This window comes from Papio anubis, chromosome 18 (assembly GCF_008728515.1).
Source record: "Papio anubis isolate 15944 chromosome 18, Panubis1.0, whole genome shotgun sequence".
NCBI classification, from domain to species: Eukaryota; Metazoa; Chordata; class Mammalia; order Primates; family Cercopithecidae; genus Papio; species Papio anubis.
In genome coordinates this window covers 8,913,822-9,058,000 of record NC_044993.1, presented here as the reverse complement: position 1 = coordinate 9,058,000, position 144,179 = coordinate 8,913,822, and the positions used below count along the sequence as shown (strand labels likewise).

The following is a 144,179-nucleotide window of genomic DNA, read 5'->3' as shown; positions in this document are numbered from 1 at the left end:
TCCATGCTGATATAGTTTGGATATTGTCCCCTCCAAATATTATGTTAAAATATGATCCCCGGTGTTAGAGGTGGAGCTTAGTAGGAGGTATTTTGGTCACGGGGTGAATCCCTCGTGAATGAGTGAGTTCTTCTATTAGCTCATGTGAGAGTTGGTTGTTTAAAAGGGCCTGACATCTCTCTTTGTCTTTCCTGTGCCATGTGACAGGCCTGCTCCCCTTCACCTTCCACCATGACTGTAAGTTTCCTAAGGACCTCACCAGAAGCAAATGCTGGCATTATGCTTCTTACATACTCCGTAGAACCATGAGCCAAAATAAACCTCTTTTCTTCATATATTACCCAGCCTCAGGTATTCTTTCAGAGCAATCCAAAACAGACTAATACAGGTATTGTCAGATGCTAGGGATTCTACTACTTCTCTCACACACAATTGTGTTTATCCATGCCAATGACAATGCCATTAGTAGAGCAATGCCACTAGACTAGACTATATGCTCTATGAGCTTTTACATCACCATCGCATGTCCACACTAGAATACAGTCTGTCACCATAGAAATAATACCTCTGGGACCACAGGCATGTATCACCAGGCCTCGCTAATTTGTTTTGTTTTTGTAGAGACAGGGTCTCACTATATTGCTCAAAACAGACTTGAACTCCAGGGCTCAAGAGATCCTCCTGCCCTAGCCTCCCAAAGTCCTTGGATTACAGGTGTGAGCCACCACGCCCAGCCTGGGTTGGATTGTTTTACAATTATTTTGTACATTCTTCCATGTTACTCTGTGTGGGGGTTTTTTGTAAGCTGATTCAAAATCCTTTGGTGTATATCCATGGCAGGATAGAAACAAAGTAAAACAAATAGCAGCTTCCTATTCTGCTGGCAGAGAGAATCCTGCAGTGGGTTTTATAGTCAGTCCTGAGTAACCTGCCTGCTGGCCCCACCCACAGGCTCCCAGCTCTCAGCTCTGGAGAGAAGGTTCACAGAGCAATACAAAGTGTCATGAGCTGGGCGCGGTGGCTCACACCTGTAACCCCCAGCACTTCGGGAGGTTGTGGCCGGCAGATCACCAGAGGCCAGGAGTTCGAGACCAGCCTGGCCAACATGGTGAAACCCCATCTCTACTGAAAATACAAAAACAAATTAGCCAGGCATAGTGGTGCATGCCTGTAATCCCAGCTACTCAAGAGGCTGAGACAGGAGAATTGCTTAAACCCGGGAGGCAGAGGTTGCAGTGAGCCAAGATCACACCACTGCACTCCAGCCTGGGTGACAGAGTAAGACTCTATTTTGAAAAATAAATAAATAAATAAATAAATAGCTGGGCATGGTGGTGCATGCCTGTAGTCCCAGCTACTAGGGAGGCTAGGGCAGGAGAATTACTTAAAGCCAGGAGATGGAGGTTGCAGTGAGCTGAGATTGCGCTCACTCAGCCTGGATGACAGAGTGCAACACTGTTGCAAAGAAAAAAATGTCATGGACCCAGGAGTTCTCAAAGTCCTAGCCCTGGCCCTGGCCCTATTACTCTGTGACAAGTTGTTCCTGAATCTGACTTCAGGGACTCCACCTCCCCAAATGGACAGCAATGAGGTCCCCATATGTCCTCAAACAGCCCTTCCAGGTGCATGCACATCTGCTCAGGTTGACTTCAGAGAGCAGATGGCCAGTTACCCTCCAACAGCTTGAGTAATTCGTGGGCAAGAAAGACCATGAGTACCTGACCAGCAACAGAAATATGCTTTCTGTCTGTCCCACAGTGGAACCAGCACCCAGGTGGCCAGGATCGGGCTCCACAAAGCCCTCAGCCTCCTCAGCTTTGCATGTCTCCACCGGTGACTCGGCACAGCATTTCCCAACCTCATGTGACAAAAATACAGATTTCCAGTCTCCTCTCCTGGATTCGGATCTAGCAGGACCAGAGACAGTCCTAGAATCCTGAGTGTTAACAAGCACTCCAGGTGATTCTTAAGACCACGCACAGAGCCAAGATCACACCACCGCACTCCACCGTAGGTGACAGAAGGAGACCCTGTCTCAAAAATAAAAGACCAAACACTGAGAAACAAGAACTTGGCAGAACCATGGATTAGGAACCTGGGGGTCTAATTACCTGGTAGCCACACAGAGCTGTTCGATTTCCATCTCGACCTAGATAAACCCACCAGTTATATACTCCCTCTTCTGTCTGCCTTCCATTGTCCTTACCAATTAGGGCAGGGGTTCTCATCCCTGGCACTACTGACATTTTAGACTGGGCAATTCTTTGCGGGGGTGGGGGTGGCAGGTGCCCTGTACTCTGGAGGATGTTTAGCAGCATCCCCGGCCTCAACCCACTAGAGGTCAGGAATAGCCCCTCCACCCAAGTTGTGTGGGCGTGGTGGCAGGCGCCTGTAATCCCAGCTACTCAGTAGGCTGAGGCAGAAGAATTGCTTGCACCCGGGCAGCGGAGGTCGCAGTGACCCGAGATCGAGCCACTGCACTCCAGCCTGGGTGATAGAGTGAGATTCCGTCTCAAAAAAAAAAACAAAACATGTCTTCAGACATTGCCAAATATCCCTGGGCAGGGGGATGGGGGTTGAGCAAAATCACGCCCCTGTTGAGAACAACTGAGCTATGGTGACTCTCCACCCTAGGTTTTCCAAGACTCTGGTGTTAGCGTTTAAAAGTCTATGTCCTGGGAGATGCCCCAGTCTCAGGCATCTGAGACAATTGCTTACCCTAAAACACTTTCCTTTTGGAGGGTTGAGGGTGATCCATGTGCCACTGACATGCCCCAAGTTCCTGTGGGTACCAAAGTCGAGATCAAGACTACAGAGGACCTTGAATTGAGGTGTGGGTAGGAAGTTGTTTTTTGGGTTTTTTTGTTTTGTTTTGTTTTTTGTGACAGTCTCATTCTGCCACCCAGGTTGGAGCGCAGTGATGCAATCTCGGCTCACTGCAACCTTCGTCTCCCGGGTTCAAGCGATTCTCATACCTCAACCTCCCCAGTAGCTGGGATTACAGGCACCCACCACCACACCCAGCTAATTTTTTGTATTTCAGTAGAGACAGGGTTTCACCATATTACCCAGGCTGGTCTTGAACTCCTGAGCTCAGGCAATCCACTCACCTTGACCTCCCAAAATGTTGGAATTACAGGCGTGAGCCAGCCACTGTGCCCTGGCAGGTAAGAAGTTCTTTGGGACAACCCACCGAAGGGACCCAGGGAGGGCTGAGCACTCACCCCACTAGACTGGGAACTCCATGAAGGCCAAAGACCAAGTGTTTCCTGCCTCGACGATACCCCAGGGCCCAGCACAGAGCACAAAAATAGTGAACAAGAAGTAATTGCTGCATGGGTGGGCGACAGATGGAAGGATAGATGGAAGGAAGGATGGGTCGCCAGATAAATAGGTGGACGGATGAACAGATGTATGTATGGACTCTCAGGGACTACAGTCAGTTGTCCAGGCTTGCTAAGCTTCAGCATATCAACACTCACTATGCAGGTAAGAATACCTTTGTATTAGGGCCACTGGGAGGATTAAATGAGATGCTGAACTGCTGTGTGCGACTTCCGGATTAAAACTAACGCAGAGCCTAGCACAAAACAAATGCTGGCTCCCTTCTTCCTTTTCTGGGATCTAGAAGAACTGATTAAATTTAATTAAATGATTCTGAAAGATGAGGAAAGGTAGGCGAGGCCCTCACACTGGCCACAACACAGACAAGCAGGGAGGAGGAAGATTGCAAGTGCTCTTATTTTTTATTTCTATCTTGTGGTCATAATTTCAAATTGTTCCTAATTCAGATAATGGAGCCAATAAATGAGATTCCACAGTGTCCTGCCAAGGGCAGTCTGCCTTGTATGCCCGGCCCCTGGGAGCCTTTAATAACCAAGCCTCTGCACACTGGATTGGTTCTGCCTGTGAGCCATTTGGGCTGTCTTGCCATGTGGTTCACAACGTGTTAATCCTCCCAGCCCTCTACAGTCCAGAGGAAGACAGGAGAGCAGAAGGTGCCCCAACCTTTACTCAGCATTATAACCCTTGGGACTTTTCCCTTGACCCAGCCAGGGGTCCTCTGAACCAGGTCCTTATTAAGACCAGCAGGTGATTGTGGACTGGAGACCTCTTTGAAACTTATTTTCTTTCTTTCTCTCTCTCTTTCCTTTTTTTGGGTTTCTTCCCCATGATTTTCTTTGCTTCCAGTTTTTTTGATGTATAAGTGACAAAAACTGTATATATTAAAGGTATACAATATGACGTTTTGATATCCATAAGCATTATGAAACGATTACCATGGTCAAGCTAATTAATACATCCATTACTTCATATAATTACATTTTTGTGTGTGTGATAAGAACATTTAAGATCTACTCTCTTAGCAAATTTCAGTTATACAGCACAGTATTAACTGTATTCAGCATATTGTACATTAGATCTCCAGAGCTGATTTGTCCCGCGTAACTGAATTTGTAGCCTTTGACCAACATCCCCCACCAGGAAGCCTCTTCTTTTGAGAAGAGAGAGACAGAAGACATGTTTGTATGGACTGGTCAAACATGAGTTGAAAAATAACTTTAATGACCTTCAAATTTCAGGGCTTAAGGAGAGGAGACAAGGGAATGGCCAGATGGAAACAGTGTATCTCATGAGGGACTGTACAAGGGGACTTGGAGGGCTGAGATTCTTTTCCCATGCAGACACCTCACCCAATTCCTGGGATAAGGTCCCCCCTGACCCCACCTGCCTCCTGAGCCTCCTCTCTGCCACTCCCTCAACCGTCACCCACAGCCTTCTTAGGTTCCTGGAACACCCCAAGCTCCCTCCCACCTCAGGTCTTTCTGTGCCTGGAGCATTCCTTTGGTGCCCACCAGACAGCACATGAAACATGGCACCTTTCCGGAAGCCTTTCCTTACCGCATCGGATCCCAGACAAGGAGCACCAAGTACTTTTCCATTGTAGACTTTATTGTATTATAATTTAAAATGTTTATGGAATAATGTGTTTGATGTCTGCTATGGGCTAAATTGTATACCCCCAAAATTCATATGCCGAATCTCTAACCCCCAATGTGATAGTCTTTGGAGATGAGGCCTTTGGGAGATATTTAGGTATAGATGAGGTCATGGGTGGAGGGTATCTTCATGATAAAATTAGTGCCCTTATAAGAAGAGACAACACAGAATTTGCTTATTCTCAATCTCTCTCCACTATGTAAAGATACAGCAAGAAGGTGGCCATCTACAAACCAGGAAGAGAGACCTCACCAGGAACCAAACTACCCAGCACCTTGATGGAGGTCCCAGCCTTCAGAACTTTGAGAAATAAGCTACCCAGTCTATGGTATGTTGTTTAAGCCTGAGAAGACTAAGACAATGTCTATCATCCCCAGACACGCCATGTCTGTGGTATTATTGCTCCTTTATCACTCCCAAGTCTCGCCGTAGACTGATGGCACACCTGAATTGGTTAAGTACAGGAGGGTTTAGTTACACAAAGGAGTGGGTGTAGGGGCAATAACCAATACTTACCACTCTAGGAGGGGTCTGTTAAGAAGGTCACAAGAGAGAAACTGGTAAAGAATCAGCACCCTGAGAAAAATCCTGATTGCCAATCATGTAGTCAAAGGAAAAGAGCCACAGAAGAAGCTGCCTGAGCCCACTTTCCTTCCTCCTTACCATCTTCTGCTGGGAGACCTACCTTCCCACTACTGGTCACCATTGGCCAAGCCCAACCATAAGCCAGAGGGTACTGGAGCCTGATGCTTTCCATACAAGTCAGCCTCTGGAGCCACAGCAAGATGGAGACTGGTAGAGAACAAAGGGGGATCTGAATAGGCAAATGAGGACTATGGGAACATTCCCCTCATGCAGACTGAGTGCAAGTGTGCAATTGTTATTTGTTAAATGGATGACCCTAAACTTTCTCTGCACACCTGTAGTTTGGCTACAGAGGCAGATCTTGAGGACTTCGTGTACCTTCCTCTTTTGCTCTAAACGGGAACATACAGAAATGATTCCTATACTTGTGTTTTGCTACCATGTAAACTTTGACAGTCAGCATCATTTTGTTCAACAACCACACATCCTGCAACCCACTCCAAAGCCATCTAGTTAGTATTCCCGATTTAGACAAAGAAAGGCAACTTGTCTGGAGTCCCTGTCTCTAAGACAGGTATTCCATGTCTGCTCCATAGGAATATGTTTTTAAAAAGCTGAACTGTCCATGGAGAGGTTGGATTTCTCCACCCCCCCACCCCCCTCCACCCCCTGCTGCACCTATTCTTTCAACCCTTTATTTAAACACATTTCTCTATTCTAGGCATATCAGTTGAGGCCCAATCTGGGATTTAGAGTACGGTGGTCACAGAAATGCATCACCCAGATCTCCTGCTGAAGGAACAAAGTTGACTCGTGTTCACCCTGAGGCTATGCTTCTGCCAAGCTTACTCCACCCAATGACTGAGCACTGCACAGAAAAGCGTCAACCCCTTCTTGAGGATGTGGGACTCCTCCAAGGGTAACTTTGGCTCCTCGTCAACCTGGAAAAAAAATGTTCTTAGACCTGTGCTGTGGTCTGAGGCTCTTTCTGTCCAATCCTTCTTCTTTCCCACTCTCCTTTCACAGGTATTGAAGGCTCACCCTGGCTCTTTCTGCTTCTCTGAGACCTGAACTGTCACCCAGAACCTAGCTGTTTGACAAACTGGATAGGCTACTGCTGCCTACAGTCAGGTGTTTGCATGAGTTTGCATGCCTATCAATGCAATCAGGCTTTAATCTTTGTGTTTTTATTTGATTTGATTTGTTGGTAAAAGAAGATGGTAGGATTTAGAGTTTGGAGATGGAAAAGAGCAGGTGGATGGAAGGGTTGCCTAGCATTAGAAGCCAGTTTTCACCTTGCATGGAAGAATGGGTAATGGCCAGAAGTTGAAGGAGCTATGTTCAAAAAAGACATTTGAGAAATTGGGCATAAGCAGTCCCACGTGACCAAAAGTGATGGTCAGGAAAAAGGACAGTCACACTCACAGTTGGCCACAAACCACAACACACCAGCAGAAATGGCTATGTCCAGTGGGAATCATTTTCATTGAGGATTGTATCAGTCAGTTATTGCTGTGTAACAAGTCACCTGAACATTCCAAAACTCAGTAGCTTAAAATAACAATCATTTATTATCATTCCTATGTCTACAAGTCAGCTAGAGTTTGGCCGATCTCGGCTGAACTCCACTGAGGCACGTCTGCTTCACATATCTCTCATCTTCCTCCTGGGACTCCCTGTCCAGCCAAGGCATGTTCCTCTTATGATGTGGTGAAAGATGAGGGAGGAAGACCAAGTTGGTAACTGCTTAACTTCTGACACTACTTTCTATTAGATACACTCTGATGTTTCCATGGCCCTTTTTCAGTGGTCCAAGGAAGCCATGGAGATGGGCTTGATGGCAAAGAGTATAAAGTGGACTCTGAGCCAATTCCACTTAACACTGCCACAAACTTTCTCATTCTGCCAGTGTGGTGTGATGCGAACTACACGGAATTTTGGAATCACAGAGACCCAAATTCCAATTCTCTCTTATCTTCATTAACTAGAGAACATGGGTGACCTATTTTAACCTCATGGAGTGGAGTTTCAATTTCCAGATCTATAAAATGGGGATTATGATACACACCTCTTGGGGTGGTTTTAACTTGGGTTGATTTGATCAGATAATATATGTAAAAATCTTTGCAAAGAATAAAGACTATAAAATGCTAGTTTGGTATAATTATCAGGAAAATCACCCTCTTATGAGAGTACATTTATCTAGCACATTGCTTTCTGGAAATGGCTAGTTCTATATTTACTCACTCCAAAAAAGGGAAATTGATTCTTGGGTCTTTGTTGCAATGTTACACCCCTATAAATGTAAGGGCCAAAACCTCCCTGTGTGACTTGATGGCGAAGCCATTTCAAATGGAAGAACACAAAGCATCCTATTTTGGGGACAGTTTTTGCCACTCAGAAAACCTGTCATTAATGACCTATCTGTCACCTGTGTCTACAGTCCTCTTTGATAAATTGCACAGGTGTTGAAGCCACAGGCGAGCAAATGTTCAATGCACACTGAGATAAAAAGAGACCAAGCAAGAGGCCGGGTTGGTCCCGAGCAAAGGCCTTAACTCAAAATGGTTAAGCAAAAAAGGGATTCATTGACATAAAACAGAAAAGACCAGGGCGATGGCAGACAGAGGTGTGGCTGGATTATGGAACTTGAACAATGTCACTGGCTTTTCTCTGCCTTTTTCTTCTGCTTATGTTGGCTACAGCTCAGACAGATTTTCCCTCATATTTTCCCAGGTTCAAGTCCTGCATAAAAAGAGAGAAATTCTCTCCTGGGTGGCTCCTGGGCAAGTCCTGGGTTTCACTCTGATTTGACCAACTTGGGTCATATGCTCATCCTTCAACCAATCATTTGGCCAGGATAGGGCAATGCTGATTGGTGCAGGTCTAGGTCTCATGCCCATCACTGGAGGAAGAGAGACAGGGCCTCAGTCAAACACGTGGCCTGGAAATGGGGGTAAGAATTGAAGACCAAACAAAAATCAGAGACTCCTGCCATTCCACTATAGACAGGCGCAGGGGGTCTTTGGCACTGTATGAAAATCCCCATAATAATCATTTGCACTTCAAAGTGACTTCCTCATCCACTAGTCCCTTTGTGCTTCACACTAACCATGGGCAGAAGGAATGTGGCTTTCCAGACAGGGCTCCTGACTTCTGAATGTTGACACTTGTTCTTACTCTGTCTGCTTTCCCACTCTGTTCTCCGCCCTTCCATGTGACAACAGAAGCCAACCCTACAGACCACATCACAGGGCTCCCTTATTAAATTGGTGTCCTGTGCCTGCTGTAACAAATGACCACAAACTTAGTGGCTTAAAACAGCTCACTGATTCATTCCTACAGTTCTGGAGGCCAAAAGTCCAAAATGAGTCTTATGATTTAGCATCGACTTATGAATCTAAAATTAACGTATTAGCATATCTGGCCCCTTTTAGAACTTCCTGGGGAGAATCTCTTGGGGAGAATCCATTCCTTGCCTCTTCCAGCTTCTAGAGGCCACTGACAGTCCTTGGCCCTTGGCTACTTCTGTTGTCACATCTGCATCTCTGATCCTTCCTCTCCTAATTTCTTCTTTCTCTTACAAGAGCCCTTGTGATTACACTGGGACCACCCAGATAATCTAGTTTAATCCCCCCATCTCAAGACCTGAATTCAATTACATCTGCAAAGTCCCTTTTACCATGTAAGGTAACATAGTCACAGGTTATGGGTATTTGGTCCTTATTCTCTCTTCCAAATGATCCTCTAGTTGTTGGTTGGGTTCAACCAACAGGAGGCACCTGCAGGTGACCACAGGGTAGGAGAGAGGTGGCCTGCTATGCTCCCTCCCTGCCAAGACAGATTTGGGTGTGGTTACTTCCTCTATGAACAAACCTCTTCTCTGTCTGCCCCATAACCCCAGCTTACATAGGGTTCCTTCCATGGGGTTCCTTCCAGCACTCTATTCCTTCTTCTTGCCCTTTTTTTTTTTTTTTGGATGGAGTTCCGCTCTTGTTGCCCAGGCTGGGGTGCAATGGCATAATCTCAGCTCACCACAACCTCCGCCTCTCAGATGCAGGCGATTCTCCTGACTCAGCCTCCCGAGTAGCTGGGACTACAGTCACGTGCCACCACACCACGCCATACTAAAACTTTTCGTATTTTTAGTAGAGACGGAGTTTCCCCATGTTGGTTGGTCTGGTCTCAAACTCCTGACCTCAGGTGATCCACTCACCTCAGCCTCCCAAAGGGCTGGGATTACAGGCGTGAGCCACCGTGCCCAGCCCCTCTTGCCCTTTCAAACCCAGGGATGGTAACAGCTTCCAGCTGTTGCTAGTTTCTAAAAGGCTCAACATTCCTTCTTTTTTTTTTTTTTTTTTTTTTTCTTTTCTCTTTTTTAAGACAAGTTCTCACTCTGTTGCCTAGGCTGGGAATACAGTGGCACACTCGTAGCTCACTGGAGCCTTGAACTCACGGGTTCAAGCAATTCTCCCACCTTAGCCTCCCAAGTAGCTGGGACTACAAGTGTTCACCACCACACCTGGCTAATTTTTTGGGTTTTTTTAGAGATGGGGCCTCACTATGTTGCCCAGGCTGGTCACAGACTACTGGGCTCAAGCAATCCTCCTGCCTTGGCCTTCCAAAGTGCTGGGATTACAGGGGTGAGCCACTGCACCCAGCCATATCCCTTCTTGATTCTCTTGACCCTCACCACACCTCCAAGAATAGTCCCTTTATTAAAATGTCTTACCTGTTTGAATTGGATTGTTTCCTGCAAGAAAACTTTAAAACACTGTTTCTGGCAAGGCTCGTTGGCTCACGCCTATAATCCCAGCACTTTGGGAGGCCGAGGCGGGTGGATGGCTTGAGGTCAGGAGCTCAAGACCAGCCTGGCCAAGATGGTGAAACCCCGTCTCTACTAAAAATACAAAAATCAGCCGGACGTGGTGGCGAGCACCTGTAATCCCAGCTACTCAGGAGGAGGGTGAGGCAGATAATTGCTTGAACTCGGGAGGCAGAGGTTGCAGTGAGCCCAGATCGCACCATTGCACTCCAGCCTGGGCGACAGAGAGAGACTCTGTCTCAAAAAAAAAAAGAAGAAGAAAAAGAGTAAAGAAAAAAAGAAAGAAACAGAAAAAAAGGAGGCAATTAGAGAGAAACATGAAAACAGAAGTAGGGTTAGAGAGATGCTTTGTTGCTGACTTTGAAGGTAAAAAGAGGCCATGAGCCAAGGAATGTGGGCAGCCTCCAAAAGCTGGAAAAAGCAAGCAAGCCTATTCTCCCCTAGAGCCTCCAGCCCTGCCATGATGACCCACTTCCCACGCAAAGAGTGGGAGATGTCAGTTTGAGGTAGCCCGTGGATTTTCCTTTCATCGTATTCCTAGGCAAGGTACTGCTTTCAGACTCCCAAGCCAAGCGCCACAGTGCCTGTTCCATGCCATGCAATGTTTTTGCTTCCCAAGCCTACCGCTTGCCAGATGCCTCCAGGCTTGTGTCTTCATGACTCTCACTGCCCCACTCTTCCATTTTTTTTTTTTTTTTTGAAACAAAGTCTCTCTCTGTCGCCCAGGCTGAAGTGCAATGGCGCGATCTTGGCTCACTGCAAGCTCCGCCTCCCTGTCCACGCCACTCCCCTGCCTCAGCCTCCCAAGTAGCTGGGACTACAGGCTCCTGCTACCACGCCCAGCTAATTTTTTTTTTTTTTTTTGTATTTTTAGTAGAGACGGGGTTTCACTGTGTTAGCCAGGATGGTCTCAATCTCCTGACCTCGTGGTCCATCTCGGCCTCCCAAAGAGCTGGGATTACAGGCGTGAATCAACACACCTGGCCCCTCTTCCATTTTTCAGAACACCTGTGATTACATTGGGTACACCTGGATAATCCAGGTTACTCTGCCTATCTTAAGGTTAGTAACTAGCAACCTTAATTCCATCTGCAACCTTAATTCCTCCTTGCCATGTAGGATAACATATTTGCAGGTTTGGGGGATTAGGACAGGCATCTATCTTCAGGAGGCCATCATTCCAGGGTTAAAAACTTGCAATTTTGTTTGCACCGCACCCAAACAACCCCAAATTGGGAAGAGCAACCCCAAATTTCCTTTGGAAGGACATCTCTTTCTAATTCTCAATCCAGGGGCTTGGAAAAGGGTAAGCTCCCTACCCCGCCCACCCCACTGCCCACCTCTCTGTGAGTGAGCACATGGTGCAAGTCTAACCATTTGTGTTTCTGCCCCAAGCCCCAGTGATTGAGTGAAGCAGGTCAGTCAAATGAGAATCAGCCCAAGACCTTCTCAAGAACTAATGGACAAGAATTTCTTTCTTTCTGCCAGGCTTACTGTTGGATATTAGATGAGTGTTCTAAATCCTTCACTCTCTCCTGCACACGACCTTGCAGTGCATGCGGGTAGCAGGGGTTTGTTTTCCCACCCCAAGCGACTTATTGTGGCCATTGGGATGTAGTCAGAAATGACAGTGCGTGATTCCTAGTCAAACTATTGAGAGGCAGCCCACGTTTCCATGGGCATTCTTGAGTTCCCACCATGTGCCATGAGCAGAAGAGTCCATGGACAGATGCAGATGCCATGGGAATATAGAGACATATGGAGCAGACCTGATTCCAAACTGTAGCCCTAGAGCCAAGCCCAGCCAATCCCTACCAGGAGCAGAGCTATCTCAGCCAAGCAGCAGAACTGTGAACTAGAAAAATAAACGTTCAGCCAGGTGCGCTGGCTCACACCTGTAATCCCAGCACTTTGGAAGGTTAAGGTGGGAGGATCACTTGAGCCCAGGAGTTTGAGACCAGCCTGGGCAACGTAGTGAGACCTCATCTCTAAAAAAGAAAGAAAAAAGAAAAGAAAAATCAATGCTTCTTGTTGTAAGCCACTGAGTTTTGAGGTGTTTTTTTATGTAGCATTATTATGGTAATAGCTGATTAAGATTCTCGTCAAGCTGCTAAGACATAAACCTAGAGTTGCTGGTGGTCATCGGACTAAAATAAGAGAAGAGCCTACCTGAAAAGGAAGCCAAAAGAAAGAAATAAAGAGTGTTTACATTTAGATTTAAATGACATAATTTCAGTAATCAAAGGAGCCCCACTCCTAGATTCTATTGAGTTCATTAATTCAAAATTTTTTCAATAAATTCTTTTTTTTATGTAGAAGACTGTGTATGCAATGAATAACAGTTCTACTTTTTTTTTGTTTTTAGTTGTTTTATTTTTTAAGTTCCAGGATACTTGTGCAGGATGTACAGGTTTGTTACATAGGTAGAAGTGTGCCATGGTGGTTTGCTGCACCTATCATCCCACCACCTAGGCATTAAGCCCAGCATGCATTAGTTCTTTTCCCTAACACTCTCCCACCCCACCCTCCCCTGATGCCCCAGAGTATGTTGTTCCCCTCCCTGTGTCCATGGGTTCTCATTCAGCTCCCGCTTATAAGTGAGAACATGCAGTGTTTGGTTTTCTATTTCTGAATTAGTTTCCTGAGGATGATGGCTTCCAGCTTCATCCATGTCCCTGCAAAGGACATGATCTCGATGTTGTCCTTTTTATGGCTGCATCAACAAATTCTTATCGAACACCTACTATGTATCATGTACAGGGAATGAAATAGTGAATAAAACAAACAAAAATCTCTGCCTTCATGAAGCTTACATTCTATTGCCGTATACAGACAACAAACAAAGAAAGTAAAATGTATAGTATGTCAGAAAGTGATCAATGCTACAGAGGAAAAAATAATGCTGAAAAGAAGAAGATGTAATGTGATGGGAGGTGTTAAAACTTTAAATTGGGTGGCCAGGGAAGGTTTCACTGAGAAGGTAACGTTTTAGAAAAGACTTGAGTGAGTCATGTGGGTGTCTGCAGGAGCCTTCCAGGCAATGGGAATGGAAAATGCAAAGACCCTGAGACTAAGCCTGGCATGTTTAAAGGGCAGTGATCCGTATACTGTGGCTGAAGCAGGAAGGAGAAGGAAGGCAGAGGACCAGGACACAAGGTTAGAGAGTAGGCTGGGCAGACTAGCATCTCCCCAAAATTCATGTCTGCTAGATCCTCAGAATGTGACCTTATTTGGAAATAGAATCATTGCAGATGTAATTAGTCAAGATGGGGTCATACCACTGTGAACCCTGAATATCTGAGACAGGTCTCAGTTAATTCAGCAAGTTTATTTTGCCAAGGTTGGGGATGCACACCTGTGACACAGCCTCAGGAAGTTTTGACAACATGTGCCCAAGAGAGTCAGAGCACAGTCTGGTTTTATACAATTTAGGGAGACAAGAGACATCAATCAACATATGTAACATGAACATTGGTTCCGTCTGGAAAGGTGGGACAACTCAAAGTGGGGAGGGGGCTTCCAGGTCATAGGTACATAAGAGACAAATGGCTGCATTTCTTTGAACTTCTGATTAGCCTCTCCAAAGGAGGCCATCAGATATGCATTTATCTCAGCGAGCAGAGGGGTGACTTTGAATGGAATGGGAGACAGGTTTGCCCAGAGCAGTTCGCAGCTTGACTTTTCCCTTTAGCTTAGTGATTTGGGGGCCCCAAGAGTTTTTTCCTTTCACACTGGAGGAGGGTGGGCGCTAAGTCCAATGACTGCTGCCCCTGTAAGAAGTCTGTGTAGAGAGACACACATGCAGGAGAAGGCCATGTGAGAATGCAGGCAGAGATCGGAGTGATGATGCCACAACCCAAGGAATGCCAAGGATGATCAGCCACCATCAGAGGCATGGGATTGTTTTTCAGACTTCCGACGGGGAGCATGACACCTTGCTTTCAGACACCTGGCCTCCACAACTGGAAGATAATAGAATTCTGTTGTGTTAAGCCATGAGTTGGTGGTCATTTGTGACTTTGGTCCTAGGAAACTAACACAGAGAGGTGACGGGTGGGGGCAACATGTACTGGAGGATTTGGGGCATAGGAGTCAAATCATCTGATTTGTATTTTAACATGATTTCCCTGAATACTGTATAGAAATTACCTGTAGGGCGCACAGGCATTGAGGACGCCACTACAAAAATCTAGGTGACAGATGATGGTGACCTCTACCATTGAATGAGACTCCAGATGGATCCTGAAAGTAGAACCAACAAGACTTTCTGCCAGTTGGATGTACCATATAAGAGAAAAAGAGGAAACAAGCATGAAGCCAGGGATTTTGGCCTGAGTTACATGAACACGGAGCTACCATTAATTGAGATGGGAAAATTGTGATGGAACGGGTTCTGGTGTGCACAGGGGCAATTGGAAGCTCTCTTTGGGACATGCTACATTTGACAGGGCTATTAGACATCTAAGTGGAGACTCTAGGCAGTTGGATATTCTAGAGTAGAATTTAAAAAAGAGGTCCCAGCTGGGGATATAAATTTGGAAGCTGTCAGCACGTGGATGGGATTAAAGCATGAAGTTAGATGAGATCATCTAGGAAGACAGTATGGATAGAAAAGAGAAGAGGGGCCAGGCACGGTGGCTCATGCCTGTAATCCCAGCACTTTGGGAGGCTGAGGCAGGTGGATCACTTGAGGTCAGGAGTTCAAGACCAGCCTGGGCAGCAAGGTGAAACCCCATATGTACTAAAAAAATTAGCCGGGCGTGGTGGCATGCACCTGTAATCCCAGCTACTCCAGGAGAATCACTGGAACCCAGGAGGCAGAGGTTGCAGTGAGCCAAGATTACACCATTGCACTCCAGCCTGGGAGACAGAACGAGACTCTGTCTCAAAAAAAAAAAAAAAAAAAGAACTGGGCCACAACCTGGGCTCTGGGGGACTCAAACCTTTAGAGAGCTCCAGAATGACAGAGATCAAGAAGACTCAGAAATGGGAGGACCAGGAAAGGAGGGTGTCCTGGAAGCCAAGAGAAGAAAGCTTGTCAAGAAGAAAGTGATGGCTGGGGGCGGTGGCTCACGCCTGTAAGCCCCAACACTTTGGGAGGCCAAGGTGGGCAGATCACGAGGTCAAGAGTTCGAAAACATCCTGGCCAAAATGGCGAAACCGCATCTCTACTAAAAATACAAAAATTAGCTGGGCATGGTGGCACGTGCCTGTAGTCCCAGCTCTTTGGGAGGCTGAGGCAGCAGAATCACTTGAACCCGGGAAGCAGAGGTTGCATTGAGCCAAGATGGCGCCATTGCACTCCAGCCCGGGTGACAGAGCCAGACTCCATCTCAAAAAAAAAAAAAAAAAAAAAGAAGAAGAAGAAGAAGAAGAAGGTTCCCCCATAGGTTTTGGGGGAACAGGTGGTATTTGTTTATATGAGGAAGTTCTTTAGTGGTTATTTCTGATAAACTGTGACAAATGCTACTGACAGCACATGCCAGATAGAGACTGAGAAAGGACCATTGGATTTAGCCACAAGGAGGTCACTGCAAACCTAGAGAAGTGAAGTTTCAGTGGAGTAGAGGTATAAAAACCTGGTGAGAGTGGGTTCAAGAATAAGTGGGATGAGAGAAAGTCGAGGCAGCAAAAGGATGGAGAGGTCTTCCAGGAATTCCTAGAACCCGTAAAGTTTTAATTTTTCCTTAAGTTACTGTGAATTGACTTTCTATTGCTCATAACAAGAACAAGTCTGGACTAATAGAGGAGGAAGGCAGGAGGCAAAGGAAGGTATTGAGTGCCTACTATGTTCCATATATACACTATCTCATTTAATTTTAACTTAACTGTAATAAACTTGTACCGCAGGTATTATTATTTCTCCCCATATTACAAAAAAGAAAACTAAGGCACAGGAAAATTAACTACTTTTGCATTCAAACTTGCATTCACACCCAGATCGGACTCCAGATCCTACAGCCCAGCTATTAGGGGAAAACCAGTATTGAAGAGACCAGAAGGTCACTGAGGCCCTGTTTTTGCATTGATATATACAAGTGGTTCTCAATCTTCAGAACCACACGGAGGGCTTGTTAAAACACAGGTTGCTGGGACCCCAGATTCAGCACTGAGTGGGAGAGGGGAGAGAATCTGCATCTCTAACAGGTTTCCAGGTGAGGCTGCGGAGTCCGAGGGCCACACTTTAAGAACCACAGATCACCTATAACATTGCTCTCCCTTGCTCAGGCCCAGGGTCCCTGAAAACCCCACTCAGAACTCAAATCTTTCAGTTCAGCTTATTTCCAAGCTGCTAGAGGGAATCCAGCAGCATCAGATCAGAATCTCTTGGTCTCTTCTTTTGAATCCCTCCTGAGAACTGATTCTGGGCAGTCAGACAGCAGACACTTAGTTTATTTATTTTTTATTTCCATAGGTTTTGGGGGAACAGGTGGCATTTGGTTATATGAGGAAGTTATTTATTGGTTATTTCTGAGTTATTCTGTTGTTGTTTTTTGTTTTTGAGATGGAGTTTTTGCTCTTCCTGCCCAGGCTGGAGTGCAGTGGAGCGATCTTGGCTCACTGCAACTTCTGTCTCCCAGGTTCAAGCAATTCTCCAGCCTCAGCCTCCCAAGTAGCTGGGATTACAGGCATGCACCACCATGTCTGGCTAATTTTTTTGTATTTTTAGTAGAGGTGGGATTTCACCATGTTTGCCAGGTTGGTCTCAAACTCCTGACCTCAGGTGATCCATGTGCCTCGGCCTCCCAAAGTGCTGGGATTACAGGCGTGAGCCACCACGCCTGGCCAATTTCTGAGATTTTGATGCACCCATCACCCAAGCAATACACACTGAACTCAATTTGTAGTCTTTTATCCCTCATCACCTTTCTACCCTTCCCCCCGAGTCTCCAAAGTCCATTGTATCATTCTTATGCCTTTGTATCCTCATAGTTTAGCTTCCACTTACGAGTGATAACATACAATGTTTGATTTTCCATTCCTGAGTTACTCTGCTTAGAATAATGATTGCCAATCCCATCCAGGTGGTTGTGGATGCCACTAATTGACTCCTTTTCATGGCTGAGTAGTATTCTATCCTGTATATATATATACCACAGTTTCTTTACCCACTCATCGATTGATGGGCATTTGGGCTGGTTCCACATTTTTGCAATTGTGAATTGGAGACAACAGGTGCTTAGTTTAAAATGTCTTGTGTGACTCCCATATTTATCATCATGTAGCATAGAATTATTTATCATCATGATTACAAATTTGAGATGTGCTCAGCAGAAACAGTTTCTTTGGGAAATCTGATCAGCGTGGAGTTTAGGGACATTGTTCTTCCCGGTTCCCATGGACTGGGCTGCTACAGACAAGACTTCCCAAAATGCATCCCCACGTCTTCTGGTTTGCAGCCTCTGTAGCCTGGCATGGAGAACAACCAATCAGTGCTTCACCCAAAACTTACAAAGGAACCCTCCGGCTGAACAGCCCACATTCCTTTGCACTTTCTGCCTATACCAAATGTCTCGTCCCTGGAATGGTATTAATGTTCCTCTTTGATCCCGCCTGTCCTCACTCAGCCCTGGAGGAGGGCTGGGTCTCTTTGAGGTGTTTGCATCAATAGGAGAGAATGCAGAACTAGAGTGCATTGGGGTGGGTGCAATGGCTCACGCCTGTAATCCCAGCACTTTGGGAGGCCGAAGTGAGTGGATCACCTGAAGTCAGGAGTTAGAGACCAGCCTGGCCAACACGGTGAAACCCCGTAGCTACTGAAAATACAAAATTTAGCCAGGTGTGGTGGCACACACCTGTAATCCCAGCTACTAGGGAGGCTGAGGCAGGAGAATTACTTGAACCCAGGAGGTGGAGGTTGCAGTGAGCTGAGATTGTGCCACTGCACTCCAGCCTGGGCGACAGAGCGAGACTCCATCAAAACAAAACAAAACAAAAAGAGTGCATTGTGCATTGATTTGAGTGTCAGCTTCATTTTAACTCTATTTCAAACTCAGCCAGGAAGCAGCTCTATGCCCTTAAGCAAGTTAATTGACCTCTCTGAGCCTCAATACTTTGTTGGTATTGATTATCAAAACTGTTATATGCCCAGAATGAAAGACGGTAATTGGCCGGGCATGGTGGCTCAAGCCTGTAATCCCAGCACTTTGGGAGGCCGAGACGGGCGGATCACGAGGTCAGGAGATCGAGACCATCCTGGCAAACACGATGAAACCCCATCTCTACTAAAAAAATACCAAAAACTAGCCGGGCGTGGTGGTGGCGCCTGTAGTCCCAGCTACTTGGGAGGCTGAGGCAGGAGAATGGCGTGAACCTGGGAGGCGGAGCTTGCAGTGAGCTGAGATCCTGCCACTGCACTCCAGCCCGGGCGACAGAGCAAGACTCTGTCTCAAAAAAAAAAAAAAAAAAAAGACGGTAATTGACAGAGTTGTTTATTCGTTCATGTAACAAATATTCATTGAGTTCCTACTATGATCCAGGCACTGTCCCAGGAGCTGGGGATGCAGCAGTGAAGAAAGCAGACACAAATTCCTACCCTCCTAAAGCATGACGTCTGGTGGGAACAGTCAGACAATTAGCAAAAAATTATTTTGTTTTTGTTTTTTTGAGACTGAGTCTTCTGTCGCCCAGGCCTCAGCCTCCTGAGTAGCTGCAATTACAAGCACTGCCACGTCCGGCTAATTTTTGTATTTTTAGTAGACACAGGGTTTCTCCAGGGTGGCCACACTGGTCTAGAACTCCTGACCTCAAGTGATCCACCCGTCTTGGCCTCCCAAAGTGCTGAGATAACAGGCCCAGCCAATTAACACATTATTTTAAAAGGAGCTAAGTTCTTTGGAGGGATCTGGAGCCTACCATGGCAGGGAGCTTGCAATTTTAAACAGGTTGGTCAGAGAAGGCCTTGTGGAGAAGACATTCTTTTTTTTTTTGAGACGGAGTCTCGCTCTGTCACCCAGGCTGGAGTGCAGTGGCCGGATCTCAGCTCACTGCGAGCTCCGCCTCCCGGGTTCACGCCATTCTCCTGCCTCAGCCTCCCGAGTAGCTGGGACTACAGGCGCCCGCCACCTCGCCCGGCTAGTTTTTTGTATTTTTTAGTAGAGATGGGGTTTCACCGCGTTAGCCAGGATGGTCTTGATCTTGTGACCTCGTGATCCGCCCGTCTCGGCCTCCCAAAGTACTGGGATTACAGGCTTGAGCCACCGCGCCCAGCCCGGAGAAGATATTCTTTAAGCAAAGACTTGAAGGAGAGAAGGAGGTGAGCCATGAAAATCCCTAGGGCAAGAGCACTGGGGGACAGAAAGTGCAAAGGCCGTAATGGTGGGGCCTGCTGCATGGGTTTGAAGATCAGCAGACAGCACAGGGCCAGAGCAGAGCGAGTGGAGGAAAGATAATTAGCTGTGGGGTCACAGCATAATTATACAGGCTTTATTCATGGAAGTTATAAGCCAAAGGTAAGTCACAGTTGCCCTTGGCAGCCAGGTGAATGTGACCGAAAAGTCACTTTCTTAATATTTGCCACATTTTCTACTCAGCTCTTTGCAAGCAGATTTGTGTGATGACATCTTTCCCTAGTTGCCAACTGTAATAAAAAGAAACCTTCACAAACACCTATAAAACCCAGATTCCCTGAGGGTGGAAATGAATCTCAATGAATGTCAAGGGAAAGGGCAGCTGGATCTCTAAACTCTGGTTCCCAGACGTGTCTTCCTTTTGAGATCTGTGACAGCCACCAGCATGCTGGCCGCGAGGGGGCGTTGCTTCCCACCTAACGCCCTTCCAGCCTTGATGGGCAGGGACTTCTCTTTAGTGCCCTAGCACAGTTGGGTGAGGGTGAAGCATGAGATCAAGGTTGCAAATACTACGGGAGAGCAGAAGGGAACGAAGCCCAGGGACCTTTAGGAGATGCGGTCAACTGGGGCTCCAGGCCAGCGCCAGAATCAGCTCTCAGCTGGCCTCTCTGAACTAGGCACCTTGTAGTACTTATTTGTTCATGTAACACATTTCTGCTGGGTGAATATCATGTGTCAGGCACTGTGCTTTGCAATAGGCATGTATCTGGAATAAAATCGGCATACGTCTTATACTTAAAAAAGAAATCAGGCCGGGCACAGCGGCTCACATCTGTAATCCCAGCACTTTGGGAGACTGAGACGGGCAGATCACCTAAGGTCAGGAGATTGAGACCAGCCTGGTCAACATGGTGAAACCTCGTCTCTACTAAAAATACAAAAATTAGCTGAATGTGGTTGTGTGCACCTGTAATCCCAGCTACTTGGGAGGCTGGGACAGGAGAATCGCTTGAACCCAAGAGGAGAAGGTTGCAGTGAGCTGAGATCCGCCACTACACCCCAGCCTGGGCAACAGAGCAAGACTCCATCTCAAAAAAGAAAAAGAATTCTGCCCCGCAGAATCCATCATTTAAAAATGCTTGTTTAACAGCACGAAAATGTGGGGAATGTGGTATGCAGCATTCGGTAACTAGAACATGCGGCTGCGTCGAGAATTCATTGGCTAAGGGCAGAAGCAGTTTCCTAAGCATTTCAATTCCTGGAAGTCAAGATCCAAAAGAAGAAGACCCAAAGATAATTAAAAAAAAAAAAACAAAAAAAAAAAAACAGGGTGCTCTTTTTCCTACCTGAGATAAAACTTTCAGTGCTCTTTTCCCATCTAAGGACCCAACTCACACCCAGATGCCTGGGCTGGGGGAGAACATCTTCCTTCAGGGAGGAGCGGGCTGGGTGGGAACTCATGTTTATGAACCCTCGAGGATGAAGAGAACCCAGCAGTCATGCGAATGGCCATGCACGGCACACAGGGGGAGGCATCTCCTTCCTTCCACTCGGGAGCACTTGCGGCATATCTGTCCAAGGACATGTCCACCTTAATTTCATATTGGTAACAAGTATTTGTCAAAACGCATTCATTTTTCCATGATATGCAGCATTTAGTTTCTTCAGAGTATTTTTGCTTCCTTTTAAATGTCATTTATTATTTTGCCGACTTTTAGCCTTTGGAAGACTTTTGTTTTAGCCATTTCATTCACATACATCTATCTTAATTGGCTAAAAATCCTTGAAATGCTGAGATGTAGCTAAGGAAAAATCCATCCCGAAGAGAGAGCTGCCACCGACCTTCAAGGAACAGCTCCCAGGGTTCAGTGTTTCATCTTCGTGATGCAAAATGCAAAATTCATTCTCTGTGGCCATAAAACGAATGAGACATTTTTTCATATATTATTATAAAATAAATACATGCTGATTGCATAAGTTGTAGAAAATACAGAAGCCAAGAGGAGGAGGGAGGAAGGGGGAAAAGAGGAGGTAGAGAAAGGACATGAGAAAATTAGAATTACTCACTACCTCATTAGCCAGAAAGTCATCATTTCTCATTAATACACCCTGGTAACCTATCAGGTCTTAACATGCCCGTTTCATCCAAGACAAACTCTGTCTCTTGTTTTTGTTCACTTATTCATTTTATAAACATTTATTGGCCACCTACTATGTGCCAGACTCTACACTAGGCATGGAAGCTACAACAGTGAAGCGGTAATCCCAGCATAGACTGACACCTGCCAGGAGGGCACATGAGAGGCCCCCTACCCTGACAGTCTTTTTTGTTTGTTTTTTGAGATGGAGTCTCGCTCTGTGGCCCAGACTGGAGTGCAATGGCACGATCTCAGCTCACTGCAAGCTCCGCTTCCCGGGTTCAAGCGATTCTCCTCAGTCTCTCAAGTAGCTAGGACTACAGGTGCGTGCCACCATGCCTGGCTAATTTTTGTATTTTTAGTAGAGACAGGGTTTCGCCATGTTGGCCGGGCTGGTCTCGAACTCCCGACCTCAGTTGATCCGCTCACCTCAGCCTCCCGAAGTGCTGGGATTACAGGCGTGAGCCACCGCGCCCAGCCCCCTGACAGCTTTGGTGACCAAGGAGTGCTGTCTACCCAGACTTAAAAAAACGGGTAGGAATTAGCCAGGCAGTGGGAACAGGTTGGGGGACGGGTTGGAGGGACAGTGCAGACAGTGGCCCATGTGTTTTGGCCCAGGCAGTGGGAACAAGGTTGGGGGATGGGTTGGAGGGGCAGTGCAGAGAGTGGCCCATGTGTTGGAGGAGGGGAATGAAGGAGGTTCATCCTGGCTGGAGCCTGGGTCACCAGGAAGGAAAATACAGAGCTGGGATAACTCACCCAAGTGAGATCATGAAGTGTCTTTATCCTAAGAGAATGTGGACTGTCAGTGGCTGTGGAATGATCGGATTTCAGGAGGGTTGATAATGAAGGCAGGGAGACCAGTGAGGAGAACCCTGCACTCCCTGTGCCTGGCTAGAGATGCCAGAGCGGGGTGGAGAGGAGGAGAGAAGGGATGCCTGGGAGAGACACTCAGGAGGCAGGACCAGCAGGACACAATCACAGACTGTATGTGGAGGTGAGCAAAGGGGCAGTGTCGAAGGCAATGCATGATTCTCAACGCAAACAAGTAGATATACTGGTGGTGTTAGCCATTAAGAGACGGGACCCAGAGAATATCGTAAGTTCAATATTTGACATATTGAGGTCCACGTTTCCATGGGACATTCAGCGGGAGGTGACCAGTGGGGAGGTGAATGCAGGTTGTGTTTCTGTCATTAGTGGCTGGTTTCCAGGTTTCCTGCAAAGCGTGTGTCCCTGTTCAACATCTCCATGCTGGTAATCAGCTGTTTCTCTGCTTGGATACTGGGTATTGGATTCTGAGTCTTACCTAATTCTGAAGCAAATGGTTACAAAGAGAAAAAGTTAAACAACTTGTTTTATCTACACAGTATCAATAATTTTTAAAAATCACCTAAAACTAAAACTAAGTCGTGGATTCACACAGGCTTGTGGGCCTGGGCCAGCTCTACCCACAGCATCTGCCAACACACAAGGCCTTCCCTCCACTCCTTATTCCAGGAACCCAAACTATTGAGAGGCCCACTTCAGCAGCTCTGCATTCCGATGGGGCTCAGGAAGTCACACTGCCCAGTTAGTGTCCTCAGGTTAGGCTGAGAATACCAAATCCACGAGGATAACCCCATACTCCATAGCTGGCTTAAGACTCAGCTGCCAATGCGAGACACCAGACATCTTAACAAGGAAGATACAAGGGCCAAAGATGTGAAAAGAGGCTGTCAAAGTGTATTAGTCCATTTTCATGCAGCTGATAAAGACATACTCAAGACTGAGTAATTTATAAAGAAAAAAAGGTTTAATGGACTCACAGTTCCCCGTGACTGGGAAGGCTGCAGAATCATGGCAGAAGGTGAAAGGCACGTCTTACATGGCAGCAGAAAACAGAGAATGAGAGCCAAGTGAAAGAGGTTTCCCCTTATAAAACCATCAGATCTCGTGAGACTTATTCACTACTATGAGAACGATATGGGAGAAACCACCCCCATGATTCAATTGTCTCCCACCAGTCCCTCCCACAACACACAGGAATTATGGGAGCTGCAATTCAAGATGAGATTTGGGTGGGGACATAGCCAAACCATATCACAGAGCTCACAAAATACATTCAGGAGACTTGACTTTTATTCAACTCATAGCCCAGTTAGTGACACCTTCTTGTGCCAAGAACGTGTCTTATGTCTGTTCTTCTGAATCTCCCTGTCCCTCCCATGAGCCTCACCTTGGTAGAGGACCCCCATCAGGCTGCACCCTCCTTTTCTAAACCTTGACAGTCTATGTGAACCACACACAGATACACCACACCTGCTGGGTTATCTCCACACCGAGTATTTGGAATTTCCAAACCCCCTTAGCTCGGGGTTGTTTGTGTTCACTTTTCCTCCAGATATTTGGCATCTTGAGCGCTGCAGCTGAAAGCTTTTCAGGTGGCTCCATTGCCCTCAGCTCAAGGTCTTTTCCTAACTCATATCTGCTGCTCTCTGAGGGGGACATGGTCTGCTTCCTGATTGTATTTATGTGATGCATGCCTTTGTAGTTCAGAAAAATTAACCAAAATATTTTCAGTTCCTTGGTTTGTCAATCCATCCATTCATCCGCTCATCCATCTATCCATCTATGCATCTAATAAACACTTACCAAGCACACACTCTGAGAGTACTATGTTAATAAGAACAGACATGGTCCCTGCCCTCCGGGAGGTTATAGTCTAGTGGTGACGACAAGCATTAATGAAAACACCACAAAAGACCAGGTGCAGTGGTTCACTCCTGTAATATCAGCACTTTGGGAGGCCGAGGAGGATGGATCACCTGAGGTCAGGAGTTCAAGACCAGCCTGGCCAATATGGCGAAACCCCCTCTCTACTAAAAATACAAAAAAACTAGCCGGGCATGGTGGCGGATGCCTGTAATCCCAGCTACTCGGGAGGCTGAGACAGGAGAATTGCTTGAACCCAGGAGGCAGAGGTTGCAGTGAGCCAAGATTGTGCCACTGCGCTCCAGCCTGGACAAGAGTGAAACTCCATCTCAAAAAAAAAACAACAACAACAAAAAAAAACAGAGATAGGTGCTTGCAAGAAATGGAATTTGTCCTGTGAGGCAGGAAATAAAAAGATCATGACATAGACCAGGGATTAGGCAAGGCTTTGCTGAAGAAGTATCTGACTGAAGAAGGCTAAGACCGCTCTTGGAGCCCAATTTTCCATTGTTACCAATGGAGAAGTTAACAATGGCCTAAGGCCAGGTGCGGTGGCTCACACCTTTAATCCCAGCACTTTGGGAGGCCTAGGCAGGTGGATCACCAGGTCAGGAGATCGAGACCATCCTGACTAACACCATAAAACCCCGTCTCTACTAAAAATATAAAAAATTAGGTGGGAGTGGTGGCAGGCGCCTGTAGTCCCAGCTACTCGGGAGGCTGAGGCAAGAAGAATGGCGTGAACCCGGGAGGTGGAGGTTGCAGTAAGCCGAGATCACACTACTGCACTCCAGCCTGGGCAACAGAGCGAGACTCCGTCACACACACACACAAAAACTAAAGTCCTAATTGCCTTCAGACACCTCTAGTCGTAGAGCTCCATCCTTCTCATTAGAAACCTAGTCTAACTGATTTGGAAAAGTTAGGTACTTGGATCACCATGTTGAAGTTGGTGCCTAGGTTTTTTAGGCAAGATTCCAAGTCATGTTCAATTATTTATTCACTCATTAAGTACCTACAAGTGTCAATTATGTTCCAGGCACTGTTCTAAGTACTAGGGGTACAGGCCGGGTGCAGTGGTTTACCCCTGTAATCCCAGCACTTTGGGAAGCCGAGGCAGTCGGATCACCTGAGGTCAGAAGTTAGAGACCAGCCTGGGCAACAAGAGTGAAACTCCATCTAAAACTAAATAAATAAATAGCCGGGCGTGGTGGCGGGAGGCTGAGGCAGGAGAATTGCTGGAACCCGGGAGGTGGAGGTTGCAGTGGGCCAGAACGGCGCCACGGCACTCCAGCCTGGATGGCAGAGCAAGACTCCATCTCCAAAAGAAATAATACAATAATTAGAATAAAATAAAATTCAACAACTCTTTCCACTTCACTATACTATAGTTTTTTTGTGTTGAATTCAAACAAAATTAAATTATTAAAATGAATACTTTTAATGAAAAAGCATCTTTTTTTATAAAATATTTTTATATTTTCGCATTTTTATAAAATATTTATATCCTTTAACTCTATGTAAACATAAAAATATATCTGAGTAGCGTGCATTCCGCGTTAACTAAAGCTATTTCTCAGTAGTGGGATTTTTCTCTTTTTTTTTCCACATGTAAACTTTTCTACGTCCTTTGATTTCTTTGAAACAGGCACCATGCCTCTTTAAAAAGACAACAGACTGGTTGTGTTATTAACTACTGCTACCAGAAGTGAATGTGCCAAGATGTTAAGTGGAGAGAAAAGGAGAGGAAGGAGGGGAGATGTCAGACCGAAGGAGTTGGGGGGAGCAGGAGGCGAGAAAGGGGAGAGGAGCGAGAGAGAGGAGAAGGGTGCTGAAACGACGGAGAGAGCAAAAGAGAGGGCAGGAGGCGAGTAGGAGAAGAGCCAGAGGAGAGGAGGACCCTGCAGACCCAGGTGGAGGGCGAGGGCGCCGACCACAGGCCGGGGAGGCTGCAGGAGACGAGAGGCCAGGGGCGCGGGGTAGCCGGCAGCGCCGCCTGGGACAGAGCTTGCAGCACGCTGACCTACTTTCTGGGGCCGATCTGTTTGCAGCCTGAGGTACCGCGGAGCCAAGTCCGGAGCCCCGGGGAGCCGCGAGCGAGCGCAGCCTGGGAGGGAGCCCGCCGGGCTCCCCGCCACCCCTTCCTCCGCGCGCCAAGACCTGTCAGTTTCACCCAACCCGTGTTCCCTGGAAAGGGGGATCCCTCTGCAGATTTCCAGCTCTTGGAAGAGGACCGGTACGACTGTCTATTAAATCCGATTCGCTCCACGGGCTCTCCGCCCAGGGCATAGGCTGCCTTCTCCGTGGAACTGGACCTCGGCAACGGCCTGCGCAGAGCCGGGCTCCGGGGCCCTGGCCGCTCTCGGGAAGGCCCCGCGAGCTCCCACCAGGCCAGAGGGAGAACCACGAGGAGACCGCGCGCGCGCGCACGCCGGGCGCCCTCCTGGTGGCGAGGTGGAAACAGCCTGCGACAGGAGGGCCCAGGTTGTCATTTAGGCTCCTCCACTTTACGCTCGCGTCCTTGGGCAAGTCACTTGATGCTTCCGAGCTATATATATATATATATATTTATATATATTTTATCATTTTTAAGATGAAGAAAATGCCATCCACATCTCAGGGTCAAGGTGAGGATTATAAATAAAATAACGTGTGTGAAAGTGCCTGGCATAGCAGCCGGCACGTGGTGCATGCTCAATAAAAATGTTAGTTCATCCACTCGGGAGGAAGCTGCTTTGCAGGCGCGTCATGACGGATCCCGGAGCCGGCCAACCGTGCTCTATGATCGTGACCGAGTTATGGCCATCAGTGAACGCTGGTCATAAGCGATTTGTGTCATCGTAGTGCCTGACGCCGGGAGACAAGCTTGGGGAAATGCCTTTTTTCTTAAACATTTCCTATGAAATAGTTTGGCCCCACGCCCACTAACTAAAGAATGACGCTGGCCTGGCGTGGTGGCTCATGCCTGTAGTCCCAACACTTTGGGAGGCCGAGGCAGGCGGATCACCTGAGGTCGAGAGTTCAAGAACAGCCTGACCAACATGGAGAAACCCAGTCTCTACTAAAAATACAAAATTAGCCGGGTGTGAAGGCGCATACCTGTAATCCCAGCTGCTCTTGAGGCTGACCCAGGAGAATCGCTTGAACCCGGGAGGCGGAGGTTGCGGTGAGCCAAGATTGTACCATTGCACTCCAGCCTGGGCAACAAGAGTGAAACTCCGTCTCAAAAATTAATTAATTAATTAAATTTAATAAAAATAAATAAAAATAATGATGCTGTGGATCACTGGTGTAAATAAAATTAATAAACACTTTAAAAGCGATTGCTATGATGCAAACAGAGAGTGCCAGAGCTTGGGGTGAAATCACTCATGCAGCCTCTGGGCAGTGCTAGGGGGAGGTGCGCTCACCATGGGGACAACTGAGGCTGAAATAAGCAGTAAAGTAACAAATGGATATTTGTCATTTTGGTGTCGCTTGACATGTACTTCCTCTTCATAGGGTGAATATCTTTATTTCTTCTGGAGAAATCCCTTGTCCCCACTGTGCCATCTTAGGTAGCTGAAAATCAGAGTTTCTTGTTCTCCCTGAGTCAAGAGTGGGCCCATGATCCCACAGGCCAAAGGGACCTTCCCTTCCTCAGGACTTGGAATCTTGAGGGGAACATGCAAGGACAGAATAAAACAGTAACAATAATAATAACAATCATGGGGCATTTTCTTGCTAGTGGTGACACCCTGTCTAGGGTATCATAGCTTACACACCACCACCTGTAGCCTACAAGCCTCATGGGCCCCTCCAGATCCACCCCTCTCCAGACCGCTAGACTCAGGAACCCAGATGAGGTCAGGACAGCTTCCATTTAATGTTCCAAGGGCACTAACAGGTGAACTCGTCATCTTCCCCTCAACTCCAAACCCGCACCTCTCCCAGCTAGTGCAGGCCACCACCGTTCATCCAGTTTCCCAGTGGAGAAAGCTAGGAATCATCCTAGACCCTTCTTTCATCATCCCCATCCATCTGGTCCCCAGGTCTGTCCATTTTACCCCCTAAAGAGCTCACAAGTCCATTCCGTCTTCACCTGCCTCAGGTCAACGCATGCCTTTTCTCCTGGAAGGTGGCAGTAGCTTCTCAGATGCTTCTTGCCTCTAGGGCTTTCTCCTCCAAACCCATCTTCCACGTTGTAGTCAGGGTGATCTTTCTAAATGCCTACCTGGTTATGGCAGGGGCTTAAAACTCTTTAGTACCCTGCCAATTGCCCCTGAATAAAGCCCAGACTCCACATCATGATAACAAGCTTTGCATTCCTTCCCACTCTGCCCCCATTCTTTGCATCTCCCAGCACTCCTACGCAAGCACCCTCCTCCAGCTACGTGAAATCTTTCACTGTTTCCTAGATACTCCTTGCCTTTTTGATCCTCTAAGCCTTTGCAGGTGCTATTTCCTCCGCTTAGAAGGACCCTTACCCTCATCTCTACTAGAAAACTCCTCCTCATGCTTCAATAACAGGCTCAAATATCCCCTGTTGAGAGAAGCATCATCTAACTCCCACAGGCAAAAGGTAGCAGTCCTTCTGAGTCCCCCACTACACCTGCTCCCCATCTCTGCTGCAGCACAGTCTTCACCGCACTGCCTTTACCGGACGACTTATGTCTCCATCTGTCCCCTCCACCCACTGCACCACCTCCAACAGAGTAAGCACTCATTCAGTGATCACTAAGAATGGCTGAGTACATTCTGGTTGGAGATGGGGAAGGGAGATGGTCTTAGGTTTGCTTTTCCCCAACCAGAGCATGGGAAACTGGTTTGAAATGAACTTCACATTTCTGAGAGTGAATAAGGTATAAGCCTGGAACTGCTAGCAGCTATCCTGCCCCTACGAGGAAAACACTGCCTGAGAATGGAGCCAAAACAAAGGAAGATGGTGTTTGGAGCTTGAATGAGAACAAGTTCCGATGGCATCTGAGCCCATAGAGGTGGCTGTGCCTGCAGTCAGTCATGACTCTTGAACTTTTTAGTTGCAAAAGCCACTCCCTGTTTTTGCCTAAGCCATTTTGGTTTTTTTTTTTGTTCTGTTTTGTGTGGGGTTTTTTTTCGGTGTTTTGTTTTTTGAGACACAGTCTCACTGTGTTGCCCAGGCTGGAGTGCAATGGCGCATCTCGGTTCACTGCAACATCCACCTCCTGGGTTCAAGCAATTCTCCTGCCTCAGCCTCCTGAGTAACTGTAATTACAGGCGCCCGCCACCACACCCAGCTACTTTTTATATTTTTAGTAGAGACAGGGTTTCACCATGTTGGCCAGGCTGGTCTTGAACTCCTGACCTTAGGTGATCTGCCCAACTCAGCCTCCCAAAGTGCTAGGATTACAGGTGTGAGCCACCACACCAGGCTCTGCCTATGCCATTTTGAATGCAGACTTTCCATCTATTGCAACAAGAGAATCTTCATGCTGCTAAAGGATGTTGAAATAAGAATATCCTTTTGAGAGAAAAACTTTAAAACTCATATGTCATGCATCAAAATAGAAGTATGGGATCAACTTGAAGAGGCAGAATAGCCCTTTGGAAGGCAAGACTGGATTGCAAAGACTTACTGAGAGCATATGTCATGCCAAGACTCTAAGTTACCTGACATAGAATGTGTCCAACAGAAGAAAGGCTGGTCAGACATGACTGCCTGCACAAAGGAGGGTCATGGAGGAAGAGTTGGCAGGGCCCACCAAAGCACCATCCAAGTTAAGTGTTAAGTGAACACAGGTATCAGAGTCTCCACCTGAGGCCTCATGGCTGGCTTCCTGGAGTTTTATGAACCTCCTAAAATTGCATGTGTAATTAACTCTGCATCTTTTTGTGTGTGTGTGTGATGGAGTCTTGCTCTGTCGCCCAGGCTGGAATACAGTAGCACGATCTCAGCTCACTGCAACCTCCACCTCCTGGGTTCAAGTGATTCTCCTGCCTCAGCCTCCCGAGCATCTGGGATTACAGTCACGCACGACCACACTCAGCTAATTTTTGTATTTTTAGTAGAGATGGGGTTTCGCCATCTTGGGCAGGCTGGTCTTGAACTCCTGACCTCAAGTGATCCACCCGCCTCTGCCTCCCAAAGTGCTGGGATTACAGGCATGAGCCAGCACGCCCTACCTCTGCATCTTTCTGAGGAGAGTGTCTATAACTTCATTCAGATTCTCAAAGTGGTTCATTACACCTAGCAGGTTAAGAATTGCTAATGTCACAAGTGAAAGTGTTTCAGGCATCCTAGCTGAGACAATCTCTTAAAGCCACCCAAATTCTTGTATATATCACAGTCTCATTGCCACCCGCTGACAATCTGGGTTGCCAGGTGGCTCACCACCAGGACGAGAATACAGGGAGCTACTGATGGGAGCACTTGGATCCACCTGAGAGCTGTGGTTCTCATTGCAAAGTCAGATGCTGGGAGACAGGCATGGGGAAATGTCTCCTTTCTGAAGCATTTCCTATGGAATAGTTTGGCCCCATGCCCACTAACTAAAGAACCATGCTGTGGATTACTAGTGTAAATGAAAATAATAAACACTGGAAAAGTGATGACCTGGGCAGGCCCGGGTTCAAGTGTAACTAATCTTGGGGAATCATAACTAGGGTTTGTTTAAGCCTACATTCCAGATGTTTTCATATGTTACCTCATCTCATCATCATAAACCTGACAGACAGAAATTATCATCTCCATTTCTACAGGAGAAAATCAAGGTTTATTAAGGTGAAGACATTTTCTCAGAGTCACACAGTTGCCTGTTTTCCAAACCCATGCATTTTTCATGCTGCCACCAACTACCACAAGCCACATCTAAGTTTCAGTGACCATGCACTGGTCTTTGTGGTAACCTTGAGTACTGTGCTATCATCTTGATATTCCCCCCATGTGTTTCTAGCAACAGATCCTGCCTCTGCCCTTCACAACAGGGTGTGTTGTAAGCCCAGTCACAACTGGCTGGGATACCCTCCTGAACAGAGGGAGTGACTTAGAGATGGCAAGATGACCCAAGTCAGGCCCATCAGAGTTCTCCCCTGCATTGCTGTGAACAGAGACAGCACAGAAAGCCCTTTGCCTCTGTGGCCTTGGAGGAAGCTCCTCTACAGGAGGCGGGAATAGTCCATGAGCAACCAGAAGAGGTGACAGCTGGGCAGCAGAGGCGCCAGCAGCACCGGGCCTCCAGCTCCTTTCTAGACGTTCTTCCTTCCATTCTGTGAATTTCCCACACAACATCCTGGACAGTGAGAGTCCGTCCATGGGTGGGAGTGGGAGAACGATAAACATCATCGCTGCCATTTGCTGCATTCATTCTTCAAATCTATTTCTATTCAAATAGAGAATAACTACCTTAGAGTTATCCTAACTACCTTAGGTATTCTTTGCCAAAATGAGATAGGTGTTCATTGCCAAAAGGTAGGTATTCTTTGCCAAAATGAGAATAAGGAACAAAATGGTAGAGAAAATTGTCCAAGGTCACACACAGGTGAGTGGCAGAGAACTCAGGAGGTAGGGCTCCAACTCAACTTCCTTCAACATGAGAAAATGCATGTCAATATTTGGATCCTGTCAGTGAAAGCAGGGTGAAGTTATGCCTCAGTTTGAGGAGGGAGTTGGAAGCGGTTTTGATGCCTCCATTGAGGCATGTTTGCCCCAGGAGACGTAGGGTCTCCACCTGGCTTATCTAGAGAACCAACGTGTTAGTCAGTATTCTATTGTAACCCAAACTCCAAAACTCTCCGTGGTTTACAACAGAGGTTTAATTCTTGCACTCAGGTCTGCAGCTCAGCTGCCTCTACTCAGCTCTGCTCCACGTCTTCTAACTCCAGGACACAGGCTGAAAGAGCAGCATCATCTGGGAACTGTGGATCAGAAAGCAGGAAGGCAAGAGGCCAAGCCAAACTATGCAATCTCATTGAAAGCTTCTGCTCAGACAGCAGAAATCATGTCCGCTCACATTCCATTGGAAGAAGCAAGTCACAAGGCCAAACCTGCCAACATATTCCCCTTACTGGATTGCTCCTGGAAGTCACGTGGCAAGGGGTGTTGGACGTGTAATACCCTCAGACAGAGACAGAAGATAGTTGCAAACAATAACATAATCAATCGTGCCAAGAAACAAGTGCTGGAACAATGGGACTTGTGACAAATCTACCTTTCACCACAGAGAGCCCTCCAGTGGGGCGAATGGAAGAGAATATAAAGTTCCCAGGCTCTTGAACTGAACAAAGACAGAGTCTCAGCTGCAGACAGGCCAAGTTCCACTGGCAAAAACAACGTTCTGAGAGCCAGAGCTTCCAACATCTGGAGCCCAAACAAGGACCTAACAAAATATCAGAATACAAGGACCCCGGGGGATGCCTGACGAGTGTATCATAAGAATAATCGTTGTCTCTGGGCATCGGGTTATGAGTAATATCCTTTTCTGTTTTCTATTGAGTTACTGTGCTACTTTTTAATTAGAAAAAGAAGCATTAAAAAAAAGTATTTGTGTCCTCCCTGGAGCTGAAAACAGCATGGGGCAGCAGAAGCGACGGCTTTTCTGTGCCAAACCTCAGGCTGCTGGGAAAGGTTTGTCCGTCCGATGACGCACCAAAGGTGTGTAATTTCAATCCCCTGGGGCAAATGGTCCTGCCATCTACTGTAATGACTGACAAATGGGAAGGCAATAATGAGCATAATCTTTTTTTCTCAGGTGTTTTCTTTTTGGCGGGGGTGGATGGGGGTGAATCAGTGAACAAATTAGACTTAACGTCTAAAATCCAAACGTCCCTGGGGTTTTCCACTTGCAGGTTCTGTCTGAGGTTGAAGACAAAGAAAGGCCACTATGAGTTCAGTATCCAGAAGGTCCTGGATTTCTTTCCGGCTCAAGAAGGGAAATTAGGGAACATGGGCTTAAACATGTCTTCACTGGCATTGAATCTGTGAGAAGTCAGCCCCATGGTTTTGGTAATACTAAGATAAATACTAGTTTAAAATGAGTTTGAGCCTATTTGAGCCCAATTTGATGTAATATGCACAGGGACTTAGGCCCCAGGCTTTGTTTTTTGTTGTTGTTGTTTTTTGTTTTTTTTTAGACGGAGTCTCACTCTGTCACCCAGGCTGGAGTGCAGTGGTGCAATCTTGGCTCACAGCAACCTCCACCTCCCGGGTTCAAGTGACTCTCCTGCCTCAGCCTCCTGAGTAGCTGGGATTACAGGTGCCTGCCACCACGCTAGTTTTTGTAGTGTTAGTAGAGATGGGGTTTCACTGTGTTGGACAGGCTGGTCGCAAACTCCTGAACGCAAGTGATCTGCCTGCCTCAGCCTCCCAACGTGCTGAGATTACAGGCATGAGCCACCTTGCCCAGCCGGCCCCTGGCTTTAGACTTTGGCCCTGTTGTTTGACAGCTCTGCAACTGTGGACAAGGAACTTAATTTCTCTGTGCCTCAATTTTGTCCTTGAAAAAGGGAATGATGAGAGTATCTACCTCACTGGGATGTGTTTTAGGATTGAATATACACATCTAAAGCTCCTAGCACAGGACTTGTCATATAGTGAACAAAGAAATTTTGTTATAAACACTAATGTAATGAGGATCGGAATGATTAGTATTTGAGTGTCTGTAGCTTTTCCCCTTCCTCTCCTATTAAAAGCCAGTATTACTTGGTCAGCAAATCCTCCTTCAGCCCCTTCTCCCACACTGTCCTTTGCTTTGGGGTGTTATTGGGGAATCTAGTGCATGAATGAGTGGGAGAAGAACCAGAGAACAGGAATGGGGATTTGCAACAGAATACTCTAGAAGAAAAACAAGAATAAACAAATAATGAAAAAGAGAGAATCACAGAAGGAAAGGAAAGAAGCAGCAGTATTTGTGAAGGTTTAAAAAGAGTGCAGAGTCCAGGCGCCGTGGCTCATGTCTGTAATCCCAGCACTTTGGGAGACTGAAGCAGGTGGATCACCTGAGGTCAGGAGTTTGAGACCAGCCTGATCAACATGGTGAAAATTCATCTCTACTAAAAATACAAAAATTAGCCAGGCACGGTGGCAGGCACCTGTAATCCCAGCTACTTGGGAGGCTGAGGCAGGAGAATTGCTAGAACCAGGAAGGCAGAGGTTGCAGTGAGCCGAGATTGTACCACTGCACTCCAGCCTGGGCAACAGAGCAAGACTCCATCTCAAAAAAACAAATAAATAAATAAAAAGGAAAGAGTGCAGAACAAGAAACAGGATGAGAGATCTTGGAGCCATCACATAGTGTGAGAGGTGATGACTGAGATAAATCAGGGAAGGAGACTGAATTAGTGATCTACTGCTGCCTGATAAATTACCCCAAACTTAGCAGCTAAAAGCAATCAACATTATTACATCTCACTATTTCTATGGGTCAGATATTTGGGACAGACTTAGCTGTATTATTCTGTCTCAAGGTCACTCATCAGATTGCAGTTTAGATGTCAGCGAGGCCTGAAGTCATCTGAAAGCTCAAAAGATTGGGAGACCATCTTTCAAGATGGCTCACTCATGAGGCTATTGGCAAGAGGCCTCAGTTTCTCACCACAGTGGCTCTGCACAGGGCTGTGTGTCTTCAATGACATGACAGATGGCTTCCCTGACCCGAGAGAGAATATGGAAGAAGCTGCAAGGCCTTTTATGACTTAGTCTTGGAAATCACACATTATCACTTCCACAGCATTCTGTTCATTAGAAGACAGTCACTAAGCCCATTCTACACTGAAGAGGAAGGAAAATAGCTTCCATCTTTTGAAAGGAGGAGTGTCAGAGAATTTGAATACATTTAAAACCAAGACAGGGATTGCAGGGAGTGTTTCTGTGGATTGCTAATTTGATTCCCTTGAGTATTATTGGAGGACTGCATATGAGGCTTGGAATTATTTTTCATTTTGGCTACATAATTGTTGTTACTGTTGTTGCTTTAATATGGCCTGGTCCCTAGATTGGTCTATATTGTGCCCATGGATATTTCTGGGTAACATTAATAATATGTTTTATTATAGACTGATGTGTAGAAGGAAAGCTTTCAGGCCGGTGATCATCTCTAATAATCACTGGAAATGTAGAACAAGGAAGAAAATGATTGAATATTTTCTCCTGTAAGCACAGGCTGCCACGATTTCTGGTGATGCACATTTACCATACAGCAAGTTGTCATGTAATAAACACTGTCAACAGGTTCGTGAAAACTTCAACTTTAGGCAAAACCGCATGTAATAAAACCAATTTTACCATAGGCTAATTGATATAAACAAGAGTTAAGTTCCTATAGCATATTTCTGGTCACAAAAACATCACCAAACTTCTCAATAAATACCCAAAACACTTCTAATATTAAATATTGAAATAACTGTGAGCTATATGTACATTTAAAAAACATTAATAAAAACAAGTTTTTGATGAGTTAGTGACAGTGATTGTAGGGGTGGTGGGTTAAATCAAGGAATAAATATTCATAAAATGAAAATTGTGGGAGTACCTCCTACCACCACGCAGTTCAAAAACAAACCATAACAAATATAGCAGGCTCATTGAGTGCTTTCATATTGCATCATTTATGGTGATGCATTTGTATGATGATTGTAAACTTGCTTATTTATGCTTGCTTTTTTCATTCTTTATATCTTTTGTGTCAACCTGTGTCTTAATATTTAAAATACATCTCTTGTAGACAGCATATAGTTGAGTCTTACAACAATCTCTTCTTTTTGTTTGTTTTGAGATGGAGTCTTGCTGTGTTGCCCAGGCTGCAGTGCAGTGGTGCAATCTCGGCTCACTGCAACCTCTGCCTCCTGGGTTCAAGCGATTCTCCTGCCTCAGCCTCCCGAGTAGCTGGGACTACAGGCGCGCACCACCATGCCCAGCTAATTTTTGTATTTTTAGTAGAGATGGGGATTCACTATGTTGGCCAGGATGGTCCTGATCTCTTGACCTCGTGATCCACCCACCTTGGCCTCCTAAATTGCTGGGGTTACAGGCGTGAGCCATCCTGCCTGGCCCAATCTCTTCTTATAGAGTGCTTCATCTACTTACTTTTAATATAATTGCTGATATGAATGGTGATATACTTTGGATATTTGTACCCAACCAAGTCTCATGTTGAATTGTAATCCCCAGTGCTGGAGATGAGGCCTGACGGGAGGTGTTTGGATCATGGTGGCGGATCCCTCATGGTTTGGTGCTGTCTTCATGATAGTGAAGTCTCACAAGATCTGGCTGTTTAAAAGTGTGTGGCACCTCCCTTTCTCTCTTTTGCTCCTGCTTTTGCCATGTGATGTGCCTGCTCCCCATGTGCCTTCTGCCATGATCAGAAGCTTTCTGAGGGCTCCCCAGAAGCAGATGCCACTATGCTTCCTGTACAGCCTGCAGAACTGTGAGACAATTAAACATTTTTAATATAAATTACATAGTCTCAGGTATTTCTCTATAACAATGCAAGAAAAGCCTAATAAAAATGGGTTTAGGCTGGGTGCAGTGGCTCATGCCTGTAATCCCAGATCTTTGGGACGCCCAGGTAGGCGAATTACCTGAAGTCAGGAGTTCAAGACCAGCCTGGCCAACATGGCGAAACCCCATCTCTACTAAAAATACAAAAATTAGCTGGGCATGGAGGCACTTGCCTGTAATCCCAGCTACTCAGGAGGCCGAGGCAGGGGAATCACTTGAATCCGGGCAGTGGAGGTTGCAGTGAGCTGATATCATACCACTGCACTCCAGCCTGGACAAAAGAGCGGCACTCAGTCTCAAAAAAAAAAAAAGAAAAGAAAAAAGAATGGATTTAGGTATTCCAATCTGATATCTGTTTTCCATTTTATCGTTCTGTTTCCTTTCCTTTATTGCTCTTTACCTGACTTCTTTTGGGTTAACTGAATTTTTCTTAGTGTTCCATTTTATTTTCTCTATTAGCTTCTTACCTATGACTCTTTGAAGATTGTGGGTTTTTGTTGTTGTTGTTATTTTATAGTGATTGATCTAGGGATAACAATATAAACTTTTACTTATCAAAGCTATTTATAGTTAATGCTGTACCATTTCCCACTTCACACATAGACAACAATATAATTCAACTTATCCACTCTCCCTCATTCCTTGCACAACTGTTACCACATCACTTACCTCTGCATACAGTGTAAACATCATATTGCAGGGTTGTATTTTGCTTTAAAAAGTCTATTGTCTTTCAGAACATTACCACAAAGGAAAACATAACACTCTATATTTACCCACTTATTTACCATTTCAGTTGCTCTTCATTCTTTCCTATAGATCCAGATTTCTATCTAGAATCATTTCTCTTACGCCTGAATCATATCCTTTAGCATTTCTTGTAATTCAGGTCTGCTAGTAGTGAATTCTCTCAACCACCTTTTTAGAAAGACATGTTCACTGGATATAAAATTCTGGGTTGAGAGTTGTTTCAACTCTTTAAAGATATTATTTTTTTGTCTTCTGATCTCATAGTTTCTGATGAAAATTCAGCAATCATTCTAATCCTTGTTTCCCAGTATGTAATGTACCTTTTTGCTCTGGCTGCTTTCAAGATTTTTCTCTGTATTTCTGATTGTCAGCAGTATGACTGCAGATGAGCCTAGGTGTAGCTCTCTTTATATTCATCGTGCTTGGGGTTCATTGCTACTAACACCTGTAAGTTGATGCTTTTCATCATATCAAGAAGAAAGTTTTAAGCCATTATTTATTTAAATGTTTCATTTGCCCCCATCTCACTCTTTTCTCCTTCTGGGACTCTATATACATATAGTTATATATTACACATGAATATATTTATGTATTTTTACATATCACATTTATTTACATGTTCATCTATCAGACTATTTTATATTTTCCCACATATCCCTAAGGCTCAGTTTGTTTTCAAAAATCTTTGGCCAGGCACAGTGGCTCATGCCTGTAATCCCAGCACTTTGAGAGGCCAAGGCAGGTGTATTACCAGAGGTCAGGAGTTCAAGACCAGCCTGGCCAACATGAAGAAACCCTGTCTCTACTAAAAATACAAAAATTAGCTGGGCATGGTGGCACACACTTGTAATCCCAGCTACTCGAGAAGCTGAAGCAGAAGAATTGCTTGAACCCGGGAGGCGGAGGTTGCAGTGAGCCAAGATTGTGCCACTGCACTATGGCCTGTCCAGCCTGGGCAACCAAGTGAGACTCTGTCTCAAAAAAAAAAAAAGGCTGGGCACAGTAGCTCACGCCTATAATCCCAGCACTTTGCAAGGCCGAGGCGGGTGGATTATGGGGTCAGGAGATCGAGACCATCCTGGCTAACACAGTGAAAACCCATCTCTACTAAAAATACAAAAAATTAGCCAGGCATGGTGGCACGCCCCTGTAGTCCCAGCTATTTGGGAGGCTGAGACAGGAGAATCACTTGAACCCAGGAGGCGGAGGTGGCAGTGAGCCAAGATCGTGCCACTGCACTACAGCCTAGGTGACAGAGTGAGACTCCGTTTCAAAACAAAAAAACAAGCAAACAAAAAAATTTTCTCTCTCTGTTCTTTAGATGGGATAATTTGTATTATTCTGCCTTCAACTTCCCTGACTTTGTCCTCTGCCATCTTGACTCTGCTGTAAAATACCTCCAGGTATTATTCATTTTTTACTTTTCACTTCTAGCATTTGCATTTTTTTTTTTGCAGTCTCTATGTCTTTGCTAAGATTACCTCTTTTTACTTTCTTAAATTCATTGAACATATTATAATTGCTGCATTTAAGCTTTTATTTTCTAAGTGCAATGCTGGGGCCATCTTGGGCTTAGTCTTACTGCCTTTTTTCTTGCCTAAAAATGAAACTTTCTTGTTTCTTTGTATGTCTAGTATTTCTTGTTTGAAAAATGGGCATTGTGATTAACACATAGTAGGCTATGTATTGTACATATTACTGTACATGTACCTGAATTTTCTTATTTTCTCTTGAAAGGCATTGATTCTGCAGTTCATTTACTGGCTGATCATCTTGAACTTATGTAGGTTTTTGAGTGGTTAGTACGGATCTCTGGAAAGCCCAAAGTGTTTCCTAGGCCCCTTTAACTTGAGGACTCAACTTTTAAACCCTGCCCTCACTGCTAATCTTATCAGGAGTTTATTCAGGGTTTTGTTAGGTAAGTACAAGGTACAAGGTAGGTCTTACTCTAGGGCAGCGGTTCTCAACTGGAGGCAATTCTGCACCTAGGGGACATGTGGCAATGTCTTTTTAGATATCGCATGTTGGTGGTGGAGTGCTACAGGCCTCTAATGAGTGGAGCCACGGATGCTGCTAAATATCCTGCAATGCAAAGGATGCCCCTACTCAGATATCTCTTGTCCAAAATGCAATACTACCTGGGAGAAACCCTGCTCTAGAGAAAACCCTGCTGCTTAGATGTGGCCTTTCTGGCACCTCCGCTGGGTACCAAGGGGATTAATCAGCCATTAATGATCTCTCTCTACCCTGGCAGAACCTGAAACTCCACCGTGCCCCAGAGCTGCTCATCCTTCGCACTGCCCACCTTCTGGTACCTATATTCCACTCTCACCCCTGAAGCAGCCACTCTCTGATGAGCCTCAGGTGGTCTTGTGTGCACATGTGTCTCTCAGGCACCGACTCAGAGAATCTGCACACACAGCTCCCTCTGGATAGCTCCCTCCTCTCCGATCTCCCACCTCACAGGTTCCAACTTCTTCTGTTCCCCTGAATGCTGATCTCTTCCTCCTTCAGTCAGTAGGATCACTGTCCCTTGCTCAAATTCCAGTTCTTTATTCTACAGTTGGAATAATGTCCCCAGTCAGGGAGCTGGACAATTATGGGAATCTTCTCATGAATTTCTCTACTCTCAAGGACCAAAGTCTTGCTATATCTACTATCCACTGTCAGGGATGGTGAAAATAAAAAGCTGCCCTACATATTTTGGCCAGGCCAAGTTGTTTGCATGGGAAAGATAATCCATATCAGTGACTCCATCATGGCTAGAAACTGAACTCCAGTTTATTTATCCTGACCTTTCCATTTCAAGTCGAAACCTCGTAGAAACTGGTGAATCTGAAAGAATTGTGATAACACCCTCATACGGTGGGTGTTTCCAACCTGTCACTCACTGAAGACATTTCTAGTTTAGATTCTAACTTGACAGAAATGTCCTAAGCCTCTACTATGGGGAAAGTACTCTCACAGAGGATAAATCAGTTTATCCTCACAACAACCCTGAGAGGTATGCATGGTCATCTCCATTTTATAAAATTTCTACAATATGGGGGAGATAAAATTGATTCAGGATGCACACATTGCTTCCCCAAGATCATCTGGAAATATGTCAAAAGCTTGAATTGGGTCTATCTGATTCCAGGTTCAATGTCCTTTACTTCCTTTCCAATATTCACAGCTGTCCTTCTGGGATCTCTCTACCACCTCTCAGAGGAGGTGAAATGGCCTCAAAACATGACACTGTTTCCCTTCTCACGCCCATCTGCTCTCTGCTAATTTTATTCATATTTTCCTTTTCTGGAACCCCCATATTTGATGCTGAGCCTCTTTGTCCACATTTGTCCTGGGACATATTTGAGGCTGAACATGGCCTCTCTCGCAGGGAGCAAGGAACTCACACTATCAAGAACATGTTGTCCAACATTTATATTGCACAATCATATTTCCTATATTAAAATCTTAAAAAAATTCTCTCTCAAGTGTTAACTAAGCTGTTATCCAACTCGGGTAAGAGAAGGCAATGTTTTCTACAGAGCACCAGTAAATACTGATCTATTTTTTCCTATTTTTATGAATCAGGAACCACTTTTTAAGTTGAAAATAAGATCATGTTATCTGTTTGCACTATAAAATCAAAACAAAGAACCACCACATTGTAGTTGGTTGAATGATGATGCCCTATACAGATATGTCCATATCCTAATCCCCAGAACTTGTGAATGTGACTTTATTTGGGAAACTGGTCTTTGCAAGTGTAATTAAGTTAAGGATTTTGAGATAAGATCATTCTGGGTTACCCAGCTGGGGTTACATCCAGTGATAAGTGTCCTTATAAGAGATAGCAGTGGAGAGACACAAAGACACAAGAAGACCATGTAAAGATAGAGGCAGAAATCAGAGTGATGACAACAGCCTCCAGAAGATGGAAAAGTCAAGGAACAAATGGAATTCCCCCTAGAGCCCTTGGAGGGAGCATGTCCTGCCAATCCCTTGATTTCAGATTTCTGGCCTCCGGAATTGTGAAAAAGTATATTCCTGTTGGTTTAATCATGTTTGTGGTACTTTGTTACAGTAGACACCAGTTAATACAATGGAAACTAAGACTTATGTTCCCAGAAAAAGATAAGCTGATACACCAGCCATGTTGGACTCTTCATGATTTTTTCCATTAAGGTTGGTTTCTTTGTGTTCATGGGTTTCCTTAAAGGCTAACTCTTGCTAGTACTGACAGAACCAGCCAACCAAGCAGATGCAAATGTTTAAGTAAAAATAGAGAAAAACTTAAAATTGAGTAAATTAAGACACAATTTTCCTGCTGATTAGGAAATGATTGCTGTACGCTTCCATAGCAACCTATGTGGTGCATGTCTTGCAGACAATGGAAAACGCAAACCAAGGTAGATTTAGCCTCAAGAACAATGCCCGACTCACATTCTGAAACAGCAACAGCCTCAGAACCAGGGTGATAGAGTTGACATGGATTTAATCGTCTCTCTACTCTACCATTTACAGTGTCAGTTACTTTTTAAGGCTGTTCTTCTGTTGGAGGAAGGCTGCCATGGGCAAGCAGGGCAACATGCTTCCTCTTATATTCAGCAAGCAGACAGACAGGGAGAGAGTATGGTGGGAACAAATCACAGGCAAGAACAATGGGTCATCCTTCTTTCTAATCAGGCCCTGCATGTCACACATTTTCATTGATGCATTCCACGTACGAATGTACTACAGTGTATTTATTCATTCTCCGGTTCATAAACATTTTTGTTCTTTTTTCTTTAATACTACAAAAAAAAAGCTGTTGTAGACACTTTTGACTCTGTATCTGTAGGAGTTTCTTTGGGGAATGTAAACAGGAGTGGCATGATTGAGTCATAACTTTTGTTGTTCTCAACAGAGGTTGTACTAACCTTCACAAACCACGTATGAGAGTTCTGCCCCTCTACATCCCTACCACTGCATACTGGGTCCAACTTTAAAATTTGTTAATCTTGTAGATTTTCTTTCAACCATCTGTCACTCTAGTCTCTAAACTCCACATGGGCAAGGATTTTGTTTATTTCATTCACTCCCAGACCCTAGACAACGCTTAGTACTTGGCAGGTTTCACGAGGGAGAATGGTCAAACAATAGATTTTCCAGGGCAGGGCCCCATCCTCTCTGCTCTTGTCTGTGTCACTCCTTTGCTATGTTGTTAACAATAAGAATGGAGGGAGGGTATAGTCTGTTTACCGGGAAAATCTTGCTATTAGCTGAATCAGCACACACACAGATTCTAGAGGATGGGAAAAAGATGTCTTTGCTTTTGCCCTTAAGCTGCCTATCAGTCTTAGTAGGGAGACTTCCTCCCTCTCCATCATCACAGTGCTCTGGGCCATTCAACCCTTCCATTCTCCCTCCTGACCAAGGTCTTCCTCAGCCTCTGCTTCAGGCTGGGAGTGGTTAAGGTTCATGTAATTTACATTTTGATGGAGCTGGGGTAGGGGTGAGCAGGGAAGGGAGTGAAGGAAGAGATTGTGGAAGGCAGCCTCAGTGGGGAACAGCTAAACACACCAACTTTCTACTACTGAGATCAGCCACTGTCAGTGCAGGACCCTGATAAATGGATTTGGTTTTCCTTCTCCTTTTTCAAATATCTACTTCTGCCATCCTAACTTAGAATGGGCCAAATTCCTAGAAATAAAGACAAGTGGGTACCACACCCAAGACAGAATTGTTGGGGACTCTATCCAAACTTGCCACTTCCCAGCAGTGGTTCTCAACCAGGGGCAGCAGCGCCCCCTAGAGGCACCTGGAAAGGTATGGTGATATCGTTATGGTCCCCCTGCTTGGGAAGGTGGTGGGTCAGGGCCAGGCTCGATGAACAGCCTGCAATAGACAGGATACACCTGCACAACATGGCACTGTCTAGGCACAAAGGCTGGCAGTGCCCTCACTGCAAATGCGGAGGCTTCTGGGAGGCCAGGGGCATGGCCTGATATATTCACAAAGTGTGTCCCCGACATAAGCCCTGGCCCAGCACAGAGACGGAGCTCAAGGAAAACTCCCTGAGAGTACATGAGTGAAGCCAGCACCCCATGGCACCAGCTCACAGAACTCAAGGGCCTGCATAAGCACACTGAAACCCAGGGTGTTAACTCAGCAGTAGTAAAAGGCAGACTAGGAATCTGAAGAAGAAATATCCCCCTGTGAGAAAGTAAATGAAATTTTCTTTAGATGTGGGGAGATCTTCTCTATTCCTGGGAAGCTATTGAGTTCTATCTCATCTCTCATTTAGAAATATGAGGAGGTTTGAAGAGATATAGTCACAGTAAAAAAAATAATAATAATAATACATAAGGCTGCGCATGGTGGCTCATGCCTGTAATCTCAGCACTTTAGGAGGCTGAGGCAGGCGGATCACTTGAGGTCAGGAGTTTGAGACCAGCCTGGCCAACATGGTGAAACCGTCTCTACTGTAAATGGGAAAATTAGCCAGGCATGGTAGCACACACCTGTAATCCCAGCTACTGAGGGGGCTGAGGCAGGAGAATTGTTTGACTCAGGAGATGGAGGTTGCAGTAAGCCAAGATTGCACCATTGTACTCCAGCCTGGGCAACAGAGCAAGACTCCATTTCAAAAAATATATATATGTACACACACACACAATTTTTTATATATACATGTATATGTATTTTAAATATATACATATATAAGTATTTTTGTACATACATAGGTATGTATCTTTTTACATACACACACACACACTCGAGTGCAGTGAGCCAAGATCACACCACTGCACTCCATATATATATGTGTGTATATATGTGTGTGTATGTGTATATATATATATATAAATGCCCAGATGCTGCAAAAAAGTCAAAACCTTAGTATGCAAGTTAATCCCTCTCTACTGACGGTGACCATGACCAAACATAGCAGAGTGAAATTTGCTAGAGGAGGTAGTTACATAGTCTTTCAAAAGAAAGTGAGGGGACTACCCAAGCCCATCGCATTCGGGAGGGTAGGGCAAGTGACTGAGAGCTGGGCTCCAGATCAAGGGCACTGTTTCAAACCTCAGCTCTGACAGTTAGTAACTGAGTGGGTTTGGGTAAGTGGTCAAGCTTCTCCAAGCCTCAGTTTCCTTATCTATCAAATGGGGACAATGATACTTACCCGACAAGGCAACATGATTAAGTGAGATGACATAAGTAAAGCGCAGTGCTTGGCAGTGAGCTGTTAATGTTATCATTATTAATTCTTGGAAAAGTCACCCCAGACGAATGACCAGTAATAAAGCCACTGATCACCTCGGGGAACAGAACAGACACTCTGCCATTTAACCCAAGGACATGAGCAGACTGAAAGAATGTCATGTTCTTAAGACACATAAATGAAGTAATTTTATTCTGCCTCTAAGTCATTTTGTTCCCTGGTTGAACAAGACAGTGTTGTGACTCACACTTTAAATTATAATTGTGTTCCTATATCCCTCTAGTTATAAATATTTCATTTTTAGGTTTCTTTTGAAAAAATGAAGGTCTTCCAGCCAACTTTATTCCTTATTCAAACTTTACACATATATATTCCCCCCACCCTCTCCCCGCCCCTGCCAATTCCAGGCCTTTGCAGGTGTTTTGCTTTACCAAGAAGTAGATTTGTGTTTTATTCCAGTAACTCTGCATATCGATACTAATGAAAACACTTGACATCTGTTTTCTGTTGAAATGTGAATGCTTCAGAGCAATATTTACAAAACCCACTTCCCAACCACTGCTCTCAGATTTGATTAAATAACAGTAAAACATGACATTCCGAAGCAGAGTCACAAGCTGTTCTTGGGCTGTGTCAGGGCCAAGCCTCTATATTTTCTAATTTGTGAGTACACTACCAGAGAAACATCGCTTACCCAGCTGATAGAACACGTGCTCTCTCCTCTCACTCAGATGCAATACAGTTTGCGTTTTCCTAACTCAAATCCCAGTCAAAGTTCCTTCCACACGTTTTAGGAATTGGAGGTGATATGGGGAATAATTCAAATATTGGTAGAGTGTGCAGTGGGGCACATTTGTAAGTTGACCAACCTTTCAGTAAGATGAGCTGCCATAAACCAATCAACGTAATTCATGGTAGAAACAGGGAAGTGAGCAATCTCAAGATTTTTATCAAACTTGGGCCTCATTCAGAACACTGAGAAAACTCTCCGGAGATCCTGGCAGACAGGCAGCAACTTCTACACACCCCATGACATCGCCACAGATCTAAAGCGAGTCCACTATTAATGAGTATTACTAGGTATAGTTGGCCGAATAATGGCACCCCAAAATATCATGTCCAAATCCCTGGAATTCATACATGGTACCTTATGTGAAATAAACGGATCTTAGCAGATATAATTCAATTAAGGATTTTTTTTTTTTTTTTTTGAGGTGGGGCTTCATGCTGTTGCCCAGGCTGGAGAGCAGTAGCAATTACAGCTCACTGCAGCCTTGAACTCCTGGGCTAAAGCGATCCTCCTGTCTCAGCCTCCTGAGTAGCTGGGACTACAGGTACATGCCACCACACCTGGCTGATTTTTGCATTATTTTAGAGATGGGGTCTCACTATGTTGCCCAGGCCGGTCTCAAACTCCTAGCTTCAAGCCATCTTCCCACCTCAGCCTCCCAAGTAGGTGGGATTAGAGGAATAGGCTACCATGCCCGGCCTAAATAAGGATCTTGAGATGAAGAGATAACCTTGAATTATCTAGCAGGGGCCCTAAATGCAATCACAAATGTCCTTATAAGAAAGAGGCAGAGGGAGATTAAACACAGAAGAGGAGAATGTCACATGACCACTGGGGGAGCGATCACAGCGATGCAGCTACAAGCCAAAACATGCCAGCAGCCACCAGCAGCGAGAAGAGTGAAGGAATGGATTCTTCCCTAGAGCCTACAGTGGAGGGTGGTTCTGCTAATACCCTGGTTTCAGCCCAATGAAACTGCTTTCAGACTTCTGGCCTCCAGAGCTGAAAGAGAATAAAATTCTGTTGTTTTAAGCCAATCACATTTGTAGTAATCTGTTACATATGGATTAAAAGACAAATCCCAATAGAGTCAAGGGTTTAGCAATTAAAAAATTAATCCAATTTTCTCTCTGTTCCTGTTTTACAGATCAAAAAACTAAACAGGGAAGAGGTCAAGTGGCATGAAAAATCCATACACACAGTGGGAGACAGAGCAAAGGCCTGGACTCGGGACACTTCTGGGTCTCACAGCCCTTTCTTAGGAAGAGAAGTCAAGCCTCTGGCCAGCTGAGGCGCCCTTCTAACCTTCTCAGGAAGTTTCTAGCACTGACCAATGCTGTCCAATATAATGGCCACTAGCCACATGTGACCTTTACATTAATTAAGTTAAATTAGACATTTAGTCCCTCATTTGCACAAACCACATTTTAAGAGCCCAACTCTCATGCATGGCATAGGACCACAACATTGCACAGTTATAGATCTATAGCACAGATCTATAAACATTACCATCACTGTAGGAAGTGCTACCGGACAGTGCTTGACAAGACACCTGGAGAACCCAGCAGACTTCTCCCCAGACTTATAAACTCCATGTCTCTTTCTTCTTAATATATACCAACACCTAGTACACTGGCCAGGATGCCTTGGGAATCCAGTAAAGATATATGAAGGCACCAGGGACTGTGTATGGCTTTCCTGCATGCCCCGAAGGTCACTGCAATATGGGCCAAGGACCATAGCCAGTGAAGCTTCCTTGGCTGAGCCCAGGAGCAGCAGAGGGAGGCTGAGAACAAGATAAAGGAGACTAACACTCTTCTTAGACCCTCACTAGACCCAACTCATGACTGAGGAGAGTCCAATGAGCTCCCAAAGCCACCTAGCATTCACAGCACCCATCAGAGGCCACTGCTGGGCTGTTCTGATGGGACGTCCTCTTGGGATCCCAAAAGAAGTCTGATATACTCTATTACACACTCTCTAGAAAATATCAGTTAATATTTGTATGGCCTTTTATACTTCAAAAGCAATACTATGGTCTCCTTTGATGCATATAACAACTTGGTGAAGCAAAGATCTTCACTTTACAGATGAGAAAATGGAGGTTTAAAGAGGTAAGGTGAGGTGAGTTACCAAAGGTATGTGGGGAAGCCAAGAGCCAAAGAAAAATTCCAACTCTAAAATTTACTTTTATATACATTTTTCTCAAGTGCATATGTAACATTATCCAGATAGATCACATGTTAGGCCACAAAACAAATCTTAATCAAAGAAGACTGAAATTATATCAAGTATCTTCTCTGATCACAATGTGATGAAACTAAAAATCAGTAACAGGAAAAATCATAGAAAATTAACAAATATATGAAAGCTAAATAATATGTTCCTGCATGACTACTGGGTCCAATTACAGAAGAAAATATAAAAATATATTGAGACAAAGGAAAATGGAAACACAACATATTCAAACTTATGAGATGCAGCAAAAGCAGTACTAAGAGAGATTTTATACCTATAAATACCTATATCAAAAAAAAAAAAAAGGAAAGATCTCAAATAAACAACCTAATGTTATAGCTTATGGCACTAGAAAAAGAAGAACGAAGCTCAACGTTACCAAAAAAAAAAAAAAAAAAAAAAAAAGGAAATAATAAAGATCAGAGCAGAAATAAATGAAATAGAAACTAGAAAAACAATCGAAAAGATCAACAAAACTGAGTTGGTTTTTTGAAAGACAAACACAACTGAGAAAGCCTTAGCTAGACTAAAAAAAAAAGAGAGAAGATGCCAACTAGACAGTCAGGTAGAACAGCTGTCACCAAGGGACCAAGATGACTGGTGCACTCCTAACAGACCTTTAAGGGGAAGGCACCAAGAGTGGACAGAGGAAGGCTGGGCTGACGGGGAAGGAAACTGGAAACTCTGCACAGGACTACTGTGCACCAGGACTCGTTCCTGGCCCCCAGTGACCACACACCAATAGCCAATAAAATTTTGACAAAGGCAGGCCGGGCGCGGTGGCTCAAACCTGTAATCCCAGCACTTTGGGAGGCCGAGACGGGCGGATCACAAGGTCAGGAGATCGAGACCATCCTGACTAACCCGGTGAAACCCCGTCTCTACTAAAAAAAAAAAAAATAGCCGGGCGAGGTGGCGGGCGCCTGTAGTCCCAGCTACTCGAGAGGCTGAGGCAGGAGAATGGTGTGAACCCAGGAGGCGGAGCTTGCAGTGAGCTGAGATCCGGCCACTGCACTCCAGCCTGGGTGACAGAGCGAGACTCCGTCTCAAAAAAAAAAAATTTTTTTGACAAAAGCATCAGGAATACACAATGAGGAAAAGACAGTCTTGTCAATAAATAGTGTTGGGAAAATTGCATATCCACCTACAGAAGAATGAAAATGAATCCATATCTCACCCCTTACACAAGAATCAACTTAAAATGGATTAAATACTTGAGTGTAAGACCCTGAAACTGTAAAACTACCAGGAGAAAACAGGGAGAGAGTTCCATGACATCGATCTAGGCAGAGATTTCTTGGATACGACCTTAAAAACACAAGCAACAAAACCAAGCATAGACACATGAGACTGCATCAAACTAAAAAACTTCTGCACAGCAAAGAGAACAATAGAATGAAGAGGCAACCTACAGATTGGGAGAAAATACTTGCAAATCCTACACTGAATCAGAAACTAGTATCCAAAATGTATAAGGAACTCAAACTACTCAATAACAACAAAACAAGTAACTCTCTTAAAAAATAGGCAGACTGGGCACAGTGGTGCACATCTGTAGTTCCAGCTACTCAGGAGACTGAGGCAAGAGGATCACTTGAGGCTGGAAGTTCAAGGCTGTAGTATGCTATAATCATGCCTGTGAATAGCCATTGTGCTCAATCCTGGGCAACATAGCAAGACCCATCTCTAAAAAAAAAAGTAAAATGAAAAATTTTAAATGGGCTAAGGACTTGAATAGACATTTCTCAAAAGAAGACATACAAATGTTCAACAGATACATTTTTAAAATGCCAAACATTTCTGATCATCAGAGAAATGTGAATTAAAACCACAATGAGAAATCACCTTACAACTGTTAGAATGCCTGCTATCAAAAAGATGAACAATACCAAGCGTTGGTGAGAATGTGGAGAAAGGGGAATCCTTATACACTCTTGGTGGTATTGGAAATTTGTACAACCATTTTGGAAAACAGTATGGAGGTTCCTCAAAAATTAAAAATAGAATTACCATACCATACAGCAATCCCACTATTGGTACATATCCAAGAAATCAAAATCAGTATGTCAAAGAGATGTCTGAACTCTCATGTTCACTGCAGCATTATTCACAACAGCCAAGATACGGACACAATCTAAATGCCTACCAACGGATATATTAAGTGTGGTAAATACAAACAACGGAATACTACTCAGCCTTAAGAAAAGAAACAGAAAATTCTGTCTTTTGTGAAATATCAGTGATCCTACAGGGCATTATGTTAAGTGAAATAAGTCAGGCCCAGGGAGACAAATACCCTATTATCTCACTTACACGTAAAATCTAAAAAAGTTGAACTCACAGAAGTAGAGAGTAGAATAGTGGTTACCAGAGGCTGAGGATGGGAGTAAGTAGAAAGTGAAAAGGACAATGTCGGGCAAATGGATACAAAGTTAGTTACACAGATGGAATACCTTTTGATGTTCTACTGCACAGCAAAGGGAACTACAGTTAATAATGGATATTTCAAAATAGCTAAAAAAGAGGATTTTAAATGTTCTCACCCAGGGCCAGGTGCAGTGGCTCGTGTCTGTAATCCCAGCACTTTGGGAGGCAAAGGCAGGCAGATCACTTGAGCTCAGGAGTTCAAGACCAGCCTGGGCAAGGCTGTGAAACCCTGTCTCTACAAAAAAAACACAAAAACTAAGCAAGTGTGGTGGCATGTGCCCGTAATCCCAGCTACTTGGGAGGCTGAGGCAGACGATTGCTTGAGCCTGGTAGGTAGAATTTGCAATGAGCCAAGATCGTGCCACTGTACTCCAATCCGCACAACAGAGCCAAACTCTGTCTCCAAAAAAGTAAAATAAAATAAAAAAATAAAAAATAAAAAATAAATGTTGTCGTCACAAAGATATGGTAAATATTTCAGGTGACATAGGCTAATTACCTTGATGTGATCATTCCATAATTTATACATGTGTAAAAAAACATTATATACCCCATATATATAATTGTCAATTAAAAATAAAATTTAAAGAAATTAAAAAGTAAAATTTGCCTTTTACACCACCACTGGTTCTTCCGTCTTCCCTTAAGATATACAGACATGCCCCAAGTCTTCTTGCAGGTATAGGTGGGGCTTGCTCATCTTTGTAGTCAGGTGGCATCTAGCGGTGCCTGTCTCAACCAGTCCATAGCCAGGTTTTCAAATCTCACACTCATTTATTGGGAGAGGCGAAGAAGATCAATAGAGTCCAAAGAGAAATGAGACAAATATTTGGAATTGCCCTTCTGAGTTCTTAACTCCAGAAGTATAGGAATTTTGTGCAAATTTACTTCACTGATTCCTTATATTGAAACACAAGGCTGTGTTCTCTCTATTGAGAAAGGGCTGTAAAGGCAGATGAAAGGCATTTGTGTCCACATACCCATGTGCTTTAGTTTCTAGTTTTCTCATACACACACACCAGCTAGGACTCCATAGATACTCATGGTATTCCAAACACATAACTTAAACCACACCGTATGTCAAAAGGGATAATTTAATCCTCATTTCAACTCTATGAAGTAAATACCATCATGATTCCCATTTCACAGTTGAAGAAACTGAGGTTTGAGGAGTTTAAGTAAATTTGCCCTCCATCACAACTCATAGGTGACAAGAGTTGGAATTTGAATATAGGTCTGTCTGATTTCAAACGTCTAACCGTGGCAGTATTCTGCCTCTCAAGAAAGATTAAAATAGTTTAGATTCACAGAAACTTGTCATAGAAAATGCAGCCCTGGGGAGAAGCAGCCTTCAAAATAGTCCTAAGTTTCTATGTAGGCCTATATATTTCTTGTTTTGACCAAATTCCTATTCCACTCTTGGCATCTCCATTGCCAACATTTGTCTCTCTTTTGAAAGGCTGCCCTTTATTTAACAGAAAATCCTAGAACTCTTCAAAATCAAAAAGACCAAAATAACTGTTAAGCATTTAAGAAAAAACAGAAGTTCTGAGCCTTTTTCTCAGAAAAGCACATATTCTGACAAGTTATATTCTAGATGAAATTGCTTCTTGACTCTAAGCATCTAGGAGTCTTTTTAAAAAATTATTATAAAAATTTTCAAGCATTCATTAGAGAGAAATGTAAAAAAAAAAAAAAATTTATGAATCTATCATCCAGTTTCAACAGTTACTGACACATAGCCAATCTTGTTTCATTAATCCTGCTACACCCACTCTGTTTGCTGGTAATTTAAAGTAAATCCCACACATCCATCATTTTCCCTGTAAATACTTCAACTGGTAAGGACGTTTTTTAAAACATAATCACAATGCCGTTACTATGCTTAACAAAATGACAGCAATTTCTTAACATTGTCTGAAACCCAATCATCCTCAAATTTCTCCAACTGTAACAAAGATGTCTTTTTTCAGTTGGTTTGTTCCCATCAGAATCCAAACAAGATTCACACATTGCATTTGGTTATGTTCTTAAATCTCTTAATCTAAAGCATAAATTGAATCCCTCTCCCTCTTCTTTTTTATGCTACTTATTTGCTAAAGACAATTGAGTCATTTGTCCTATAGAATGTCACACACACATTTTGGATTTCTGTGGTAACACGTTTCTCTAGCCTTCAGAAACTGAAAGTTAACTCTAGAAGTTTGATTAGTTTCAAAAATAATATGGTAGTCATTTCATTTAAAAAAAAAAATAGGAGGCATGTAATATGTGAGTCTTTGAATGATTTAATAATTTTAAGATTTACCACTGAGTTCAGGATTCACTGGTGTGATTCATCCAATTTTATACCTTTCCATCCACCTTTCTCTTTCACTGATAATTTTAAACATCACTTGCCCATTATTATATTAGGAGCTGCAAAATGATGCTTTGTAATTTTTTTTTTTTTTTTTTTTTTTTTTTAAAACAGGGTCTCACTCTGTCACCCAGGTTGGAGTGCAGTGATGCGATCTTGGCTCACTGCAACCTCCGCCTCCCAGGTTCAAGTGATTCTCACACCTCAGCCTACCTAGTAGCTAGGACTACAGGTGCTCACCACCATGCTCGGCTAATTTTTGTATTTTTAGTACAGACGGGGTTTCACCATGTTGGCCAGGCTGAGAACTTTATTCTTATTATTCAGCAATAAAAAGGTATAAAGCACTGATCATGTTGCAGCGTGGATGAACCTTGAAAACATTTTGCTTGGTGAAAGAAGCCAATCACAAAAGAGTACATATTTAACTACAGTTTCCATTTATCTAAAGGGTCTGGAAGACAGGCAAATCCACAGAGACAGAAAACATATCAGTATTTGCCTAGGGCTGTGAAGGTGAAAGAGAATGGGGTGTGACTGCTAAGGAGTACAGGGCTTCTTTTGGAGTTAATGAAAATATTTTAAACTTGGGTTGTGGTGATGTTTGGACAATTTTGTGAATATAATAAAAACCATTTATTAAATGATTGAGTTTTATGATATATGAATTCTATCTCAAGAAATATGTTAAAAAGAACTTTATGGGCTGGGCATGGTGGCTCACACCTGTAATCCCAGTGCTTTGGGAGGCCGAGGTGGGTGGATCATTTGAGGTCAGGAGTTCGAGACCAGCCTGGCCAACATGGTGAAAACCCTGTCTCTACTAAAAATACAAAAAAAGTAGCCGGACAGTAGTGGCACACACCTGTAATCTCAGCTACTTAGGGGGCTGAAGCAGGAGAATCGCTTGAGCTTGGGAAGCAGAGGTTGTGGTGAGCCAAGATCATGCCATGGCACTCCAGTCTGGGTGACAGAGTGAGACCCCATCTTAAAAAACAAAAAACAAAAAAAAACAAAAAAAAAAACTTTCTCTTAGTCATCCATTTGGTTATGTTATTTTCAACACAGTTTATACCGGGAAGTTTGGATAAATATGCTGCTTTCCTTTCACAGTAACGACTTGGATACCCTAACAACCTTCAATGATGTTAACGCCTTTCAAAGTGTTTTTATGAACTCATGGATATTTATGCATTCAATGTGTATAAATCTTTTGCATTCACTATTCTTTTTGATGTGAGCAGTTTCATCTGTGGCCACTGGACACTCCTTCAAGGTAGCTCCTGAGTCTTACTGACAGGACCCCAGCAGTCTTTGACGGTTCCCCTGCTTTCTGGCATAAGATAGCCCAGGTTCAACATGACATTTACTGCCCAAGAGCTGGAATCAGCCACTTCTCCAAAGAGACCTGGTTTTCTTTTAGTGGGCAATGCTATTAGAAAGCATAATTTGAGTGCTAAGCATGCTAATTGCTACTGAGATGTCATTGCTTCAAAGACCTTTTCAGTGGACAGAATTAGGAAATACTTTTTAGAAAAAAATAATGAATTCAAAGTACTATTTCCAATTCAAATTTAATACTGCAGTGTTTTGAGTTGAATTTTACTCTTGTATCTTGTTTTAGTCTTAGGTTGAAAATCTTGGTTTCTACTGACACTAACATTATATATATGATATTTTATAATACCAATCACAAAACAGTATTATTTTTTATTATGAACAAATAGTTTTACATTTTTTTTGCAGTTCTCTTTATCTTCAGGATGTATCACCTTCTGGAGATGTAAAGTCAAAATACTGTATTTGAACAACACTTATAATCATTTCCTTTCTGTGGTTATACAACCAACTTGACATGTACTTATTTGTTTCAGTTTGTTTTCAAGTTTTAGGAATTTCTCTTTTTTTCTTTATACAGATAATCACCATATAGTCATACATACACACACATACACACACAAAATCTTCATTCTTTGTATAGATTCATGGTATACCTTTGTGTAAATGCATCATTGTTTATTTAACTAGTGTCCTATTGGTAGACATACAGAGCCCTTCTTATTTTAATTACATCCAACAATATACCTATCAAATGATCTACAGAAAATGTAAATGTTAAAAGTCCTTCAGACTACTTCAACACTTTATTCTTTATTCACTAAAAATTCATTCATTCAGTCAAAAAGTATTTACTGAATACCAATTATGTGTTAGCCACTGTCCTAACAGCTGCAGACACAGGAATAATGTGGTGTCTGGCCAGAGAGGTGTCAGCCCAGAGAGCTTTCAGTCTACACATAACCTGAATTCCATGTATCATGAACTTGCTGATAAATTATCTGCTAGCTGAACTAAACTAAAATTTTAGCAGATAAAGCCATCACAACAACTTGAACTATCTCTAGAGAATTTTCCTTTATTTTAATTGTATCTGCTTTGAAAAGATATTCTCGTATTTTTGAATATTTGTAGTAAGTCCAATCAGTAGCTCAATAATCCAATCACAGGATTTTAGGAAATATGGATGCTCTGTAAGCAAATACTCCAGTGAAGAATAGCTAGGTCTAAATTTCTCTATACAAACTGCAGAATGCTTTACTTTCTTAGCCCTCTACTCGCCAGAGTTGAAGAAAAAGTAAATGCCCTGAGAATTTCCTAACAGCTTTGCCCTTAAGATTTTGCTGTCATATTCAATGACAACATACTATATTAATGCTTCCTAAATTTTTTTTTCAAATCGCATCCTCAACATAATACAGCATCAATAAGAACTTTTCTCAAAAACTTCAGTACAAAAGTTATTTGAGGAAAGTGCTTAAAAATTAACTGGAGAAAAAAGAGTAAGCTAGAAGTGATGACAAGAGTGGATGAAGGTCATTAACCCCAAAGAAGTAGGCATTTTAAGGAAGGTAGTTACATCAGAAAGAGTCTAAGTCAGTGCTTCTCAAATTTTTATATGCATGCAAATCATCTGGGGATTTTGTTAAAACGCAGATCCTCAGTTAGTAGGTCAGGGTGGGGCCTAAGACTCTCCTTTTTTTTTTTTTTGTAGAGACAGGGTCTTACTATGTTGCCCAAGCTGGTCTTGAACTCCCTGGCCTCAAGCAATTCTCCCACCTCGGCCTTCCAAAGTACTGGGATTACAGGTGCAAGTCACCATACATGGCTGAGGTTCTGCACTGCTAACAAGCTTTCTCAGGTTATGCTAAAGCTGCTGGCCCATGGACCATAGTCTAATGGCCCAAATGCAGATGAAGGTCTCTGAACAGAAGATGCTCTTACAACTCTCTCTTTGCCATGCTCTCCCCATCCTCCCAACCTCCCCCCATCTTCTAGGAATGAGTTAGTTCTCTAACTGTTGAAAATATAATCATTCCTACTGGGCAGTCTTTCCAAGGTAAAATTTTATGTATAGGGTATCTGTTTCTGGTAAAATGGCTCATTAGGTAATCTGAAAACCCTCCAGCTAAAAAGCTATCTACAAGTACTACATAGCATATATCAAATATGATTTTCAGAGGTATAGTTGAGCTCACAAGAAAGGAAAGAAAATCCTTGGGGGTTGAAATCAGAGAGAACTATAAACCAGAAAGTAAGTGCATCAGCACATGCTACGCAGCCTAGACCAGTTCCAGGGACCAGGAAGTGAGGTTTTCATACACACAATGGAAAAAGATGGAAGATACTGAGTCTCTACAAGGAATGATGTGAGAAACAGTATCACATAAAGCCAGAAGGTAATCCTCTAAGAAAACGTTAACTAGAAAACATCCACTTGCCAGCATAGGGAGGTAAGAGTAAGGCCTGTGTGACTCACCTTGGGCTCTGAGCAGAAAAAATATGTTTCCCATTGGTAAGTTAAGTGTGCATGTCAGAAAGTTACTGGCGGGAAATTCTGGAAAGATAGTTGTGACTGTGGAAGCAAAGGTTTTAGATCTTTCCAAATCCCCACATAAAAAAGGGCAGGAGACACAGTATTTACAATAACATTAGGTTAAAATGTAACCCCCATATCCCAAAATACAAATGAGTGAGGTGAGGACAGAGCATCAACAGCCAGAGTCCTGGGAGGTCTCAGCATCAATGTGGAAAGCAGCACAGGGAGGCACGAGGTACCTGAACCAACTAAGGACTGAAGAACACAAAACAATCAACAGATATTCACTGCAAAGCCCAGAGGGCCAGTTTGAGAACAGCAATTGATACTGGCAATGTTCTTCAATAGTGGGTAAGTAAATGGGGCCCACAGGAAGGTCTGAAGGGGCTGGAGCAATTAATTAATGAACTCTCAAAACTGACCCCCTAGGGTTCCCTTCCAAGACAAGACTCCACAGTGAGGAAAAACTGCAGGGAGCAGAATCAAAATTGAACAGGACAGGGACAACAGAAGTGAAGAAAAAGGCCAGGCGCAGTGGCTCAGGCCTGTAATCCCAGCACTTCGGGAGGCCGCAGCAGGTGGATCACTTGAGGTCAGGAGTTCAAGACGAGCCTGATCAATATGGTGAAACCCCATCTCTACTAAAAGTACAAAAAAAGTAGCCGGGCATGGTGGTGCACGCCTGTAGTCCCAGCTACTTGGGAGGCTGAGGCACAAGAATCACTTGAACCCAGGCAGCAGGAGTTGCAGTGAGCCAAGATCACACCACTGCACTCCAGCCTGGGTGGCACAGCGAGACTCCGTCTCAATAAGAAAAGAAAAAAACCCACAGAATATTGTTCCCATGAGAACTTCCTTAGGAATTTGCTGGAAAATGAGGCTCAGACAACCAAAATGACTAGGGCGATATTAACACAAGACTAACGGTGAGCATTAAATATGTCCTTATTGTTTATATAATGAAGATTAAAAGGACAGTGTAGTAAGCAATGACAGACAAGTATTTAAATAACTTACCTGACCATTGGGAGGGATGAAGAAACTTCAGAGCCACATTGCAATTAAGAAGCTGCCTAGCAAAAAAGAGAAAACTGTAGCTACAGTTGCAAGCTCTATAACCCCACCATTTCTGCTCTGATCCATACCAGAAAATGGATGCTTCATAGACCATCTCTCTCTCTCAATGTAAGTCAATTCCAAATCCAGATCTCACTGATTAATGGACATTAATTCCTATCTGGAATCCTAACGGTAAAGGAATTGGAGAAAATGCAGTATTTAACTTTTGAGTTTCACAAGTATGGGAAGGCACACTAGGAGGTGGTGGAGTGGAGGTTGAGCAAGTCTATCTACAATTACCAAAAGGAACTTCCTTAAGGAGGCACAGACATCTTCCAAAAACCTACTGCAAATTTGCTACTTATCAGTGAAATATAAGGATTTAACATCTGTAACAAGAGAAGTCCGATGTATCTATTAAACATTATACTGAATGTTCTAAGTACAATAAAAGATGGAAGTATAAACATTGGAAAAAAACAAATTATTTAATACGGTTACTATTTAAAAGTGACATGAGTGTCTATATAGAAAAATCTAAAATAATCTATAGGTCCCAGAATTACTAAGCAAGTGTGGCAAGCATTCTGAATGTAAGATAAATATACAGAAATCAATTATACTCCAATATATCAGTAATAGGAAATTAGAATAAATTGGATGAGGGGTTCATGCCTATAATCCCAGCTTTATAAAAAATGTTTAAAGAGATATTAGAATAAGTAATTTTAAAAATACCCCTTAGAAACGAATCTAGCACAAGATGTATAGGATCACAATTTTAAAAATCACAAAATCTTCCAGCCTGGACATGGTGAAACCCTGTCTCTACTAAAAAATACAAAAATTAGCAGGGATGGTGGCACACACCTGTAGTCCCAGCCACTCAGGAGGCTGAGGCACGAGAATTGCTTGAAGCCAGGAGGTGGAAGTTGCAGTGAGCCGAGATCACACCACTGCACTCCAGCCTGGGTGACAGGGTGAGACTCTGTCTCAAAAAACAAAACAAAACAAAACAAAATCATAAAATCTTAAAACCATTTGGGGTGTAATTTAGCAACTTCTAGTAAGTCTGAAAATGCATACCTTACAGCCCAATAATTAAAATCCTAGGTTTATACCTAAAAACACTCTCCGAGATTGCACAAGAAGGTATGTAAGAACTTTCATTGAAGTTTATAATAGCAAAGACTGGATATCTAAGTGACCATCTACGGGGAAACACATAAACCTTGGTATAGTCCTACAACAAAGTGCTATATAGCAGGCAAAACAAATAAACAAAAGCCTCATTTATCAACATAATATTTTTTTTTAAAAAAAGGTAAGCTACCAAAGACTACACACATCATGACCTCTCCTAAGTAACATGTCTAAACATGCAAAATAAAATATGGCTATGGATACTGACATATATATATATATGTGTATACACATATATGAAATCATACATGGGAATGAAATATATTAAAGTATAGTAGAGTAGTAGTAGTAGTAGTTACCACCAATAAAGAAATAAGTGGAACAGGCTTGGGGTGACAAACACAGGAGGCTTTAGCCAGTTTTGTATTATTATTTTTTTAAACCTGTATTTTTTAAAAGTATGATGAAATATCAATAGACTTAGATAGCATCTATGTGCGTGTTCATATTACTCTGTATAGTTTTCTGTAAACTTGAAACATTTTGTCACAAAAAAGAACGGCATTAATAGCACAAAAAAGGTCCTTTACGGGATTTGGGCAATCTTCCCTTTCCCTCATTTCAGACGTGGTATACACTCAACCAGTTTCTTTTCTCCAAGTGAGAGAAACTCAGCCACCTGTCTCTGCTCTCCCCTCCCTACTGTCAACCTTGTCCTCCATCTCCTGTCCTCCCATGTGACCAGCTGCTGGTGAGACCAGACTAGAGCTTAGAGGACAGAAATGGCCCCACAGGTCTCTAGCTCAAGCCACCTGCTTCATCTGACATCAGAGGCAGGAGACCGGTAACAATAAAGCATACCTTTGCTTTCCCTTCACCACTTTCTGCTATGTACTTATCTCCTTTAGTGACCTCTCTAGGGGAGGCAGGAATGTCTACGGATTAAGGTAGATTCCAGCATAGCTGGTTCCCTGAATATGGTATCATTTAAGGGGCACTAATTTCAATATCAGGGTGCAGTGAAAGGAGCAACTCCCTTGGGACAGTGAGTTTTTTTTTTTCCTAAGAACAGAATGATTTGTATGTCCACCAGGCAGGTCAATGGCATAATTTGGTTCAGCCTAAGCCCTTTCTACAGAAAACTAATTGTGCCTGGAGCTAAACACTCCGTGGAAATTAATCTGATTTTAAACCTCATTTATAAAAGGTCAGAAACAGCTCAACGTTCTATCCTCACTCTTAAGTAAAATTGTGTAGTGCTTCCTAAAATAAACCATTAATTCACTGTCACCAGAGCATCAAGGTTCACAGCATTCTGCAAAACTAGATTTCTCAGGAAAACCTTGGCCTAAGCTCTTCAGCTCCCAAGAGATGGTCTCTTGTGACCCAAAGGTGTACTTACCGTCTGCAAGTCAACAGTAAGTATCTTCCTTCACTTGGAATCCTGCACAGACCCTACATTGCCTTCCTGTTGCCCTTAGTGGGAAAGCCAGACTCCCTAAGAGGACACAGATGGTCCTTCGTGATGTGAACCGTCACTAGAACCACATCCATCTTATTCCATGGTATCACCTGCACCCAGCACAATGCCTCATGCTTCATAAAGGTAAGACGACATGGAACCTCTGCACCTCCCAACCCCATTCTCCTTCTAGCTTCTTGGGTTTCTACTGCATGTGGGAACTTAAAGTATTTGGAAATCCTCAGGAAGAAGTGTGCTTGCTCTAGACAGGAGAAACAGATTTCACTCTGATCTACAGTAGGCTGGGGAAAGTCAACAAGGCTGACGAGATGTAAAGCATGGAATAAGATGCAGCCACCCCTGGGACTGGCTTCCTCTATAGAAAGGCAGGATCTACAGGGAGCCAGAGAATGGGGCCGGCTTGGGATGAGTTCTAGAGGCCTGGCCCTTCCTTCTGCCTCATATTAAGCCCCTTACCCCTCGACCCCCTACCCCATCAGCTGGAGCCCCACTCAAATGGTATCACCCCTAGTGATTTGGTGCATTCTACCAAAGTACAGGGGAAGTGTTTCCAATACTCCCATTTGGGTGCACTTGAGAGAATAACAATATTGAGGGGGCCCTTACTTTGTGCCAGATAATTCATGACATACGTCTCAACCAATCCTCACAATAACTCTATGTGACAGGTACTGTCACTGGGTTGAACTGGTTTAACCATAACTATTCACTGAATAACCAGAAAGATCTTTATAAAATATAAATAAATGAAATCACAACCAATCCCTAAAACCTTCTAATGGTTTTCCATTACCCTCCAAATAACATGCCAAGTTCCCTGAGGTGGTGTCCAAGGCCCGCGTGTTCTGGCCCTGCCCACCTGTGTCCTCAACTCATGCTACCCTCTCCCTTGCTCACTGTGCTCCAGCTCACTAGCATTTTATTTCTCAAACTCCCTTCCTAGAGGGAGCTGGAAAGGTAGATCATTGCCATAGCCTTGAGTGTGTACTTTATTCTACAGGGATCAGCAACAGCTGGAATACAGAGTGTAAGATGTAAAAACATTAGGTGGTTTGAATATCCCCAAAAAATGCACTCATATATTACTAATAAAATTTTTAAAAATTCATTTCCAAAGTTTCATCCAGCTCTTATGGTCAACTACTGACACTGGCCTACAGGGCCTTAGCTGGCATCTGCATGCTGACATCTCCCAATTCTGTTCTAATCCAGGCGACTCTAACAAGCTGCAGACCTAAATACCCAGCAGCAACCCGGAAGCCACCTCCCCCTGGATCTTTCACACACACTTCACCTCCTCAGTACTCCCTCCCACACAGGCACAAATCCAATGCCTGAGACATCCTAGATGCTTCCTTAAACCCTACACCTAGTCAGCCACGCTGACTCCTCCATGCTTGACTCGTCATTCCTCTTGATCCCCAAAGCCACATCTTTCATTCAGGCCCTCATTTCTAACTTAAGTTAGGACAAAAATCTAATTGGTCTCCCTGGGCATAATCTTCCTTCCCCTCCAATTTATCCCCCAAATTATAACCAAAAAAATCTTACTAAAATACAAATTGAAATATATCAGCCTTCTGACTAACTCCTCTCCCCAAATCCCTAATCACCATATTAAAATCTGCAACTGGTCAACAAAGCACTGGAAATAAAATTCCAACAGATTTCAAAGCTGTCTGTGATCTTCCTCCACTCTAAGCTCCCATATTCTAGTCATGCTAAATGACTTAAAGTGCGCCTCAGAATGTATCCCATTTTCACTCATTTGTCAAAGGTCATCTTTGCTAAATAGCTTTCTTGGAATAGCTCCTTCTTCATGAAGACTGAACATGAATGTCCTCTGTCTTCTATGACGCCTACCTAATCATGGCACTTTGATGATTATAGGTGACTAAACGTCAACTTACCAGTTTACTACAAGATTCTGAAGGCAAAAACGTCTCATTTCTGTATTTCTACTGCCTGACACTAGGGGGACTGAATAAATATTCATATACTTTGTCTTGGAAGGTACTTCAGAATAATTCTGGTTCCTTCCCCATCCTTCCACTGAATGTCTGTTATGCTCTGTAATTGACGTACTGAAAGTCCAGCCTCTTGAACGCCTCCTGTGATGGGGAAATCACTTATTAAACACCGACACCAACAAGGCCTCATGCTGGACATTATACACAGAACTCCACTAGAAGGAGCCCACAGCTGAGTCTGTTCCCTGACACCTGACAAGAAGATCAAGCCCCTGCTGTGGCTGCAGCAGGAAGCTGCTGACTTCCAGGTTGTCACAGGTCTCAGAAACACTTGGCAGAAGGAACACTGGTGAGATGACTGCTAGAATTGGGCACGGGAAGAACAGTCCTATACTCAACAGAGAGGAGACACACTGGCCTAAGGTTAACTGGCACCTCGAGTGGGCACATTCAACCAAATGGGAAAGCAAAGTCTGCTAAGACTCAATTCCTGACCAGATGCAACTTTTCAATGTTACGTGTAAATATTTAATCTTTTAGTCTGGGTACAGTGGCTCATGCCTGTAATCCCAACACTCTGGGAGGCTGAAGTGGGTGGATCACCTGAGCTCAGGAATTTGAGATCAGCCTGGTCAACATGGAGAAACTCTGTCTCTACCAAAAATACAAAAATCAGCTAGGCATGGTAGCCTGTGCCTGTAGCCCCAGCTACTAGGGAGGCTGAGGCAGGAGAATCACTTGAACCCGGGAGGTGGAGGTTACAGTGAACTGAGATGGCACCACCGTACTCCAGCCTGGGCGGCAAAGCAAGACTATGTCTCAAAAAAAAAAATCTTTTTTAATCATTTAGAAAATCACTCTTTAAAAACAATAAAGTTGGAACATTTTCAAATAGTTAACACTGATGGTATTTCCCCAGAACTCTTCAGTGTCATGTTGTCAGAAAGAAAAAGCGTAATGGCATCATTTGCCCTAATGCCAGGAGACTCTAAGAGAAAGGAGAAAAAAATTATTTAAATAAATTATTTTATTGAGGGAGATAAGTTACTCAGATATTAACTGGCTGTAGGCAAAGGGAAGAAACATGGTGAAGTCAGGTTTGCTGGTAAAGGGGAGACGGTACTAAACGCCCTGCCCAACACACACTCAGAATCCAGGGTTTTCATATTTCTCCACAGTTCAATCTCTCACAGGTCACCTTCCATTCAAAGGATTATGGAGACCAAATAAGATAGGATTCTTTCAGGTATCAACCCAGAGTCTTTAGGTCTTCTCTCAGCCAAGGCATCCAGTGAAAATGCAATTTATTTTTCGGATTCCCCTGGAGTATTAAAAAGTTTCTTTCGCATTGCAATGCCATCTTCCCTGCTCTTGATCCTGTTTTGTATGTACTGAAAAATAAAAGGAAGAAGGGGGGAGAAAAGAGACAGCAGATTATGTTACTATTTATAGCAGTATATTATTTAGAAATATTTGCAAAATATAAATGTTCTTTGAGGTTAACAGGGGTTAAATTTTTTAAAAATGTCCTGACAAAATTCTTCTTTTATTGAACTAAATCTGAGATTGGAAATAGTGACCTTAGAGAATATCTCATATCTAGCACAACTTAATTCAATACAGTACAGCATCTACATCCTAATAGGTGCACAATTGTTTGCTCAATTTCCTCCCAAAATATGAATTCAATAAGCACTGAAGACGGGCAAATTCTGTCCGTGTTCTCCAGGGGCTCACAGTCTAACAAGTCCTCTAACTTCTGCTGAGTACCTCTAGTGGAGGGGCTCACCTCCTTGAAAGGTAGCCTAACTGCTGGTCAGTTCTACTCACTCCAGAGTTTTTCATTTTAAACCAAAAGTGCTTCCCTGTAAACTCCATGAGAGGTAGCTTGTCTAACTGTTCGACAATTCTACTCATTCCAAAGTTTTTCATTTTAAACCAAAAGTGCTTCCCTGTAAACTATCACCTTTTATTTCTTCTTGTCTGCTGTAATGTTCAAATATTTGATTACAGATAACCCACTTACTACCTTTTGGGCTGAACATTGCTGGTTTCTACAACTGCTGCACAGAACATAGCCTCTGTCTTTTAATATCGAACCTATAAAATGACTTTTATTGACTTTTTATAAAGCACTTTAATATCAATGCCCCTTACCAAAAAAAAAAAAAAAAATCACAACCAAAATTGAATACAGTGCTCCACTCACAATGACAGACATGGACTACAATGGGCCTAGATGTTATGACCAACTCACATTGTATTTCTTTAGACATTATCAAAAGAGTAACTGGTTCTTAGCAACCTATCCTACTGACTCATATAGAAACACATAGCTCAGCTTCCCAAGGTTTCTTCTCATGAACAGTTAACAAACCGGATACTCCTCAAATCCTATGTTTCGTAATCAGCTACATATAAACGCAGTTTTCACCTCAAGAGGTTTTCGGCCTAGTATTCTGATCTGGCTGGCAGGTTATAAATAACAGCAGACATGAAGCCTGGCACTTAGATTTTCTTAAATAGTTAACCTACGTTTAAAGCAGAGAAACTTAAAAGTGTTTTTATATGTATATATGTACAAGCTTACAATATAGATACCAAACCAACACACTTTAAAGGTGAATGACTGTGTTTTCCCCTGGGCAGAAGGGGAAAAGGGTAAAAGTAAATTCCAATAGAAAAAACTGAAAACATGTGAACAGTTAAACATCAAAATCTTCTAGGAGCCACAGATCTGGAGAGCAAGGCCACAGAAATTAAAGATTAGTGATACCGAGCTCATCACGGACGAACCCCGCCATCCGAGACAGTATAATGTGGGGATTCATGACTTTGAGTTACTTCACTCTTCTGGGCCAGTAACTTCAAATATAAGCAGGTGGGCTAGACAATCTTTAAGAAGTTTTCTAGATCAAAAGTTTTGACTGAAGGATTCTAACATATCTTCTGGAATGGTAGTTTTCAAACTTTTTATTCCTTCCTTGTCAAAAGGCTACCTCAGGCCAGGTGTGGTGGCTCACGCCTATAATCCCAACACTTTGGGAGGCCAAAATGGGCAGATGGCCTGAGGTCAGGAGTTCATGACCAGCCTGGCCAACATGATCAAACCCTGTCTCTACTAAAAATATAAAAATTAGCCGGGCGTGGTGGCACGCACCTGTAATCCCAGCTACCCAGGAGGCTGAGGCAGGAGAATCACTTGAACCCAGGAGGAGGAGGTTGCAGTGAGCCGAGATCACACCATTGCACTCCAGCCAGGGCGACAAGAGCGAGACTTCGTCTCAAAAAAAAAAAAAAAAGGCTACTTCAAATTACACATGAAGCACGAGGTCCCTTCAAAGCCATTCATTTTATCTATCATGCATTCAATCTACTCATAAAATTGTTTGGGGAAAAATCAAAAAACACTATTCTAAAACAAGCAGGGATACCTGCTGAGAAAAAGCTTTCACATCTACCTTTAATCACATCTACTGGATTGCCCCCAGCAATCAGGTTGAGGAGGGTCTTAAAGGAAAGTCTTCAGAATACTTTGTAGCAGGCCAATAAATAACTTACAGGGCAAATCAAAATACAGTGTACATTAAAATACGTTAAGACATCTCCAAAGGAAGTCAAGATCGTCCCTGAATAAAAGGGGGGAAAAGAATGAATATGAAGTTACTCACAAAACTCCATCAAACAATAGACAGAACAAAAGGCCAATTAACCCCAAACCAAACAAAACAATTAAGATGGACAAAAGAGGATGCCACAAAAGTATTATTAGTGTTTTTGTTGGTTTTTTTGTTTCCAAGAAGAAGAAAAGGCCAGGTGCAGCGGCTCACACCTGTAATCCAAAACTTTGGGAGGCCAAGGTGGGAGAATTGCTTGAGCCCAGGAGTCTGAGACCATCCTGAGCAACACAGCGAAACTCTATCTCCCTAAAAAAAAGAAAAAAAAAAAAGAATAAAAGCAGTGACACAGCAGAGTCCCAACAAGAAATGGCCATATACTTTTTCTACTTAAAAGCTTCATGTGGCCGGGCGCGGTGGCTCAAGCCTGTAATCCCAGCACTTTGGGAGGCCGAGGCGGGTGGATCACGAGGTCAGGAGATCGAGACCATCCTGGCTAACATGGTGAAACCCCGTCTCTACTAAAAATACAAAAAATTAGCTGGGCGTGGTGGCGGGCGCCTGTAGTCCCAGCTACTCGGAGGCTGAGGCGGGAGAATGGCGTGAACCCGGGAGGTGGAGCTTGCAGTGAGCCGAGATCGTGCCACTGCACTCCAGCCTGGGCGACAGAGCGAGACTCCGTCTCAAAAAAAAAAAAAAAAAAGCTTCATGGAGGCCAGGCGCGGTGGCTCACGCCTGTAATCCCAGCACTTTGGGAGGCTGAGGCGGGCACATCACAAGCTCAGGAGATCGAGACCACTCTAGCTAACACAATAAAACCCCGTCTCTACTAAAAATACAAAAAATTAGCCGGGCATGGTGGTGGGCACCTGTAGTCCCAGCTATTCGGGAGGCTGAGGCAAGAGAATGGCGTGAACCTGGGAGGCGGAGCTTGCAGTGGGCCGAGATCCTGTCACTGCACTCCAGCCTGGGTGACAGAGCAAGATTCTGTCTCAAAAAAACAAAACAAAAAAATACTTCATGGAATGAAGTAATCAGATGACACATGAAGCAAAGAGTAGCAGGAAAGCATCTGAAGCAAGCATTAAGAGTAGAGAAGAAGTACATGAGTGCAGACTCAGAAATTAGTGATGGGCGAGCAGACAGAAAAACATCTACAAATTAGAGAATAAAATAACATACAACTACACAGAGGACTTAGAAAAGAAATCAAGGAGAAAACATAAAACGTATAGGAAAACAAACTCAGACAAAGTAAGAAAAATATCTCAAACAGTCTACTAAAAAGTCCCTAACAGATCTCAGGCCAGCTGAGAAGACCATTTCATATGAAGATCTAATTGACAAAGCAGTGGCAAAATTTCTTAACCATGGGGGAAAACATCTAAAAACACAAAAAAAGCTACGTTATACAGCTGAAAGAATGTAAAAAACAAATAGCCATACCAAATAAAATAATATGAGCTATATTTTTCCATAAGCTATTTATTTATCTACCTATTTATTTATTTATTTAGAGACAGAGCCTCATTCTGTCACCCACGCTAGCTAGAAGGCATTCATTTACTTATCTATCTATCTATCTAGAGACAGAGTCTCACTCTATCTGTCTGTCTATCTATCTAGAGACAGAGTCTCACTCTGTCTATCTATCTATCTAGAGACAGAGTCTCACTCTGTCTGTCTGTCTATCTATCTATCTATCTATCTATCTAGAGACAGAGTCTCACTCTGTCACCCAGGCTAGAATGCAGTAACGTGATCTGGGCTCACCGCAACCTCCGCCTCCCAAGCTCAAGTTATTCTCCTGCCTCAGCCTCAGCCTCAGCCTCCTGAGTAACTGGGACTACAGGTGCCCGCCACCATGCCTGGCTAATTTTTTTGTATTTTTAGTAGAGTCGGGTTTCACCATGTTTCCTAAGCTGGTCTCGAACTCCTGACCCCAGGTGATCTGCCTGTCTTGGCCCCCTAAAATGCTGGGATTATAGGCGTGGGCCACCACACCCGGGCAATACTATTTTTTAGAGACAGGGTCTCACTCTGTCACCCAGGCTGAAGCAGAGTGGTGACCTAGATAGCTCACTGCAGCCATGAACTCCTGGGCTCAGGTGATCCTCCTGCCTCAGCCTCCCAAGTAGCTAGGACCACAGGTATGTGTAACCACACTTGGCTAAATTTTAAGAGATTTCTTACAGACAGGGTCTCACTACGTTGCCCAAGTTAGCCTCAAACTTTTCACCTCAAGGAATCCTCCTGCCTCAGCCTCTCGAATAGCTGGGATTACAGATGCCAGCTCATAAGCTTACTATTAAAACAGAAACATTGTCCTAGGTGTAGTTTTCATGTAAACTGGTTTTTTCATATAAAGGACAAATATTTATAATAAATCATTTAAAAACACTAATAAGGCTGGGCATGGTGACTCATGCCTATTGTCCCAGCACTTTGGGAGGCCAAGGTAGGAGGACTGCTTGAGGTTAGGAGTTTGAGACCAGCCTGGGCAACACAGCGAGACTCGCATCTCTACAAAAAAATGTGTAAAACCTTAACCAGGCACGGTGATACGCACCTGTAGTCCTAGCTACTCAGGAGGTTGAGGTGGGAGGATCACGTGAGCTTGAGGCTTCAGTGAGCTATGATCACCCTACAGGGTGGCATGTACCTGTGGTCCTAGCTACTCAGGAAGCTGAGGTGGGAGGATCACTTGAGTTTGAGGCTTCCGTGAGTTACGATCACCCTACTGCACTCCAGCTTAGGCGACAGAGAGAGATCCGGTCTCAAAAGAAAAAAAGAAACAAACTATCACTCTTCAGTCAGAACTCCGAACAGTTCTTCAAACAGTAAAGGTGAGTGTCACACTGAAAAGGGAATCCAGGAAGGGAAAATCAGCCTGAGCAGAAAACAAAATCAAAGGAAAGATGCTGGACAACTTCAAATATTATATTTAAACTTTTCAATCTGAGGCAAAAAAAAAAAAAAAAAAGTTCAGAAATAACAAAAATGATATCTGAAACGCAAAATTTTAGCCATCGTATATTTTAAAAAGTTCTGGACACAAAAAATCTGATGTACGAAACAAATTGAATCAAATTTCTTTTCAAAGGTTTAAAATGCACTCTGCTTATCTGGCAGTGCCTGGAAAAAGACAATGAACTGTGTACGGTGGCTATTTGCCCAAGTCCAAGTCGTGCCCTAAGTTCAGGAGATGAGTGTTCCAAAAACAAGTCAAATCAGATCCCTATGGCTTACACAAAGCATAACTACAAAGAAATTCAAAATGTTAAAGCTGAAAAGAGCCTAATTCTAGCCTCCTCAATTTATATACGGAAATTGAGGCCCAGAGAGTTTTAATTACCTGCCTATCAGCTAATAGGTGACTGATATAAGTCTTTCTGCCGGCCAGAGATACAACTTCCTAAACCATTAAATTCATCCAAATGACCTACAGTAATCATCACAAGGAAGTTGTTTTCCTCATTTGTACTCATGGCCAAAAAGCTATGTTCTAAAACTGTCCCCAGAAAGGCTTTCATTTCTTCCCTTAAACAGAGGAAGGTCATATACATGTAAAGTCAATTTTCTCCATTACACAAAAATTTGGGAAAAATTCAATAATGGCAGTAACATACAATATTCAAATATGTTCTATTGTTCAACTATATCCATCCTTTGACACTTTTCTTACCTCATTTCTCAGGCATTTTCTCACCTCCCGATCAAAATCGTTACAATAACCAAAAAATTTCAGAATGTTGTGCTAAAAGGAAGAAAAGGAGTAAAATATTTCATCCCATAATATGCCAAGGTTTAGGGCACATACAATTTAAATACTCCTACAGAAATTAGTTTACAGTGTCACTTTGTTAATAAACAAGTAATAGTTAAATCACATGTATGAAGCACAGTTGGCCCTTGAACAACATGGATTTGAACTGCGTGAGTCCACTTAAACGTGGATTTTTTTCAATAAATATATTGAAAACATTCTTGAACATTTGCAACAATTTAAAAAAACTCGCAGATGAACCACCATAGCCTAGAAATACCAAAAAAAGAAATAACAAAAAGTACAGCATAAATGCGTAAAACATGTAAATACCGGCGGGGCACGGTGGCTCATGACTATAATCCCAGCACGTTGGGAGGCCAAGACAGGTGGGTAGATCACGAGATCAGGCGTCAAGATCAGCCTGGCCAAGATGGTGAAACCCTGTCTCTACTAAAAGTACAAAAAAAATTAGCCGGGCGTGTTGGTGGGCGCCTGTGATCCCAGCTATTCGGGGAAGCTGAGGCAGAGAACTGCTTAAACCCGGGAGGCGGAGAATGCAGTGAGCCGAGATTGCGCCACTGCACTCCAGCCTGAGCGACGGAGTGAAACTCCGTCTTAGGAAAAAAAAAAAAAAAACGTAAATACTATTTTGTCATTTACTACCATAAAACATATAAAAATTTTAAAACGTTAAAATTTATCAAAACTAACACACACACAGAACATATATAGCGCCATTCAAAGTTGAGAGAAATGTAAGCAAATGTAAAGATGTATCAAATCACAACTACATAAAATTAACTGCGATATATATACTGTACTACCGTAATAATTTTGAAGTCACCTCCTATTGCTATTACAGTGGGCTCAAGCATTACAATTATGCGCTTAAAACACCCTGTGATACCAATAACATACACAGGAAGCAAGTCATGTTTACTGCAATAACCATAAACCTTGAATAACACCATGGGACCCATATGAAGCGCCACTAGTAATGCTGGAAGTGCTCCCAAGAAGCAGAGAAAAGTAATGACATTACAGGAAAAAGCTGAACTACTTGAAATGTACTGTAGATTGAGGTCTGCAGCTGGGGTTGCCTACCATTTCAGACTGACATACATCATCTTGTAAACAGATGATGTAAACTTACATATTAATAAATACAATACCATACTATAAATGTATTTTCTCTTCCTTATGATTTTCTTTTCTCTAACTTACTTTATTGTATGAATACAATAAATTATACATATAACATACAAAACATGTGTTAATCCACTATTTATGCTGTCAGTAAGGCTTCCAGACAACAGGAAACTCTCGGTCAAGTTTTTGGGTAGTCAAAAAGTTATATGTGAACTTTCAACTGCATGGTGGTTAGTGCCCCGAACTTCCAAGCTGTTCAAGGATCAACTGTACACAAATGAACAAATTATCCTGGTTTTTCTTACAAAGAAGGAATAAACATTCTGCAAGTAGAAACAAAGATTTAAAGACTTTTTCTTCATGAAAGGGAAGCCTACTTACTAACTCACCAAAAACCTCACAAAGACAGTGTAAATGTTTTATCATAACCTAACACCCTTTTCTTAAGGGAAATGTTAAAATCAGCACAATCCATTCTCTATTACAGGGAGTGGTGTCAAGCTGCAGCGTGGCCACACTGCCATGGGCAGAGTAACTTCACTACCGAACACTGTCCTGTAAGAGTTACCTTATTATTAAATGCTTAGTGCCAGAGCCCCTTTCTCATTAGCCCCCATTCAAAATGTCACCAAAACACATCAAATACATAATACAGGCATACACGGTGGCTCATACCTATAATCTCAGCACTTTGGGAGGCCAAGGCGGGCAGATCACCTCAGGTCGGGAGTTTGAGACCAGCCTGACCAACATGGAGAAACCCTATCTCTACTAAAAATACAAAATTAGCCAGGCATGGTGGCACATGCCTGTAATCCCAACTACTCCGGAGCTGAGGCAGGAGAACTGCTTGAATCTGGGAGGTGGAGGTTGCGGTGAGCAGAGACCGTGCCATTGCATTCCAGCCTGGGCAACAAGAGCAAAACTCCGTATTGGGAAAAAAAAAAAAAAAAACATAACACTATCATTAGATGCCCTACAAAGGTCATATAGACAAGCCACTAATTTATAATACAAGGAAATCTGCCTGAAGTTCAGTTTGATTTAAAAAATAAAATCTCCTAGCTGCTTCTAGTCCTGTGAGTATCATCGTGGCAGAAAGTATGAGTGCTCTCTGAAGCAGGTTAAGCTGAAGTCTGAAGTTAAGAACCTGAAATCCAGTAGGAACATAATTAGTGTGTTTGCACTTCACGATTTTCAAGGGTGGGTCAGATAGCACGGTGATCTGTTTTATAATGACAGGTCATATATGCTGAACTTGGTAGTTGTAATAATAAGCACATCTTTTCCTTTTCGTTCTAATTAAGACTTTTATGGAAACTAGACAACACATAATTAATAAGCTATGCCTCATGCTATTTCTTTTTTTCCTGCTTCACCACCATTTTAAATGTACGTTTCAAGTCCACAATGAATGAGTGGTCAGTTTTTCCAGGAAGCATTTAAGATAGACTAAAGTCTCCTGTTTGTTACCTAATGACCTTTCCAGAATAAATTTTTTAATTTAAAAAACTTTCTGTACTTAATTTTTATTTTACTTTTTTCTTTCCTCTATCACTCCCAAAGAATAAGTATTTCCTGTGTATTTTTCCTATACTACTTCCTTGACAACAAATAAACATGACAATGCATTTTCACCCCTTCTAGTCAAGCAGAGTTTTCAAATGTAAGACAATATTTCACAGTTGACATTTATTCATATCATTCCATACATGTACATCTTAATTCAAAAATCCATGACAAAAACTAATTTATATGCTTCCTTTTACTTAAGGTAAAATGAGAATTATACTCTTGCGATGTTAACATGAAAAATATCAGACCCAAATGCCTCAGAGAAATTGGTAGAAGAAATTCCCGCAGGCTACAAGTTTCTCAAACTTATATAGAGTAAGTCTCTAGTGCCTGGTGTCAATTTCTTGAGAACCAAACCAACCGAGCAATTGATTGAATAAGTGAATCAATAGATATCTGTAAACCTTTTACATGAAGAACAATGTCCCAGGCACCAGGGATGCAGAAGTGAGCAAGGTGGATCTGGGCCCTACTCTCACAGTACATAGTCAGAGGGAAAAAGACAAATAAGAAGGGATTACCATAAAGCAGTGCTTCTCAAAGTGTAGTCCAGAGACACCCAGGGGTTCCTGAGACCTTTGCAGGGAATGTACAAGGTCAAAACTACGTTCTCAATAACACAAAAACATTTGTTTTGTTCATTTTCATCCTCTCACAAGGGTATAGTGGAGTTTTCCCGAGGCTACATGAAGTCTAACATTACAACAGATTGAATGTAGAGGCAGACATGAGAATTCAGGCATATTTTATTAATTCAGACATTAAAAAAATGAAAAGCGATGTCATTCTTTTCTCTTTGTTCTGGTTTGAAAAATAAGATTTTTGTGAAAAATAACTATGCTAACATGTCATCTGACCATGTAAAATTATAATTTATCATTGTAACTTTAAAATAATGTATTTAATTTCTCAGTCTTCATTTCTAATCCAATAAATATTGTACGTATCACCCACATAAACAATAGCTCCCAAGAGTCCTCAATAATGTTAAAAGAGTGTAAAGGAGTCCTGAGACCAAAAAGTGTGAGAACTGCCACGAAGCAGAAAGGCACTGTGTATGATGCTACTCAAACAGAGTGACTGCACCAGGAGAATCTAGGCCAGGAAAGGGAAAAGGAAATGACCAACTAAGCTGAAGAAAACCTGATGGATGATAAAACCTGGTTTAGAAAACAGTAAGTGGAGCCAGAAGGAATGCACTAAGTTCACCAAAGGAAAAAGCAAGTACAAAAACCAAGGCTTGGAAGACAGAAATACCATTCTCCCACGTACCTGCAAAAAAAAAAAAAACTACCACAGCAATGAGGGGGAAGGAGCTGTGGGAGAGTGGTGAAGACTACCAGCTACTTAAGGATGAGTTTCATTAAGGACTTGAAACACAAGGCAAGACATTTATAATGCATTCTATAGCCAAAAGGATCTATTAAAAAGGTGACAATGAGCCAGGCACAGTGGCTCATGCCTGTAATCCCAGCACTTTGGGCGGATCACCTGAGGTCAGGAGTTTGAGGCCAGCCTAGGCCAACATGGTGAAACCCCGTCTCTACTAAAAATACAAAAATTAGCCAGGCATAATGGCGGGCACCTGTAATCCCAGCTACTCGGGAGGCTGAGGCAGGAGAATCGCTTGAACCTGGAAGACAGAGGTTGTACGTGAGCCGAGATCGCGCCACTATACTCCAGCATGGGTGACAGAGTGATACCCTGCATCGAAAATAAAATAAACAAATAAAATGCAGATTCCTAACAGCTGCAGTGAGCTGAGATCCCACCACTGTACTCCTGCCTGGGCGACAGAGTAAGACTCCACCTCGGGGGGAAAAAAAAAAAAGGTAACAATGATTAAACTTATTTTTGAAACATCACTCTACATCCAGGGTGGAAAACTGATTTAGACAAAAAAGAAAACAAAACCACCAGGAGACCAGATAGAAGTCCTTTACAGGTGGCCCCAATAAAAGTGTTGGCACGGACTATGGCAGGGGCCCTGGCAAAGAAGAACAATGGTTCAAGAGAGATTCGGCAGAGAACAGCACCTGGTAAAGGCTCACAGGAAGAGGTGAGGCAGATGGAGGAATTAAAGATGACACTGGCTTTCAGCTAAGAATGACCGTGGAGGTTTTAAAAAGAGAGAAGATAAATTTGTATCTGGACATGATGAGTTTACTGGTGGAACACTTAAGTCCACTGTCTAGCTGGGATAAACAGACTTGGAACTCAGAGGAAATCTGAGCCAGAGATACAGATTTGAGAGTTACTGAAACCAGGAAAATGAATGATTTTTTGCAGGAAGGTGTGGCCTGGGGTAGCCTGAAGAGTGGCCAAAGAAACTTAAGGAAAACCAGGGAAGAGAAAGTTATGGTAGAAGCCTGTGGAAGAGTGTTTTGAGAGGGAATCAAATGCTGCTGGGAGAAAAATGAGGTAACTACTGAAAACATCCACCAAATTTGGCAGCAGGGCAGTCATTAGTGATCTTGGTAGTTCTGGGACCCTAGTGAGGGTAGAACCCAAACTGAAAGAAGAAAGCAGTATTCTTTCAAGAGTCAGCTCTGAAACAGACGCTACCACAAGATACCAGAAGGCTGGGATTATGGGAAGGAATCTTATGTATTTTCTCACGATGGAAAAAATGTGGGCATTTCAAAATGCTAAGAAGAAGAAGAGAAAAAGGCAAAATACAAAAATTTTAAAATGGTGAAAAAATCCAGTTCTTAATGAGTTTATCTCTGGATGGTTGAACAAAAGGTTAATTTTTGTTTGCTTTACACTTTCCTACCTCTTTTATACTATCTAAAATGATATGTATAACTTACATATTACTTTTATAAATCAGAAAAAATACATAAGGAATTCCAAGTAGCTTTGAGGAAATCAGCTGTTCTAAATTCTGTATTTTACCTTCAGATGGAAAGAATATCTAAGTATTGCTGACAAATGTAGGCAAAATAGGCCAGTAGATCAGAAGTCACCCACAGACACCTGAAAGCTGTGGAAATAACATTTGTCTGCAAAGATCACAGCAGAACTAAAAAAGCACAGAAAGAATGATAAAAGCACAGCAAGGTAGGCTATTTGGAGATAAAACACTCAGGCACTTCAAGCAGACTGGAGAGCACTGCAGCATTCCAGCACAGACAGGGGCATTCAGAAAGACAGACTAATCAACAAAAAAAGACTAAAACAGAATTACACAAACTCAGGGCTAAAAGACATCTTAGATAATATAATTCACTCAATTTATTAATTAAATAACTGGGATCAGGGCAGGCACAGTGGCTCATGCCTGTAATCCCAGCACTTTGGGAGGCCAAAGTAGGAAGACAACTTGAGGCCAGGAGTTTGAGACCAGCCTGGGCAACACAGGAGAGCCTCTCTCTAAGAGGGGAAAAAAAAAAAAAAAAATTGAATTATCCAAGCATGATGGCACACACCTATAGTCCCATCTACTCAGGAGGATGAGGCAGAAGGATGACTTGAGCCCAGGAGTTCAACGCTGCTGTGAACTTTGATAGTGCCACTGCACTCGAGCCTGGGTGACAGAGCGAGACATCCTCCCCACAAACTTTTTTTTTTTATTTGAGACGGAGTCTTGCTTTGTCGCCCATCCTCCCCATAAACTTTTAATTAACATTCCCCCCCCCAGATCTGGACCTGCAGAATTATAGCTGTTTTAAGTCACTAGGTGGTGGTGTTGCTGTTGAGAGACACAGTCTGGCTCCATTGCCCAGGCTGAAGTGTCGGAGTGACACCACTGCTCACTATACCCTCAAACTCCTGGGCTCAATTTAACACTTAAAAAGTGTAAGTCTTCAGAAAGATCACTTAGGTAAAACTTGATGACCGGAGATGTCTTTAAAAACAATTGTCTATTTCAAACTTGAAGAAAAGTTGCAAGAACAGTGCAAAGAATTTCCAAATAGTAACATTTCACATTTGCTTTATTCTTCTAGCTCTTACATACACACACGAGCTTTTCTTCTGAACCGATTAAGTTGCAGATACAATGCACATTTCCTAAAAAAACAAGGACTTAAATTTAAGTCCCCATAGGATTACCAAAATTAGAAAATTAACATTAATACTAGTATCTGATTTATAGATCTTATTCAAATTTCACCAATTGGCCTAATAGTATCATTCATGCAAAAGGCAAAAAAAGTTGGAGTTTTTTTTTTTCCCGGTCCAGGATTGCTATTGCATTTAGTTGTCATGTCTCTTTCATCTTTTTTTTTTTCCAGCTCTTACAGTATTTTTCTTATCTTTTAATCTTTTATTTGAAACAGCTTGTCTCTTTTTTCTTTCATTACCTTGACATTTTAAAGAGTACAGGTCAGTTATTTTGCAAAATGCTCCCCCATTTGGGTTGGTCTGGTGTTTCTTCACAACTTGATTCAGGTCATGACTTTTTGGCAGGAATACCCTAGAAGTGATGTTATGTCTTCGGTGTACCACATCAAGAGGCACATGGCAATTTGTCCCATTATTGATGTTAACTTCTATTACCTAGGTAAGGAGCTACCTGCCAAGTTTCTACACTGTAAAGTTATTCCTTTTTCCTCTGTAATTATTATGGGTACACACTTTGAGACCATTTAACTATCCAATTATTTCCTCAAACTTTTCACCCACTAGTATGAGGATCTATTAATGATTACTGACTAAATCAATTACTATTACAACGGTTAACAAACAGTGATTTTCTAATTCTAGCACTCCTCTTATATTTTAGTTGGCATTCTACTGTAATGGAAACTTTCCCTTTTCATCCATTTATATATTTATATGAGTTTGGACTCATGGATCCTTATTCAATTGACTATATTATTTTCATCACTTTGTTGTTCTGTCCCCTTTTTGGCCAGCAGGAATCCCTTCAAGCTGGCCCCTGTCCTTTTAACCGCCCCCATTATTCTTTGATAAATGTCTTACTTTCTGGTACAAGATGTTGCAGGTTCTTCTTGTTTTTTCCCAGCCCTAGCCCTACAATCAGTAATTTCTCCAAGGATCCCTGTTACTGAAGAGTGGTATTCAAAAACAAAATCTGGGCATTACGTACGCTCATTGCTACAGGAAAACATATATTGAATACATATATGAAACAAACATAGACACACATATCTATCTATTCTACATCTTATATATACTGAAAACCATGAGTTCACACTGATACCTCTAATTCCAATCCAACATCACAGCATACATCCTAGCCTTTCCTCTTCCATATTTATGACAGTAAGAAACCTGTCTCTTATTATCTACAGTATGTTTACTTATTTGCTCAGTCTTGGAATACACAGAATACTCAGAAGCCACTTTCAGAACTGCCAATCCATGCCACTGCAAAATCCAAACTACTAACAACAGCTCTACCTTGTCTTTAGCACATGTTCAAATTACTTGGGTTAGTTCGTTTTATCCTTTAGTGTAATTAGATGACTCCTTTGAAGTAAGTTTGTCTGGTTTTGCTTGTATTCCATTTTTGAGTTTTCTTCCCAACCCTGCTCATCCCTTTTTTATCCTTTTTTTTTTTTTTTGGAGTAGATGAAATGTGAACAAAGTTCAAACAACATGAATTATATAAAATATGTAATTTTTTTTGTTTTTTGAGACACAGTCTCACTCTGTCACCCAGGCTAGAGGGCAGTGACAATCTCGGCTCACTGCAACCTCCCTCTCCCAGGTTCAAGTGATTCTCCTGCCTCAGCCTCCTGAGAAGCTGGGATTACAGGGGCCCATCACCACGCCCAGCTACTTTTTTATTTTTGGTAGAGATGAGGTTTTGTGATGTTGGCCAGGCTGGTCTCAAACTCCAGGACTCAAGTGATCCACCCACCTTAGCCTCCCAAAGTGCTGGGATTACAGGCACGAGCCACTGCCCCCAGCCAAAAGATTTTGTAAAAGTGTCACTCCTCCACTCTGCTCCTACCCACCACTCAGAAGGTAATAAATCTCATTAGCTTCCAGTTATCTTGTTTCTTTTTGCACAAATGAGGAGATACAAATATGTTTTGCTTATCTTCTTCTTTATACAAATGCTAGGATACTATAAATACTGTTTTGTCCTTTGATTTCTTCAAGAAATGTATCCTGGAAGTCATTACACGTCAGTTCAAATAAATTTTTTTTCTTCTTCTTTTCAGAGGCAGGGTCTTACTCTGTTACCCAGGCTGGAGAGCAGTGGCACAATCACGACTTACTGCAACCTCGACCTCCCAGGCTCAAGTGATCCTCCCACTGTGTTCGCAATTGGTGGGTTCTTGGTCTTGCTGACTTCAAGAAAGAAGCCGTGGACCCTCGCGGTGAGTTTTACAGCTCTTAAAGGCGGCGCAGCTGGAGTTGTTCGTTCTTCCTGCTTTGTTCCTTCAGATGTGTCCGCACTTTCTTCCTTCTCGTGGGTTCGTGATCTCGCTGGCTTCAGAAGTGAAGTTGCAAACCTTTGCGGTGAGTGTTACAGCTCATAAAGGCAGCGTGGACCCAAAGAGTGAGCAGCAGCAAGATTTATTGCAAAGAGCAAAACAACAAAACTTCCACAGTACTGAAGAGGACCCTACCGGGTTGCGGCTAGCTGGCTCAGGCAGCCTGCTTTTATTCCCTTATCTGGCCCCACTCACATCCTGCTGATTGGCCCATTTTACAGAGAGCTGATTGGTTCATTTTACAGAAAGCTGATTGGTCTGTTTTACAGAGAGCTGATTCGAACGTTTTGACAGGGTGCTGACTAGTGCATTTATAATCCCTTAGCTGGACACAAGAGTGCTGACTGGTGCATATACAATCCTCTAGCTAGACATAAAAGTTCTCCAAGTTCCCACTAGACTCAGGAACCCAACTGGCTTTACCTCGTGGATCCCGCGCAGGGCTGCAGAAGCAGCTGCCCACCAGTCCCAAGCCGCGCCTGCACTCCTCAGCCCTTGGGCGGTCAATGGGACCAGGTACCATGGAGCAGGGGGTGGTGCCCATCAGGGAGGCTCATGAAGCAGGGGGCGGTGCCCGTCAGGGAGGCTCGGGCTGCGCAGGAGCCCACCGCGGTGGGGGGGCGGGCGCGGACATGGCAGGCTGCAGGTCAAGAGCCCTGTCCAGCGGGGAGGCAGCCGAGGCGCGGCCGTGCGGGGCCGCTGAGCCCGCCCACCCAGAACTCGCGCTGACCCGCGAGAGCCGCGTGCAGCCACGGTTCCCACCCGCGCCTCTCGCTCCACACCTCCCCACAAGCCGAGGGAGCCGGCTCCAGCCTCAGGCAGCCCAGAGAGGGGCTCCCACAGTGCAGTGGTGGGCTGAAGGACTCCTCAAGCGCCATCACAGTGGACGCCGAGGCCAAGGAGGCGCCGAGAGCGAGGACTGGTAGCATGTTGTCACCTCTCACCACCTCAACCTCAGCCTCCTAAGGAGCTGGGAGGGACTACAGCCATGTGTCATCTAGTGACATAATTTTTTTAAATTTTTTGTAGAAACAGGGGGTCTCACTATGTTGCCCATGTAGGTCTTGAACTCCTGGGCTCAGGCAATCCTCCCACCTCAGACTCCTAAAATGCTGGGATTACAGAACCGAGCCAGCAAGCCTCGCTTTTTTTTTTTTTTTTTTTTTTTTTTTTTTTTCTTTAACAGCTGCACTGTTTTTTAAAAAAGCCAACTGAAAGACTCTCAGGGGCCAAAGCTGGAACAATGTGAAAAACAAAACAAAGTATACTGGATTATAACCTAAGGTATAAAGTAAATATACATGAGTCCATACTGACATACGTAAATAAATGGGGGAGAACAAGTAACTCTCTAGAACACAATTCCAGAAGATTATGTAGACACTCCACCACCTTGGAGAAACAGGGTAACTTCCCAGTCCTTACCTGTAGGTTGCACACAGTGGCTTCCTTCCAAAGAGTTATGAAAAGGGAAGAAAAGAGTAACTTCAAAGTGGAAAAACCTAGCCACGCGCAGTGGCTCACGTCTGTAATACCAGCACTTTGGGAGGCTAAGACAGACAGATTGCTTGAGCTCAGGAGTTCAAGACCAACCTGGGCAACATGGCAAAAACCTGTCTCTACAAATATACAAATACAAAAAATTATTCAAGCATGGTGACATGCCCTGTAGTCCCAGCTACTCGGGAGGTTGAGATGAGAGGATCACCTAGGCCCAGGAGTCTGAAGCTGCAGTGAGGTTGAACATCTTTTCATGTTTAAAGGCCATCTTTTCTCTTTTTGTAAATTATCTCTCATGCTTTTGCTCATTTTTCTGATTTTTGGCCTCTTACTCCCTTTTTTTTTTTTTTTTTGTAAAGACAGGGTCTCACTCTGTCACACAGGCTGATGTATTGTACTGCAGCCTCAAACAACTGTGTAAGTGATCCTACTGCCTCAACCTTCCAAGTAGCTAGGACTACAGGCATGTGCCATGCCCAGGCAATTTTATTTTTATTTTTTGTAGAGGCAGGGTCTTGCTATGTTGCCCAAGCTGGTCTGGAACTCCAGGCCTCAAACGATCCTTTATCAATATTTTACTTTATTACCTCTGGAATTCAGGGTCCTTACTTAGGCACACTTTCCCCACATCTAGGTTATATAAGAATTTATCCAGGTTTTCTTAGTATTTGTATGGTTTCATTTTTGACATTTAGATGTCTGCCCTATTAGATGATGATGAAGTTGATTCATACGTATGGTATTTTAACTTTTTCCAAACAGCTATATAATTGTTCCCATGCTATTTACTTAAAAATCTATCTTCCAGACTTCTGCTTCTAGCCATGAAAGAATAAACTGAATATACAAAACAACTATTTTCAGATATTGGGACAACAGACTACAGGAGCGTGACACCTGAAAGAAAGAAACAAAACCAAGTGAACCCTACGTTCACCTAGTTTTCTACCTGCAGACAATTTCCAAACCATGTAGCAGAGAAGAGAACTCAAGACGACAATGGTGGTTTCACCAAGCGGAGGAGGCAAACATCAGCGTTCGGGCAGGTTGGGGCAGCTGGAATTTGTGAGGTAGAGATAAGCAGCAAAAGAACTCCAGACATCTACATGGAGCTGCCTTGAGTCACTGACTGAGTATTCACTACATATGTGTTGGGTGAACTTTCACAATGCCACAACCACTACGAAGAACAATTACAGCAGCTACAAGCTGAAAAACGCAGAGCTCACACAGGGCTGGGAGTCAATGGAGTCCTTATAAGCCAAAGTAGAGATCTCATTGAACACTCAAGTCAATCAGCAAAGAATCCTATTTTAGTAATTAGGCTAAACTAACTCTAGGGTAAAGGCTATGCCAGTCATGCCCTAAAAATACGTAAAAACACGAACTGCCTGCTGATACAAAAGATAAAATCCAAGTCATTACCAATGTTCAGCCTCAAACAAAAACCAGTAAATATGTTGTTTGTAGAAATTGACAAGCTGATTCTAAAATTAATATGGAAATGAAAGTACCTAGAATAGCCAAAACAACTTTGAAAAAGAACAAAATTGGAGGATTTATACTATATGACTGAGACTCACTAAAGGCAACAGTAATTAAGACAGCATGGTACTGGTGTTAAGAATAGACATATAAATCAGTGAAACAGACTAGAGAGCCCAGAAATAGACCCACTCACATATGGTCAATTGATTTTTGACAAAGGGACCATGGTAAAACAGCAGAGATAGAACAGTCTCTTCAACATATGGTGTTGAGACAACTGGCTACCCACAGGCAAAGAAAATCAACTTCAACTCACACCTCATATCATACGCAAAAATTAACTTGAAATATCAGATAAGAATACACAAATATCAAAGGAAAAAAATGAAATTAACTTTAAATGAATCATAGACCTAAATGTAAAGCTAATACTATAGAACTAAAAGAAAACACAAGAGTATCTTTGTGACCACAGAATACACAAAGACACAAAAAGCACAAACCATGAAAGAAAAAAAAAAGACTTCATCAAATGTACAAGATACTCTTTGAAACACATCCCAAAGGAAGTAAAAAAAAGAAAAGCCACAGAGAAAATATTCACAATACACTTATCAAAGTACTTGTATGCCAAATGATAAAGAGAATGCTTATAGCTCAGTCGTATTTTAAAATATAGGCAAAAAATTTTATATGAATGGCCAAACAAGCACATGAAAAGCACATTAAAATCATTAGTCATCAGGGAAATACAATTTAAAACCAAAAGGAGATACTATTACATATCCACACAATGGCTAAAGTTAAAAAGTTTATAATATTAAGTGCTGGTGATGGAGAGTGGCAAGAATGTAAAGTAGTACAAAATGGAAAACAGTTTGGTGGCCTTTTATGAAGGTAAATATACACTTACCACATGACCTAGTCATTCCATTCCTAGGTATTTACCCAAGAGAAATAAAAAGATGTCCACACAAAGCCTTGCACATGATGGCTGGGCACGGTGGCTCATGCCTATAATCCCAGCACTTTGGGGGGCCATGGCAGGTGGATCACCTGAGATCAGGAGTTTGAGACCAGCCTGACCACCATAATGAAACCCCATCTCTACTAAATATACAAAAATGAGCCAGGTATGGTGACACACGCCTGTAATCCCAGCTCCTCGGGAGGCTGAGGCAGCAGAATTGCTTGAACCCAGGAGGCAGAGGTTGTAGTGAGCCAAGATTGTGCCCCTGCACTACAGCCTGGGCGACAGAGCAAGGCTCTGTCTCAAAAATAAACAACTTGTGCATGAATGTTCATAGCAGCTTTATCCAAAACAGCACAGCTGCAAACTGTTTATTTGCCTAAATGTCCATCAATAGGTAAATAAACTGTGGCATATCCATACAATGAAATACTACTCAGAAATAAAAATAAATGAACTAATGACATATGCAACAGCATGTATGAACCTCAAAAACATATCATGGTTCAAAATATAGGAATAAACAATATAGGCTGGGTGCAGTGGCTCAAGCCTGTAAACCCAGCACTTTGGGAGGCCAAGGCAGGAGGATCATCTGAGGTCAGAAGTTCGACACCAGACTGCCCAACATGGTGAAACTTATCTCTACGAAAGATTTAAAAAAATTAGCCAGGTGTGGTGGCGCACACCTGTAATCCCAGCTACTAGGCAAGTTGAGGCAGGAGAAACACTTGGACCCGGGAGGCGGAGGCTGCAGTGACCCAAGATTGTACCACTGCCCTCCAGCTTGGGTGACAGAATGAAGCTCAATCTCAAAAAATAAAAAAGAATATACAATGCAGTGTACATTTCTAACAAATTCTAGAACTGCAAAATTCATCTGTATCAACAAAAAGTAATCAGTGGTTACCTGGGCAAGAGGTAAGGGTTGGGGACTCACTGCAAAGGGGCACAGGAAACTCTGATAGAAATGTTTTAGATCTTGACTGTGATGGTGGTTGCATGGGTGTCTATATTTGACAAAACTCATCGAACTGTACACTTAAAATAGATGCATTTCCTTACATGTAAATTACACCTCAATAAAATTAATTTTTTTAAATCCATCTTTAGTTCCAGTGATTCAAGAAGAAATCCATTTGAAAGAAAAAAAAAATGTTTAAATAGATTTCAATTTAAAATAGTCATGGATCAAAAAGCAACATACAAATATAAACATAAAACAAAGACTACTTAAAAGCAAGGATTGAAAAACTCTGGCCCTTAATTTGATTAACCTAGGAAATAAATATGCAGAGATAATATCCTTATTTATGTCCAGTATTACAAAAAGCACAACATACATCTAAAGGGCTATACTGGCAAAATTCTCAATAACAAGACTGAAATGTTATTCCACAGAGTCTCCTTCTCTCCACTGTGCCCCTGTCGCCAGATCCCCTCTCCTTTTCAGTCTCTGACTGTAACTGACCATAAACAAATTGAAATATTCTACTTTAACACAAATAATTAGTTCTTGTTCTTTAAACAGTGAACATTTTATATAGTTTTTACTTTAAAAATCGAAACTTTATGTTTTACTTATGTAGTCTGGCTCATTTTGATCTATATGTATAGTGAAAATAGCCCAAAAAATATTGTCATCGACAACATTCTTTGAACCAGTAAAAATATCTGACTTCACATTTTATAAGTACTACTTACCACCTTACTTTTGGTCTATAAATTTTACTCATTTCAGTGATACTTACTATTATTATAATTTGATATATCTACAGTTTATGGATATCATGAGAAAAACTATGCATCATGCAAGGCTAAAGAAAAAACAAATGCTTCTTGTAACAACGGTGTCATATATCAAACATATAAGGAAAAGCTAAATATTCAACAGCTATAAAAATATCAGCTTGATTTAATGCATTCCAAATATGGATGGGCTCCTTTTCTATTTTGGTTTTAACCATGTAATTTTACTTCCACTCCACTAACAACTAAATACATCAGATTAAGCCAATCATAAATCTAGTTAATGTCTAATTATGTAACACATTTCTATTACCATTAAACAGAATGGTAGCCATCAAAGAGGAGATACTCTTAGAACAATTCCATTATAATCAGAAGAGTCAGCACTGAATATAATTGTTCTAGTGCCCTATAATTAGGAAAGAGAAAGCATTTTATTGTAAGAACATGGATTCCAACTGTTACATACCAGTTCAGACGTTACCTAACAAACTACCATGTTTGATTTTTACTAATCATAAAAGGAGGTAGTTTGTGTTAAAAAAAAAAAAAAAAAAAAAAAAAATTTCACACATATCAACTGCTTATCTTGACTAAACTCAGACTCCTTACTAAGACATTATCATTTCCTTCTGTTAACAGAGATAACATTTTACATCAGTGTGTTATACCTAATTTCATTTTGGCTGTACAGTCGTTTTTCTGAACTCTTACATTTTTGTGACATTCCTTAAGCAAGTTAATCAAGACGTTGCATTCTTCAGTATGCAAGTGTGGAGATAAGTCAGGATGCATCTTTAGGAGATGATGATGGATCACAGCAGTGCAACCTGTGGATACAAGAGTGTCTTGAATATGCATAAATACATTTGTTATGCCACCTAAAAGCATCTTCAGTAAGAACCTTCAGTGACCTTTATCAGAAAAGTATGTTAACCATTAACCAGCTGTGTGACCTCAGGCAAATTATTAAACTTCAGCCAAAGCTTTCTAAATTCAATGATTTAACATATTCAGCAAGTTATCAGTAGTGTTTAGAGAACCTGCAGGTTCAGGAGAAAAGCAGGAAGCCTCAAGAGACGCAATCCCAGAAATAAGTGCTAAAGCAGAAATAGCTTGCTTATATTAATAAGCATGACTTCAAATATTTTTGCCACATTCCCGAAATTAACAATTCATTTTGTTCAGATTTGTTAAGAGAATTGGCTTATTATTTTAAAATGTATATTATTCTGAGGGTTAAGGGGTCATTAGTCTCATATTAGTGTGAATATAGATTGCTTTTTTCTTAATAGCTGGCTGAAAAAAAAACTAAACAATGAAATGACACCAGAAGTTGTAAAAAAAAAAAAATTTCAAATTTAACAGATATTGCCATAAAACTAATTATTACACTGAAAACATGAAGCTGAAATCTCTGAACTTAAGCTTAACTGGTTCATTCACAAAGTGGAAAATTAGCAGCCAAGGTCAAAGGAAAAACATTATGGGCAGCTGTTCTTTTTTTTTTTTTTTTGGTAGTCAGAGGTCTTGCTATGTTGCCCAGGCTGGTTCTAAACTCCTGTCCTCAAGTGATCCTCAGCCTCCCAAAGTGTTGGGATAGGCATAAGCTACCGCGCCCCACCTGGGCTTAACCTATTCTTTCTAACTCAGAAATGATTGCCAAAAGAAAAAACCTACAAGTTGCTTTCATTTTTTAAAAGCTCCAAATAGAAAACAGGAACCAACTCACATCCATTAGGATGGCTAATGCTGAAAAAACCCAAAAAGTAACAAATGCTAAAGAAGATGTGGAGAAACTGATGTGGAGAAACTGAAATTCTTGTGCACTGTTGGCGGGCATGTAAACTGGGATAGTCACTGTGGAAACCAGTATAGCAGTTCCTCAAAAAATTAAAAATGAAGTTACCATAAGATCCAACAATTCCACTTCTGGCTATATGCTCAAAAGAATTAAATGCAGGATTTTGAAGAGATATTTGAACACCCATGTTCACAGCATATTACTCATAATAATTAAAACATGGAAGCAACCCAAGAGCCCAACAGACGAAGGGATCAGCACAATGTGGTATACACATACAATGGAATACTATTCAGCCTTAAAACGGAAGGAAATTCTGACATATGCTACAACATGGATGAACCGTGAGGACATTCTGAATGAAATAAGCCAGTCAAAAAACATATATATAGGGTTCAACATATGCAAAATAAATGTGATTCACCACACAGAATTAAACACAAAAATCACGCGATTATCTCAATAGAGAAAAGCCTTTGATAAAATCCAACATCCCTTCATGATAAAAACCCTCAACAAACTAGGCACTGAAGAGTAAACCTCAAAATAGTAAGAGCCATCTATGACAAACTCACAGCCAAAATCATATGGAACAGGCAAAAGATGGAAGCATTTCCCTTGAGGACCGGAACAAGGGAACAGGATGCCCACTCTCACCACTCCTATTCAACACAGTACTGAAGTCCTAGCCAAGGCAATCAGCCAAGAGAAAAAAAGTGGCATCCAAATAAGAAAAGAAGTCAAACTGTCTCTCTTCACTGATGATATGATTCTATACCCAGAAAACCCGAAAGACTCTGCCAAATGACTTGAGTAGTTTCAGGATACAAGATCAACACAGAAAAATCAGTAGCATGTCTATACACTAATAACTTTCAACCTGAGAGCCAAATCAAGAAAGCAATCCCATTTTCAATTGCCACCAAAAAAATAAAATACCTAGGAATACATCTAACCAAGGAGGTTAAAGATTTCTACAGGAAGAACTACAAAACACTGCTGAAAGAAATCACAGATGACACAAACAAATGGAAAAACATTCCGTGCTCATGGATTGGGGGAATCAGTATCATTAAAATGGCCATATTGCCCAAAGCAATCTACAGATTCAACACTATTCCTATCAAACTACCAATGGCATTTTTTCACAGAATCAGAAAAAGCTATCCTAAAATTCATACGGAACCAAAAAGGGGCTCAAATAGCCAAAAGAATCCTAGGCAAAAAGAACAAAACCAAAGGTATGACATTACCCTACTTCAGACTATAAGGCTACAATAACCAAATCAGCATGCTTCTCCTACAAACACACACACATGGACCAATGGAACAGAACAGCCCAGAAATAAAGCCATACACCTTCTGATCTTTGACAAAGTCAACAAAAAGAAGCAATGGCAAAAGGACTTCTCATTCAATAAATGGTGCTGGGATAGTTGGCTAGCTATATGCAGAAGAATAAAAGTGCACCCCTACCTTTCATCGTATATAAAAATTAACTCTAGATAGATTAAAGATTTACACAGAATGCCTCAAACTACAAGAATCCTAGAAGAAAACCCAGGAAACACCATTCTGGACATTCGCCTTAGGAAAGAACTAGGACTAAGTACTCAAAAGCAGTTACAAGAAAAACTGAAACTTAATTAAAGATCTCAAAACAGCAAAAGAAACTATGAATAGAATAAACAGATAACCTACAGAATGGGAGAAAATATTCACAAACTATTGTGAATCCAACAAAGGTCTAATATCCAGAATCTATAAGGAAATTAATTTAACAAGCAAAAAATAAATAATCCCATTAAAAAGAGGGCAAAAGGCCGGGCGCGGTGGCTCACATCTGTAATTCCAGCACTTTGGGAGGCCGAGGCAGGCAGATCACAAGGTCAGGAGTTCAAGACCAGCCTGGCCAATATGGTGAAACCCCATCTCTACTAAAGATACAAAAATTAGAGGGGCATGGTGGCAGGCACCTGTAGTCCCAGCTACTTGGGAGGCTGAGGCAGGAGAATGGCTTGAACCCAGGAGGCAAAGGTTTAAGTGAGCCAAGATGGTACCACTGCACTCCAGCCTAGGCGACAGAGTGAGACTCCATCTCAAAAAACAAAACAAATATAAAAAAAAAAAGTGGGCAAAAGACATGAACAGCCTCTTCTCAAAAAGACATACAAGTGGCCAAAAAACATGAAAAAATGCTCAACATCACTAATCATCAGAGAAATGCAAATCAAAACCATAATGAGATACCACCTCACATCAGTCAGAATGGCTATTACTAAAAGTCAAAAAAAACACAGATGCTGGGGGAGGCTGTGAGAAAAGAGAATGCTTATACACTGTTGTGGGAATGTCATTTAGTTCACCCACTGTGGAAAGCAGTCTGGAGATTTCTCAAAGAATTTAAAACAGCTACCACTTGATCCAGCAATCCCATTACTGGGTATATAGCCAAAAGAAAATAACCATTCTACAAAAAGAGAAACATGCACTCATATGTTCTTTATAGTTCTATTCACAATAGCAAAGACATGGAACCAACCTAAGTGTCTATCAGCAGTGGACTGGATAAAGAAAATGTGATACATATACACCATGGAATACTAAACAGCCACAAAAAAGAATGAAATCATGTCCTTTGCAGCAACATGGATGCAGTTGGAGGCCATTATCATAAGTGAATTAATGCAGCAACGGAAAGCCAAATATGGCATATTCTCACTTATAAGTGGGAGTTAAACACCGGATACTCACAAACGTAAAGATGGCAACAAAAGACACTGGCGACTAATAGAGGGTGGAAGGAGGGTAAGGGCTGAAAAACTGTTAGGTACTATGCTCACTTACCTGCATGACGGAATCAACTGTACCCCAAACCTCAGCATCACCCAATGCACCCATGTAAGAAACGTGCACATTACTTACCCCCAAAATCTGAAATAAAAGTTTGAAACTATACATTTTTTAAAAGGCAAGTATTTTAACATTCCACTTATATGAGGCACCTAAAGTAGTCAAAATCAAAGAGACAGAAAGTGGAATGGTGGTTACCAGAGGGAGGTGGAAGGGCAGGAGGAGAAGAATGGGAAGTTACTGTTTAATGGGCAGAAAGTTTTACAAGATAAAAAATATTATGGAGATGGACAGTGGTGATGGTTGCACAACATTATTAATGTATTTGATACCATTGAACTGTGCATTTAAATGGTTAAGATGGTAAATTTTATGTTATCTGTATTTCACCATACAAATTTTATGGTAGGTAAATTACACCTCAAGCTGTTAAAAAAAAAAAAAATTGTGAGAAATTCAAACTGTCCATCCACCTCCCACTCAACAAAAACAAAAAATTGGCAGAACAAATAATTCCAAAGGATTACAGCATAGCTACTATTTCAATTGCAACTTATAAAAATGCAGTAGGTCCCTGTTCTATTCAGTAACTACTAAACACACACACACAGTTGAAGACCACAAATAAAGCCATTGCACCCAGCTAAATATTTATTTGCAACGAAAAAAATGCAGCCAAGTTCAAATTGTTTGCCTGCCACTGACCCCAAGATCCTTCCAATGACATCTATTTTTTGCCTTAGAAAAATTAAGTTTCATACAGTTCAGCAATTTAAGCCATCTGATATCATACCAATATTATGCACCTACATTTATGTGAAGTGTTAGTTACCTGGTTTCTGCTTTATTTTTTCCTAAAGGAAACACACTGGTATAGGCCAGGTGCGGTGGCTCACACCTGTAATCTCAGCACTTTGGGAGGCTGAGGCAGGTAGATCACCTGAAGTCAGGACTTCAAGACCAACCAGGCCAACATACTGAAACCCCATCTCTACTAAAAATTTAAAAAATTAGCCCGGCATGGTGGCGGGCGCCTGTAATCCCAGCTACTTGGGAGGCTGAGGCAGGAGAATCGCTTGAACCTGGGAGGCAAGGTTGCAGTGAGCCAAGATGGCACCACTGAACTCCAGCCTGGGTAACAGAGCAAGACTCCATCTCAAAAACAACAACAACAGAAAACAAGCATTGGTTTAATCACTAGAAATGTCTCTAACATTTTCTAAATGTATTTGACAAAATATTTTTGCACTTTTCTATCAACCGGCACTCAAATATGTGCCTTTACAATTCAGAAACAAGCTTATGATGTACCAAAATGACTTCTTTAATTGACAAATACCTGAGAAGACACTGACTAATATTAATAGATGCAAAGATGTATATAAGCCTAAGTACATAAAATGGTATATATTTTCCTCCCTCTATAACAAGTTTACCTCAAATATGTATGCTATTGTCAATCTCGGTGGTGTACCAGTAAAACGTCTTCCCTTCTAATTCTCATTATTTAGTTTTACTTTTAACTGACAAATAATAATTGTATACATTTACGAAGCTCTTCTGCTTTCTTAGCTTAGATGACTATGTCAAAGAATAAAATGATTTAATTTCATTTCCTTTTCCTATTCTTGGTAAGAAAGTACTACTTAACCTAAAGCTCTGAACACTCACCTTATCCCTTATCCAACAGATTCCTTGCTTTCCCCGTCACTCTTTTTCTTCTACCATATATTTTTAGCTGGATAGGCTCTTCCTCCCCCTGCCTTCTATATACCCGTCACCTATGCTCCCTTCCATCCACTTTGTGTCACTTGGCTTTACCTAAATTTTGGTGCATACACAGATGTACTGCTGTATTCTGGGGTGTAATACATAAGGTACAACTGTAAAACAATGGCAATGTTCTCTCAGAACACATGGAATTAAGTGCTGATGTCTTCCAGTACTCACCTTTAAAAGACTATTCCAGTAACACAATTTAACTCAAAATACATTTTACAAACTAAAGAAAAGCTAAATATGTATTCCATACTCTTATTCTTAAAATTTCTTCAAACTCATAAGAAGGCATCACTATTAGTTTAGAAAATAATTTGTTGAACATTTGCCACGTGCTAAGCACAAGTCTTATAATGCAACAACCCTATGAAACAGGTAGCCTTTTAAATTCAGATGAACCATGAGAAATTGTCTTTTTACAGGTCAAAATATGCACTGCCCATATTTTCATACAGAAACTAAGCCCCAGGTCACACAGCAGTTAGCTACAAAGTTACATACAACCCAACATAATCTCTAACCATGACAGATTTTTTAATCCATGTTCAAAATAGGAAAGACATGCCTTCACAGCAGTTTGTGAATGAAATAAATTCAAATGGAAAAAACTATTCCCAAAGAGCTTCTAACTGACTACAAGTTCAACAGGTAGTCATTCTAGGCCCAAGTTCCACAGCAGTCAACATAATATTATTCTGTAAGTGTGGAAATAGTGAGTCTGTCAAGACACACACAAAAAGAGAAGAGTATTCTATTTGTCATTAGTCAGCTACTCACAAGTTATGTCATTTTGGTTACTAATCTGAGACCTGAGTCTCTCTTCCATAAAATGGAATTTGCTCTTGACCTATATCTCAGTGATGGCATGGGTTTAAAATAACTTACGTGAAGCTGGAAGCAGTGGCTCATGCCTGTAATCTCAGACCTTTGGGAGGCCAAATCACTTGAGGTCAGGAGTTCGAGACCAGCCTGGCCAACATGGTGAAACCCAGTCTCCACTAAAAATACAAAAATTTGCTGGGTGTGGTGGTGGGGTCCTATAATCCCAGCTACTTGAGAGGCTGAGGCAGGGGAATTGCTTGAGCCCTGAAGGCAGAGGTTGCAGTGAGCCGAGATGGCACCACCTTCACTCCAGCCTGGGCAACAGAGTGAGACTCCATCTCAAAAAATAATAATTACGAACATCAGCATGATGGAAACGAGAGTGAAAAGACCTCGTTCTTGGATGTTTCCAGTGAAATAGAGAGAGAGGGATAAATTCCATTCAAACTGTTATTATTTGAATAGAGTAATAATATTTAATTCCAGTGCAGACCCCATGCCAGGCTGCTCCTGGGTGTGACCCCAGGGACTGCCTGGGGAGAAAGGCTTAACTACTCTGACTTCCACCAAAGAGTTTGTTAGTCTCATCTTTACACTGGCATTTGAGAAAACATCAAAAGGGTAAATTTGTCACGATTTCACCACCTCCCTCCTCAATCCAGCCCCATCCACTGCGTGTATGCACACAATACCAAACAGTCCACTGAAATCCCTTAAAATTTTCAGCTGTCAAATGTAGTTTGATAGCTAGCTAAGGGGCCCATAAGGGCAATTTTAACTTTTCCTGGGGAGTAAGCTGAGAGGGTAGAAGCGGTAGGGTACTCTTAGTGAAGATATAAAAAATTATAGCTTTATTTTACTCTTTCAACCTTAGTCTACCAACTCTGAGGTACATATTTTCCTCAAGAGCAGTCTAAGACAGAGTTCAACCACCAGGTGGCACAATTTTAGAAAATAAATCAAGAGCGCTGTATTAACTCTAGTATAAAGAAAACGGGTAAGCATTCTAGTAACTCACTTCAGCAAATCTATAATCACAAGGAAGAACGCTGTATTTTAATGCCAGTTGGCTTTTCTTCAGATTTTCCTACTGTGCGGTTGCCCAGGAAATTTACACTACAGTTGTAATTTCTAATGTTATTGCAAAACATGCAAAAAACAAGGCCAGAAAAGTCTGTTGTTCAGGGTCTGAAGAATCTGTTCTCCAGAAAAAAACTGTAAACACTCTGCTTTCTAAAATACATTTTTTTAGGCTGGGCGCGGTGGCTCACGCCTGTAATCCCAGCACTTTGGGAGGCCGAGGTGGGCAGATCACTTGAGGTCAGGACCAGCCGGGCCAACATGGGTGAATCCCCGTCTTCACTAAAAATACAAAAATTAGCCGGGCGTGGCCTGTAACCCTAGCTACCCGGGAGGCTGAGGCACGAGAATCACTTGAACCCGGGAGGTGGGGGTTGCAGTGAGCCGAGATCGCGCCACTGCACTCCAGCCTGGGCGACAGAGCAAGACGCCATCTCAAAATAAAATTAAAAAAATAAAAATATATAAAAATAAATAACATTAAACATTTTTAAAGCCTACATTTCGGCCCTGGTATCAGTTAAATAATTATTTTTCAACTTTTCAAACTATGAGCCACACTGCAGCAGAGGTAGCAGACAGTCAGTGACTGCCTCCCCTGCCCACTTCCACTTATCACATCGACTTCTCACAGGACCAATTCTGAACCGATACCACCAAGAACGTGACTGGCGCTAGTACTGTAGACCCCATGCCAGGCTGCTTCTGAGAAGGACCCCGGGGGCTGCCTGGGGAGAAGGGCTTAACTACTCTGACTTCCACCAAAGAGTTTCTCAGTGAATGCGACCTCGCAGCTTTTCCTGAATAAACATTACCAGGGCTTACAAGGTGCCGAGCACTCTGCCAAAATCATGTGAATTTCAGAGAAAAATACTCGTTCATACATCTCAAGGAACGCACAGGCTCGTGAGGGAGTATTCTTGCAAATGCACGTGGTAAATGCCCAATCCATGTTCGCTAAATGTCAGAAATTGACAACTAGTTCGGGCCTCAACGCAGCAGGAAAAGGATGAAAAAGAAACTCATTTTAAATCAACTAAACAAGTGCAAAAGGCATGCATATACAGGAGAGGAGATACGAAGGGCATCACAACACAATTCCTTTGCCATCGAAAACTTCCATGCCTTTAAGGTTTTCAATGAAGACTTCCAAAACTATTTAAGACTCTACATAAAACGCCTGATCTTTAAACCCAAGAAAAGAAAGGTGAGCGTATTACTTTCCTGGGGGGGGGGGGAAAAAAAAAGGTACTAAAGGGGAAAAAAGAGTAAAGTGTACTGACCGGCACAGGGCACTGCAGCTGAGACGTGCTTGAACGGCGCCCGTTTTCTACCTGCAAATTCTCAATTGCTAGATCAACAACAACACTTTATTGGGCGCTCATCGTGTCAAACCCTGTGTTGAGGGCTCCATTCCTCAAGGCCCATTTTACAGGTGAGGAAGCCCCGTCTCCGGGAGGGAAGGAGCGCGCCCAAGGTCACCAGCCAGTGAGTGGCGGGCGGATTCCAACCCCGAGCGACGCCCAAGGCCGCTCCCAGCCACCAGCGTGTTCCAGCTAGCGCCCAGCCATCTCACTCGCAGCCTCCCCAGCGCAGCAGCCCGGCTATGGGCCTGCGGCAGTCGGGTCTTCCGGGTCCCCACCTCCTCGGGCCGACCGGCGGCAGGAAGGGGCTCGGCGGGACGCGCTGTCAGGGGACCTGAGGAGGGACAACGGACAGCGCTCGGAACGTCCTGGACTCCCAAGACTCACCGGACTCGCGGCCACACCGGGAGAACTGAAGTGGCAGTCACCAACGGAGACGCCCGACCCGAAGGCCGGCTGCAGGGGAGCCGAGAGCTGAACCGCCTGCCAGACACGGAAGGCCAGTGACGCCCTCCACCGCTCCACGGCGGTCCGGGCTCCCCGCCCCCGCCGCCCGCGGGCCCCGAGGCGCATACACCGCCTGGCCTGGACGGGCCCATTTCCGTCCGTCGTGGGGGGAGGCACAGTGAGTCCACTGAGGCACGACAGCGTCTAAGTCACAAGCCGAGCACACAAGCCAGACGCTAACGGAGCCTATGTGTAAATCCACTAGTGGTGCAAGGCTGTACACTTGTAAGAACAGCGGCGCGGGGGCTCGGCGACCTTCGCTTCAGTCGCTCCCCCGTGCAATCCCCTGTGCCCAAGACTGTTGCTTGCGCTCCGCTGGGCGGAGCTTGGAGGCGGCGGGAACTGCAATTTGTGGCTTTGAAGGCGCGGCGGGCGGGAACAGCTGCCGAAGACGGAGACTGAAGGAGATGAGGGCCGGTAAGAGAGCCCCGGGCGGCACTGGATCGGGCCCGGGAGGGTGTGGGGCCTTGAGCAAGCCAGATCCCAGGTCTCGGGGAGCGGCTTTTTCTTAATTATCGCACGTTGTGAGGCTCAAGATTGGCGCTGGGTCTCGGGCTCGGGGCGGGGAACTACGGTTCGGGCCGAGGTGAGGGGGCGGTGACGCTGTGCCGGACGTGACGTCACCTCGCCCGCGGTGGGGCGGGTCGAGCCGTACGTAGGCACGCGACTGCGTCAGAGGCGGGCCGTGTGGTCATGTGACCAGGGGCTCTGCTCTCCGAGCCTGGGGTTGCTTCCTGGCCCAGAATTGGGATTTTGCTTTTCTGTCACCTCGGCTTCCGTCGTTTTTCGTCCGTGTAGCTTCTTGCGTTGCTCCTCGGGCTGCCTGTTGGAGCTCTGCAGAGGTGTGTGGCTACGGGAACGTTACTTAAAATGGATCTTTTTGATCATGCGTTCCACAGACCTTGAGTATCTACTGTATGCCAGGCACTAAAGCGCTAGGAAGTACAAAGAAAGTTTAAAAATGGGGCCGGGCGCGGTAGTTTACGCCTGTAATCCCAGCACTTTGGGAGGCCGAAGCGGGTGGATCACTAGGTCAGGAGTTCGAGACCAACCTGGCCAACATGGTAAAACCCCCGTCTCTACTAGAAATAGAAAAATTAGCCGGACGTGGTATCAAGTGGCTGCAATCCCAGCTATTTGGGAGGCTGAGGCAGGAGAAGCGCGTGAACCCGGGAGGCGGAGGTTGCAGTGAGCTGAGATAGCGCCACTGCACTCCAGCTTGGGCGACACAGCGAGACTCTGTCTCAAAAACAACAAAAAAAGGAAAGTTTAAAAATGGTCACGGGGTAAACTTTTACTAAAGGGATTTCCATCTTAATTGGTGAGATTGAGTGCGCTCTACCAAATTTCTTTAGACTGGCGTTCTGCAAACTTTACCCGGAATTAATCATCTGACGTACTCTTTAAAAGATGCTAAATCTCAAGCCTTCCGTGCGCCCTTCCCTCAGTTTAATTTGATAGGGCCCAGGAATCAATTTTAACAGCCTCACCTCGCCTGTGTGTGTTTTGGTTTTTTTGGTGTGTTTTTTTTTTTTTTTTTTTTTTTTTGAGACGAGTCTTGCTATGTCGCCCATGCTGGAGGGCAGTGGCGCGTTCTTGGCTCACTGCAACCTCCTCCTCCCGGATTCAAGCGGTTCTCCTGCCTCAGCCTCCCGAGTAGCTGGGACTACAGGTGTGCGTCACGACATCCGGCTGCTTTTTGTATTTCTGGTAGAGACGGAGTTTCACCATGTTGGCCTGGGTGGTCTCGAACGCCTGACCTCAAGTGATGCACGTTGCCGGGCGCGCTCCTGCCCTCGCCCGTGTTCTTAATGGGAGAGGTGTTGATTTGATGTTTCACTGACTGTTGAATCCCAGTTCGCCCAGGTTGTCTCCTCAGGCATTCATTCCACAAGTATTTATCAAGGACGCAGTAGCCTGTTCTTGGCTATAGTGACGCCTTTCTGGTCTAGGAGTATAGCTGTGAATAAAAACATCACCCTGTCCTGGAGCTCAATTTTAGAAACAAGAAAATTTAAAAAGATAATTTCAGATAGTTCTGTAAAGACAATTAGCAGTGGATGGCCTGGCGCAGTGGCTCACGCCTGTACTCCCAGCACTTTGGGAGGCCGAGGCGGATCACTTGAGATTGGGAGTTCAAGACCAGCCTGACCAACATGGTGAAACCCCATCTTTACTAAAAATAGAAAAATTAGTTGGATGTCATGGTGCACACCTGTAATCCCAGATACTCAGGAGGCTGAGGCAGGAGAATCATTTGAACCTGCAAGGCAGAGGCTGCAGTGAGCAGAAATCACGCCACTGCACTCCAGTGTGGGCGACCAAGCAAGATTGCATCTAAAAAAAAGGAAAAAAAAAAATTAGCAGTGGAGAGTGGGGAAGTAACTTTTCGTTGGGTGGTCAGGATAAGTCTGAGGAGAAACCATCTAAGCTAACACCTGAATGACAAGAAGTCACTGGAGAGAACATGTGCAGGAAGACCCTTCTAGGCAGTCATAACTGCAGGCACAATGGTCCTTTTCCAAAGACATTATTTAACTAAGAGACTAGTGTAGCTGGAGCTCAGAAAATCAAGGAGAAGGAAGCGGGGGCCACGCAACACGGGGCCTTGTAGACCATGGGGAAGGCTTTAGATGGTCCAGTAACTACACAAAGAAACAAATCCGACTCCTGTTTCATGATCCTGATTCTGTTCCCACAGCCTTAATTCAGTTATTTTTCTCTTTCTAAACGACTGCTAATCCTTCCTCTTTATCTTTGTTTTACTATCATTTTCAGTATATTTTTAAATACAGTTAACTATTTCTTTTCAGAAGTAGACAAGGATAATTTTTCAGTTTTCAACAAATAAGTCACAGCCAGTACTCTTGTAGGAAGATACTTCTTTGTCCCTGGAATTCCCAAAGTTGTAAAGGAAACAGATAAGACTACAGGCTTGTGTCTTAAACACAGACACCCAAGGTCTGTGTGCGCCTTCCTAGAAGATACACTGTTAAGGGACATTAAAGTATGCAGGTTGTACCCCGCATTGTTTAAAAATCATGTTTGCAGACCGCACATTGGCTCACACCTGTAATCCCAGCACTTTGGGAGGCCGAGGCGGGCAGATCACTTGAGGTCAGGAGTTTGAGACCGGCCTGGGCAACATGGTGAAACCCTGTCTCTACTAAAGACACAAAAATTAGCCAGGTGTGGTGGTGCACACCTGTAGTCCCAGCTACTTGGGAGGCTGAGGCAGGAGAATCACTTGAACCAGGCTGGGGAGGTTGCAGTGAGCTGAGGTCGCACCACTGCACTCCAGCCTGGGTGACACAGTGAGACTCTATCTCGAATGAAAAAAAATAAATAAATATCAATGTTTGTTTGCTTTTTTGTTCTGTATTTGAAGAGAGAGAGAGATGCTCACCGGTGTCCCCAAATAAAGTAGCAGAGGTGAGATCAGCTGTCAACATTGGCTCACAACTTCTGCCCAGAGGAAAATAATAAAAGAGCTCAGAATCTTCCTTCCTTATTCCTTCAGCCGCTAGGTCATTCCTCTGGAGATTATATCCCTTGCCTATTGATGAGGGAGCCACACTGGATTTGGGGCTCAGGACCTTATAGACAGTTGAGGAATCTCACCTTCAGGCATGGGCAGGAGAAGTGAGGGAGGAAAGAGCTCTTTGTTCACAGGCAGTGCATAAAAGGACTGAGAGACAGCAATCCACTGCACCGCTAGCTCTTAGCATGTCCTGTGGACTCACAGACCCAACTCTTATTCAGTATCTCCTTTGGACTCTCATCTTTATCTTAATATTAACAGATTGAGAATAGATTTCCACAATTCCTGAGCTTTCTTCTTTCCCTGTCACAGTCTTGACCATCTCAGCTAATAGTAACTTTGTCTTTTAGTTCCCTGGTAAAAACCTTGGTTTCACCTTTGGTTCTTTTCTTGATCTAACACCCCACATGTAATCCATCTAGAAACCCCGTGAGTTCCCTCTTAAAAGTGTATCCAGAATCTGACCTCTTCCCCTGCCTCACTAACCTCCAATCTCTGCCCTCGCCTCCTTACACTGTGTTCTCAGTACAGTAGCCAGATGGATCCTGGCAGAAAAGCTAAACAAGAGCATGTCCTGCCTGTGCTCAGCACCTTGCAGAGTGAAAAAAGCAGTGATCCCTGCAGTGGCTTTCAGGGCCCTCCATGATCACTGACCTCACCTCCTTCTCTATGCCTCCTTCCTGCCTCTGCTGTGCCCTCACTGGAGGCCACCCTTCCCTGTTCCTTGAAGGCCCCAAGCAGGCTTTTGCCTCGGGACTTTTGCACATGCTGTTCCTTCTGCCTGGAAAGCTCTTCCACCACATGACTCTTTCTCCTGCAAGGATTGCCCCAAAGTCATAGTCTCTATGAGGCCTACTCTCTCCAGCACTCCCACCCTCAACTCAGCCTGCCAAAATTATTCCATTTTCTCCAGCACTCCTCAATTTTAACATAGTTTATGATTCCTCTGTTGTTTCTCTCTCCCCACTAGAATGGATGCACCATACTGGAACAGATGTTTGTCTTTTTGGCCAAAGACATATCTATCCCCAGTGCCTAGAAAAGTGCCTGGCATGCACAGGTCCTCAGTAAGGGGTTACATGAATCAGTGAATGAATGAATGATTTATGTATCATCGCCATCAAAACATCAAAATACTCTAGCCAGAAAAGGAGAGAGGGCACTAATTTTTAAACTCTAAAACATTTAAATATACATTAAGGAGAAAATAATTAAATGCTTATCCTAAAACACTGCAGAATAGCTGAAAAAGTGTAAACATTTAGGTGTTTGACCTACAAATCAAAATCCCAGCTAAATATGCTGATGGCCAGGCGCGGTGGCTCATGCCTGTAATCTCAGCACTTTGGCAGGTTGACGCGGGTGGATTGCTTAAGCCTAAGAGTTCAAGACCAACCTGGGCAATGTAGTGAGACCCTGTCTCTATTTTTCATACGTGTGTGTGTATGTGTAAATAAAAACAGACAAGTATTGTATTTGGTTAATACTTTGTTGTGCTGTTTTTGTTTTGTAAAAGCGCCAAAGAGATGGATGAGACTGTTGCTGAGTTCATCAAGAGGACCATCTTGAAAATCCCCATGAATGAACTGACAACAATCCTGAAGGCCTGGGATTTTTTGTCTGAAAATCAACTGCAGACTGTAAATTTCCGGCAGAGAAAGGAATCTGTAGTTCAGCACTTGATCCATCTGTGTGAGGTAACAGTGTTAAAAATGATGAGTCTTGAACAGAGTGATGCCCCTTTGGGTTTTTCTTTCTTCTATTCCTTACCCCAAAAGAGATGTAAGGTAGCTGCTAAACTATTAGTGAAGTGATGAGGTCTATATACAGCTGCAGTGGAAAAAAAACTAATTTTTAATTGACCTTTTCATCTTAAAAGAATGCTTACAAATCAATAAGATGGAAAAAGTAAATATCATAGGAGAAGAAAAAACAGTACAAATTAAAATAGCAAGCAGTGTTTTTTGCAGTATTTTTTTAAACCTATCAAATTATCAAGGATGAAAAGACAACAACACCCAAATGTGTTGGCAGAGTTGTAAGGAAAGAGACTCTGGCTTTCACGTGTGTTTATCGACTTAATTGCTTATTGTTTTAAAATGTTTTAGTTGGCCGGGCGCAGTGGCTCAAGCCTGTAATCCCAGCACTTTGGGAGGCCGAGATGGGCGGATCACGAGGTCAGGAGATCGAGACCATCCTGGCTAACATGGTGAAACCCTGTCTCTACTAAAAAAAATACAAAAAACTAGCCGGGCGAGGTGGCAGGCGCCTGTAGTCCCAGCTACTCGGGAGGCTGAGGCAGGAGAATGGCGTAAATTCGGGAGGCAGAGCTTGCAGTGAGCTGAGATCCGGCCACTGCACTCCAGCCTGGGCGACAGAGCGAGACTCCGTCTCAAAAAAAAAAAAAAAAGTTTTAGTTGCAAATATAGTTCAAAGAATTTTCTTATTCCAATATACCCATCCCTCCTTCACTTCTATTTATTTGTTTGTTTATTTTTGAGACAGTCTTACTCTGTCATCCAGGCCAGAGTGCAATGGCACAATCTCAGCTTACTGCAACCTCTGCCTCCCAGGTTCTAGCGATTCTAGTGCCTCAGCCTCCTGAATAGCTGGGACTACAGGCACGCACCACCACACTGGCTAATTTTTGTATTTTCAGTAGAGACGAGGTTTTGCCATCTTGGTCAGGTTGGTGTCGAACTCCTGACCTCAGGTGATCCGCTCACCTTGGCCTTCCAAAGTGCTGGGATTACAGGTGTGAGCCACCATGCCTGGCCTCCTTCGCTTTTAAATAAATATACTTTTTGACCTAGCAATTCTACTTACAGAAATTTATGATGAGAAAATAATAAGAAATGAGGTATGTATAAATATTATAATTGATAAATATTTAGTTATATAATCAAGATGCATTGTAGCATTGTTTTAAAAACAAAACACGTTCACATAAAGATGTGTGTACTAATGTTCACAGCAACATTATTCATAAAAGCCACAAACTGGAAACAACCCAAATGTCCATCAGCAGGTAAACAGATGAACAGATTGTGATGTATCCATACAGTGGATATACTCAGCAATAAAAAGGAATGAAGTATTCATAGATGCTAACATATGGATGGATATGAAAATAATTGTGCTGAGTAAAAGCCAGACCAAAAAATGAGTACACACTTATGTTAACATTCATATAAACCTCTAGAAAATGTAAACAAATCTGTAATGACAGAAAGCAGATCAGCGTTTGCCTTAGGACTAAGGCTTGGGAGGTAGAGACATGGGAACCAAGAAGAGTGGAAGGAAGTGGGCGGTGATAAGAAAGGGACACAAGATTGGACTCAGTGGCTCCTGCCTGGAATCCCAGCACTTTGGAAGGCCAAGGCAGGCAGATCATTTGGGGTTAGGAGACCAGCTGGCCAACATGGAGAAACCCCTTCTCTACTAAAGATACAAAAATTAGCTGGGCATGGTGGCACACGCCTGTAATCCCAACTCCTCAGGAGGCTGAGGCAGGAGCATCACTTGAACCTGGGAGACAAAGGTTGCAGTGAGCTAAGAGTGCACCTTTGTACTCCTGCCTGGGCAATAGAGCAAGACTCTGTCTCAAAAAAAAAAAAGAGACACGAGAAAATTTGGGAGGCAATGCTGGTGGATATTGTCACTGTCTTGATTGTGGTAATGGTTTTGTGTGTATATTCGTAAGTCAAAATGTATCAAATTGTATACTTTAAATATATTTAAAATATATATTTAAACAGTTTAATGGATGATAATTATACTTCAATAAAGTTAATTTTGTAAAAATCAAGAAGTTAACAGTGATGAATGAGGAATAAATTGTGAGAGAAGGTTGTGAATGCCTGGACTAAGACATGAATCAGTCAGAATGTCCATTGGTTAACAGGAGAACAGATTGGAGACAGTTTGTCAGTAAAGTACTGAGAACGTACAAATAGTCTGTTCTAACCAATCCTAAAATGTGTTTTAAATGGGATAGAACCAAATCTATCACCATGGTTACTAAATAATTTGTTTTCTCTTTTAGGAAAAGCGTGCAAGTCTCAATGACGCTGCCCTTTTAGACATCATTTGTAAGTTTTAGTGATTGGTATTTACGCTTAACTGATCAGTTTCATCAGAGGCAATTTTGTCGCCCAGGCTGGAGTGCTTTAACGTCATCTCAGCTCACCGTGACCTCTGCCTCCTGGATTCAAGTAATCCTCCAACCTCAGCCTCCCAAGTAGCTGGGGCTATAGGAGTGCACCACTATGTGTGGCTAATTTTTTGTATTTTTTGCCACGAGGTTTTGCCATGTTGCCCAGGCTGGTCTCCAGCTCCTGGGGTCAAGTGTTCCTCCTTCCTCAGCCTCCCAAAGTGCTGGGATTATAGGGGTGAACCGCTGTACTTGTCCCAGAAGCAATTTTGTATATAAGGCCCCAGATTCTAGAGTCGAGGAGACCTTGTTTCAAATCCCAGTATGTCACTCAGCCATATGTTGTTTGACAAGTTGCATCACCTTTCTGAGCCTTAGACTTCAAGCAGAGATAATAGTACAGTATCTACTTCACAAGATTCTTGTTAGGATTAAATGAGGTAGAGCCTGAGAAGCTGTTAGCATGGTAACTAGCATAAAGTAAATGTTAGGCTTTGTATTACTCAGGTTGCCAACTTACAACAGCTCAACTTAAAATTTTTCAAGTAGTATGAAAGCAGCAGGCCGGGCGCGGTGGCTCAAGCCTGTAATCCCAGCACTTTCGGAGGCCGAGACGGGCGGATCACGAGGTCAGGAGATCGAGACCATCCTGGCTAACACGGTTTATGGTGAAACCCCGTCTCTACTAAAAAAAAAATACAAAAACTAGGCAGGCACCTGTAGTCCCAGCTACTCGGGAGGCTGAGGCAGCGTAAACCCGGGAGGCGGAGCTTGCAGTGAGCTGAGATCCAGCCACTGCACTGCAGCCCGGGCGACAGAGCGAGTCTCCGTCTCAAAAAAAAAAAAAAGAAAGCAGCAGACATTCAACAGAAACCATACTTTGAGTTCCCATATGACCATTCTTTTCTCACTTTCATACAGTATTTAGTAAATTACATGAAGTATGCAACAGTTTATGATAGAAGACTCTTGGATGATTTTGCTCAACTGTAGGCTATAAGTGCTCTGAGCACACATAAAGTAGGCTAGGCTAAGCTAAGATATATGAAGGTTAGGTGAATTATTTTCACCTCAAGGTGGATTTATCAGGCATAGCCCCATCATAAGTCAAGAAGCATCTGTACTATTACTATAGGATTTGAAAATAACTTTCTGAAAATTTGTTCCTATTACAGTGTAGCTTCTCACCTCTCCTCCCTTCCATTTCATTGATTTTTGTCTAGCTTGCCTGTCTGTACTTTTTCAAGATGTCTGGTTTTTTTAAATCAGAAGGCAGCATAATGTAGGGGCTGAGAACACAGGCCCTGGGGCCAGATTTCTTGGGTTCATTTCATGGCTCCATTACTGCCTCCTTGTGAGCCCTGTAGGAAGTTGGTTAACATCTCTGTGGCATACCATCATCTCTGGTATTATCATTTGACCCATCTGTATAATAGTGATAATATCACATAAGGTTATGGTGAGAATTAAATAAGAGTACAAGTTAAATACTTAGAGCCTGGTATTAACTAACTGCAATCATTATGTATTAGCTGTTTTCTGTAAGTATAACAGAAATTATCTTTAGTAATACTTTGCTCCAACTCATGGCATGCTCCAATTCATGCTATTGCTGAATTTAGAGCATCTGCCTCTGATTTAGTTTATCTCATTTTCAGTGGTTGGATTCTCTCAGGCATAAAAGGTGGATCCACACCATTCCCATTTCTCATACATTCATTCAAAAATTCATTAAGCACCTGGCTGGACACAGTGGCTCACACCAGCACGTTAGGAGACCAAGGCAGGTGGATCACCTGAGGTCAGAAGTTGGAGACCAGCCTGGCCACTATGGTGAAACCACATCTCTACTAAAAATACAAAAAATTAGCCAGGCGTGGTGGCAGGTACCTGTAATCTGCTACTCGGGAGGCTGAGGCAGGAGAATCGCTTGAACCCAGGAGACAAGAGGTTGCAGTGAGCCAAGATCGCACCACTGCACTCCAGCCTGGCAACACCAGGAGACTCTGTCTCAAAAAAAAAAGAAAGAAAAAGAAAAGAAAACCTGGTATGAGGTCCAGAGACACAGACAGGTCAGTGCAGAGAGAGTTTTAAGCCAGAAGGATGAAGGGATATGGTTGAACTTGCTAACTTCCTAGATCCATTTCTACTCCAAGATACTCCAAGTTTGTAACTCCTGAAAGGTGTTTTCTGTCATATACTTAGTCATTCATTCGTTCATCAAACATATACTGAAGCCTGTTGTGGTGGTGTGGGACACCTGGGAGGCTGAGGCAGGAGGATCACTTGAGCCACGAATTCAAGTCTAGCCCAGTTAACATAGTGAGACCCTGTCTCTTAGAAAAACAAAACAAATACTGAGTGCTTGCTTTATGCCACACAATTTAGACCCGGGACTACAACAGTGACCAGGTCCCTCATTTCCATCAGAGTCTAATTGGCAAGACAGGCAGTGTACAAATGAACATCTAAATAAATAATGTGGCCGGGCACAGTGGCTCATGCCTGTAATCCCAGCACTTTGGGAGGCCGAGGCGGGTGGATCACCTGAGGTCAGGAGTTTGAGACCAGCCTGGCCAACATGGTGAAACCCCATCTGTACTAAAAATACAAAAAATTAGCCGGGTGTTGTGGCAGGCGTGTGTCATCCCAGCTACTCGGGAGGCTGAAGCAGGAGAATCACTTGAACCTGGGAGGCGGAGGTTGCAGTGAGCTGAGATTGCACCATTGCACTCCAGCCTGGGCAACAAAGAGTGAAACTCTGTCTCAAAAAATAATAATAATACATACATACATAATGTGACGTCAGGTAGTGATAAGTCCTCCAACAGGAACTGGGAACTAACGCAGAGTGTTTGGGGTAGGGTGATCACGGTGGGGACTACTCTGAGTAGAGAGCAGAATGAGGTGGGGAGTGGGGTGTGTAAGGAGCTAGGAAAAGAGGCTCCAGGCAGAGAAACAGCTGGCTCAAATGTGGGTCCTGTGGGGCACAGCATTCCCTGTCGTGCCAGATTAATGTGATATTCTGTGGGGCAGGCTTATGTGGAAATAGAATAAATGGGCTAAGAGAATAAATACCAAAACTCAACTGTAGTTATCATCTAAGTCGGTTGAATTGAGTAATTATGATTTGCTTTATTTATATGAAATAAATTTAATCCATATAAAGTTTATATTTTGAACACAAATCTGTATAATCCAATTTATGAATTACTGTTTTCCCCAGTTTTATAGTATAGAAATATCTATAAGCATATTAGTTCAAAGTTCTATGATATGCTAATAGTAAACCTTTCTTCCCTCTCTCAGATACGCAATTTCATCAGCACCAGAAAGTTTGGGATGTTTTTCAGATGACTAAAGGACCAGGTAATATTTTCTGTATACAATTGCACATTTGTATTTGATAGTTTGGCTTGGACTCAGGAGGCAGAGGTTACAGCGAGCTGAGATCGCACCACTGCACTCCAGCCTGGGTGACAGAGCAAGACTCCATATCAAAAAAAAAAAAAAAGAATAGCAGTATGTTCCTCATTTCTTTAAAAATGAGGTGATTATTTATTACTTACTTATGGAAAATGAGAAACATATTTCTTGGTGCCATGTCAGAAGTACTAGCAGCATTTGTTTGATTTAATCATTATTACTCTGGAATTATACAAAATGCTTAGTTTCATGGTACTTTGCAAATGTATTTACTGAAAACATTGTAGCTCTCTTGATTTTTCTTTATTTTTTTTCACTTTGGCAGGTGAAGATGTTGACCTTTTTGATATGAAACAATTCAAAAATTCATTTAAGAAAATTCTTCAGAGAGCATTAAAAAATGTAAGAATAAAATTCATCTTTTACATAAAATTCAATGTCATAACATCTGTGCACTTAAAATTTGCTACTATCTTAGTTTTTTTTTTATTTGTAAGAAATTCAGTTAGTAATAGTTCATACTGTTCTACTCCATATCAAAAACACGCTGTAAATATTATAAAAACTTCCCTTTCCTCTCTCCTGTCCATTCAGGGCCTGAGGCTGCTTTTTCTGGAGGAGCTCAGTCCAGCAGAGCTCTCTGCAGTGATGGAAATGCTCTGTATTGGCATTGTTCAGTTCAGCCACATGTAGCTGCTGAGCACTTGAGGCTAATGTGACTGAGCAGCTGAAATTTTAATCTTTTTGTTGTTGTTGTTGTTGAGACAGAGACTCTGTTGCCCAGGCTGAAGTACAGTGGCGAGATCTCGGCTCACTGCAGCTGCCTCCTGGGTTCAAGCAATTATTCTGCCTCAGCCTCTCCAGTAGCTGGGACTACAGGTGCGCACCACTACACCCAGCTAATTTTTGTATTTTTAGTAGTCATGGAGTTTCTCCATGTTGGCCAGGCTGGTCTTGAACTCCTAACCTCAGGTGATCTCCCTGCCTCGGCCTCCCAAAGTGCTGGGATTACAGGCGTGAGCCACCGCACCCAGCCTGAATTTTTAATCTTATTTAACTTTAATGATTTTACATTAAATAGCCACATGTAACTAGTAGTTCCAGTAATGGTCAGTGCAGACCTGAAGCACCCTTGATTTTACAGATGTTTTTGCTTTTGTTATGTGAAACAAAGAAGCTGTTCAGAATAAGACGATCTTCCATTCAAGCCAGTAGAGGCCCACTGAGCACGTGATTGGGGCCAAGCTCTGTGCTGCTCACTCAGGAAAGTCAGACAGCTCTACGCCACCATACCCTGGACTGGGGAAACTTTATTGTCTCCTGCACTGAGGGAATTTGGAAAAGCTGGTAAAGAATGGGCAGAATTTGCTAGTGCCACCGTAACCACCCACTTTTCCTAGAACAAGATCTCAGAGGGAGGAAACAGAGACTTTGGCAAGCCAAGTGCATCTCACTCAAGTCCCTACTTTCTAGGCTCAAAGCTTTAAAGGGAAGCTGAATCAGAGGGGAGCTGATAATCCAGGAGCAGGCTATTAAATTCCAGACCAATTGGCAACCATATTTAAAAGTTTGGAAAGGCCTGTATTTTATTCATGAAATGGATACAAGGTAGTACTTCCTTTGGTCTCGTCATATAACATTCCTTTAGAGGAGTTTTTAGCTTCTGAGCTAAATGCATAAGAGCATTAGGAACAGTATATTTTCAAGCCCATTATGACACAGAAATCTCCTTTTGTCTTCTTTTTTTTTTTTTTTTTTTTTTTGAGACATGGTCTCACTCTGTTGCCCAGGCTAGAATGCACTGACATGATCTCGGCTCACTATAGCCTAGACCTCCCAGGCTCAAGCCATCCTCCCACCTCAGCCTCTTGACTAGCTGGGACTATAGGCACATGCCACTGTGCCTGCCTTTTCTTTTTTTTGGTAGATATTGAGTTTCACTGTGTTGCCCAGGTTGGTCTCAAACTCCTGGGCTCAAGCGATCCTCGTACCTCAGCCTCCCAAAGTGCTACGATTATGGCTTGAGCCACAACACCCAGCCTAATTACATAGAAATCTTACTGTTAAACTTTATAGTGTGTGCTAGGTCTGGGTTAGATGCTAAGAAGGCTTCATTATAAAACAAGTATTTCATTTGTAAGGCTGCCTTACCTTATAAACTCTTAGAGATGGAAGAACAGTTTTCAGGACAAATCCAAGAAATTACTAAAAAAACAATCACCTCTACAAAAAAACTTTAAAAAAATTAGCCAGGCATGATGGCACATGCCTATGGTCTCAGCTACTAGGGAGGCAAGATAGGATCGCTTGAGCCCAGGAAGTCGAGGCTGCAGTGAGCGAGCTATGATCATGCCACAGCACTCCAGCCTGAGCAACAGAGCAAGACCTAGTCTCAGAAGAAAAAAGAAGAAATGAAAAGGATGTTTTTTAAAAAAATCACAAAATGTTTTCCCAAAGATTCCCAAAATACTCATGAAAAGCAGAAAAGACTGCCAGGCCTCAGCCTGCATACACGAGTATAGGGACATCATTGTTCACCCCTAAGAAGTCTGCCAGGCCTCAGCCTGCATACACGAGTGTATGGACATCATTGTTCACCCCTAAAAAGACTGCCAGGTCTCAACCCACATACACAAGCATAGGGACATCATTGTTTACCCCTAAAAAGCACCTGGAGTTGATGCCACAATGAAATTTTAATTAGGAAATTATGCCTTTTTTTTTTTTTTTTTTTTTTTTTTTTAAATAAGGTGACAGTCAGCTTCAGAGAAACTGAGGAGAATGCAGTCTGGATTCGAATCGCCTGGGGAACTCAGTACACAAAGCCAAACCAGTACAAACCTACCTACGTGGTATACTACTCCCAGACTCCGTATGCCTTCAAGTCCTCCTCCACTCTGAGGCGCAATACACCGCTTCTGGGTCAGGTATGGAACAAATTATTACAAGCTATAATATTTTATTATCCTATCTCAAAGATCTATATAGATTTTAACTGCTCAATAAGTATTTGATAGAGAATGCCAGGCCAGGTGCAGTGGCATGTACCTGTGGTCCCAGCTACTTGGGAGGCTGAAGTGGGAGGACTGCTCGTGCCCACGAGTCCGAGGCTGCCGTGAGCTGTGATCACAAGACAAAGCAACACCCCACCTCTAAAAAAAAAAAAGACACAGAAAACCACATGTAATTCTTGTTCTCCTAAAATAAGAAACAGAGGGTGTTGTTATCTGCAGATGGGAACATGGCATAAGATATTAGATTGGAGCTGTACTTTATTGTTTTTTGATCTAGAAATAATGCATACTTAATATAAAAAATGCAACCGATACAGAAGTCTCTAAAGATAAAAAGTCTTCAAAGCTTCATACCCCTTTTCCCTATTCCATTCGTTCAAAATAACTACTGTCAAAGTTTGCTATTGCCTTTGACAAGATAGTTCTCATAAAAGCCAGGGTAGACCAGGCACGGTGCTCATGTCTGTAATCCCAGCACTTTGGGAGGCTGAGGTCGGTGCATCACCTGAGGTCAGGAGTTTGAGACCAGCCTGGGCAACGTGGCGAAACCCCGTCTCTACTAAAAATACAAAAAAAGTAGCCAGGCGTGGTGGCAGGCGCCTGTAATCCCAGTTACTTGGGAGGCTGAGGCAGGAGAATTGCTTGAACCCGGGAGGCGGAGGTTACAGTGAGCCCAGATCGCGCCATTGCACTCCAGCCTGGGCAACGAGAAAGAAACTCCATCTCAAAAAAAAAAAAAAAGTAACAACATTTCCACATGGTTACAAATAAATATACCACATTACTTTTTCATAATTGTATAATTTGCTTATTAATAAACATTATTTTCCTTTGTAACCATTTCTCCCACATTCCATACACAAGGAGACTGCTTCCACATAAGATGTAGCCTCTGTTCAGAGCCTGCTTCTCTTTATGGTTCTGCCTTTACTATCACAGGCTTCCTAGCATCTTTCCCCAAATTAGTTCTCCCTAAATTGGCCTGGCACTTGCTGCTGCCACTATTAGCATTCACAACCACAGTGGCACCTTCAGTTGGTTCCAGAGCTGCCACGTCAGCTGGTTGTAGGGGGGCAGCTCTGCCATCCTGGCTGCATCATGTCCTGTCACTCCACAGCAGAGTTGGGTGGAGGTGCGGTGTGGAGTACCAAGGACTCCACTGTTGTGACCAGGCGAGCCCTAGGGTCCCTGTGACTACTTGCTTGTCATTTAAGTTTTTTGGTGGTTTATTGAAATGGCAAAGACTGCTACTCACTTCTATTTCCTTAAAATACTTCTTTACATTTGGGGTCTCCTCCTCCATGATACATAGTGGTCTTTCATCCACTTACAGACAGGTGAGTACACCTTGCCACAGGTAGTTTAAACATTACCCCAAAGGCTAATGTTCTTTTTTTTTTTTCCTGAGATGGAGTCTCACTCTGTCACCCAGGCTTGGGTGTAGTGAGGCAATCTTGGCTCACTGCACCTTCCTCCCCTCAGGTTCAAGCGATTCTCCTGCTTCAGCCTCCCAAGTAGCTGGGACTACAGGCACTCACCACTAAGCCTGGCTAATTTACTTTTCTATTTTTAGTGGAGACTGGGTTTCACCATGTTGCCCAGGCTGGTCTCAAACTCCTGACGTCAAATGATCCGCCTGCCGCGGCCTGCCAAAGTGCTGGGATTACAGGCATGAGCCACTGCGTGGACTAATATTCATTTCTATTGTGTATCTTAAGGCGTGCTTGTCTCTATTCTCTAGATCTGGGTAAACATCTTATCCTATCATAGGAATTCTGTTTCAGTCTTCTTTTTCCCTAATGACAGGAAACTCTTATAAGCTATATTCAGTATACACTTTTTTCTTTAGTATTTGTCCTAAAGCATACATATCTGCATTTTTGTATGGCAATATCATTATATATAGTATTAGATGACTGGTATTCAAAAACAGTAACATTTTGAGTATTTATTGTTTATTCCTAAGTCTGAACTTGATTTATTAGTAACTTCTAACTTTAAACAGGATCACTTTTCTAAAAAATTGATACAAAAGACTGCATTTATCAGAATCTTAATGGTATTAACCACTTTGTTTTTGAAGCTCAGTAACAGGCTATCAGATTTTTCTCTAGACTTCTTTTTACATTTATGAGGAAACTATTCACTAATTGCTGCTCTTACATTTTACTTCAACAAATATTACAAACACAGAGACAGTAATCCTAATAATGGTCTTGCAAATTTTCATTTCAAGGCGCTGACAGTTGCTAGCAAACACCATCAGATTGTGAAAATGGACCTGAGAAGTCGGTATCTGGACTCTCTTAAGGCTATTGTTTTTAAACAGTATAATCAGGTGAGCCAATCAGTGACTCTCTTTAAAGGTAAATCTTTATTTTCTCTTTCACACAGGAGTTAGAAGCTACTGGGAAAAGTAGCTACTGGGAAAATCTACCTCTGACAAGAGGAGATCACTTTAGATATTACTGAAATGAAGAAAGCTTACAATTAGTGAACATGAAAGGAAAATAAAAATTCCTCACAGCCATCTTTTTACAATTGTATTGTGTTTTATACCAGTCATTAGTTATTGGAGTCTATGTTGTAGATCTCAGCTTCCAAATCAGCTGATCACACTAGAATTTGTTTTCTCTTTAGAGTAACTTCACATTGTCTTTTGAAGCGAAATATATTATTCTGTCAAACAACAGAAAAGAAGAATTAACTTTTTGTCCCATCAGTCAAGTAGGTTATACAGGCACTGGAATTAAAGAGAAAAGCAGTGGTTTTTTAAGTCCCAAAGTTCATGTGTTAAAATTATTTGAATGTTAATGTTCCCCTCTAATGACAAATACAGATCTGTCCTTACAGATGCAGGGGTGTTTTTTCCAATTATGCATGGCAAATGTCTGCATATGTGTTGACACTCCTGTGAGTGGATTGTTAATGCTCTGTGTATATCTTTGAGCCACTAGAGATGTTATACTTCTGTATTTTCATCTGTTCTAAGCAGAAAGAAGTGATGGCTCTGTGCAAGCAGTCCCTCCTTAAGGAAGAACTAACATTAAGAACTTACATCATGAGGCCAGCCACAGTGGTTCGCGCCTATAATCCCAGCACTTTAGGAGGCCAAGGTGGGAGGAATGCTTGAGCCCAGGAGTTCGAGACGAGCCTGGGCAACATAGGGAGACCCCGTCTCTACAAAATAAAAGATAAATAATACATATATTTTTTCAAGTTAGATCATGATTTTCTTCCCTAGCCATCCTCTCCTACCTACTACCCTCTCACCAAATTGATATAAACTGTTCTGCTATAATATGACAGTAGTGGCCAAGCACGGTGGCTCATGCCTGTAACCCTAGTTCTTTGGGAGGCTAAGAAGGGTAAATCCCTTGAGCCCAGGAGTTCAAGACCAGCTTGGGCAATATGGCGAAACCCGTCTCTACAAAAAATACAATAGCCAGGCATGCCAGGCGCAGTGGCTCACGCCTGTAATCCCAGCACTCTGGGAGGCCGAGGTGGGCAGATCACGAGGTCAGGAGATTAAGACCATCCTCGCTAACACGGCGAAACCCCGTCTCTACTAAAAATACAAAAAAATTAGCCGGGTGTGGTGGTAGGCGCCTGTAGTCCCACCTACTTGGGAGGCTGAGGCAGGAGTATAACGTGAACCCGGGAGGCAGAGCTTGCAGTGAGCGGAGATCGCGTCACTGCCCTCCAGCCTGGGCAACAGAGCGAGACTCCGTCTCAAAAAAAAAAAAAATAGCCAGGCGTGGTGCCACGTGCCTTTAGTCCCAGCTACCTGGGAGGCTGAGTTAGGAGGATCTCCAAAGCCCAGGGAGATTGAGGCTGCAGCGAACCATGATCATGCCACTTACTCCAGCCTGAGCAACAGACTGAGATATTGTCTCAAAAAAAAAAACAAAGACAGTGGCATTCTTAGGAAAATCCACGTTGTCAAGCACTAAACTATAAAAACAATGGATTCAGTGAGTGAAGGTAGGAGAAGGGGTTCAAGAGATTCAGACTTAGAGAAGGAAAGTTATTTTTCCAAAAGCAATCTCAGTAAGTTTTTTAGGGTTATAAAGATTCAGCACTGACGACGCTGAAATACCACAGTACAAATGCTTCCATAGATTCCCTGGGCTTTGCACTCGCCAGATCCATTTCTATGATAAAGCACAGAGCTCCTCAAACAGAATGGTCGAGTTGCAGGCTCAGCAGCCTCCTTGTCAGTGTCCTGCTCAGTTGAGCCAGGATATGGCCTTGGACCTTTCCGTTGGAAAAAAATAAGCGTTTGGCATACTTTAATATACTAAAAAAAATTAATATGTGTACATCAAGATGTCAAAATTAGTAAAATACTCACTTTTTTTTTTCCCTAGACCTTTGAAACTCACAACTCTACAACACCTCTACAGGAAAGAAGCCTTGGACTGGATATAAACAGTATGTGTGTGTTAATATAAAACTGAATTTTGGAAATGCATCATTCCCTTATAGATTTCTTTCACTTGGTAAAACGTGTATACTAGGATCTTAATTCACAACTTTCATTGTTTTCAGAAAAATTGAAAAGGAAATATCTGTTGAAGGAGGAAAGCTAATCTACCATAGGTCTCCTTTAGGATTTACTAGGATAACAATAAACAACAAAACAATAATGACAAAAACAAAAATTAGCTAATAGTTGTTGAGCATTTCTTGTATGCCAGGCACACTAAGATGTTTATATGTAGTCTTTCCTTAATCCTCACAAGAAGTCCCATGAATAAGCACTATTCATCAGGAAACTGGGTTTCCGGGAGGTATGGTAACTCTCTAGGCAAAGTCACACAGCTAAGGAGTGGCAAAACCAGGAGTGAAATCCGGGTATGTCTGGATCTTGAGCCCATGCTCTTAATGCACTGGATAAACTTCTAGAACAATCAGAATCATGACTATTGCTACTCACAGATGTCTAAAGTCTGTCACTAGAAAACCCAAGAGAACAGAGTACACAACTACTAAATTTACAAAAGTGGTGGGGTAAAATATAAATTCATAAAAAAAAGAAAACTTTCCTATCTCTTAGTAGAGATTTGGCAATGAAATGTGCCACTGTTAAAAACTAAACACTTCTATGATTTTCCAGTGTCATAGGAACTGCTGTTGATCTCATTTTAAGTAAAAAAAAGCAGGATATAAAATTGTGTGTCTCTCACAATTCCAGTTTTAAAAATACATAGGTGAGGCTAGGAACAATGGTATGCATCTGTGGTCCTGGCTACTTGGGAGGCTAAGGTGGGAAGATCGCTGGAGCCCAAGAGATCCAGTCCAGATGGGGCAACATAGTGAGACCCTGTCTCTTTTTGATTGTTTTGTTTGTTTGTTTGTTTGTTTGTTTGTTTTTAAGACAGTCACTCTGTTGCCTAAGCTGAAATGCAGTGGCGTGATCCTGGCTCACTGCAACCTCTGCTTCCCAGTTCAAGCGAGTCTCCTGCCTCAGCCTCCCAACTAGCTAGGATTACAGGTGCCTGCCACCACACCCGGCTAATTTTTGTATTTTTAGTAAAGATGGGATTTCACCATGTTGGCCAGGCTGGTCTCGATCGTGACCTCAAGCGATCCTCCCGCCTCGGCCTCCCAAAGTGTTGGGATTACAGGCATAAGCCACCGTGCCCGGCCGAGACCCCATCTCTTAAAAAAAATACATATATAGGCTGGGTGCCGTGGATATATAGGTAGATATATGTATATCTACTAGATATGTGTATATATATATACACACACACACAAGAAATTATTACAGCCAAGAAAAGAAACAGTAAATATTATTTTAAAATTATACAAACAATTTGAAGGGTTAGGAATGAAAGGAGAAGAATTTAAGGATGAAATATGTTCCTAATGGCTGTTTTATTTGAAATCTTCCACCTATAGTGGATTCAAGGATCATACATGAAAACATAGTAGAAAAAGAGAGAGTCCAACGAATAACTCAAGAAACATTTGGAGATTATCCTCAACCACAGCTAGAATTTGCACAATATAAGGTAAGACGTCGTAATAAATATTAACTACAAGATATCAACATTTTTTAAAAAGAACAAAAACCTTAAGTGGAAGACAAATCTAAGAAACTGTTCCTTTTTCATTTGTCACTTAAATTTCATGTAATAAATTTATGAATTAAATAAACCTCTTTATTGGATTTATAAGTTCCTGTGTGAGCAAAGGAGACTTTTAGAAATTATTAATTTGGGCCAGGCGCAGTGGCTCACACTTGTAATCCCAGCACTTTGGGAGGCCAAGGCAGGCAGATCACCTGAGGTCAGGAGTTCGAGACCAGCCTGGCCAATATGGTAAAACCCTGTCTCTACTAAAAATACAAAAAATATCTGGATGTGGTGGCACACACCTGTAATCCCAGGTACTCAGGAGGCTGAGGCAGGAGAATCACTTGAACCCAGGAGGCGGAGGTTGCAGTGAGCCAAGATCACGCCATTGCACTCCAGCCTGGGCGACAGAGCGAGACTTCATCTCAAAAACGAAAAAAAGAAAGAAATTATGAATTTGCCTTTTCATTTCATCTTACATATTAATGCAGTTATGCATAACTGGGAGTAATCTATATATTTGAGGGGGAAAAAATGTAGATTATACCATTCTAGCCCATCCACAACCTAGGACAGTATTTGGCACATAATAGGCACTCATAAATACTTGCTGAATAAAAGAAAGAATAGGTAAGTCATTACATATTCCAGCCGGCATCACATGGAGAAAAGCCAGTAACCTAGGCAGTACCACAAATGTGGCTTGTTCCAGAAGTGTGCCTTCCAGACATGTGCTGCTGCCCACCGGGAAGGCCAGGGCAGGGGCTACAGGTGTTTAATGCAAACCCACTGCCACCACTAGGAGAACTTGAGGCTTATATTGTGATCACTCTAATTTCGGTCCATGCTCATACTCAAAACACCTTACTGCCTGCAAGCCTTCCAATAAGTTTTTTTCTCTTTAGCCTTTCTATAGCTACAGGCCACACTTTAAATCTGCCATTGATCTGCTCACTTAGGCCCAAAGCCTGTTTGATATGATTTAGTTTTAGTGGGAGAAATGGATTGACACCTTTCAAGTTGGGTCCCTTAATGGCAGGCTTTACACTAGTTCCTTTAAACAGGCGATAAACTACAACAGTGGTTCTCGAAGCATAGTCCCTGGATTAGTAGTATCAGCATCACTTGGGAAGGGAGAGGAAATGCCAATTCTTGACCCCACCCTAGTCCTACTGGACTGGGGAAGGTGGGAGCCTGCATTCTGTTTTCACGAGCCCTCCAGCTGAGTCTGCACACACAAGCATGAGAGCCACGGGTCTAGCATGCAGAAAATGTGCTTTCTAAACTTCCCTTTATACACATCTCAGAATGGCACTATTCTGTATGTCAAGGTACACATTTATTCGTAGCTTCTACTAATTTTTTCCTACCTTTTCTATTTGGAAAAATGTCAAATCTGGCCAGGCGCGGTGGCTCATGCCTGTAATTTCAGCACTTTGGGAGGCTGAGGCAGGCAGATCACCTGAGGCCAGGAGTTCAAGACCAATCTGGCCAATATGGTGAAACCCCATCTCTACTAAAAATACAAAAATTAGCCAGGCATGGTGGCGCACACCTGTAGTCCCAGCTACTCAGGAGGCAGAGGCAAGAGAATAGCTTGAACCCGGGAGGCGGAGGTTGCAGTAAGCCGAGATAATACCACTGTACTCCAGCCTGGACAACAGAGCAAGACTCCGTCTCAACAAAAAGGGTCAAATCTTCAGAACACTTGCAAGAATATTCCAATGAACATCCATTTTTCTTCGCTTCAGTTCACCAGTTGTTAACAGTTTGGTGCATTTACTTGAACCATTTGAGTTAGTCGCAGACATTACTCATCCACCACATAGTTTACTATATTGCCTCTGAAATGTAATGATCACTTTAAAAAAAACTGAAATTTAGAATTTCATGGATATTTGATGATATCAGATGGTATGGTAATGGTATTGGGGTTCACTTCTTTTTTTTTTTTTGGAGACGGAGTCTCGCTTTGTCACCCAGGCTGGAGTGCAGTGGCACGATCTTGGCTCACTGCAACCTCTGCCTCCCAGGTTCAAGCAATTCTCCTGCCTCAGCCTCCTGTGTAGCTGGGATTACAGGTGCCCGCCACCACACCCGGCTAATTTTTTGTGTGTATTTTTAGTAGAGACGGGGTTTCACCATGTTGACCAGGCTGGTCTCGAACTCCTAGCCTCAGGTGATCTGCCTGCCTCGGCCATCCATGGTGCTGGGATTACAGGATTGAGCCACCGCGCTCAGCCACAAGTTGATAATTATTTTACCTGGGTGATGTGCACATGGGGCTCATACCATGCTCCTTACTTTTGTATGTGTTTAAAATATCCCATAATTAGAAGGTAAAAAGAAATCTCAGCTGGGCACAGTGGCTCACACCTATAATCCCAGCACTTTGGGAGGCGGAGGCAGGCGGATCCCTTGAACCCAGGAGATCAAGACCAGCCTGGGCAACATAGCGAAACCCTGTCTCTACAAAAATTCAAAAATACAAGGCGTGGTGGCATGTCCCAGCTATTTGTGCTGAGGCGGGAGAATGGCTTGAGCCAGGGAGGTCAAGGCTGCAGTAAGCCATATTCGTACCGCTCCAACTTGGGCAACAAAATGAGACTCTCAAAAAAGAAAGAAAGAAAGAAATCTCAGTGTGTCTCAAAAAAAATGTGGTATTTTTACACTGAAGTTACAGATTGCAAAAGAGAGCATTAATTTTCCATTAAGAATGCAAACTGTAACGGGCACCTGAGGGTGGAACTGACAGTCAACATCTCCCATGTGGCAGGCACTGTGCATGCTGGCATTTTGCCTTGAATGTTGTTTGATATACCAGTTGCCCTCTATGTTTTGTTTTGTTTTGTTTTTTCTGAGATGGAGTTTCACTCTGTCACCCAGGCTGGAGTGCAGTGGCACCATCTATGGCTCACTGCAGCCTCCGACTCCTAGGTTCAAGCAATTCTCATGCCTCAGCCTCTGAGTAGCTGGAATTACAGGCGCCCACCACCATGCCTGGCTAATTTTTGTATTTTTAGTAGAGACGGGGTTTCACCATGTTGGCCAGGTTGGTATCAAACTCCTGACCTCAGGTGATCCACCCACCTCGGCCTCCCAAAGTGCTGAGATTACAAGCATGAGCCACCATGCCTGACCTGCCCTCTGTGTTTGCAGTTAGCAGATTAAATGGTTCCTACCCCTGTTAAATCCTTTATTTCTTCACGACAAGAATTAATGGAATGTTATTCTGATTTCATTATATTTTAGCATTCGTATTTGTACAATACATTTAATAGTCATTTATAAATATGTTCGTTGACAGCTTGAAACGAAATTCAAAAGTGATTTAAATGGGAGCATCTTGGCTGAGAGGGAAGAACCCCTCCGATGCCTAATAAAGTTCTCTAGCCCACATCTTCTGGAAGCATTGAAATCCTTAGCACCAGCTGGTGAGTGGTCAGCTTACTCTATAAGCTAGAAAAATTAACAACATGCCTCCATTCCATCCTTATAATCTGCTAATTACTTCGGAGCTCTCCCATCATCCCAGTCTGCTAGCCCATCATGCTCTCTCTTACATATTCTGCTTCTGTACTTAATGGGGAAGAGGGGCATCTATGATCCACCCTCTAATCTCAGCCATTTTTAAACTGACTCAAATCCATCCTCCTATGATGACTTTTAATTTTATTTTTTCCTTTTTTGTTGTTAATTTCAGGTATTGCAGATGCACCACTTTCTCCACTGCTCACTTGCATACCCAATAAGAGAAAGAATTATTTTAAAATTAGAGATAAATAAGATGTGTGTGGTTTCATAAGCACAGCTCCTCCTTCTTGATACTGCACATGCACTTCAGTTCATGGCTAAGTGTATAGCTTCTGTCTGTAAACTTGTATTTTCGAGAATCCTTGGTATTGAATTTTTAGAAATGCTCACATAATTGTTGGGAGTGATTCATTCCTCCACGATATGCCTCCTCTCTCCGATATCCTGCTAACTGTAGCCACTGTAGCATTTGACATGAGAGGACATACATATATATGGCCCCACACTTGACCTTGAGTGTCTGAATGCTCTGAAATCAAGCATATGGCACAGCGCTTGAGACTTTTGGGTTTGTGTCCTTTCTTCCATGGCTGTCTCTTCTTAATTCTGGAGAGGTCTGGTTCCACTGGCTGGTTTGCAGGGATTGATTCTTAAGCACCGGATCACAGAAAGAAGCAACAAGAAACTATACTGAACTCAAAAGTTTTTAGGAGAATCATGAAATTGGTCCATTCAAAGGATAGAGTTGAGTCCATTGTGTTATTGTTGCAAGAGGTTGCATATTTGGTGAGTCCGTTATATAAAATAATGTTCTTATTGTAAATATGATACTTTTCATAATCTATTTTACCATGTATGTAACATTCAAACTGACAAATACTATACTGACTTATGAATAAAGGTGTCAAAAAACTGGCACATCAGTTACTTTTGATGAAAGTCCTTCAGTGATCGTCACTAAATACCCTATCTTTTTAAAAATTTTTTCCTATTTATTTATTTAGACAGGGTCTCACTCTGTCACCCAAGCTGGAGTGCAGTGGCATGATCACAGCTCACTGCATCCTTGACCTCCCAGGCTCAAGTGATCCTCCCACCTCAGCCTCCCGAATAGCTGGGATTACAGACATGCTCCATCATGCCTAGCTAATTTTTTTGTTGTTGTTTTTTGTTTTTTGAGACAGAGTCCCCTTCTATCGCCCAGGCTAGAGTGCAATGGCACAATCTTGGCTTCCTGGAACCTCTGCCTCCTGGGTTCAAGCGATTCTCCTGCCTCAGCCTCCGAATAGCTGAGACCACAGGCATGCACCACCATGCCCAGATAATTTTTGTATTTTTAGTAGAGATGGTTTCTCCATGTTGCCCAGGCTGGTCTTGAACTCGTGGGCCCAAGCAGTCTGCCCATTTTCGCCTCCCAAAATGCTGGGATTATAGGAGTGTATTAGTCTGTTCTCATGCTGCTAATAAAGATACCTAAGACTAGGTAATTGACAAAGGAAAGAGACTTAACTGACTCACATTCCCACAAGGCCGGGGAGTCCTCACAATCATGGTGGAAGGCAAATGAGAAGCAAAGCCATGTCTTACGTGACAGCAGGCAAGAGAGCTTATGCAGGGAAACTCCCATTTATAAAACTATCAGAGCTCATGAAACTTATTCACTACCATGAGAATAGTATGGGGGAAATCGCTCCCATGACTCCAGTATCTCCACCTGGCCCTACCCTTAACACATGGCAGTTATTACAATTCAAAGTGAGACTTGCGTGGAGACACAGCCAAACCATGTCACAGGCATGAGCCACCATGCCCGTCAGCATGTCTTTTTTAAACATTTTAAAATCTATTCTTTATCTTGTTTCAGAGAGGATTTGAAGTTACAAAAACACATTAGACTGGGCATGGTGGCTCACATTTGTAATCCCAGCACTTCCCAAGGTTTCTCCTAGTGTATTCTCACACTTCTGATACCAGATATGGCAGTGGGGGGGCAGTTCCCCCACACATTAAGCTAGTATGAAACATGATATACAAAATGACATCACTCTGGGTCGGGTGTAGTGGCTCCTGCCTGTAATCCTAGCACTTTGGGAAGCCGAGGTGGGCAGATCACCCGAGGTCAGGAGTTCAAGACCAGCCTGACCAACATGGTGAAGGTGAACCCCAACTCTACTAAAAGTACAAAAATTAGCCGGGCGTGGTGGTGTGTGCCTGTAATTCCAGCTACTCGGGAGGCTGAGGCAGGAGAATTGCTTGAACCCAGGAGGCAGAGGTTGTAGTGAGCCAAGATTGCACCACTGCACTCCAGCCTAGGCAACAGAGTGAGACTCCATCTCAAAAAAAATTAATTAATTAAATAAAATAAAATAAATGACATCATTCTGGTTCAGAGCTCTAAAATGGAGGGAGGAAGCCATTCTAAGAAGGACTCCCTACATGACCTGCAACTTGAAAAAAATAAAAGCTCAAAAAAAAAAACAATACAGGAACTTACCTTGAACCTTTGAATTGGGCCAAATTGCAATGACCATTGCATCCTGGAAAGTTGAATTTCACCAGCACTACAACTCAACAGCACCAACCAATAAACTATGGATTTTTGTACTAAGCCAATCGCCTCTTTCAAAACAACTTGTCACCTTGTCTAATCACCCTCAGCTTTTTTTAAAAACCCCCTCCTCTACCCTCTCTCTTCAGAACACAAGTGGCTTCTAGCTGAATCTGTCTCCCAAATTGCAATTTCTAAGACCTCAATAAAAACACCTTGTCTTGCAGCTTTGCATTGTGGTCTTTTGCCCCTTGGATGACATTAAATGGTGTCAGAACTGAGTGGGACAAAGAAGCGACTCTCTTCTTTGTTCTGGGACGGCCACAGATTCAAGCACAGTTCCTGCAGGAGGAACCCCTTGTGCTCTACACGCCTCCCATGGCCACAGACCTGTTGATGAGTTGTCTCATTCCCTAACCCCCTACCTTGGTTGAGGTTCTTTTTCCAATGTCCTTGGTTGCCAGCTGTCCGAAAAGGGATTTTCCCTTTTTAGTGAGAACCTATGGGGACTTTGACTTCTAAGTGTATAGGTGGCGAGTCCCACTTCCAGAACCCCTGCTGGTTTTATGTACAAAAGTGACAGTCTTTCGTCTCACAAATTTCTTTCTTAGTGAACCAATATCAGTAAAAGTAATCTAGAATTACAGTAGCCAACCCAGAGATGCTTTTATCTCACAAAACATGTTTTTCTTCATGTGCAATTAAAAGGGCTAGGCTGGGTGCGATGACTGGCGCCTATAATCCCAGCACTTTGGGAGGCTGAGGTGGGAATATCCCTTGAGCCCAGGGGTTCGAAACCAGCCTGGGCAACATGGTGAAATCTATCTCTATTTTTATTTATTTATTTGTTTGTTTGTTTGTTTATTTTTGAGATAGAGTTTCACTCTTGTTGCGCAGGCTGGAGTGCAATAATGCGATCTCGGCTCACTGCAACCTCTACCTACCAGGTTCAAGCGATTCTCCTGCCTCATCCTCCCAAGTAGCTGGGATTACAGGTATGCACCACCATGCCTGGCTAATTTTTTGTATTTTCAGTAGAGGTGAGGTTTCCCCATGTTGGCCAGGCTGGTCTTCAACTCCTGACCTCAGGTGATCCACCCGCCTTGGCCTCCGAAAGTGCTGGGTTACAGGCATGAACCACCGTGCCCAGCCCCCCATCTCTAATAAAAAATAAAAAAATTAGCCAGGTGTAGTGGCAAGTGCCTGTAGTCCCGGCTACTGGGGAGGCTAAGGTGGGAGGATCACTTGAGCCCAGGAGGTCAAGGCCACAGTGAGCCATGATCGCACCACTGTACTCCAGCCTGAGCAACAGAGTAAGACCCTGTCTCAAAAAAACAATAAAAGGGATAAAAGGAAAGATTAAACAGCTCGACGGGGATGTCTACTGTAATTTGGCATCTTGAGGTATCAAAAAGACTCCAGGAATCTAAATTAGCATCCCTAAGAACAATGCCAACTCAAAAACTCTAATGAAAACCTCAGAACAAATCAAACCTGGCGCCAAGCAGATGTCTATCTGATTGTGCTTGTCCTGTGTCACCTTTCCTTTGTAGTCGTACTCCTATCCCAATGCCACCTCTGCACCCTATTTTTCTTTTTTTTTTTTTTTTAGAAACAGGGTCTTACCATGTTGCCCAGGCTGGATGCAAACTCCTAGGCTCAAGAGATCCTCTAACCTCAGCCTCCCAAGTAGCTGGGACCACAAGTACAAGCCACTGTGCACAGCATTTTGATTAAATATTTAATTTTAAACCTTTGATATTTGACAGGCTTACCAAAATCAAAATTCTTTTTCTTTTTTTGAGATGCAGTCTCGCTCTGTCACCCAGGCTGGAGTGCAGTGGCACGATCTTGGCTCACTGCAACCTCTGCCTCCCAGGTTCAAGCGATTCTCCTGCCTCAGCCTCCCAAGTAGCCGGGACTACTGGTGCTTGCCACTACACTTGGCTAATTATGTTTTTAAGATGGAGTCTTGCTCTGTTGCCCAGGCTGGAGTACAATGGCACGATCTTGGCTCACTGCTCAGCCTGCCTCAGCCTCCTGAGTAGCTGGGATTACAGGCACGTGCCACCATGCCCAGCTAATTTTTGTATTTTTAGTAGAGATGGGGTTTCATCATGTTGCTCAGGCTGATCTCGAACTCCTGACCTCAAGGGATCCTCCTGCCTCGGCCTCCCAAAGTGCTGGGATTACAGGTGTGAGCCTCCATGCCCAGCCAAAATTCTATTCTATTTAACTTGATTTTTCTCTTCATGGCCAACTCACTATTTCGTTTGTGAAACTTCTAGGGAAATTTCAGACTAGAGAATACTGAAGCACAGAAAATGATGGTACTTGGGCATGCTGGGTGCTTTTGAAAATGGAAAGGCCTGAGAAACAAGCCTGAGAGTCAAGGTCCCTCTAACCTTGTCTTATTCTTGTCTCAACCAAGGGCAGAGAGGAACTCCCTCTGGAATTTCCTTGTCTGACTAAGAAAGCTTCTTACTAAAAGAAACACAGTTGCCTTCTATTCTGTCCTTCAAATCTCGTTATCTATCAAAGAAATGAAGACTGAGAAATACAGCCACACATGGATAGACCTTTTCATAAGGCCTGCCCCTCAGGCTCATTCAGATTCCAAAGAGAATCATTTACAAGTTAATTTCTGTCTCCCTAGTCCTTTTATTCTCCCTGATAATAATTTACTGCTCCTCAAAAGAATTATACACGTTCCCCATCTCCTTATTCCCCTATGAAAAAGGGTATATAAACATCCACACCCCATTGGGGGTTGGGGGATAATCACTGTGATTTCTCCCCTTCCCACCACCCCCCCGCCAGGCACATTAATAAAACTTGTATGCCTTTTCTCCTATTAATCCATCTTTTATCAGTTGATTTTCAGTGTATTTTTTTAGCACTTTTTAGCAGGATCCAAAAGCTGCTCTGCTATTCTGCAAGCCACAGTCAAGGGACCCAGGACCTGAGCAGCTGTATGTCCCATTGTATACAAGATGTTAAAATCATGATGTCACAACATTTAGACATGGTTAATCAAATGTATGCCTCTCCTGATATACAGCTAACTACTATAGACTAATGCAGGCCTCCTTGTTAAAATAGACCCCTTATTACTCAAATTTGACCAATCTTGGAAGCTTGGATGTGCACCAACTTGACAACCGCTCTTTTTGGGACCTTGACCTCCTAGACTGGAGTGTTTCTGGCTCCTAGGGAAACATAATTAGTCATAAGCCCAACCAATAACAAAGCTATAGGATCTTATTGATCCAAAGAGGGAGATGTAGAAAGTGATACCTGGGAGTAGGTGCTTTGGTCCAGAGCTCTAAAATGGACTTGCGAAGCCATTCTAAGAAGGACTGCCTGCACAACCTGCAGCACCAAAGCACAAAAGCAGAAAGACATAAGACTTGCCTTGAAGCTGGACTGGGGCCAAAGAGCTGCGGTAAGCCACTGCTTCCATGGAAGCTGAATTTCACCAGTGCTACAACTCCTGAACAGCGGCAACCAATCAACTATGGATTAAATTAGCCACTAAGCCAGCCCTCCCTGTGAATTCTTCCCAGCTCAATTTATTTATGCCCTCTACTTTCTTTTAAAACCTCCCAGGCCATTTGAAGCTGGGGTGGATCTGTGTCGCCCCAGGTGTGAATTTCTTTTGAGGCCAGGTCTGGCTCTATCACCCAGGCTGGAGTGCAGTGGGTGTGATCTCGTCTTGACAAAAATTTTACCATGGGTTCTGGCCGTTCTCCTTGCATCTGGTGGTTGGGATGGTAGCCGCCACACCAGGCCTGGCTAATTTTGTATTTTTACAGTAAGAATGAGGGAGTTTCACCATACTGGCCAGGATGGTCTTGATCCTCCTGACCCCTGCGTGATCCGCCCGCAGCCCGGCCTCCCAAAGTGCTGGGATTACAGGCGTGAAACCACTGCACCTGGCCCAGATTGTAATTTCTGGGCCCCAATACAAATGTCTTTTTTTTTTTTTTTTTTTTTCTTTTTTTTTTTTTTGCAGGACGGGTCTGGCTGTGGCCAAGCCCGGGCTGGAGTGCGGTAGTGCGATCTGGGGCTCACCATCAAGCTCCGCCTCCCGGGTTCACGCCATTCTCCCGCCTCAGCCTCCGAGTAGCTGGGACTACAGGCGCCCGCCACCACGCCCGGCTAGTTTTTTGTATTTTTAGTAGAGACGGGGTTTCACCATGTTAGCCAGGATGGTCTCGATCTCCTGACCTCGTGATCCACCCGCCTCGGCCTCCCAAAGTGCTGGGATTACAGGCTTGAGCCACCGCGCCCGGCCAATACAAATGTCTTGTTTGGCCAAATGTGGTAGCTTGTGCCTGTAATCCCAGCACTTTCAGAGGCCGAGGCAGGTGGATCAATTGACCCCGAGCTGGCCAACATGGCGAGACCCTGTCTCTCTTTTTTTTTTTTTTTTAAATACCTTGTCTTACTGCTTTGCAGTGTGGTCTTTCACCTCTTTTTTTTTTTTTTTTTTTTTTTTTTGAGACGGAGTCTTGCTCTGTCACCAGGCTGGAGTACCGTGGCACGATCTTGGCTCACTACAACCTCCATCTCTCGGGTTCAAGCAATTCTCCTACCTCAGCCTCCTGGGTAGCTGGGATTACAGGTATGCACACCAGACCTGGCTAATTTTTGTATTTTTAGTAGAGACAGGGTTTCACCACGTTGGCCAAGATGGTCTCGATCTCTTGACCTTGTGATCCGCCTGCCTCGGCCTCCCAAAGTGCTGGGATTACAGGTGTGAGCCACCGCGCCTGGCCCTTTCACCTCTTCTTGGTTGACATAAGGAATCAGTTCTACAGCAGATACCAGATGGGTGTACTCCAGTTCAATTCCAACACTAACTACCTGGAGATATCATCAGGCCCTATAGGTTAAGGGCTCAGTCCCACAAAACTACCACCCACTTCTGAGGCCAGTTGCCAGCCCCAGGTTGTTTCACCTGCACTTCTGACTAACCAGCTATAAATTGCATTTCCCACAACCCTTTCTTCGTGTTCAATTAATTTGCTAGAGCAGCTCACAGAACTCAGGAAAACACATAGTCTGACTTCGCAAAGGGATGTTACAAAGGATTCAGATGAAAAGATGCATAGGGCAAGGCTTGTGGGAAGAGACATGGAGCTTCCATGCATGCCCTCTTTGAGTGTGCCTCCCTCCAGGAAACTCCATGCGTTCAGCTATCTGGAACTCTCTAAACCCAGTTCTTTTGGGATTTTATGGAGCCTTCATTACCTAGAAATGATTGATCAGCTTAAGCTTCAGCCCCTGTCTCCTCCCCAAAGGATGAGGGGGAGGGCTGAAAGTCTCAAGCCTCTAATCCTACCTTGGTCTTTCCAATGACCAGTCCCATCCTAAAGCTACCTAGGGACTGCAAGTCATCAGTCAACTAATTAGCATAAAAAAGACACTAATCAGTTTGCTGATTCCAAGGATTTTAGGAGTTGCATGCCAGGACAAAGACCAAATATATACTTCACATTATCACAGTTATCTTGCAAGGCAAAGGCACTTGGCAGTTGGAGAAATTATCCTGGATTATTTGAATGGGCCCAATGTCATCACAAGGGGCCTCAAGAATAGAAGAGTCAGAGGGATCACTACTGAAGAAATCAGAGTGATGTGATGTGACGAAGACTCAACTCACAGTTACTGATTCTGGAGATGGAGGAAGGGGCCATAAGCCAAGGAATGTAGGCAACCTCTAGAAGCTGGGAAAGGCAAGTGAACAGATTCTCCCCTGGAGCCTCCAGAAGAAATACAGCCCTGTTGACACCTTGATCTTAGCCCAGCAGACTCATTTCTTCTGACCTCCAGAGCTGGAAGATAATAAATTTGTGTTAAGGCAATAAGCATATGGTAATTTGTTAATAGCAAGAGAAAACGAATATAGCTGCTAGTATGTAAAAGCTGGAAGTTTTCACATAAAACTCTAGCCATGCCAAAGATGAGTAGCAGCTGCCCCCTTTTAATAAAGGATGTGTTTCCAATTTCACTGCAGTCCTCACCCCTCCCTTTTGTCTACCCCAGCCTCCTATGTCCATTTACATGACCTACCCAGTCTAAGTATTTAAGTTTTGGAATCATATACTGAACTACAGTGTCTCCCAAACAGTAATCCTAATTTCAGCAACTAAAATAGAAGCAAGCAAATCCTGCTTCCCTAAAATGATTAACCCCATCAATTATAACAATCCTTTCATCTGTATAGTGTGGTCTAGGTCAAGTTACTTAATTTATATAAGCCTAAATGTCATTCTCTGCACACGGTGGGGCAAGTTACAGTACATACCCGCTACAGTCGTTTTGAAGACAAAATGAGACACAGCATGAGAAGTGTATCCACCAGACCTCCCTGGTACCCGGCAAGGCCTAGGTAAAAACGGCGGAAATTACTGTACTTCTGCCTCACCTGCCACTAGACATTTGGGTTGTTTCTAATCTTTGGGAAGTAAACGCATTGCTCAACGTATTGATTTTTCTTTTATCTGACTACTGCCTGAAGTCACGTTCCTAGGAAGAATGGATCGATTAGAGGGGCGGGGCAATACCTTTTACCTGCTGGCAGGTGAAATTTCGCCCCCTGGCGGCCTCACCTAAAGTCCTCTCCATCCAAGGCGCGCCCTCCGCAGCCGACAGGGGGCGCCGCGGCCTCCTGGGCCCGCCGGATGCTAATGAGCCTGGCGGCCCCGCCCCCTGCCGGAAGTGGCGGGGGCGGGGCCTGCGAGCTGGGCCCCGCGGCCGTGCGGGAACCATGGCGGCCTCGGAGGCGGCGGCGGCGGGGTCAGCGGCTCTGGCGGCGGGTGCCCGGGCCGTCCCGGTGGCCACGAGAGGAGCCGCCGCCGCCGCCTCGGGCCCGTGGGTGCCCCCGGGACCCCGACTGAGGGGCAGCCGGCCGCGGCCCGCGGGGGCGACGCAGCAGCCCGCGGCCCCCGCGCCGCCGGCTGGGGAGCTGATCCAGCCGTCCGTGAGTGAGCTGTCCCGGGCCGTGCGGACCAACATCCTGTGCACCGTGCGCGGCTGCGGCAAGATCCTGCCCAACAGCCCCGCGCTCAACATGCACCTGGTCAAGAGCCACCGCCTGCAGGTGAGCCCGACGCGGCCGGCGGCCGGCGGCCCGGGCAGCTGGGCCTGGCTCCAACAAAGCGCCCGGCGCCGGCGCGCGAACCCGGCCTCAGGGGGGACGAGCGCCCTGCGCGCCGCCGCTGCCCCGCCGGCCTCTGCCCGCCCCGGCTGGAGGCGGCTGTCGAACTCTCGCGACTGGCCCCGCAGGTGCGGCCTCTGGCGGGGAGGAGGAGCCGGGAGCCCCGGGTCTGCCACACGCGCCGGTTCCCTGGTTCCCTGGCCCCGAGTGTTGTGCCGGGCGCCGGCCCAGGCATTTTACACGTTTTTGCCCGTGACTTCTCACGGCAGTTTGGCGACGGACGCGTCGTCTCCATTATATTAATGAGAAACAGATTATGCAACAACCTAGGTGATGCGGGGCTTTAAACCGGGGCCTCTGGTTCTGAAGCCCTGTGCTTGCCACCACACCCACAATTCCGCCCTTAGGTGCTGCCCAGTGGACTGTATGTGCCAAAATAACTAGAAGAGAGGGTTTTAAATGTTCTTACCACCAAGAGACAATACGTTTGAGGTCAAGGACACGTTAAATACTCAGACTTGATCACTATGCAATGTATATGTGCATCCATGCTGCACACTGCGCCCCATCAGTAGGAATGATTACTGTGTGTCGATTAAGAATTAAAAAATGTTTTAAAGGGGCGGTAGGTTTGCCTCTAAACACCATCAGTCAGTTTCACGGTGTTGGTAAGATCAGCTCAGGATTGAGACCTAAGGGAAATTGCCCCTGTGGCTCTTCTCTAAGAGGGGGACACAGTAAATACACCATGACAATAGTCTGAACAACCCTCCATGTTATGCAAAACGGGGCTGTCATTTTCAACCCCGGGACACATCTGTGACAAGCTTATTAAAAATCCAGATGTCCAACCCCACCCCAGACCTATTAAGTCATAATCTCTCAGTCATTACAATGGCAAGTTTCCTTCCACCACTCCAGGCCAGCAGTGACGTAATTCAAAAGCGCAAGTCATTGAAAGCCGTTCTCTGAATATGTAGCTTTTGATGATCAGGAGTAAATTTAGAGTACCCAGAGTATTGCATGTTCTGTCTGCCCATAGTCAGGCTTCTGATAAGAATTTCACAGCAGAAAACTCTGAGGTTGTAGTCTCTAGTAGGACAGATGTGTCGCCAGTGAAGGGTGATCTGCTCTTACCACCATCTAAACTGAGGTACAACAACGTTCTCAAATGAAGATCAGGGAGCCAGTCAGGAAATGTACTTGAGGTATGCTGAGGAAGACCCTGCAGGTAGGGCTGAATTGTTGGACTGAAAAGCTCTAGGTTTCTTTCAGCACACAAGTGTAACTCTGGGAATGGCTTTCAACCTATTGTTTTGTTTTCATACTAAATTTTAACTGAATCCTTTTTTTCCCTATTGTTTTTGTGGGTTTTTTTTTTGTTTGTTTTTGAGACAGAGTCTCACTCCATCACCCAGGCTGGAGTGCAATGGCGCCATCTCAGCTCACTGTAACCTCCACCTGCCGGGTACAAGCAGTTCTCCTGCCTTAACCTCCCTAGTAGCTGGGATTACAGGCACCTGCCACCGCACCGTGCTAATTTTGTTTTGTATTTTTAGTAGAGACAGGTTTCACCACGATGGCCAGCCTGGTATCGAACTCCTGACCCTCGGGTGATCTACCCATTTCGGCCTCTCAAAGTGCTGGGATTCCAGGTGTGAGCCACCGTGCCCAACCTAAATCCTTTATTTAATCATAACTTAGAATGAACTATTTCTTAATAGTTTCTGTTGTTCCTTTCTGTGGACTTGCTGTTAGGAGCTCTAGCTGTTTAAAAACCCTGGTAAACATCTGTTGAACATAAAGATACCATTTACTTTTCAGGACTGGTTAGTATACAGTAGGTTTGTTTCAATTATGTTGGGTTTTTTGTTTTGTTTTGTTTGAGACAGTCTCACTCTGTCGCCCAGGCTGGAGTGCAGTGGCGCGATCTTGGATGACTGCAACCTCCGCCTCCCAGGTTCAAGCGAGTCTCCTGCCTCAGCCTGCCTAGTAGCTGAGATTACAGGTGCATACCACGACGCCCAGCTAATTTTTGTATTTTCGGTAGCGATGGGATTTCACCATGTTGGCCAGGCTGGTCTTGAACTCCTGACCGCAAATGATCCACCCGCGTCAGCCTCCCAAAGGGCTGGGATTACAGGTGTGAGCCACTGTGCCCAGCCAGGGAAAACTTTTTTTTTTTTAGCAGGAATTACATCTCACCAGATCCATCACTTTTTTTCTTGACAAACAGACTGACTTTCCTGTCTTGTCCTGGCTTTCTAACCACAGTGCCCAGTGGCCCCTGAGCAGCTGCTGTCTTGGTGTCTTCCTTTAATGAAGGTGGTCTGTGTGACACAATAGCCATCTATATGATGGTGCCCAGTATGGTGATCCGTACCCTCGGTCTGGTTACTACATAGAAGGCTCTTGAGGGTCTTGCTCTGTTACCCAGGTTGCTGTCAGACTCTTGAGCTCAAGTGATCCTCCTGCTTTAGCCTCCCCAGTAGCTGAGACTATAGGCTCTGCCACCATACTCTGCCTCAAACATTGTTTTTTGTTGTTGTTGTTTGAGACAGTCTCACTCTGTCACCCAGACTGGAGTGCAGTGGCATGATCTTGGCGCACTGCAACTTCTGCCTCTCAGGTTCAAGCAATTCTCTTGCCTCAGCCTCCTGAGTAGTTGGGACTACAGGCATGCTCCACCACGCCCGACTAATTTTTATTAGTAGAGACAGGGTTTCACCATGTTGCTCAGGCTGGTCTTGAACTTCTGACCTCAAGTGACCTGCCTGCTTCAGCCTCCCAAAGTACTGGGATTACAGGAGTGAGCTGCTGCGCCAGGCCTCAAACATTATTGTTGATACCTGTTTTCAAAGTACTGGAAGGAGGGAGAGGTAAGGACAAGGAACCGGGAGGAAGCCTGGCTGGGAAGCTATCTTAGGTTTTAAGAGCTGTGTTGACCAGAGACTCCACCTACATTCTGCCCTGAGTATCTCATTGGCAGGTTTTCTTATAGGCAGTGGAAATTTTCAGTCTTGGTTACAGCTGCTTGCATAATTTCTTTCATTGTTTATATATTTTCTAGATTATATTTTCTTCCTCTCCCCACTAGTTGCTGTATGGTTCTTATTTTATTCTAATCTTTCTTCCCAAAACACCCCACCTGCAACCAAATCTTCCCTTCTTAACATAAATGATGAGCAAGCCCTACAGAACCAGGATGGGTGAGAATGAGGAATTGGATTGTAAGCTGTAGAGTATGTGCCGCCTTCTGGTTTGATGTGGGTGCCTAAGGTATATGGCCATATTCCATGTCTGTAAGGAAATCCAGAAATCTAGCCCAGCCTTGTGTACGGTGGGATTCATGGAGAAATGAAAGCTATGAGGATTCAGGGGCAGGAAGAATAGAAGTAAATGCACATTTTTTTACTACTAGAAATTCTTTTGTTCCTTGCGTATGAAAGCAGTGAGGGGACAGGCGGGCACTTAACCTCTTATCAAGCAACATTTCTATTTGTAAAACATGGCTTAGAGGATTTTGTGTTATTTTTAGTTCAGAGGTTTGCTTTTAATGATTTGCCAGAAATTTTTTAAGGAAAGGAAAGGTTCCAAGTTGCTCTATAGACTATATTGTGCAAAGATTTCTAATTTTAAATTTAGAATAAGATGACAAAGCAAACCGTTTCCTTCTTGGATGCTTTCTCGGAAGGCAGTCAGGTGGTGCTAAAGTAGCTAGAAAGACAGTTTTTCCTAGTTTTTGCTATAGTTCTTATAATCCTTTCTTTTCACCCTCTACTCTTCAACTGTGTGTTCCTTTTCCTCTTGTGTGTTTTCTTTCTGTCTTGTTACTGGATTGTTTCCTCTCATAGGTTCTTTATTCAGTTATGCGCACAAAAGATACAGTACAAAAAGTCTAGTGCATTTTAGTCTTGAAAGTATATAGAACTTCAGAATAAAAACACCACTTTCTCACTGAACTTCCATTTTATCATGCCATTGCCATTTCTCATCTCAGCCATCCTACCCTTGAGCTTATTCTCTGAGGACAGAAATGGGAAGAAGGCTCCAAAAGCAGCAGGTGGGGCTGGGAGGAGGCTGCTGTACTGGCGAGTGGTGGGGTGTTGGCTCTCGGAAAGCAGGAGCATGGGCAGTGTCAGCTTGTTGCCATGACAGTGAGGTTATTAACATCCACTTTGACTGTCTTTAGTGGTCTCTTCCCCAGGCATGATAGTTTTGGCTTAGACGGGCACCTGAAGAGATTCAGTATAATGCTACCAGTTTTTATTGAACATTTATTCTGTTCAAAACATTCCCAAAGGCAACAGAAGATACAGATAAATCCCTGCCCATGAAAAGGTGTGGGGCATTAGAACGCATTCTCTTAGGTGTCATGAAGTAATGAGAGAAGACAAAGTAGTTTGAAGCTCCGGAGTAAGGGACTTCGAGTATCCCAGGCTCAAGAAGCTGGGACTTGAACAGTACGGGGGTGCTGCTGAAAACGTTTGAGGGAGGTAATGACATGATCGAAGCTATACTTGAGAAAGGTGAATCTGATAAAGTATGAGTGAAAAAGAGACTGAAGGTCTAGAAATTAGATTAAGAGGCTAATGACAAAATCCACATAAATAGGAGGACTTGAATGAAGGGGCACTGACAAAGAAGAGGACAGGAGATAGTAAAAGGCATTCAACGATGAGAGCACACACTACGGGGGAGCATGAGGGAGGTTGGAAGGGATAATGAAAGGATTACCGAGCATCACTGACAATGTCTTCAAAATGAGCAGGAATCTTGTAGTGATCCTAATCTGTGGTTTTATGGAGCATTTCACAGCCTAGGAACATACAAGGGGGATATCTCCCTGGAATGTAAATTGACTAAGAGGAGTTCAATAACGGTCAAATGAATGCTGGATTTTAGAGTCTTGCTTAGTATTCTCACCACATTTCATTTAATCTACTCATAGTCTTTTTCTCTTACCGCTAACACTAGATGGAAAAACTATAAGTTAATTAAAAGTATTTCACAAAATGTGCTTGTTTTCAGTCATTCTGTTTCCACTCCAGCCTGTTGTATTGGTTTTTTGAAATAATTATTTAAAGTAATTTTCATTTTGCAGGATGGCATAGTCAATCCAACAATAAGAAAAGATTTGAAAACTGTACCGAAATTCTACTGTTGTCCAATCGAAGGCTGCCCCAGAGGCCCTGACAGACCATTTTCTCAGTTTTCTCTCGTAAAACAGGTACTATATACTTCTCTGAGGATGAGATACAGATGCTATAAACCTATTGTGCATTCTGATTACTTAGCAGACATAACTACAGAATCGAGTAGACAGCTGCTTGTGAGAGGAGATGCCTGCGTGTCTCCCAGTTGGTGTAAACCTGAGTATGCTGTCACACAAGTGGAAGGAAAAGCGGCTTGGTCTGGAGGGAATATGTCTAGAAGTGAGTTAAAATAGAGAGAGTAAACCAGTTCAGCAAAGAATGAGAACATGTTTGCCCGCAGATTTCCTCTGTGAGTCTGCATACCTCCGAGGGCCGAGAGCAAAGGCACAAAGGAACTCTTCTTCCCAGGGGAATAAGAACCTGCAGAATCCAGGAAAAGAATCGTTTTGGAAGCCGCAATCTTAAGAGGAGGGAGGGCCCCAGTGACTGGGACAGGAGGTGATTCAGAACTGGAAGAGATTGGCATCTGAAATGTTCCCCCGAGGGTCTGCTGGTGGGTGTCCGAGAAGAGCATTGGAAAGACATGTTTTTCCTGCCCACAGCACTGACAGATCAGAGTGTAAATGCTGGGGACCATAGTTGTTTCCAGAACAATCCCCTCACTTTTCACAAAGCAAAGCAACAGGAAGAGGCATATATATAATTTTAACTGCAATGTGCCTGCTTTTACATTCTTTTGACTTGGACTGCTGTATTTTATGTGTTATTTATATTAACAGTGTAAAATCATTATTTGGGTGGATGACGGTTTCTGAAATGTTTTGACCAGTTGCTTTTTTTCATAGTAATCCCTTCTGTGTTCTTCCTAGCACTTTATGAAAATACATGCTGAGAAGAAGCACAAATGTAGTAAGTGCAGCAATTCATATGGTACAGAATGGGACCTGAAAAGACACACAGAGGACTGTGGCAAGACCTTTCGGTGCACATGCGGCTGTCCCTACGCCAGTAGAACGGCATTGCAGTCTCACATCTACCGAACGGGCCACGAGATCCCTGCAGAACACAGGTGAAGGGAAAGAAATGATGGCACAAAAGTTAGTAGCTACGCGAAGCATTTCAGATGAAACATCCTGGAGAGCCAGTGGTGTGGGAAGAAAAAAGGAATCCTAGAAAATGTGTGACGTCAAAGAAGGAAGCTTTTGAAAATGGAAGCAGGTCTTGCAAATGACCCATGTCTGGGCCTGAAATTTTGACTCAGTTTTTTCCCGTTTTTTCTGCTAACCCTCTTTGAGGGTCCGTTGTTATTTCCATTTGAAAATCTCGGCTTCTAGAATTTTCTATTAGAGGGAACCAAACTGCCAATGAATAAATTTTATCATGAAACTACTTCATTTAAAGGTCAAATTTTCATTTAGTGTGATAGCTTCCTGCCTTAGAAATGATAAAACTTGCATTATGTAAGTCTTTTAGCTTCTTTTGGCTTAAAGATCTGAGTTGAGTTCTAGTACGTAGATCTTAACAAAAAAAAAAAAAGGTATGCTTCCCTCTTTTTCTGTTTGCATGTTTCTGAACGTTCACCTGCCATAATAGGACCAACTCTCAGAGTTGCGAAAGAAGGGATTTATCTTGTCTGGGTTGAATATGACCTCTGCTATAGAGGGAGGAAATGACATTTGTCAGTGAGGATAGAGTGTCATGGTCAAAGAAAGTTGATTTTAAGGTTTTCTTTTTGCTCTGTCATTGTTTTCAGGGACCCACCTAGTAAGAAAAGGAAAATGGAAAACTGTGTGCAAAACCAGAAGTTATCCAACAAGACCATTGAATCATTGAACAACCAACCAATCCCTAGACCAGAACTAGAAGCTTCAGAAATAAAACTAGAACCATCTTTTGAAGACTCTTGTGGCTCTAACACTGACAAGCAGAGTCTTACAACACCACCGAGATATCCTCAGAAGTTGCTTTTACCAAAGCCCAAAGTGGCTTTGGTTAAACTACCCGTGATGCAGTTTTCTCTCATGCCTGTCTTTGTGCCTACAGCCGACTCCTCAGCCCAGCCTGCGGTGTTAGGTGTTGATCAGGGCTCTGCCACAGGAGCTGTGCACTTACTACCCTTGTCAGTAGGAACCCTGATCCTCGGCCTAGATTCAGAGGCTTGCTCTCTTAAGGAGAGCCTACCTCTTTTCAAAATTGCTAATCCTGTTGCTGTTGAGCCAGTAAGTACTGGTGTTCAAGTGAACTTGGGTAAAAGTCCATCCAATCCTTTACAAGAACTGGGGAACACATGTCAAAAGAACAGCATTTCTTCAATCAATGTGCAGACAGATCTCTCTTACGCCTCACAAAACTTTATACCTTCTGCACAGTGGGCCACCGCTGATTCCTCTGTGTCATCTTGTTCTCAAACTGATTTGTCGTTTGATTCTCAAGTGTCTCTTCCCATTAGTGTTCACACTCAGACATTTTTGCCCAGCTCTAAGGTAACTTCATCTATAGCTGCTCAGACTGATGCATTTATGGACACCTGTTTCCAGTCAGGTGGGGTCTCCAGAGAAACTCAAACCAGTGGGATACAAAGTCCAACAGATGACCATGTACAGATGGACCAAGCTAGAATGTGCGGAGACATTTTTGAGAGTGTTCATTCATCATATAATGTTGCTCCAGGTAACATTATAAGTAACAATTTAGTAGCAGAGACAGTAACTCATAGTTTGTTACCTCAGAATGAGCCTAAGACTTTAAATCAAGATATTGAGAAATCTGCACCAATTATAAACTTCAGTGCCCAGAATAGTATGCTTCCTTCACAGAACATGACAGATAATCAGACCCAAACCATAGATTTATTAAGTGATTTGGAAAACATCTTGTCAAGTAATCTACCTGCTCAGACATTGGATCATCGTAGTCTTTTGTCTGACACAAATCCTGGACCTGACACCCAGCTCCCATCTGGCCCAGCCCAGAACCCTGGAATCGATTTTGATATTGAAGAGTTCTTTTCGGCCTCAAATATCCAGACTCAAACTGAAGAGAGTGAACTTAGCACCATGAACACGGAGCCAGTTTTGGAGTCACTGGACATAGAGACTCAAACGGACTTCTTACTCGCAGATACCTCTGCTCAGTCCTACGGGTGTAGGGGAAATTCTAACTTCTTAGGCCTTGAGATGTTTGACACACAGACACAGACAGACTTAAACTTTTTCTTAGACAGTAGCCCTCATCTGCCTCTAGGAAGTATTCTGAAACACTCCAGCTTTTCCATGAGTACCGATTCATCTGACACAGAGACCCAAACTGAAGGAATTTCTACTGCTAAAAATATACCTGCTCTAGAAAGCAAAGTTCAGTTGAATAGTACAGAAACACAGACCATGAGTTCTGGGTTTGAAACCCTGGGGAGCTTGTTCTTCACCAGCAATGAAACTCAAACAGCAATGGACGACTTTCTTCTGGCCGATCTGGCCTGGAACACGATGGAGTCTCAGTTCAGCTCTGTAGAAACCCAGACTTCTGCGGAACCACACACAGTCTCCGACTTCTAAAACTAACAGTGGAGTCCGTGTGTGAAACAGCATCTACCATTTCCTCTGGAGTAAAACTATGGACTAGGGACAACAGTATTAATTCGATTGAATGTAGTTGATGATGCAGTTGCTTAGCTTCTTTGCGATTCTTTGCCTTTCGAACTTGTAAACAGAAATTTGTGTATAAATGTGAGTATATTATAAAGTTTGAGATGTTGATCTAAATTGTTTTTGTGTTGCCTACATTTGCCTTTTCACAGCTAGTCTTTTCATGTTTAAAAAAAATGTATTTCATACCTTTAAAACCTATAGCCATTTAGCTGAAGCCCAGCTTACCAGGTTCAAGTGTACAAACTTCTCAGATCTTCAAAACATTTTAGTCAAAGTGCAATATACTTAAATTGCACCTAAAATATCTTTGGCATGCTTGTTAGAAATTCCTGATTCCTGTTACTAATCACTAAAGAAATGAGATGCTGCCACCGTAGGATTTAAGCAGTGGTGCTTCTGTACTCTTAGACTTCTGCTGCCTGCACCTTCGTCAGCTTTGACGCCTCTTTTCTGATTTAAAGACACCAAGGAAAACTACAACTCTCTTTAGCTTTGAAGCAGTTTTCATGTAATCAATGCCACCTCTTCCCTACATGAACTATTGATACCAGCATACAAGTGTATAGCACTTTACACACAAGAGGTTTATTGATGTAAAATTATCAGCTAGGGAAACAGCAGCGGACCAGGCGTGGTGGCTTACCCCTGTAATCCCAGCACTTTGGGAGGCCAAAGCAGAAGGATCACTTGAGCCCAGGAGTTCAACACCAGCTTGGGCAACATAGGGAGACTGTGTCTCTGGAAATTTTTTTTTTTTTTTTTAATTCGCCAGGCATAGTGGCATGTGCCTGTGATCCCAGCTACTTGGGAGGCTGAGGTGAGAGGATCACTTGAGGAGGCTGGGGCTGCCATGAGCCATGATCATGGCACTGTACTCCAACCTGGGTAACAGGGCAAGACCCTGTCTCAAAATTTAACAAACAAAACCCAGCAGCAAGCACCTAGTGTAGTGTTCCTGCTAAATAAGGGTAGGTTATCCAAACCATGAGAACAGGGAGTTACGGAAACAGGCCTATGACCTTATCTTGGGGTGTGCCCTGTGAAGATCCTTTCTGCTCTCCACAGTAGGCCAGAGTTGGGGGCTCTGGAGCTGTTTCCCAAAGTGCACCCACAGGCTGGATCTGAGTTTTGTCACTCAAAAGCAAGAAGAAAAGTGGGAAAGGGGCATCCCCCATTAGGTTTCAATACTTTGCACTTCTACTAAGCTTGATAGGACAGGAGTGCAATCTACAATTATTTTAAAGGGAATTTCCTTCCATCCACCATTCTTTATCTTTTTCTTGAATAAGAAAAGATATCTAGCAAGGATATTACTTGTGCCTTGAGGCTAGCAATTACAGGATAGATTCATCTAAAATACGGTATTCTGCATTTTTTTAAGAGAATAATACCAAACAGTCTTCAAAGAAAACAAAGAAGGTGAAGACCTGTTGCTTCAATAATCAAGAATGCTTTCTGTGTTTTGAGGTGGGAGCATGATCAAGTATACTTTGGGGATTTTCTGTATTTAGGAGATCTTGGATTCTTAATTGTTGGCTAAGTTCCAGTCAAATAGGAATCAGTGCAGCCTGTAAGTTCGCCACATTCACTCACACACACACACACACACACACACACACACAAATGCTCCTTTCTGTGGTACATGCTTGTGTTACTGAAAGCTAAATCCTCAAAACCTAGTAAGGGGACTAATGATTCATTAAAGTAAATTGATGGTTTTGCTACTAATTCCTATCCCATACATTTGATACAAAAGAAGTGTTGGTAATGGATAAATAACATACCCTGGGCAGATGAACTCAACCTAGTAGGTGAGAGTTTGCTTTGGTCACAGTTGCCTATGAGTGTGGGTTTCAAAACAAACATAAAGCCTTAACTTAGAATTTCATTATGTTTTAGAATCATCACTGCCTTAATATTCAAGCTTCTATTTAAGTCCTCCTAATAAAGGAGAAATGCATGTTTATGGCTGTTTTGTAAATATAAATGGAGTGATCTATGGCTTAAAAAATTTTTTGTTTCTGTGACGTTTGTAAATCTAGCCAATAGAGTTATTTACAGAAAAAATTGAGCATGTAATAATACAAGAACTGTTTCCCCTCAAAACCTGAACTTGAATTATTTGTAAAAACTGAAATTTAGTGATTAAAGAGAAGCCAGAATTGTACCTTTTTTGTGAATTCTTGAACCTACTCATAAATATGACTTATTTTATTGCCTTAAGTTTTCACACTCATTGTCTTCTGAAAGCCATATGATAAAATGATTTTATTTCATCATACCCAGTTATTTTCATTATTGTTTTTCTTTTGTTCATGAAAATATGCTAACAATTTTCCTAGAAAAGACATTCCAGGTAATACCAGCCGGATGGCTGACTATAGGTCCCTAATGCTTGTTGCATCCATAGAAAAGGACCAAAAGAATGAATAAAATACATTTTGACTACAGAATCTAAAAGAAAATGAGGCCTGGCACGATGGCTCATGCCTGTAATCCCAGCACTTTAGGAGGCTGAGGTGGATGGATCACCTGAGAACAGGAGATCGAGACCGACCTGGCCAACATGGTGAAACCCCATCTCTACTAAAAATACAATAATTAGCCAGGCATGGTGGTATGCACCTGTAATCCCAGCTACTCGGGAGGCTGAGGGAGGAGAATCACTTGAACCTGGGAGGCAGAGGCTGCAGTGAGCCAAGACTGCACCACTATACTCCATCCTGGGTGGCAAAGTGAGACTGTCTCACAAAAAAAAAAAAAAAAAAAAAATGCTGGAGAAGGCCAGGCACGGTGGCTCACGCCCATAATCCCAACACTTTGGGAGGCTGAGGTGGGCCGATCACGAGGTCAGGAGATCAAGACCATCCTGGCTAACACAGTGAAACCCCGTCTCTACTAAAAATTTAAAAAAATTAGCTGGGCGTGGTGGCGGGCACCTGTAGTCCCAGCTACTCAGGAGGCTGAGGCAGGAGAATGACGTGAACCTGGGAGGTGGAGCTTGCAGTGAGCCAAGATCATGCTACTGGACTCCAGTCTGGGCAACAGAGCGAGACTCCATCAAAAAAAAAGAAAAGAAAATGCTGGAGTATGTCAGGGGAGTAGTGGAGAACCTGTGGTACACAGAGACTCAGGATGGCCACAGAGAGAAGGAAGTGAAACACCCTGCTCTGCCACCCCATCTCCCCAGTCAGGATCAGCTCAGAACCAAGACGGATTTCTGTCTGGGGGAAAGAAAGGCAGAAGGTCGCCAACAGGTCCCATTACCACCACAAACACCTGTAGTCTTTTCTGCTGGGGAATCCTGCAGTTCTCTCAGGCCCTGAGCCCAGTTTAGAGAGCTGCCTCAAATTTACATGGCCGTGTTACGGCAGAGAAGAAGCCCACATTGTGACCCAAGCTGCTACAGCATGGCATCATTTTCAAACTGGACCCACTGCTCTACGGGACAGTAACCACTGCATCTCTCCATCCCTGAGGCTCTGCTGTCACTGTACCATCTCACACACAGTAGTGCAGCATCCCCCAGCTGAGGTGCTACAGCTCCCTACTCCTTGGGAACAAGCTGCCCAAGAGGTGCTCCATCTTACCCATCCTAGAGGCAGCACAGTCCTGAACTCAACTACTCAGAACCTAGGCCTAGCAGAACAGTCATGACCCTAGCACCCAAGCCCATGCAGTGCCCTGCCTCCAAAGGAACAGGAAGTCTTGCTCAGTGAGGAAGCCAAGCTGAAGCCAGTGGACCAGCCCAGCATCCCTCAGCATGCAAAAAGCCTGATACTCCATCCACAAAGGAGCCATACTCAACCGGGTATGCCAGCCACACAGTCTCCTGCAGCCTAGGCCATTGAGGCACTTGCAGACATTGCTGACATTGATTACAGCTGAAGAATGTGCATGAAGACCACACTACTACTGTACCCATGCAGAACCAAAGCCAATGTGCCTTACTCAACTGATACTTAGGCCCCATCTGCATGTTAAAGCCTTTCCCTATGAAAGCCACTCTATAGAACTGGAAAAGGCAGCTGATCCATCAGCTGCAAAGGAATCAACATAGGAACACAAGAAGCATGAAAAAGCAAACAAATATGATACCAACATAGAAACACAATAATTCTCCAATAACTAACCCCAAAGTCAGAGAGAAATGTATGAATTTCTTGAAAAGGAATTCAAAATAATGATCTTGAGGAAGCTCAACAAGACATAAAGAGAATACAGATAAGCAAAATAATTCTTGATCTGAGTGAGAAATTCAAGAGAGATAGATATATTTAAAAAAGAACTAAACAGAAATCTTTGAAGAATTTAACGAATGAAATAAAAAATACAATTGAGAGCTTCAAGAGCAGCCTAGATCAAGCAGGAAAAAAAAAAGGAATTTCTTTCTTTCTTTTTTTTTTTTTTTTTGAGACGGAGTCTCCCTCTGTCACCAAGGCTGCAGTGCAGTGGTGCCATCTCAGTGCAGTGCAACTTCCACCTCCTGGGTTGAAGCAGTTCTCATGCCTCAGCCTCCTTAATATCTTGGATTACAGGTGTTTACCACCACACCTGGCTAACTTTTGTATTTTTAGTAGAGAGGAGGTTTCATCATGTTGGCTAGTCTGTTCCTGAACTCCTGACCTCTGGTGATCTGCCTGCCTCAGCCTCCCAAAGTGCTGGGATTACAGGTGTGAGCCACCACACCCAGTCAAAAAATAAAAAGAATTTGTTAACTTGAAGACAGCACTTTTGAAATAATGCATTCAAAGGAAATAAAGAGAGAATGAAAAAGAGTGAAGAAAGTTGACAGGACTTATGGGGACATCATTAACAGATACACTATGAGATTTTCAGAGGGAGATAGAGAAAGGCACAGAAAGCTTATTTAATGAAATAATAGCTGAAAACTTCCCAAGTCCTAGAAGAGATATATGGACATCCAGATCCATTGGACTCAAAGAATCCCAAATAGATTCAACCCAAAGAAGTCCTCTCAGAGGCACATTGTAATCAAACTGTAAAAATTCAAAGACACCGAGTTTTAAAAGCAGTAAGAGAAAAGCATCAAATCATATATAAGGGAATCTCCATTACACTATCAACAGATTTCTCAGCAGAAACTTTGAAGCCCAGGAAAGAATGGGATGATATAGTCAATGTTCTGAAAGAAAAAAAAAAAAAAAAACTGTCACCCAAGAATGCTATACCCTGTCATTTAGAAATGAAAGTGAAATGAAGTATATTTCAGACAAGCGAAAGCTGAAGGAATTCATCACCACTAGACTGGCCTTACAAGAAATGGTATGGAAGTACTTCAACCAAAAGCAAAAGGATGATAATTACTTTCATCATTTTGTGTGTCATAAGAAAACATATGACAGTATAAAACTCACTGGTAGAGGTAAATTCATAATCAAATTCAGAATATACCATTACTCTAATGGTGGCATATGTCTTTCAGATTACAGCTATAATACACTGTTAAGGAAAACACAATATAAAAAGATGTAAATTAAGACAAAAATTTTTTGTGTGAGTATCTGTACGGGACCAAAGTTGTTAATCAGCTTTAAAAAGTCTATTATATGTATAAGATTTTTCATGTGAGTACCTTAGTAACCACAGAAAGAAAAATTACCTCAAATACACAAATGAGAAAGAGAAAGGAATCAAAGTTTAGCACTGCAGAAAACCACCAAAACAACAAAAGAGGAAGAAAAGAACAAAGGATATATAAATCAGAAAATAATTTTTAAAATAGCAGGAGTAAGTCTTTGCCTATCAATAATAACCTTGGGCTAGGTGTGGTGGCTCACACCTGTAATCCCAGCACTTTGGGAGGCGAAGGGGGCATGGATCACAAGGTCAAGAGATCGAGACCATCCTGGCCAACATGGTGAAACCCTGTCTCTACTAAACATACAAAAATTAGCTGGGCATGGTAGCACGTGCCTGTGATCCCAGCTACTCAAGAGGCTGAGGCAGGAGACTCGCTAGAGCCCGGAAGGTGGAGGTTGCAGTGAGCTGGGATTGTGCCACTGCACTCCAGCCTGGCAACAGAGCGAGACTCCTCCTCTAATAATAATAATAATAACCTTGAATGTAAATAGATTAAATTTTCCAGTTAAAGATATAAAGTGGCTGAATGGATTTAGAAAATAAAACCTGCAACACCATCCAACTACATGGTGCCAGCAGGAGACTCACTTAACATGCAAGGTCACACAAAAACTAATGTGGAGGGATGGAAAAAGTTATCCCATGCAAATGGAAACCAAAGGAGAACACGAGTAGCTATACTTAGATAACACAGACTTTAAGTCAAAACTGCAAAAAGGAAGTCATTATATAACAATTAATATAACAATTTTAAATATATATGCAACCAACACCAGAACACCCAAATACATAAAGCAAATATTATTAGATCTATAGGGAGAAATAGACTGCAATACAACAATAATAGGGGATTTCAGCACTCCACTTTTGGCAATGGACCAATCATCCAGAAAATCAGCAACATTAAACTGCAAAATAGACCAAATGGACCTAACAGACATTGACAGAATATTCCCCCAAAACACAGCAGAATACACATTTTTCCTCAATAACGCATGAAACACACTCCCGATCAGGCTAAAGGCTTGCTATTGTTCCCACACAGCTAAGTGCCCAGGTTCATCCTAATCGAGCTGAACACTAGTCACTGGGTTCCACGGTTCTCTTCCATGACCCACAGCTTCTAATAGAGCTATAACACTCACCGCATGGCCCAGGGTTCCATTCCTTGGAATCCATGAGGCGGAGAACCCCAGGTCAGAGAACTGGAGGTTTGCCACCATGTTGGAAACGGCCCACCACCATTTTGGAAGCTACCGGCCACCATCTTGGGAGCTCTGGAATCAAGGACCCCCAGTATAACAGTATCACTTTGGGGGGTTTAGGGAGGCAGGCTTTGAAGTACTATGCAGTTTTATTTTCCTTGTCTCTCACAGTATATCCATGTGTGTTGTCCTCTGAAGTGTGTTTAAGTTGCATTAATTAGATTCGACAACTAGGAGGGGACAACATATATGCCTTCATACTCTCAACTTCTAAATGGCTCTGATTTGTTAAATGACATGAATTTTATGTATGTATGTATGCATGTATGTATTCATTTATTTTTGAGATGGAGTCTCGCTCTGTTGCCCGGGCTGGAGTGCAGTGGCACAAT

At 43.2% G+C, this 144,179-nt stretch overlaps 3 protein-coding genes across 13 annotated transcripts; 2 read left to right on the top strand and 1 right to left on the bottom strand.

Moving 5' to 3' along the window:
• Positions 1-63,278: 63,278 nt before the first annotated feature.
• On the bottom strand, positions 63,279-94,804 carry CMC2 (C-X9-C motif containing 2). 6 transcript variants are annotated; one of them, XR_001898335.3, is made up of 4 exons: positions 94,592-94,804; positions 69,572-69,643; positions 68,549-68,662; positions 63,279-63,660 (listed from the first exon to the last, which is right to left on the bottom strand). XR_001898335.3 is itself a non-coding variant. In XM_009196923.3 (4 exons), the coding sequence occupies exons 2-4, from the start codon at positions 85,295-85,297 to the stop codon at positions 63,574-63,576; spliced, it is 240 nt and encodes a 79-aa protein (XP_009195187.1). In that variant the 5' UTR covers positions 85,298-85,332; positions 94,592-94,757; the 3' UTR covers positions 63,279-63,573. The 6 variants fall into 6 exon arrangements, 5 of the variants coding, with proteins under 5 accessions (XP_009195187.1, XP_009195188.1, XP_017809078.2 ...); XM_009196923.3 differs by lacking the exon at positions 68,549-68,662 and adding an exon at positions 85,217-85,332 and having other exon boundaries at positions 94,592-94,757; XM_009196924.3 differs by lacking the exons at positions 68,549-68,662; positions 94,592-94,804 and adding exons at positions 85,217-85,332; positions 94,124-94,237.
• CENPN (centromere protein N) lies at positions 94,355-124,181 on the top strand. 2 transcript variants are annotated; one of them, XM_017953592.3, is made up of 11 exons: positions 94,355-95,128; positions 99,769-99,949; positions 102,298-102,343; positions 105,715-105,774; positions 106,157-106,233; positions 108,582-108,758; positions 111,082-111,183; positions 113,216-113,279; positions 114,753-114,865; positions 118,236-118,362; positions 123,908-124,181. In XM_017953592.3, the coding sequence occupies exons 2-11, from the start codon at positions 99,779-99,781 to the stop codon at positions 124,087-124,089; spliced, it is 1,119 nt and encodes a 372-aa protein (XP_017809081.2). In that variant the 5' UTR covers positions 94,355-95,128; positions 99,769-99,778; the 3' UTR covers positions 124,090-124,181. The 2 variants fall into 2 exon arrangements, with proteins under 2 accessions (XP_017809081.2, XP_009195198.3); XM_009196934.4 differs by lacking the exon at positions 123,908-124,181 and adding an exon at positions 118,632-119,385.
• Positions 124,182-127,761: 3,580 nt separating this feature from the next.
• Positions 127,762-139,145, top strand: ATMIN (ATM interactor). Of its 5 annotated transcripts, none has more exons than XM_003917220.4 (4): positions 127,762-128,118; positions 133,280-133,405; positions 134,201-134,400; positions 135,085-139,145. In XM_003917220.4, the coding sequence occupies exons 1-4, from the start codon at positions 127,786-127,788 to the stop codon at positions 136,883-136,885; spliced, it is 2,460 nt and encodes an 819-aa protein (XP_003917269.1). In that variant the 5' UTR covers positions 127,762-127,785; the 3' UTR covers positions 136,886-139,145. The 5 variants fall into 5 exon arrangements, with proteins under 5 accessions (XP_003917269.1, XP_021787886.1, XP_031513931.1 ...); XM_031658071.1 differs by lacking the exon at positions 127,762-128,118 and adding an exon at positions 128,333-129,383; XM_009196925.4 differs by lacking the exon at positions 127,762-128,118 and adding an exon at positions 128,333-129,406.
• The last annotated feature ends 5,034 nt before the right edge of the window (positions 139,146-144,179 follow it).

Excerpts from the sequence above, each read along its gene's own strand:
- CMC2 (XM_017953589.3), bottom strand. The coding sequence starts at position 94,777 with ATGCGCCTCGGGGCCCGCGGGCGGCGGGGGCGGGGAGCCCGGACCGCC. Across the intron at positions 69,644-94,591 it reads CCGGTGTGGCCGCGAGTCCG|CACAACATTCTGAAATTTTT; the intron begins GTGAGTCTTGGG and ends TCTTCCTTTTAG. Across the intron at positions 63,661-69,571 it reads GAAAATGCCTGAGAAATGAG|TACATACAAAACAGGATCAA; the intron begins GTAAGAAAAGTG and ends TTTATTTTTCAG.
- CENPN (XM_017953592.3), top strand. The coding sequence starts at position 99,779 with ATGGATGAGACTGTTGCTGAGTTCATCAAGAGGACCATCTTGAAAATC. Across the intron at positions 111,184-113,215 it reads TTTTTAAACAGTATAATCAG|ACCTTTGAAACTCACAACTC; the intron begins GTGAGCCAATCA and ends TTTTTTCCCTAG. Across the intron at positions 118,363-123,907 it reads GAAATCCTTAGCACCAGCTG|CACTTTTTAGCAGGATCCAA; the intron begins GTGAGTGGTCAG and ends GTATTTTTTTAG.
- ATMIN (XM_003917220.4), top strand. The coding sequence starts at position 127,786 with ATGGCGGCCTCGGAGGCGGCGGCGGCGGGGTCAGCGGCTCTGGCGGCG. Across the intron at positions 133,406-134,200 it reads AGTTTTCTCTCGTAAAACAG|CACTTTATGAAAATACATGC; the intron begins GTACTATATACT and ends TGTTCTTCCTAG. Across the intron at positions 134,401-135,084 it reads GAGATCCCTGCAGAACACAG|GGACCCACCTAGTAAGAAAA; the intron begins GTGAAGGGAAAG and ends CATTGTTTTCAG.